Genomic DNA, 122919 nt, shown 5'->3' on the forward strand with positions numbered 1-122919 from the left:
CACTTTCCGAATGAAAGCATATATGAAATTATCTGTTGTGTCCATATATGAAAAACAACCATAGGAATGTGCTTGATGTTTAACAAATTATGTTCTGGTCACGTGCCCTCGTTGATCATGGAGGTCGGTTTGCTTGGCTAGTGGTTAAAGGGTTCGCTCGTGGATCCGGGTTCCATTCCATATTTGCATAATGTGTGAGGCCACCCCGAGATATTGCTGGAATATTACAAAAGCGGCGCAAACCACACTCGCTCACTCGTTGATTACAGAGTAACAGCATGCTACGAGATTCCTTCTTATCGTTTATTTGCATATCTCCTTAAAGACATTGTAACTCTTTAATCTTGCATGAAAACGCATTTACATGATATCAGCTTTTACTGACATTATTCTAACATGCAATTTGTATGTGTCTCTGCATGGTTCATACACGGACATGGTCGACGGCAAAATAGTCGGGGGCTGCATGAAATACATGGACAGTGTCGGTTATAATGAAGTGAGTGGGTGAGTTTAGTTTTACCCGCTTTTAGCAATATTCCGGCAATATCACGGCGGGGACACCTAAAATGGGCTTCACACATAGTAACCATTTGGGGAATCAGAACCTGGTCTTCGGCGTTACAGTGAACGCTTTAACCACTTGGCTACCCTACAGCCCCAAAAATGGCTGAACGTTTGTCAAGTTATATTTATCAATAATACCATTTGCAAGGCATTACATGTACCTGACTTCATACTCATAGGCATATATGGAGAGATTATTCATATTGGTCAACCAATTTCGATCGTTATTAAAAGTCATTACTACAAAATTTACACTAGTCTTTCATGTTAAATACCTGTCTTTGAAACACAGCTTCTATTCCGAGCTGATTTGCTTTTCAGTCACTTCACGTCCCACGCCCAGCGATGAGCATTGGCATTATGTGATTTACACCAGCCATTAATGTTAAATAGCTGTCTTTGAAACACAGAAAGTATTCCGAGCTGATTTGCTTTTCAGTCACTTACCGTCCTTCGCCCAGCGATGACATTGGCATTATGTGATTTACACCAGCCATTAATGTAAATAGCTGTCTTTGAAACACAGAAAATATTCCGAGCTGATTTGCTTTTCAGTCACTTCCCGTCCCACGCCCAGCGATGACATTGGCATTATGTGATCTGACAACGGAAAACAAATGGAAGTTCTTGTGCTTATTTACTCTTTGAAGTGTAGCGTTTCTACAACAACACATGTTAAATGATACATAATAGTGGATAAAAAGAAACCTTTGCTTTTTAATTTAGTTTGTAAACTACTGACTGTTTTTTATATTGAACACTCACTGAGTACATTTTGTGACAACAACCATCTGTCGTCGTATATCTCATAAAGCGAGGCGTGTAGTGAACGCCTGTGTTTTGTTCGTGCTGGTCTTTCCTTTGGGAACATGAATCTAATCAATGCCCTGTATGGTGTTTATGCATAACTCCATGTTGAGTCACTCACTCAACAACGCTGGGAGTTTTAAAAACTCTTGTTACCTTTGATCGCGCAGTGAATATCGAAGATATTCAGTCGCAGATGATATTGTGAAGCTAATTCATAACGCCATTCGTGTTGAACATGTAACGGATATTACTTCATACGTTTACACGCGCACCACCTCCTGTACAAACTTGACAGAGAACGGTTCTCTATGAACGGTTCTATGTTCATGATAACTGTCTTTACAGTAATATGTAGAGTTTCAAGTTAGGGTTTAGTACTACGGAAGCGTAGTAGGGCCACGGTGAAAAAAATGTTTGGTCTCACTATCTCCAACGTAGGACTTAATATCTCCTACGTAAGGCATATTTTCTCCAGCTGAAGTTTGGGGCACCAGTTATTGTAAACTCATAGAGTCTGTACAAATTAAATTTTGTAAGTATTTCTTAAAAGTTGGTAAATCAACTTGTAATAATGTGGTATTTGGAGAATGTGGTAGACTCCCTTTACAAATTGTATATATGACTAAGGTTATCAAATATTGGTGTCATTTATTGTACTTACCCCCAAACAGACTCCCAAAACACTGTTACAAAATGCTGAAATCATTAGATGATGTTGGACGTGTAACTTGGGTAACTAATGTTAAACATATTTTATTTACTTATGGTTTTGGCTATGCATGGGTCAGTCAGGATATTGGTAATGTCAAGTATTTTATGTTTCTTTTAAACAAAGACTGACGGATAATTTTAAGCAATCCTGGTATTCTTCCATTGAAAATTCACATAAAACTGTTTATTATTGTCAGTATAAGACTCTGTTAGATGTAGAAAAATACTTAAATTGTAATATTTATTTAAATTTGAGATCTGCCCTTTCAAAATTTAGATGCGGAAACTTTAATCTAGCAATAGAGACTGGGAGATATGAAAATATTGCTTCTAATGAAAGATTTTGTTTATTTTGTAAATCCAAAGGTATTAATGTTGTTGAAGATGAGTGGCATATTTTGTATATTTGTGAATGTTTCTCTGATATTCGAGGGAAATATATTGGGAAATATTTAAGTAAGCCGCCAACGATAAACAACTTTATCCATATCATGCAATCTGCAAATGTCGATATGATTAAGAATGTTTCTTTATTCTTATATAATGTACAAATTAGAAATGAAGAGCAGAACATTTTTATAAATCATTGTGTACCATTTATGAGATGTGTGATCACGCATTTGACTGTATTATGGGCCAGTGGCCTTTTACTGAATACAACTGTCTGTCTGTCTGTCTGCATATTTTCTCCTACGTAGGACAAATTATCCCCTACGTAGTACTTAATATCTCGTATATACGTAGGAGATGAGCGATATATTAATAGACATTAATCTGATATGGTCTACTCAGATCCGCAGAAATATATATATATATAGTTTTATATATATTTATAGATATAGATATAGATATAGATATATAGTTACATATATATATATATACTGAGTCAAAAAAAGAATCTTCACAAAATGTAATTTGAAAAATAATGAATAATTTTTCTCTGATGATACATCTATGTATCCGAAATGGGATCCCTATCTTTCGACTCTAGAAAACGTTAGCAAAACCCACTCAAACCCATCCATTCGTCGTGCAAATTACGTTAGTGCTAAATCAGGTTTTGCACGTGCAGTCGATCACGTGATCTTCGCATCGAAGTTTTCTTCATATGCACGTGTTTGCATTGGCCTCAAGAATTGAAAAACACTTTTAAACCACAGTTCTAACGGTACTTTGAAATGCCACGATTGTCAAATGTGCAACGTGAACGTGCCGTGCCGTTGGCATGTTGCAAGTGGGAAGATCGGTTATTGACGTCGCAAGAGCAATGGGATGCAGCCGTCGTACTGTGTATGACTTGCGAGGTCGTCTTCAACAAACTGGCACCACTTCTGATCGCCCAAGGTCGGGTCGTCCACGTGTGACGTCACGAGCAGAAGACCGTCAAATCGTCCTACGTCACCTACGTGACAGATTTCTGCCGGCTACACGAACCAGGGCTGAGATGTTTAGAGGTCGACTGTCCTCACAGACCATTCGAAATCGGTTGCGGGCTGCCAATCTCAATTCTCGACGTCCATATCGTGGGCCAATATTGACGCCGTTTCATCAACGTCAACGTCTGCTGTGGGCCCAACGTCACCTCCGATGGACCCAGAGACTGGAATCGAGTCGTCTTTAGCGATGAATCCAGGTTTACCCTCAGATTCGCGGACGACAGGCATAGAGTCAGGAGACGACGTCGTGAACGGTATGCCCAATGTTGTGTACAGGAAGTCGACAGATTCGGGGGCGGAAGTTGCATGGTGTGGGGTGCTTTCTGTGGGAACAACCGTTCCCGACTTCTGGTCATCCGTGGAAACCTCACAGCTGCTGCTTACCGCGACCAGGTGCTCACCCCTGAACTCGTTCCTTTCATGGCGGCTCATGGCCCAGGTCTACAGTTCCAGCATGATAATGCTCGGCCGCATACCGCGATGTTGACACGAAATTTCCTTCAAAACGCTAGAATCAACGTCATGGACTGGCCATCGAGGTCCCCTGACCTTAATCCAATAGAGCACGTTTGGGATGCACTTGGGAGAAGGCTTTGTGGTCTTAGGAACCAACCTCAGAATTTGCAGGAACTTGGCGCTGCCTTGCAAGAGCAATGGCGCAGAATCCCCAACCACGTGTTCACAAGCATCAGGCAGTCGATGAGGAGACGGTGTTTGGCAGTGGTGAATGCGCGGGGCGGCCATACACGATACTGAACTGAGAAATTTCGCATTTTTATTCTTGTGACTTGACATTCTGTATACCCAAGTTTTGGAACGGCGGTGTAGCTTAATGAAACTGATTATGGCACTGTCAGTGTATCGAGTACATCACACAGATCTCAGCAATGAAATAATAACAATTTAACCATCTTACCATCTCTTGTTCTTTTATAGTGCCCTGATGAAAGAATGTGAAGTTTCTTTTGACTCAGTATATATATAGTTATATAGTTATATGATTTTTCTACTACAGTATATCATCCGAGTATTCCATGTGCTGCACGTCCACGTGAACTCATTATTCTTATCACCAAAAGAGCCTGACAAAGAAAGCAGTATTACGCAAGCTAACACGCCTTATTAAGCTGCACTCGCTCTTGCTACCAGTATCAGTTACGTCTTGTCTGCGGTGTTGGCAGATCTTGTGAGGTGCTTGTTTCGAGGGATTAAAAGGTTCAGTGTTGAACAAAGGGCGACGAGGTGCCTCTTTGTCCTCTCAAGTGTCCCCTAACTGTCCCAATAGAATAGCACTTTATCTCTCTTACATCCTCGATAATCTCCAGGGTATACGTTACGATCACTCCTCCACTATACCCTGGATGCATCCACGGCTTAGGGCGATGATTTTATTACCTCAATTGGCTGGCGTTTTATCAATCAGGTGCCTACGCTGCGAAGTTGAGCGTACCAATCACAACTCACTTTCGCTTCTTAAATTATCTAACAGTTAAAACTTGGCAACACAATTGATGCAGAGGTACTCTGAAAGAAGTAGAAGGAGTTCTGTCATATATTTTTAAAGTTTCAGATCTGTCAATTTGTCTTTATTATTTCCCCAAAATCTGAGTGGCACTGCGAAAAAACCTTCGCGACTGCGACCGCTTTCCCTTGTTGACACTGGCAAGCTCAGGTTGTAACTGCGGCTTAGCTGATTAGCTACTGTGAGAATGCGGAGCCAGCCAAGGGAGGTAATAAAATCATCGCCCTAAGCCGTGTGTATGCACCCAGCGGGTATAGTGGAGAGTTATCGTAACGTATACCCTCGTAATTTTAAAGAGATTATCGATTTGTGGATATGCGGTTAAGTCTATTCAGCTCACTACGGTAAAATAGTTTTGGCAGTACATAATTGGAATATTATTGCGCTGCATGTGACCTTTCTTAATAATCTCACAGTGCCGAAATCATGTTATTTCTCCTTCCGCTCAGCCTTTGCTGTAATAACGCCTTACCTTACCAGCAAACAAATCTAGTGGACCTGATGGCATTAACATGAGAGGGGTAAAACGAATTTGTACATCTATAGCTGAACCTCTTTGTTTGTTGTATAATATATCACTGAGTGACTGTATTTCCTACATTGTGGAAAACGGGTAATGTTACTCCTATTTTGAAAGAAGGAAATGCATCCCTCCCAACTAATTACAGACCTATTAGTTTAATACCTATCCTTTGGAAAATCCTTGAAAGAATAATGGTAAAGCATGTGCACGACCATTTCCATGAATATAACATTTTAAGTAAATTCCAGTCAGGTTTTACTGCTGGTCATTCTACTACATCTCAACATAGACATTTATCATAATATATGCTCAGTCCTAGATAATCACCACCTTTACTGTATGCTGTTTTGTGATATTTCAAAAGCTTTTACAGGGCATGGCATAAAGGTTTATTGCACAAATTAGAAAATGATGGCGTTCGTGGAAACGTACTTAGTTGGTTAACTAACTAAACGACAGTGTGTCTCTGTTAATGGAACTTTATGAAAAACTAAATGTTACTGCAGGGTTCCTCAAGGATCTGCCCTTGGTTAATTTGTGTTTCTTGTATATATCAATGATTTACCTGGAAATTTACAAAATATCACAATAATGTTGGCCGATGACACATCAATCGGTGTTGCGGGAAAAATATGTAAAATCCAAAGAAGCAACTCTCAACTATGATTTAGCCCAATTGAATCAATGGGCAGAAAAGTGGTGTGGTGTGTTCTAACGGTTATATCTAGCATACTTTAAGACATAGAGGGGTGGTGGTGGTTCTAACGGTTATATCTCAACTACATGTAGAGGCGGGAGGCTTAACGGGTATGAACAACGATAAAACTTTCATGCATTTATGACCCACATTTTCGAACCTTTTATCAGTCTCTAAAGGGAGCTGGCAATAGATTTTAATGAGCTTCGTCCTTCAAGCCTGAACACCTTTTAATATGGTTGATTAATCCTTTGTCATTTATCAAAAAGTAGTGAGGTTGTGCTTTATTGTTATAGATTTCTAAAATATATGGACACTATTGGGACGTTGGTAACTGTCATCAGACATTATTTGACGACATTTCTCATGGTTTGAATATAGCCGACTTTATAGAAGATAAATATCAGTTTACAACACAACTGCCTAAATCTTGGTATTTTCGGAACCAGAGAAGGGATATGCCGATATTTAGATCGTTAACCTAGCATATTATGGTCACGAATATAATTTTCTATTTATTACCGAAGTCTTTAATTGCGGAAATTACGCGATAATCCAATTTCCAACAAAGGCAGGCTCCCCGTCATCGTTGTATTTAGAAGGCGGCTTCTTAGAAGCAACGTGACGTCATAACATTGTTCATGATGTCATGTCACCATGACAAAGTGATATTTCACCCGGTGCATATCGCATGAAAACAAATTATCCCCGATATGTTTGCCCTCGTATGTTATAAGCATTGTTATGATCATTCTTTGAGGTTAATGCCACCCGTTGAATTCTTTGTTGTATTTTGAGCGGTGAAACTAAATATATGATTTCTTTGGTCTACCCATAACAATTAAGGTGTCAACTTCCACTGTATACCTTACAGAAAGAAGTTTTGACTTTACTTTGATAACGAGCACATCTGATCGATTCCTTGAAGCAAATGATGCAATTCAATATCATTTCTACATTTTATTTTATATGCATCAATCAAATACAACAAATGAGTAGACAGATTGACTGCTATGTGACAAGGAATAACCAGGCGCCAGCGATTTATGATATCCTTAGCAAATGTAACTTAAAATTCCCTCTCATAAAAATACAATAATATGTAGTAATATGATGAAGAAAATAATACGAACCAGGTTAAACTATGACAACGCAATATATGAATGTATGATCGAAACATAAATCATAATAAATCACATATGATTAAAACATTAAATTAACTTCAAATATGTCATTGCGTCAACATTGAAAATAATTCGAAAATGAGGAAAAAAGAAACGTACATTTCAAAGCGTAAACAAACAATATCCTGTTATTTTGGGATAAGCTATGAAGAACTTCAAAATGTAATAGAAATAACATTAAATTATTGAAAGCTATTGCTCGTAAAATATGTCCTTGCGTCAACATCGAAAATAACTCCATAATGAAAAACAATTAACTTTAAACATACACAAATCATCTCTGGCTTTTTTAAGACGTGTCAGGAATAATTTCACAGCTGGTAGAATTAACATGAAATTAGAGAAACCATATGCTAACAAAAATTAGAAAACTAGTAATGAGAAAGCGTTTGTCACAAACATAGCTATTACCCCCGCCACATGTCGATATCTGAATGTCGCAATTATCCTCTGTCTGACCCTGAAAATTATGTAAACGTTACCGAAACTGTCATCTGATGCCTTGATACAAATTGCGAACAAATTCCACCCATTAGGTTTGGAGATATCGCAAGAATACTCGCTGTGACCTTGAAAATAATCCGAAGGTCACTGAATTGGACTGGCGTTAGACGATACTCCCAACGCATCTTGGTACTACCTTTAAGCAAAACATATTAATTCTGTCTTGTATTTTTCGCACTAAAAGTTAGACATATGCAAAACACTTTTCACTGTGAACTTAATGTCACAATGCGAGATAAAACAAAGGTGGTGTTGAAATAAATATAATTTATTTCAAAACAAAATGAAATGGAAAATCAAGAAAAGTTCAAATATTCAGCTTGCACAACCCTTCCTCACCTCAAATACATTCATCCAAACATCTCAGTCATATATCACTCAAATACACCTTCAGTACATCACTCAAATACACACTCAGTACTCCATTACACCAGCGGTACCCAATACACTCATACTCCTATACACAATACACAAATCAAATATAGGCATACAAATGAAACATTTACAAAAATGTAATATTCCAGTCCATATCTATTTGACGATCGGCTCCTATACAGGAGGTTGCACAGATTAATGGTATGTACAGTTCACGTCCTCACGAACACGGTCACACCCTGTCTGACGATACCCTGAGGCTACCCTGCCCTCCATACTTGTCACTGGACAACGTCCGGTCACAACACTGGTGAGAGGCATCGCTTAGCTGGTCAGCATACTTGGAGTTGACCCGCCACACTCAACCGGCAATACCTTGAGGCTACCCTGCCCTCCATACTTGGCACTGGACAACGTCCGGTCACAACACTGGTGAGAGGCATCACTTCGCTGGTCAGCATACTTGGTGTTGACCCGCCACACTCAACTAGCCAGCACACAGGCCGTCAAGCCAATACGGCCCCGACAGCCATGATAATTTTCCTGGCTCAGCTTTCACACCGTCGCTCCGCTCTATCATATCACGACTGCACCCGTCACATCAAACCGTCCACTTTTATGACTAAGTCGCAGAAACTGCCTGCTTTTCACGTGCAATATCACTTCGCACACAGCCCAACTGCACGTACACTCACTCAACCGACACATACAGTTCAACCACACTATAAGAAACATCCAACGTATATACAGCTCAACCACATGTGATCTTGACACACCTCCCATCCTTGATAATTATTTGGAAAATAATTATATACACTAGGACAGATCACATTGGAGTTTTGAATACAGGAAAATAAACTCACGGTGGACACCGGCTCATGAGATCGGCCCCGACATTCTCCACACCCTTCACCGCTCTGATACAGAATCTGTACGGCTGCAAAGCTAAGGCCCACCTCATAACTCGCCCGTTTGCCAACTTAGCCTTGGTCATCCACACTAGAGGCTGGTGATCTGTCTCTAACAGAAATTCCCTCCCATACAAAACCGGCTCAATTTCTGTACACCCCACACAATAGCCAAACACTCTTTCTCAATGGTAGAATATGCCTTCTCTCGGTCCAGCAACTTCCGACTGACATACATAATGGGAAACTTCTCACCCTCATGTTCTTGTAATAGCACTGCTCCAATGCCAACATCTGATGCATCTGTCCGCAACAGAAATGTCTTTTCCAAATCCGGCAACTTTAGAATTGGTGCACTTGCCATGAGCTTCTTCAACGTCTGGAATGCCTGTTCCTGACTATCAGTCCAAACAACAACATTAGGCTTACCCTTCTTTGTCAAATCTGTCAGTGGAACTGCAATGGCTGCAAAGTTTGGAATAAACCGCCTGTAGTAACCAGTTAAACCAATCAAAGATCTCACCTGTTTCTTTGTGGTTGGTCGTGACAATTCAAGATTGCTGCTAACTTCTTACTGTCAGGAGAAATATTACCTTGACCGACAATATGTCCCAGGAATGGTATAGTATGGTACCCAATCATCACTTTTAGGGTCTGGCAGTGATATTGTACTGACGTAAACGACTGAAAATAGCTCTCAGACTTACCATGTGATCTGCCCATCTATCAGTTCCTTCAATCACATCATCAATGTAACTGTCTACATGATCTACCCCTCTAAGGATTTTCCTCATTAACCTTGTGAAGACTGCTGAAGCATTAACCATACCAAACGGCATAACTGTCCACTGATATAGCCCATCTGGAGTGATAAACGCTGTATATGCCTTACTTTCCTCCTCCATCGGAATCTGCCAATAAGCTTTACTGATATCAAACTTAGACAGATACTGACACTTACTAAGCCTTGCAAAGAGACTTTCTGCCAAAGTGACTGGTTCTGAATCAAAAACCGTGATACGATTAATGGCTCTGTAATCTGAACAAAATCTGTAACTACCATCTGGTTTCTTCACTAGCACAATTGGAGAAGCATAAGGTGAATCTGAAGGTTCAATAACACCTAAGTCCAACATAGTCTGTATCTCTGCTGCAACGGTCTCTCTCATATGATGAGGTATTGGATAAGGACGTGACCTAACTGGATCTGAAGAAGTCAACCTGACCTTATATTCCATACAGTTGGTCCTCCCCGGCAAATCTGTCAAAACATCTGAAAATTCTGCCAACAACTCCCTAACGTCTGTCTTCTGCACATCCGACAAATCTTGAGAAATGTTCACATCAAGATAAGTTTCCTTAGCCGTCAAAGGTGGAGAAACAATCTCAGGCAAATCCCCTTCTACATCTGACTCCACATTGTCATCTCCCACATCAACAATGCCTGTACAAACATACTGTGGTAAACTCACACTCACATCACTGACCACTGTACTACAGCTACTGGATTCCCTGTCAATATACTTCTTGAGTAAGTTAGCATGATAAGTCTTCAACTTATCCCCAACTCTAACGCGATAATTGTCAGAACCAAAACTCTCCTCTATCACAAAAGGACCTTTCCATTGTAACAATAACTTGTTGTGATTGGTAGGTAACAGAATTAACACCTTATCACCCGCTTTCATCTGGCGTACCTTCACCTTGCGATTGAAATGCTTCCTGTACCTGCCTGATGCCTTAACCAAAGATTGATGAGCTACCTCAATTGTCTCCTCTAACCTATTCTGTAAGTCCAACACATACTCATAGGTTGTCCTAGTCTCTGGATCTGGAATATCTTTTGTCCACAATTCCCTCAACACCTGAACAGGCCCTCTCACTTTCCTGCCATACAACAACTCGAATGGAGAAAATCCTAGACTTTCCTGAGGTACTTCCCTGTAAGCAAAAAGCAAAGCTGATAAATAACGATCCCAATCAGTTGGTTTCTCAGCACTTAGCCGCTTTAACATCAACTTCAGAGTGCCATTAAACCTCTCAACTAACCCATTACACATAGGATGGTATGGAGTGGTGGTTAACTGCTTGAGGGACAACAATCTACTAACCTCCTTCATGACTGATGACGTAAATTGAGCACCCATATCAGACAACATCTCCTTGGGGACACCTACCCGACTAAATATCTCCAAAAGAGCCTCTGCAACATACTCAGTTTCTATCCTCGGAAGAGCTACAGCTTCAGGATACCTAGTCGCATAGTCAACAACTGTTAGGATGTACCGATTGCCTCTATCAGTTACTGGATATAAAGGACCAATCAAGTCTACGGCTATCCTTTCGAAAGGTGTAGAAATTAATGGCATCTGACCTAAAGGAACCTTGCCAACCTTCCCCTTTGGAATCGTACGCTGACAAACATCACAAGACAAACAGTGCCTCCTAACATCACCTTGCACACCTGGCCAATAAAATTGTGAAATAACCCTGTCCAGCGTTTTCTTCACACCCATGTGACCACCCATCAAAGATTCATGACACACTTTCATAACCTCTGACCTCAACTCTGTAGGAACAACAGCCTGAACAACAGCCAAACCATCATGACTCACATACTCACGATACAACATCTCATTCTCACTGAAATATCGTGACACACCCTTCTCCGTCATCTTCTGTCTACCATCTTGCACCAACTTCCGGACTTTGTCTAACCCAGAATCCTCCTTCTGTTTCTGAATAAACTCTAGCCTACTCAAGGAAATGCCAACAGACTGAAATGTTTTCATTGGTTTCATATCTTGCTCCCTAACCTTCCTCTGACGCCTAGTCTCTACAGCACCAACAGCTTCAACAACCTCTACTACTTCCTCTTCAGGTAATGGATCCTCAGGAGCCCTTGCACCTGGAATATTCCCTAACATAACATCAAACAAAGGAGTCTCCAAACATGCTGCCTTAACTGTGCCCTTGTAAAATGGTGAATCTATAGGAACCCATGCTACTGGTACAGTACAAACCCTACCATCACCCATGGTACAGTTATGAAGCTCACCTTCCACAAAGCAATCCTCATCCACAAGAGATCTCTTGACAACAACTCCATTACAGCCAGAATCACGCAAGACATTCACTGAATGGCCACACAATTTACCAACACGCACTGGCATAGTCCCACACATACCACACATCGTACCTGACGTTGTACCTGACGTCACTAGAGCGTCATCCTCACCTGAATGATCTGTAACACTAGTATCACTTCCTTCCACACCTTGAGAATCTATCTCACTCTTCTCTCCTACTTCTACAACTGGCTCACCGGACACATCACTGACACTCTCAATGACAACACTACCAGCACCTGTATTGCCCTTAAGTTTGGACTTCCACTTAGAACAAGAAGATGCCATATGTCCCAAATCACCACAGCCATAACATTTCCGCTCATGCATCGGCACAAACGTTCTGGAATCCCTCTTCTCACTCTGTACTGACTTCTTCACCTGACTATCTGAGCCCTTCTTGAACCTATCACCACCCTGACTAACTGGATGAACAGATCTACCCGTAACACCTTCCCTAGCCTCCACAAAATGTTCTGCTAACCTAGTCATTTCCCCAACAGACTCTGGCTTCCTCTCCTTCAAGAAAATACAAAGGCCTGTACTAACACCATGCAAGAGCTGCTCCCTCAACAACAAATCTCTAATTCCCTCCCAAGTCCTAGCACTGCCACTAAGATCTACCCACCTATCAAAATAATTCCCAACTCTAACTAAGAACTGAGTAAAGTCTCACCCATCTCTATCCGAGCTGTCCTGAACTTCTGTCGGAACCCTTCCTCAGTCATCTCATACCGCTTCAGCAATGCTTGCTTTACCTCCTTGTAGACCTCCACCTTGTCGGGGTCTAATCGAGAGTAAACGTCAAGTGCCTTACCCTTCAATAAGGTGCGAGAAAGGTTGCCCACCGAACCTCTGGCCATGCCTGTGACTTGGCTACACGCTCAAACCTTTGTAAATAAGCATCGATGTTATCTCTCTGGTCATCAAAGGTGGCATCTTAGGCACATAAGTAACAGATGGTGGCTTACCTTCCTGCTTTATACCTTCACCTACAGTACCCTTCTCCCCTCTAACTGCAGCTTCTTCTCCTCTAAGTCTAACTTCATGCTCTCTAACCTCATAACCCTTTCCTTTTCCTTGTCCTCATTCTCCAATCTAAGTTTCTCTATCTCTAGTTTCTTCATCTCCCGAACCCTTTCCCGGTCATCCCGTTCTAATCTATCCTTCTCCCTCTCCCTCTCTAAATCTGTCTGTTCCCTTACAAACTGCTGTAAATTCTCCCCTGTATAACCTAACTCCTTGCCCAATTTACATATGCCCACTAAATCCATAGTGAAACTAAGCAAAGTATCTACAGGTAAAATGTATACTATCTAATACAAGGTAAGGTTTGAACAAAGGGACCCGTTATACCTCAGCACCCTACAGCCACTAGTACCAAGCAATGAAAATGTGAAGGAAACCAGGCGCACGACACCCAATATACGAGCGTACCACACTCATACGAAAAGTAATTTGGAAATTACTAAATGGACCTACATATCTCACATGTGACAAAAAAAAACAAATCCCACCGCTGCCACCAAAATGTCACAATGCGAGATAAAACAAAGGTGGTGTTGAAATAAATATAATTTATTTCAAAACAAAATGAAATGGAAAATCAAGAAAAGTTCAAATATTCAACTTGCACAACCCTTCCTCACCTCAAATACATTCATCCAAACATCTCAGTCATATATCACTCAAATACACCTTCAGTACATCGCTCAAATACACACTCAGTACTCCATTACACCAGCGGTACCCAATACACTCATACTCCTATACACAATACACAAATCAAATATAGGCATACAAATGAAACATTTACAAAATGTAATATTCCAGTCCATATCTAATTGACGATCGGCTCCTATACAGGAGGTTGCACAGATTAATGGTATGTACAGTTCACGTCCTCACGAACACGGTCACACCCTGTCTGACGATACCCTGAGGCTACCCTGCCCTCCATACTTGTCACTGGACAACGTCCGGTCACAACACTGGTGAGAGGCACTGGTGAGAGGCATCGCTTAGCTGGTCAGCATACTTGGAGTTGACCCGCCACACTCAACCGGCAATACCTTGAGGCTACCCTGCCCTCCATACTTGGCACTGGACAACGTCCGGTCACAACACTGGTGAGAGGCATCACTTCGCTGGTCAGCATGCTTGGTGTTGACCCGCCACACTCAACTAGCCAGCACACAGGCCGTCAAGCCAATACGGCCCCGGCAGCCATGATAATTTTCCTGGCTCAGCTTTTACACCGTCGCTCCGCTCTATCATATCACGACTGCACCCGTCACATCAAACCGTCCACTTTTATGACTAAGTCGCAGAAACTGCCTGCTTTTCACGTGCAATATCACTTCGCACACAGCCCAACTGCACGTACACTCACTCAACCGACACATACAGTTCAACCACACTATAAGAAACATCCAACGTATATACAGCTCAACCACATGTGATCTTGACACTTAAAATGAGCACAAGTTCCCCAATGGTGTTCGGGGAATCCCGCCAATACACCTTGATATAAAACTGGATCAAAATCTATTAATACTTTCCTGAGTTCGCGGCTACCCAGCTTGGCATGTGCAAAAAATGTTACACCTTCGCTGTGACCTTTAAAATGACCTCAAGGTCACTAAATTCAAGTGGTGTCGGTAAATCTCAATCTCCAGTCAATAAACCTTGGTACCAAATGTGAACAAAATCAATCATTTCTTTCTCGAGTTCTTTCAGTAAACAGAATGGGGAGTCATTTGAACAAGCGATTGTAGTTTTGAAATTGCGTTTTTGTGAAGTTTAATATCTATGTTTGATTCTAGCCGACTTCTACCAATCTCAAACATAGCATATTTTGTTTCCTGAAGTTTGTGATGCATTTTATTGCAGATTTTACCTTTTTGGGGAGTACCAAGCCAAGATACAAAGTCTCACAAAATGGGGATCGTGAGGCTGCAACATAGCAAAACCAATTTGCTTGAGGCTGACAGATAATATGTAGAAAAATAAAACATAAAAACAGCTGCATTTGTATCATATTCTAGGTAAGGCTGACTACTATTTGAACGTCCCTCGTAGTTATACCCGAACACCCACCCACCTCTCCGACTCTACATGCATGCAAGTGTGTTAGATATACCCGTTAGAAACCAACCCCTACCCCACCCCACTTTATATGTATACATATCAAAACCTCAAAAGATATTTGCGAAAAGACATGATACAGAGGACAGTTTATATCGATTATATATCAGGACGAATATCATTTTCGTCATTTAGCTAAGATTTGTCAATTCATTCTTGGGTTATCGCGCTAACAATCTTTATATTGGCAAAACCCTCAGATTTACGCTGTGACCTTGAAAATTATCTCAAGGTCACTCCATTTCACTTGTGTCGGTGAATCTCGCCAATATACCTTGGTACTAAATTTGAACAAAATCCATCATTTCTTTCTTGAGTTATCGCCCTAACAAGCTTATTTGATGTATGACATACAACGAAAAACAAACACCTGCGTATTTACGAGTGATTAAAACTGTTATTACAATTTACGTAAATATTTATTACATTTCACCGCAACGAAAATTATTACAATTTACGTCAATTTTATTACAATTTGCGTATTACAATTTACGTCAATTTTATTACAATTTACGTTTTATTACAATTTACGTCAAGTTTATTACAATTTGATGCAAGTATTACAATTTACGTTTTTATTACAATTTACGTCGTAACAGTCGTAACAGGGTGTTAAAATATTTGAACACTCAACTCTGTATTTACATGGGTTTCACGGTTGTGCAAATCTGTCTATTGTTTTCACGTGTTTTCTAGCATGTGTAATAAACGTAAATGTTGTGAATGAAGGACATGGATTTCAGTACCCTTGAAATCTCGTATGACCAAGGTTAATTTTGTCGTATATTTAATACGCGCGTAAATAATGGGTAAATAGAATGTTATGAGATTGACACTACTTTAACATGTATTTCAATGGTTCTGTAATATAACTGTCACATCGGGTTCGTTAGCGATACTGACCACGCCATAATGTACTGAGATCATTAGAAACACATGGCGAAGTGATACCCATGACTGAGCACCACTGTTAACGTGCGTGCCTTTCTTGACATACACTTGCAGTCTGTTTAAGAGGTTCAAATATCGGGTCTATGGGTCAGAGTGATATGTATGTTAGGGAATGTATGTGTCTGTACGTGTGCGTGCATCTGAGAGAGAGGGAGAGGGTATGGGCCGGTGGTAGGGTACTAATAAGCCTACCTGATCAGTAGGTAATATTGTTTATACTTTTTGTTATGGAAATTACATTGCAGTTTAAATAACAGACCTTAGATACATTGCTTATATACTTCCCATCAAAAGTTTAGACTCACTAGTGTAAATATAGCCTCTTATTTCAGGCAACTGTTCTAAACTGAATTTTGCAAAAATATTCCATACAGTTTAAATGTACTATTTACACGTGAACTGATGTATTGAAAAACAAATTCGTAACATTTGAAAGATTATTGTCTTGAGTTCCAAGTGACAATTGGCGAATTCGTAACAATACCTTACACCAACACGCAGCTGTTCACATGCACGATATTTGCGCATGCTCTTCAACGATGTGATGCAGTTGGTTCCCCAAGTTAGTGGAGAAATCAATCTTCGATGTAACCACATACATGTATGTACACACACATAACATATAGTGAGTGTTTTGAGTAAATCTAAACTTTTGATGGGAAGTATATATGACACACAAAGGGACAGTGCTAATTACAATAAAACACCGACAGATGTGTTCACAAAACATGAACTGGTATGTCCTTAATCTTAGTGCACAATTGTATGAGTTATCTGACTGATCATAGCTGCACAAATGTCATTAATTGTACTTTGAAAAAGATGATTACAATTTATCATCCAAAACTGTGTTCCACAGGAGATATCGCTTGTGTAAGATCATATGATATCTCCTAGGAGATATCGTTTTGACAGTAGATTTTGTACAATGCCCTGACAATGCTATGACATCATCAACTTGATGACATCACAATGCTATGACATCGCTGCACTGCAAGTCTAATGGTAGTACAGTGTTGAGAGATGTACATTTTTCATTGAAAACTAATGAAGAATGATTTTTGATGATAAATAGAATTCACCCTCGTGTCTACTGATATCAATTATATCAACACTCGTTGATATAGGTAAAATATCCTCGGCAAGCCTCGGATATTTGTAACTCTATCAACTCATGTTGATATAATTGATATCAGTAGACACTTGGGTGAGATTCTCTATGTATTACTGATTTCCGATGTAAATCACTGTTGTAAATGTGTAAACATGCACATACTTGGTATAACCTCTTTTTATTCGGAATCCAGATATTATCCCATATGGTCTAGAAGCCAGACCCTAAAATGGTGAAAATGTGGTGCAGTTCTGGCGACCAAACGGTCATTCCTGATTGTGAAAAATCACATCCCGTTTGGTCGCCAGAACTGCACCACATTTTCACCATTTTAGGGTCTGGCTCTAGACCAATACGGACGTTTTCTCAAATGTCACAAACTAGTACATAACTGTACACCTATTTTGATTCCATTTCTAGGGTGGATTATAGAAAATTCTTGTGATTGCAATTAGTTCATAAGCTTAGGTAACTACGCAGTTTCGATAATTACTGGTAGTTTACCACCTGACAGCATATGTTGCTCATGCGTTTTCATTTTCGCTTTTGCTTTTTGCTGTCTGATTTGTTATACAATATATAATAATGTTAATCACTTTGGCATCCCGGTATCGTGGAATATAATGTGTACTTATTAATTTATCAAAGTACCGAAACGTATTATCTGTATGCTTACAACACCTCACAATTTAATTCTGGACTTACAAAAGTCCAGAAACTCTCCGCACTGTGGACACTTTCTGACAAGGGATTCTACAAAATTAAACATGCAGTTGTTATGAATATATGCTAAGGATGAAAAAATATAAAAACTTTTTTCCGAAAACTGTAAATTTAAACTCGCTTAAACACTGGCCCATGGGCGAGAATGTATACTTTCGCTCAGAATTCATGGTTTGGAGGTTGTAAATGAATGAGTGTATGTTTATAAGCATCATGACACAAATTTCAACTCATTTTGACTTAATTCAGCTAATTTAGAGTGATATTAAAAAATCTCGCCCATGGGCGAAAATATTTAATTTTAATCAAAATACATGTTTTTTCCATGTTTTAAAGGTTGTAAATGATTGAAAGTATCTTTATAAGCATCATGACACGAATCTCAACTCATTTTGACTTAATTCGGCTAATTTAGAGCGATATTAAGAAATCTCGCCCATGGGCGGAAAACATTTTGGCCAATGGGCGAGAATATCTAATTTTACTCAAAATACATGTTTTTCCATGTTTTTGAGGTTGTAAATGAATGAGTTATGTTTATAAGTGTCATGACACCAATTTCAACTTATTTAGACTTTATTCGACTAATGTAGTGCGATATTAAGAAATCTCGCCCAGGGGCGAAAAACATTTTGGCCCACGGGCGAGAATATTTATTTTACTTAAAATACATGTTTTTTCCATGTTTTAGAGGTTGTAAATGAATTAAAGTACGTTTATAAGTATCATGACACAGATCTCAACTTATTTTGACTTAATTCGGCTAATTTAGAGCGGTATTAAAAAGTCTCGCCCATGGGCGGAAAACATTTTGGCCCATGGGCGAGAATATTTAATTTTACTCAAAATACATGTTTTTCTATGTTTTTGGAGATTGTAAATGAATGAGTGTATGTTTATAAGTATCATGACAAAAAAATATTAAATTGTTTGGACTTATTTCGACTAATTTAGAGCGTAGAAAACATTTACAGAGAATATTTACATTTGCTCGATATCATATTTTTTTTTTCATGCTTTGAAGGTTGCAAATGAATGAAAGTACGATTGTTAGTATCATGATATAATTTTTGACTTAATTCGGCTAATTTAAAAGCTCTATAACAAATATATCGGCCATGGGCGAAAATACTTAAGTTTACTCAAAACTCAGAAATAAATGTCAGTCCACCATTGGCGAAACAGTTTGACCTACTGGCAAGCTAACTTAATTTCACAATTAATTTGTTTTGGTTTGCGAAAAGACACTTGACAAAAATTATCTTTTCTATTTTGAAAAAGAATGGTAATTGCTTTATTTTATCCTTTTGATCAAAGTTGGGTTAAAAAGAAAGAAATGAAAACAAATCACTGATGAAAACGATTTGAGTGTGAGTTAATATGTATCGTCACATCGCCACTATTTCAGCCATATTTTGACGTGAACCAACTAAATATTGATAAGGAATAAACGTATAGTATATAACCTGTCGTCAAGGGACATTAATATGTTAAGAATATCAATCAGATTTACACCTAGCATTTAATGTTGATATAATAGCACTATTTGGACAATTCACAAAATGAAAACAGGTTATAGACAGCCAGCAACTGAAGGTAGATCACCATGGGGACTTACGGTACTTTTGCGACCTGCGAGAACCCTAGAAGGACTTACATGGTCCCTTCATACGTTGGCGATTGTGCACAAATTTAGCCATCACTTAAAAACACAAGTATCCTACTATTGTAAAACTGGTGTATCTAAATTTACTTCAAATGTTTTGAGATTTACGTACCCTCTCAAGAAGACAATACTTTTACACAGTCTGTTCAGCCTCCAAACTGTGTAAAATGGAATAACTCCAGCTACCAACAATGTCAACAAGAACATAATGGTGTCCCTGCATCAATACATCTTCAAGACTAAACGAATTGATAAATTATTCTAGGCCAATATTTGTACACAATTAATGAAATGTAACTGCAAGTTCAAGGTTCCTAAGCACGTACAATGCACATTTATCCTACCTCATGCAAGAATGTCTATCTCTGATTGATTCACGTGACCCTGAATAAATCATTTATACCCCGCCCCGTGGAAAAAACATGCATCCACGGCAGGTAGTGAACCGTGAAGCAGTTGTTCAAATCGACTAGTTCTTACCATGTGAGTAAAATATATGATTGAATTTCAGTTTGTTTTGATGCTATATGTACATGAAGAGAGATTTAAACATTCGTTAAGATAAATTCTGTGTACTATTGTGATGAGGGTTATACGGGGTTTTATGCGTCCCGTTTTATCCACCTAGCCGAAGGCATCAGCGACAATTTGGCTCGGCGGATAAAACGGGACGCATAAAACTCCGTATACCTCTCATCACAATGCTACAACTTATGATTGGATTTAATTTGTCATTTTGCGTATCCAGTTCTTGTGTATTCTGCTTTATTATATATGTACTGGTGATGTATTAATAAAAGCAATGCTTTGCTTGTTTACTAAACTAGATTCTCTGAGAATAACAATATGTTTAAACCACATGTTCAAAATTGAAATACAATATAAACATGCACACAATAGCTAAATTGAAAAGCACATCGTGCCAAACAAGGGTTTTAAGAGCATATACACATAACTGTCAATGTCTTTTACAGACTAATATGTGCACGTCTTGAGAAAGATCAAAGTTCCTATTCGTATCTCAGTAAACAGGGTAGTTCAATCACACATACATTGTATATACACATCAATTTTGCGTGACAAATAAGTAAATTCACACAAGAGAATTTTACAAAAGGTTGAAATTCAAGATTATTCATGTGCATATCTTGGTATATAAGGTTTTGCAATGCATCACCAATGTAAACAACAATATATTTACACCCTGATTTCACATGACAAAGGAAGTTTATACACATAAGAAAAATCTTGGTCCTGATAAGGTGAGTAACCCAAACAGAATTCCAATTGGTCAGTTCGACACCTTATAAAACAATCAGTTCGAGATTTCCTTAGAATGTGCGATATTTGGCTGCGCGTTATGCGCAGTCAGTCTTTTCCATCAAAATACCCTCACGAGCACCTCTACACCTCACACCTAGTGTCACTTAAAGGTCACATGCAACCAAAAAATCAAACATAATTAAAACACAATTATCACTTATTCATGACATATAATATACATTGCTGGTTATGAAAAAACATATAAACAAAATTATAAGCGTACAATCGCAAATCAAAAGTGCAATATTGTGTACTTCGCTTTACTTCCCAAGAAACGAAGCAGCCGGGATACCGAACCCAGTCAGAGCGGGTGGGTGTGCACTCAAGTGTAACGGCTGGTTCATTTGCAGATGCCCTCACGGGTCATTGTGTGTGTATATATAGAGATGTTGGGTTTTGTAAATACATGCTCATTTTTTGTGTATAACATTTTGCAATCAACAGACATCATAACATGTCATGTGTTCAAGTATCACACCTGCCTGTCTGTGTAATTACATAATGTGACAGAGACCGAACTCGGGCCATAAATCAATGCATTTTGTTTATGGTGTACATTGCATGTGGTCAGTGATAGTAGCTGTGTATTGAATATTGTCATTAGCAGACAGGCAGGCAGACACACAGGTGTCAATAAAACAAGACATTGAGTTTTGTCTGTGACAACGACATATCTATATCACAGTTAGAAATTCTGTCAACGCTAAATAATGACATTGCTTTTAAGTATCGAACTGAGAAAGTGACTCGGTAAGAAGAACGTGTGGTGAAATAGACAAATGAAATTATATAAACAGTTAATTTACTGTCATAACATATAAAAAGCTCGCGCCTGTGAGATATTAACAAAACATTAGAAAAATAGCTCACACCAAAGCCTTCACCGAGTATTCACCGGACAACCGCTTCCAAGCTGCGCGAAACCTACTTCACTGCGCACGTGCTATGAGCGCAGCCCAGCTGTTGAAACCCGTTTTTCCTCCCGAAAAGTCGGGGAAAATTAGTGAAACGTTTGAACTCCGATTTCGCGCGTTTTTTCATCGCCTTATTTTTCAACTTTATAAGTTGAATTTGCATTTTGACGATTTGTTTCGGTAAGTCCATACCGAAAGGTATCAGAATCTGCAAAGTTGTGTTTTACGTTGCATGTGACCTTTAAGGACTCAGTGTGATCAATGAATTGTATATATGGAAAGCAAAATACACTTGAAAGCCGCGGCTGTTTCACTCCAATATACAAGACCAACGGATGGGACACAAAGGAATTTTCGGCGCAAATTGTCGCCGGCGCGTTGCGGAAATTACGTAACTGAACGCGGAGAAACACAAGACGTCATCGTTCCGCTCCGTGGCCTCGTCTTTGCGAGCTACACTGAAATACTCAACTGAGGTGAAACTCAGAATGATGAAATTGGAAATGAGGAAGAAACCAGCTAAATCAACATGTGGATGACAACACAATAACTTGAAAATCTCTCATGAATTCGTATGACATGTAATATCTGTTAAGACCATGATAATTTGAACAACGGAGAAAGATATATGGATATACAACTTCTTTATTATAATGTAAGCGGCGTTTCGGCGTATCTGCTAAAACCGTTATCAAGCAAATGATGTCTACGGATATCCTGTAACTTAGAACTTTGTGTCGAGGTAAAAATCCTGGATGTTTGATGTTGTGACAACGATGTTGTTTTCAGGGATTAAGACACTGGTTTTCTACAAAATGTAAAACTCAGCTCACTTAGGAAACGAAATAAGACACGTGTGCCTGAATGTGAGTGAATTTGCCAGCAATGGCAAATGCACAATTAGATTTCAATTTTTTCCTACTTTTCGTGGTGGAAGATACCTTTGTGTAAATGGTTATATGTTCATAGTGAAAAAGAGGAAAAGGGGAGAATGGATCTCGTGAAAATGCATACAGAAAGACTGCAGATCAACAGTCTCAACTGTCTTAACGACATATTTTCTAAAATACTTAGAGACCACAACCACGGACCTGTACACAACGAGGTCAAGGTACATCTTTTCGATTGTAGCAAAAATAATGAAATTTTTAAAAAAGATAAAGAAGTAAAAGCAAAATCAATTTTGAATATATTGTGTATTCCTCATAGCCTAATATAAAGATTACATATTAATACTATGGATATTTTAATGTATAGTTTAAACATATTTTCTTCAAGTAATCATGACGGATTGGAAAACAAGCATAAACATGCATATCAAAGCCACTCCATAACAATAACAAAATTACATAGACAGTGATGTACACTGTGTGCAAAACATAATGTGTGCAAATCATAATGGAAAACATACAAATACTTTCTGTTTGCATTTTACTCTCTGGTGTCCTCCCATCAGTTACACGTCCCATTTGTCAGACACGTTAAAACAACAAAAGATTTGGTTGGTTGCACTCAGGAACATTGCACTGTTACTATATTAAGTAATGGAGTGATCCAAAGTTATAGATAATGACTTATATACAGCACATATACAACATTAATTAAGATAATTTCACAAGGATGTTTAGCAGTAGAAACATGATCTTATCAATACATCAATAATCTGATTTCGCGCGTTTTTTTTCATCGCCTTATTTTTCAACTTTATAAGTTGAATTTGCATTTTGACGATTTGTTTCGGTAAGTCCATACCGAAAGGTATCAGAATCTGCAAAGTTGTGTTTTACGTTGCATGTGACCTTTAAGGACTCAGTGTGATCAATGAATTGTATATATGGAAAGCAAAATACACTTGAAAGCCGCGGCTGTTTCACTCCAATATACAAGACCAACGGATGGGACATTAAGGAATTTTCGGCGCAAATTGTCGCCGGCGCGTTGCGGAAATTACGTAACTGAACGCGGAGAAACACAAGACGTCATCGTTCCGCTCCGTGGCCTCGTCTTTGCGAGCTACACTGAAATACTCAACTGAGGTGAAACTCAGAATGATGAAATTGGAAATGAGAAAGAAACCAGCTAAATCAACATGTGGATGACAACACAATAACTTGAAAATCTCTCATGAATTCGTATGACATGTAATATCTGTTAAGACCATGATAATTTGAACAACGGAGAAAGATATATGGATATACAACTTCTTTATTATAATGTAAGCGGCGTTTCGGCGTATCTGCTAAAACCGTTATCAAGCAAATGATGTCTACGGATATCCTGTAACTTAGAACTTTGTGTCGAGGTAAAAATCCTGGATGTTTGATGTTGTGACAACGATGTTGTTTTCAGGGATTAAGACACTGGTTTTCTACAAAATGTAAAACTCAGCTCACTTAGGAAACGAAATAAGACACGTGTGCTCTGAATGTGGAGTGAATTTGCCAGCAATGGCAAATGCACAATTAGATTTCAATTTTTTCCTACTTTTCGTGGTGGAAGATACCTTTGTGTAAATGGTTATATGTTCATAGTGAAAAAGAGGAAAAGGGGAGAATGGATCTCGTGAAAATGCATACAGAAAGACTGCAGATCAACAGTCTCAACTGTCTTAACGACATATTTTCTAAAAATACTTAGAGACCACAACCACGGACCTGTACTAATAACGAGGTCAAGGTACATCTTTTCGATTGTAGCAAAAAATAATGAAATTTTTTAAAAAGATAAAGAAGTAAAAAGCAAAATCAATTTTGAATATATTGTGTATTCCCTCATAGCCTAATATAAAGATTACATATTAATACTATGGATATTTTAATGTATAGTTTAAACATATTTTCTTCAAGTAATCATGACGGGATTGGAAAACAAGCATAAACATGCATATCAAAGCCACTCCATAACAATAACAAAATTACATAGACAGTGATGTACACTGTGTGCAAAACATAATGTGCAAATCATAATGGAAAACATACAAATACTTTCTGTTTGCATTTTACTCTCTGGTGTCCTCCCATCAGTTACACGTCCCATTTGTCAGACACGTTAAAACAACAAAAGATTTGGTTGGTTGCACTCAGGAACATTGCACTGTTACTATATTAAGTAATGGAGTGATCCAAAGTTATAGATAATGACTTATATACAGCACATATACAACATTAATTAAGATAATTTCACAAGGATGTTTAGCAGTAGAAACATGATCTTATTAAGCACACTAAGCCATATCTGTATAAGAATATATTAAGCTATATAATTAATAGGCTGTAATGATGCATCAAACTATCGATGGATTGCAATTGTTGAGTCTGCGATAGCAATTAATCAATGGTAGAAACGAAAAACTATCGATGCATCGATAGTTTGTGTGACTATCTATAGTTTAGTGATAGTTATCTATTCTTATTAAATATTTGTGTTGTTTTGATTTTTTTAATTGTTTAGGTGCAGACTTGCAGCTTCATTGAGTTTATGTCTTAACTGTTTACTCCATCTTGGTTTCAAGTGTCTTGTCAGTTATTCCAGGGATAATCTATAACAGGGATAGGTCACTCGCTTGCTTTCTTTACCATTTGTACTAATTAACGTGTGCCTCGTCATGCTCCAACGCACACTGTGACTTGGTTCGTTCCCAGCGCAACTTTGGCTGCGTTTAACAGTACTTCAACCAGTTTATTGTATCAGTGGAAACTGACTTTCTGTTTATGTGACTATTCAGCTATTATGATATATGTTGAAATGATCTGTTAAGCCATTTCTGTTTATGTGACTATTTAGCTATTATGATATATGTTTGAAATGATCTGTTAAGCAATTAAAATGTCTCATAATGCTTCAATGTTTTCTGTTTGTGTTGAATGCTTATGAGTTCCCCTTGCCTTTTCTCTCAATTTCTAAACTATTTGCCTAATTTCACAATGAATGAATGAGTGCATTATAGGAAGAATTATATGTGAATGAATGAAAGAATAAATGATACACCACGGCCACCCCTCCCCAAACATTTTAAAGAACACAAAACTCTCGATAGAACATGTGTAAACATCAGCAGTCCATTTAAAAATCTTCTTTGAGACATTTTTACATTAGTAATAAATTCAGAAATCCAGATATCTTCCTGCATGTGTGGTATGGCATGGATACTGACAGAATGTTAAAGGTCACATGCAACGTAAAACACAACTTTGCAGATTCTGATACCTTTCGGTATGGACTTACCGAAACAAATCGTCAAAATGCAAATTCAACTTATAAAGTTGAAAAATAAGGCGATGAAAAAACCGCGCGAAATCGGAGTTCAAACGTTTCACTTATTTTCCCCGACTTTCGGGGAAAACGGGTTTCAACAGCTGGGTTGCGCTCATAGCACGTGCGCGCAGGTTCGCGCAGCTTGGAAGTGGGTTGTCCGGTGAATACTCGGTGAAGGCTTTGATGTGAGCTATTTTTCTAATGTTTTGTTAATATCTCACAGGCGCGAGCTTTTTATATGTTATGACAGTAAATTAAATGTTTATATAATTTCATTTGTCTATTTCACCACACGTTCTTCTTACCGAGTCACTTTTTCAGTACGATACTTAAAAGCAATGTCATTATATAGCGTTGACAGAATTTCTAACTGTGATATAGATATGTCGTTGTCACAGACAAAACTCAATGTCTTGTTTTATTGACACCTGTGTGTCTGCCTGCCTGTCTGCTAATGACAATATTCAATACACAGCTATTATCACTGACCGCATGCAATTTGAACTTAACACCAATCAGGCTATACACCATAAACAAAATGCATTGATTTATGGCCCGAGTTCGGTCTCCGGGCCGGCCCATGGGCGAGCGAGTTTAAATTTACAGTTTTCGAAAACATTTTTTTTATCCTTAGCATATATGCATAACAACTGCATGTTTAATTTTGTCGAATCCGTTGTCAGAAAGTGTCCACAGTGCGGAGAGTTTCTGGACTTTTTGTGAGAAACTGAAAATTCCTAAATAAATGGAAAACGAAATTGGGTCTGTCTGTGGCGTGCAAGGAAGATCCTGAATCTGAGATGATGGATGAGAAAAGGTTGCGGGTTGGCCTTGCTTCTTCCTAATGCTGTACAAGATACTTGGATAGACTGACTGACTGACTGCGTTTGGTTTTACGCCGCTTTTAGCAATATTCCAGCAACATCACGGCGGGGACACCAGAAATGGGCTTCACACATTGTACCCATACTTGGATAGAGATTATGGATGCTATCGCAGATGTTCCGCGAGCAGGAGAGTTTATTATTAAGTGATTGCTTGTATTCATTACTGATTAATGGATTAAACAATTACAGATTGGGGTAAACAGTATGCTAAAGTGTATGCAGTCAACCAGAAATAATGTTGTTATAAGCTGTGGCAGTATTGGGATGTGGAAGTTTGGGGAGGATACCACCGCAAGCATCTCATGAAGAAAACAGCTGCTATACCCGCTGCTTGCTACCAAATATTGTTCTTTACGTAAACACAGTAAACTTATCTTCGTATTTACTACTCGTCTTTAATATTGCAAAAGTACATATCATGTACGGTATGTTGTACAGTTTCTTTAGATTTATTTCATAGCGGACACACCCGTGAAGATCCCAGTTAGAATTGGTCTTCAGCAACCCCCTGCTTGTCGTAAGAGGCGACTAACGAGATCGGGTTGCCAAGCTCGCTGATCCAGGGTTGCGATGTTTTCCATGTGTATTTAATAAATTAAAAGGCGGCTAAACACATCAACGAGGATGTCGTTTAACAACAAACAAATGGTGTCAAATACAGCTCTGCTTACCCCAAGCGCTTACTGTCCCTCCGCGTTATCCGGGTATAGATTATCCTAAATGCAGATACACAGAAGCTGATATCGGTTGACTGCTCTGTATTGTTAACGGAGTGTGTGTATACTTCACGCAGGATGTAAGTGAGCTAACATCGTTGTAATCCAGCTATTATTAACAATATTGTGAGGTGATATTGAACAAAACCCCGGACCAGTTCATTCTACTACAGGGAATGTTAAACTGTGAATCATAAGGTAATAATGCGGCCCTAAGACATTAAGGAATTGCATCAGATTAGACTTACAGTTTACTCTTGAGTAATAACCGTTAGGCACGGGGACAGAAAGGCGTTTGACCGTAGGCTATGAAAAGTAAAGACAGAAGACAGTCATATGACAAACAGCAAATCAGTGAGAAGGGGCGAGTCACCGAAGGGTGCAGCCCAATACTCTTCCAATCACGACACACGGGAGTTTAAGGTAAGATACAGTTTAAACGAACCAAAGCGATATGTTGGAACATGTGACCAAGATCGGAATAGACTCGAACCACTTTTTAAAAAGACATGTTTAACACTGGGAGAGCTGAACGCAATTATGAAAGAAAGTGGTTTCAAATAAGCTCCTTCAAATTAATGTGGCATTGTGCATTACATATCGCCCATTGACATGTATCATGTTGGACTTATGTGACCACTCACCAAATTTGTTCTCGTTGGAAACCTAAACGAGGATTTGTTGAAAATCAATGTCCACAACCAGCACGATATATACGTGAGTGTAGATTGACGTAATGTTATTATGCAGGCATCACATATTGCTCCAATATCGGCTGACCGCGAAACCGTACAAAACTTTTAAGACTTTAGCGGCGATATCTGTGACCACGTGACTTTATTACTTTTATGTGTATTTATTCAACTTGCACTTGTTTTAGTATACAAGCAAAGTGATTGCGAACCAGTGATTCTTTCTAAACAATGGTGCAGAACTGCACGTCGGTCAGCAAAGCTGGTAACGCCCTAACATTAGCACTCGTACATTATATAAAAGAATGTGCGCCCTCCAAACGAGTTATACTAATGCTAAGAGACAAGCCCTGGTTGATCAGCGGAATCCGACGAGGATTCCATGTTAGAGAAAGACTAGAAAAAAAACAAAAATTGTACAAGAATCCAAATGACCTTATGAGGTACAAAAACAAAGAGTGGGTGAGTCGTGAGTATGGTTTTACAACGCCTTTGCAATATTCCAGCAATATCACGGCGGGGGGCACAAGAAATGGGCACACATTTTACCCACGTGTGTAATCGAACCGGCAGTCTAAGTAAAAGTAGGCTCAGTATTATTCGTTACACTGCTATACTGAGTCTAACAAAGCCTAGTAGAAGGTCGCGTCAGCAAACCTTTGAGCGACCTATGACCGTCCAATCAAACGCGAGACGGCCGAACGGATTTAACCAAACAGACAACGACTACTTGTTAGGGTTCGGCGGGACTTACAAAACGGTTTTTGAATTTTCTCTTCCCTGGTCGCTGACACTGATCTATCAACAAACAAACGAAAACACAGATATTTGACCTGCAGTATATACGCTTATGGGTTTCAAATGACATGGTTACGATTGGCTTATATTTTCGCAAGATGACATCCTTGAATATTGACAAAAATGCTATTTTCAGCGACTGTTTACTCATTGCGTGCATCACTCGGAAGCGATCGTGCGGAAAATAGCAATCGGAATCGTTCGAGTGTTTGAGGTAAATGTTCAAACGGTATGTGCGAATGTTAACCTTCGCGATTTGGTAAGCTGTGTTCTGATTGGTCAGTCCAAAAGGTTAGCTGACGCGACCTTCTACTAGGTTTTTAGACTCAGTATAGCAGTGTAACAAATAATACTGAGCCTAAGTTTACTTAGACTGTCGAACCAGAGTCTTCGGCGTGACGAGCCAAGCTTTAACCAGGCAACCTCAACCGTCCCCAACAAAACAAAGAAATAACGTTAACAATCTCCGAAAACAAGCAAACGAATTACATTGTAATCTTGATTGCTGTTTATTAACTGTTTCGAAAGAACATTATTTAAACTTGGAATTTGGTACAGTAACGACCACAATGTAACGGTCACTGGTGTTCCTGGGAGACTGTCCATTGAATACATATTTGTTGTTTGCCTGCCACAATCTCTTCTCTTAAACCCATGACCTGTGAAAAGATGCACATCGGTTTGCACACATTATTATATTATGTACATTTGTATATCATCGTCTGAGTACAGGTGAGAATTCCTGAGAGTGAGTGAGTGAGTTTGGTTTTACGCCGCTTTTAGCAATATTCCAGCAATATCACGGCGGGGAACACCAGAAATGGACTTCACACATTGTACCCATGTGGGAAATCGAACTCTGGTCTTCGACGTGACGAGCGATTATAAGTTGTTCACTGGTCATGGTTTGGGGGCCATGGGTTGATGTACCCTCGATGTTTGTTTATGTTCCCTGAGCCCGAAGGCTCAAACATCGAGGGTACATCAACCTATGGGCCCCTGAGGGACCAGTGAACAACGTATTTACCTTACCGAACACCTCAATGGTAATTTTGAACTGTTTGAAGCACGGGTATAGTATGGAGTACCAGACTACAAGACGACAAGAAAAACTATTTTGAGTTATCTCCCTTCCATCGACTTGCATTCGCAAAACATCGGTAATTTACGTGCATCATACGCGATTCAATGTTATTCGAGATAAAGAATTACTGCTACGAAGTACCAAATGAGTTCGGCATTCCCAGCGGGGTACATAGAAAATGTTACTGGCTTATAAGCTGGGTACATTGCAAATAATAGAAGAGCGCTCAGCCAATCAGAAAACGACATTTATGTTTGAGGCAAGATAATGCGAAATCACCCGTTTGATAAAGCTAGTTATCCAGATAACATTTATCATCGCCTTTTCATTGTTCGTTCATTAGCCCCCCATTGTGTTTATTGTTCATTTTGTCTTCTGTTAAGCACGAATTTCGACACCAGTGGAAATTGGCACATCATTCGTCATTTTAAAATGTGTCTTTTAAAATCTTAATAAAGTTTTCTAAGCAAGGAATTATTTTTTTCAGGGTGCAAATATAGATGTGTCTTTCAGCAGAAAGTATTGTATGACAAAATAGTGGGTTAGTACTTAGAGTACCAAATCAAACGTGCAATTTTGTCAATTGCAATTCCTGTATGTTTTGATTGATTCGAATTTGAAGTTCATCCCTTAAAATGTTTGTTTCCTGACATTCCCAATATATATGACATCTGTTTTCATCTGATTCATTACAGAAAGTACAAATTAAATTGTCAACCAATTTCATCTTTAAAAGTTCCTTTTTGGTATTGACAATTCCATGCAAACATTTATTTATTTTCCCATTGATGGCAGATATGTGGTAAAACATTATCAGATAGCAATTTATCATAAAATTTTCTTGAACCTTTAGCTGAAGTCTTGAAATCCTTTTGTAAAGAGTTTATATTAAGGTTATTTGTATACATATATCTGTAACCTTTTAAGGTCTTTTTCCATGATTCAGGTAAAATATGTAAAATATATTCAAGATCTAAATATGTACCCCTTATCCCATATGTATTTCGCAAATCTTCAAAAGATACCAAACCTTGTTCATCATACATGTCCTAAATAGTTAAATTTCCTTTGTTAGCCCAGTGTCTGATAAAGTGGTTTGGGTTTTTAAAGTTATGATTGAGCCATATGGGTTAGGATAAGATTTCATTTATGTTATCATCTTCAATAGTGTTTTTAGTATAGTATAATTTCCATGCCTTCAAGACATCCCTCCAAAAAGGGTTTTCAATTTCAACAATATTCTCAAAATTTGCGCTATACTTCTATTTCTTTTAATGGAAACTTGTATGGGTTACTTACATTTTCTTTTCAGACATATAGTCTGAGCATGGATAGTTTCATGGCATTAACAAAGGATTTGATATCGATCATGCGAAAAACCCCTTCCTTATAATCTCTTTTCAAAATGCTCCGTTTGATTTTGTCAATTCTATTATCCCAAATAAATCTGAAAAATATTCTCTCTAGAGAAGTAATAAATAATAATAACATAGAGAATTCATTTATCATTATCATTAATTCTGTACCCGTGATGGTCCGGGTTAGAATGAACCTTCAGTAACCCATGCTTATTGTAGAAGCCGACTAACGGGATCGGGTGGTCTGGGCCCCGTTTCACAAAGCTCTCGTAAGCCTAAAATCTCGTAACTTTTCTCGTCGCACAATCTTACGATTTTATGGGCGTTTCACGAAACTCTCGTAGGCTTACGATACCTTAAATTTACAATAAAGGTTACGGTAAATATTTGCTCCGTAAATGAGCTTTATTCTCGTAAGTCAAAAACAAAATGGCGTATTATATGTTGTGTTTTAGCATTGCGTTTAAATTTAATAAAGCTGAAATCAGAAAAAGCCTACGAACGAAAGATCGACTCGATCATCACTTACTTTTCAGCGATCTCATTCCAGAGACGCTTTTTGCCAGCAGCTGTGATGACTGCTGAAAATCTACCAAATAGATAGCTGCTGTTGTGGGCCACTTCGGATGTTAAAATGTCCAATTCAAAGGACGAGAAATTCGTTTTTCTAACCCTTCCCTTTGACTTCAAGTCCTCCATTGTACGTCGGGTTGTCGTCTGTTTTTACACAAAGGGACGTAACTCGTAATCCATGTTCTTTTCAAGTCTTCTCAGCAAAAGAGTTCGCAATACGATAACAAAAGTTACCGTAAGTTTTCTCGTAACAACGAGAGTACCAAGATACTTTCGTGAAACGCCCTTAGCGTGGTATCGTAAGATATATCGTAGGTGTTACGAGATCTTAGGCTTACGAGAGTTTTGTGAAACGGGGCCCAGGCTCGCTGGCTTGGTTGACACATGTCATCGGTTCTCCCTTGCGCAGATCGATGCTCATGCTGTTGATCACTGGATTGTCCGGTCCAGACTCGATTATTTACAGACCGCCGCCGTATATCTGGAATATTGCTTAGTGCGGCGTAAAACTCACTCACTCACTCACTCATTAATTCTGTATAGACACATACATTGTGTGCGACAAGCATATATGTGTCTGTGTGTGTCCAGACTCTTGTCACAATGTGGCTGAAATACTTCCGACGTGACTTTAAGTCTTCATTCACCCACTAACCCACTCACTCACCCTCTCGGAATATGGCTGCTTTTGGCGACAAATGCATTTGAGATTCAGATTCAAAGGTTTCACGCCCGGCGTGCTGAACGCCATTCGAAACGGTCATTCTGATTATCTGTTGTGGTCGTTTGAAGTTTTTCCTGGACGCTATTCCCGCTCCTCTCTCGCCCTTTCTCCTGATTTTATGCCCCTTGCAGCAATATTCCAGCAATATCCCGGCGGGGGAAAACCCAAAATGGGCCCTCACACATTGTACCCATGTTAGGAATCGAACCCGGGTCTTCGGCGTGACGAGCGACCGCTTAAACGCTCGGCTACTTCTCCGCCCAGTGAAGTCACAGAAGTATGTGCTGAAAGTCCATCACAATAATATTGTGATCATGGTTTCCCACCAATCGACTGATTACTCGTTAACAGTACATTCAAAACCCAATGACTTGTTAGCGACTATATCTTTTCACCTCCGATATCCTCCTCCGAGCCATGTTGAAAGGGCATGGTAGAAGTATTTCAGGAGAGCATGAAAATGCCCATATTTGATGCCAAAACACTCTGCATGTTGGAAACCGCACGCTAGAGAAACGTCAACGACAAAACAATGGACTATTATTCTTACAACACTCATTTGAGACTACAAGTTATAATTGATAGGGTGCTTACCTTAATTGCACGTGTACACAAGCAGGAGTATGAAGAACTTTTCAAATAAGCACCATATTGGCATCACATCATATTAGCTAATCGTGTTACCACCAGCATGACTGTGCTGTGGGATATTGTAAAAAGCTGGACCTGTTCTGTTGTTGTTGTTGCAAAATTGAATAATCAACTTGGAACAGTTTCGACCTATATGCTTCAGCAAAAACTTTGAACGTTAATATTTTGTAGGATTGTCTTTTTAATGAAAACGGGTAGCACATCCATTTATGGTAGACCGTAGAACAGCAGCAGCGGTAGTTGTAGTTGTATTGCTAGAGACATTAACAGTAACAATAGCCGTGGTAGTTGTGGATGTAGTTGCAGTGGTATAGTAGGAACAGCAGCAGCGGTAGTTGTAGTTGTATTGCTAGAGACATTAACAGTAACAATAGCCGTGGTAGTTGTGGATGTAGTTGCAGTGGTATAGTAGTAACAGCAGCAGCGGTAGTTGTAGTTGTATTGCTAGAGACATTAACAGTAACAATAGCCGTGGTAGTTGTGGATGTAGTTGCAGTGGTATAGTGGTAACAGCAGCAGCGGTAGTTGTAGTTGTATTGCTAGAGACATTAACAGTAACAATACAGCAGTGGTATAGTAGTAACAGCAGCAGCGGTAGTTGTAGTTGTATTGCTAGAGACATTAACAGTAACAACAGCCGTGGTAGTTGTGGATGTAGTTGCAGTGGTATAGTGGTAACAGCAGCAGCGGTAGTAGTAGTTGTATTGCTAGAGAGTAACAATAGCCATGGTAGGATTGGATGTAGTAGCAGTGGCATAATTAACAGTCAGCATACCACTGGTAATAGCCATAATTCCGTAACCACTCGACCATTTCTGTAACCAGCAAGAAAACACGCCCCCTGCCGAAGGATGATATGCGCGAAAATACGATAAACCATTCAGAATGCGCGGATGTATTATAGTACCTTTGTAAAAATATTCCCGGGTACTTACATTGGTTATGGTGTTTGGGATTGCTTGAGATCGCGAAATATATATATCGTCATTTTGATATTACAATGAACATAGCTAACAGACCCATTTTTATTTGAATTGAAAACAAATGTGTATAAAAATGAAATTAACTAAGTCTTGTAAAACCAAGTAGATCGTCAGACATTCGCATCATGGAGGAAAGCCCACGTAAAATCTACCAAACAAGCAAACAGGGTTGTCGGAGTGAGCGAGTTAATAATTAACGTCAAATCGGCAATATTTCAGCAATAATGACGTGAACAATTAATTATTATATTATTCAGGGTTGTCGGAACACTGGGAAGCATGGGAGCAGTTATGTGAGTGAGTTAGTTTCACGCCGCACTCAGCAATATTCAAGCTTTATGGTGGAGCAGTTATGTGAACAAACGAGCGTGTAAGCGTTTGAATCTCTCACATACCGATTTTTATTTGCATTGAGACCCGTGAAGATTCGTGTTAGAATTGATCTTCAGCAACCCATGCTTGTAAGACGGGACTAACGGGATCGGGTAGTCCGGTAGTCCGACACATATCATCCTATCCCAGTTATACGTAGATCGATGCTCATGCTGTTGATCACTGAATTATCTGGTCCAGAATATTTACAGAACGCCGCTATACAGCTGGGGTATTTCTGAGTGCGATGGGAGTCACTTTAACAAGCGAGTGTAGTTTCAATTTGCTTTTTTATGCACTATAGTATCTAAGTTGGATCCTAGCGGACTTACACCTATCTCAAACAAACAACTTACCAAGATAAAAAGTCAAACAAAAAAGGAATCGTGAGGCTGGAACATATACTCCCCATCAAAAGTTTAGACTCACTAGTGTAAATGTAGCCACTTACTTAAGTCAACTCTTCTAAAGTAGATTTTGCAAAATTGTCCATACTGTTTAAAGGTACTGTTTACACATGAACTGATGTATTGTAAAACAAATTCGTAACGTTGGAAAGATTATTGTCATGGGCTTAAAATGATGAAACTGAGTGAAAATTAGCTAATATTTAACCAAATTTTACACCACAACACAGCTGTTCACATACAAGATATTTGCACCCTCGTATATAGCTACGCTTAAAAACAATGTGTTCATATAAAACCAATCAACTTTAATAAATCTTTAACATTGGGCGTACATTTCACTTCACTGGGGATGTTTTAGTGTGACGTTCTTGCGTCATAAATGTTTCTTCTGCGTAGTCATTCAAATAATTTCGTCAGGTGTATGGCTACAGGGTCACATGACTGTACAAAGAACTGATAGACACCGTATACATTAACTCATAACAAACACACAGACTGTCTGACAGACATTTTATTCAGTATAAATCCAATAACCCATGATACAAATAAATTTCAAAGTTGAAACAAGCGCATATAAAAGGTTACAGGTTTATGCTTTGACAATTGTCGCTCAAGTGTTATGCATACATTTTTAAAAATTACAAACATTTATGATAATATTTCTATGTTTACTGTTAAGGATGTGTATTAAGTTTTGTCTGCTGACAGTATTATACAAAAATGGAGTAATAAATCTATTTCTAGCATCATTATGCAATCTACAACCAAAGAGGACATGTGTTTCACCTTCAATACAGTTAATATTACCTTGTTTACAGTAAAAGCAGACTGTCAGCCATTGGTATGTCCCACCTCTATGCCTAACCCAAAATTGTTGCACCTGGACTTTGCAAGAAGAGATTTTATATATGGAGAGATAGATAATGATAGGTATATTCTACACGTACAGTCCGTTTGACTTCATTTGAGACCGATGAATTGCTCACTAACACAAAATCTAATAAATGAAACAAAATCAAACTTTGCACAGTCACATGAAATCGACAGACCAACTCTGATGATTTGTCTCATAATTTTGGACACCCGAATAACAAAGTTGTTAAACAAACGATCATCATTTTGTTGTCACTTTTCGCTATTTTTTACGAGGGGTGACCACTTGCTGGTAGAACAGCCACTCAAAGAAATGCATTTAGCCTCTTCTGCAACTGAAGTGCAGTATCTGCAACTCCTGACACATCGTCAGTAAACATTAATGCATAAACACTACCAACATTTACATAGATATTAACACCTTTTCCAGCAAAACCTTTTAGAATGGAAAACAAAACAGTTGATAAAACTAATGAATAATTTGGAAATTTGAATAGGGCATTGAGGGGTACTTTGATTACACATGAAAGTATCAGTGAGGCCATTTGGAGTCCTAATACAAACTACCAACTTCGAATGCATGGACACTAACATATTATAAGATTTACCAGTTATTTAAACATCCTCTAGACAAACATATAAAACTGTATAATTGTATCAAATTCCTTTGCAAAATCTATAAAAACACAATGAAATCTTCCTCTCAAGATATGACTCTCCACGAAGTAGTCAGTTTGAGATATATTGCAAAGTCATTCTAGTTTATCTGTTTTAGGACTTCAAAAATTATAACTTGAAGTTTATACGCCATTCGAAATCCGTCTATACTAGTCGGACTGCCTCCGTGGTGTAGTGGTTAGAGCGTCCGTCCGGAGAGCGGAAGGTCGCGGGTTCGATCCCTGACCGCGTCATACCAAAGGACGTTAAAATATGGTACTTGTTGGTCCCTGCCTGGCGCTCGGCATTACTGGGTACAACAAGGACTGGTCGGCTCGGAGTCAGTATGATGTGTCTGAGTGGGGTATTCATGCTTCACTGCGGCATGGTATCTCAGTGGGCTAGGATTATAAAACCAGCTTCAGTCTGGGCTAGTACAAGCAGCCGCACGTACACATACACACGCATGCACGTCGTCATATGAGCGAAATATTCTTAAGCTCGACGTTAAACCCACTTTCACCTCACCTATACTAGTCGCCGTTCGGCTTGACCCGGAATAACGAAGATGGTCTGGAATTAACTATCTGTAGTGAGTGAGTGAGCATGGTTTTACGCTGTTTTGAGCAAAATTCCAGCAATATCACGACGGGGGACACCAGAAATGGGCATCGCACATTGTTGCCATGTGGGGAATCGAACCCAGGTCTCCGGCGTGACGAGCAAACTCTTTTAACCACAAACTACCCCTACCGCACCAGTAGCAGAAAACATAGGAGCGACATTGGTGTCCTTTTGGCCATATGTTGGTCCAAACAGTTTTATTGCTTGCCTAAAATATGGTCATGTTAAGACAAATACCTAGAGAAAGAGTGAGTGAGTTTTACGCCGCACTCAGCAATATTCTAGCTATATGGCGGCGGTCTGTAAATAATCGAGTGTGGACCAGACAATCCAGTGATCAACAGCATGAGCATAGTTCTGCGCAATTGGGAACCGATGACATGTGTCAAGCAAGTCAGCGAGCCTGACCACCCGATCCCGTTAGTCGCCTCTCACAAGCATGGGTTACTGAACATCAATATTCTAACCCGGACCTTCACGGGTCACCTCAAGACAGAATATGACGTACTTTACGAGGACCCCGTTATAATGATGGGTTCAGCGATTCCCAATAATAATTCTTGTCTTTCATATAAGGCTTGCTCCATGTTAAGCTTTTCTTCTCCTTACTGCTCATACACCAAGTATGTATGATAAAGTGAAAGACACCGCATTAACTTGTTCAGCTAATTACAGTGTCGCGATTACACCACATAATTATCGGAACTCTTCCACCAGGGTGACTGAGTGAGTGACTGAGTGAGTGAGTGAGTGAGTGAAAATTCAGTGTTACATAATTTCAGCCATATAGCGACGAGACCAAGTTAACATATATACACAAATCTCTTCTTCAAAATACTGATGCCTTTTATTGTAGAAATCCGGTTTGTTTTAAGACACGCGTGATAGTTGCCTTTTTTGGCTTTCGAGATGTGCATATTTACTAAATTTGTTAAAATCTTCAATAATCGTTATCCAAGAGATCAAATGAATAACCACGAACAAATTTCAAACATGGAGACAACACCGAATGCATAGATAAGGTTGGATGTGCTATAAAGGGTATTTCACCAAAGAAAATTGTTATTTAATATTTGAGCACGAGCAAATCTGTAATATTTCTCTCTTAGACATTCCCATACTTACCAGTTTTAGCGTTGGAAAGAAACAAGCACCATTATTCCCATAATGACGAAATGTTTACGAAAGGATTATCTTATCAAATGTGAGAATTCTAGGGGATTCCTTCATTGTCAACGTGGACCTATAACTTGTCCGAAGCCCAGTTTGTTGGGCTACTGATGATAATTGGTACATGTATCTGGTGACTACAGGATAAAGTGATAGTTTTGTTTGCCAGTAAAAACTGATATTTCTCTGGCTCTAAGGAACGTTTCTCATACCTCGTCCATTGTACGTGACTCCATCAGTCTACTTTTGTTTAATAAAAGATTGTATGTTGCGTGTAGGAATAGATTGTATGTTGTCTGTAGGAAGAGAATGTTGCCTGCAATAAAAGATTGTATGTTGCGTGTAGGAAGAGGTTGTATGTTGCCTGCAGGAAAAGACTATGCCTGCAGGAAAAGACTATTGTGCTTGCAGGAGGAGATTGTATGTTGCCTGCAGAAAAAGATCGTATATTGTACTCTCCGTCTTAATGGAGGAAATTAAGCACATTGATTGATTCATTCATTCATTCATTGTTGCCTGTAGGCTAAGACTGTACGATGCTTGCAGGAATCGAAAGAGATTGTATGTTATTGGATATTATTCTATGGTTGGTTGGTTTGTTGCATAACGCCGCACTCACATTAGGCGGCGGTCTGTAAATAATCGAGTCTGGACAACACAATCCAGTTATCAGCAGCATGAACATCGATCTACGAAATTGGGATACGATGATATGTGTCAACCAAGTCAGCGAGCCTGACCACCCGATTCCGTTAGTCGCCTCTTACGACAAGCATGGGTTGCTGAAGACGAATTCTTACCTGGATCTTCACGGTTTCATGAAAAGAAAATGTGTAGAACAGCGGGTATGTAAATTGTTTTCTTTATAAAAGATAGGTAGAGTATGGTAAAGGAGAACGGGTCGTCTTTATGATAAGGGAAGTACAACGTGAATGTTGCATTATGACTAGTTGCTCACTAGTGGGACATAGGTTGATATATCCTCTGTTTATGTTTGATGAGCCCCAAGGAACATTAACATACACAACCCATGGGCACCGAGGGACCAGTGAACACATTTATCTTACCGAACACTTCAGTGTTATCGGACGATACTAAAAAGTACCGGAATGCAGCAATTAGCCAATACAGACCGAGTACTATAGATCATGTGCAGCATTGCATTATGACAATGGTGCTTGCAGCGGCTACCACAGCCTAGCTGGCGTCAGACAAGACCCGAACATGTAAGTAGTTCAGTTTATTGATCTTACATTCCTCGAAACAAAATATAGCACACTTTGTACACGTTACCCATTTTACCACTGTTGTTCCGGAATTCGAAAACATCAAGCATTTATGTATCTATTGGATCGGCCACACTGTTAAACCTCCTCCTGTAGACATAAACATTTTTCTTCAGCCATGGAAAGGTTGCCTTTTCTTGAAGTTGCTTGCTCGCCACAATATCAGTATCAAATCCTTTGCTCGATAAAAGATTCTGTACATACGCCAAGGGTCTGTTGTTTATGTGTTGAAGACCTCCTTGACCAGGCACTGCCCAGCTCAGTACTATGCCTTTCTTTGCGTGACGCACGATGTTGTCAATGTAGACGTCTTCAGACTTACTTGGAATATGTTCTGCCACCTCCAGACTTATGATCCAGTCGTACAGCGGAAGTCCGTACAGGGGAACCGTTAGATCAGCAAACTGAACTACTCCACCGCTTGTTTCCCGCCCATAGGGGGCGCCATCAAAAGCATCGTATGCACGAAGTCGATTGGTCGAGTCCAGAAACTTCTTGTAGTCGCCCGGACCATCCCCGAAACTCGCAACTGTTTGGTTTTGAAAGAAAAGTGCAAGGTAGCCTGCCAGAGGTTTGTCAAACAGATGCTGCCCACCTGTGGATGAACTTGAGTGTTTGCACCACCCGCCAGTAACAGCAACAGAAGACTGTTGGAGAGGAATAAACAAAGCTTAAGTTATTGGTACACAAAATATTCATTGACTATCACTTACATTTTCTGACACATTGACGTCTTTGGAAATACGGACCATAATCCATTATGTGAATGAGCGAGTTGGGTGTTTAAACGAGGAATTTCAGTGTTATCATTTTGTCTCTGCTTGATGTGGGCTGCAACCCACGGACTGGGGAATGATGCTGATCAACCTGGAAACATTCAGTACGAACTGGTGTAGAAGGTCAACTCAGTCACCAGTTCAAATCACCCTAAATTGTCAAGGGATTGATTTGAGCCTGCTACACCGGTGTTTACCAAAAGTCGCAACAGGTTGTCGTAATATATCGTGATATACTCGCGAGATTTTGTTTGTCAACAAAAGTCTGCTTGATGATTTCAAGCAGGTGAAACACGCCTGTTGTGAGAGGAGTCTAACGGGATCGTCTGACATTGTTTTCCAATTCGCGTAGATCGATGCTCCTGATGTCAATCACTGGATTATCTGGTCCCGACCGGAATATTTACAGACAGGTGTCATATAGCTCAAATATGGCCGTATGTTGCATTAAACATTTAACAAAAGTAGGTAAAGGTCTCTGAGACCTGTTCTCCCAAGGGCATGTGCTTCTGATGGGAGAAACCGATGGGGCACAACAGGCTCACCTTTTGGCGAACCTCGGGTATCATCAATAGGCTGTAGCGATTCAAAACCACATACCCATGATGCAGTATGAATTGTACAATCGGCTTTGATTTTAGGAACGATTTCTTATTGCAATTCACAGTGTTTAGCCGCTTTCATTCATTGCAGACATGAATAGCCTTCGTAGATAAACGTTACCGAAACATTTGCAAGAAAGCATATCCTTACCGTATTGGATTTTGTAGTCATTTCGATCATTTTACAACTCATAATCGCCAGTTCTCTCCTCGCAGTGTTCAGTATCTCCGACAGCTTATTCCTCTGTTTTCTTAACCGGTCGGCTGCCATGAAACCACCTTGGTCGGCTGCCATGAATCCACCTTGGAATACTGACCGTTCATATGCAGCTGACCTGGAATTGGTTAGGTTAGCCATGGGAATCCTAGTGGTGAAGAAACCGATGATGGCCAGTACTGAAAGTGCCATCGCTAGTTTGACGAAAGTCCTTTGTTGCAACATGGCGGACGTGTAGCTGGAATGAAACAGATATCGTTAAAGGTCTTTTCCCTCTGGATAATGTAATTATACATGCTTTTTGTGTCAAGTGTAGCACTAAAGACAGCAATGTCACAAATATTTGTCGTTGGTTTGTTGTTTACGCCTCACTCAACAACATTCCAGCTATATGGCGGCGGTCTGTAAATCCAGGACAAGACAATGCAGTGGTCAACAGCATGAGCATCATTCTACGCAACTGGGATACGTTGACATGTGTCAACCAAGTCAGCGAGCCTTACCACCCGATGCCTTATCATGGCTCTAACCACTACACCACGGAGGCGGTCTCATAAGTAAGGACGTAACGAAGACATCTCCACGGACTCGTGAGTAAGCAACTTGAATCCAAGAAGTTAAACATGATTATTCCAGACTCCAGATGGTAGGGTGTTTGTTACAAAAGTGAACAAAAAGTGAACAAAAAGTGAAAATGCAAACGAACACTGAAAACATACAAGTATATAAAAACATCAAACTTGCACAGACAGTGTCTTAGACTTACAGTGAGTTAGGCACAGCAAAAATAACTTAGTTTCTGTTCTTGCGGAAACCTAATGGATACTGGGTAATGTAGGTTTCCGCTAGATTTCTGTATCCAGAAACAGACAATGCGAGTTTCCGCATAGTTTACAAAACTGAAACTAACAAATCTAGGTTTCCGTCAAGTTTCTACAACTGAAACTATCATTATGCGTTTCCATTTAGTTTCAGTTCGCTGAAACATTCATAGCAAAATGACTTAGTTTCCGCTATTGCGGAAACCTATGGGATACTGGGTAATGTAGGTTTCCGCTAGGTTTCTCTTGATTTCAGCTTAGATGAAATGGCAAACTTAGCTTTGTGCTGTTCCATTGGGTGACTATATTTCCTTACTGTTACATTTGCAAGATAATTTCTATATACAGAATCCAGCTAGGGTCCATGCACGAAGCAAAAGTACTGTATGTGCCGTAGTCCCTAGTATGTTGATCAACCTTCAGGTGTTGGCAATTCATAGCCCATTTTTATACTGTACCGTTAAAGTGTTTATGGTTACATGCCAGTTTTTAGTGTACATTTGTGATAGACTAGTTATTTTACTGTCCTTTGAAGACAGGTAAGTATATAAGTTTGTTTTTATTTCATGTACACATTTACAAATTTACGACTTTCATAGTCACGATATGGCTGCCGATGTGACTTTGTGACTCACTCACTCACATTCTGCATACTTGTGAATGTACCATTTAATATATTTTACACGAAAAACAACAAACACAGTAACACAGTCACTGTTATGATTCATCTCTTTCATTATTTTGAATAGCTCACATTTCAACAGAACTCAACAATGTATGTATGTGTGCGTGCGTGCGTGCGTATGTTTGTATGGCCACATCAAGAGGGAATCAGCATTCGAGAACAACTTCTGTATGAATATGCAAATACAAATATGTCAAAACCCTACAACATTTTATGCATATGATGAAATGAGGTCTACTAGTGCAGGCATAACATATTTGCTGTGGTATTTATTAAACAGATTTCAAATTCAAATTCAAATGTTTATTGTATGAAAGGTCATGGGCCCATATACATATACATGAAGTGTACATTTGAAGCTGCCTCAATGTATCTTAGCATATACACACTGACAATCTCACATAATAAAGACTTGGCAACTTGCTGACAATCATGAAGCATACTGAGCAGACAGCAATCCTCTGATCTGGTACATATGAAGCAGAGCCTGAGTTGAGACATTTGTTTTGCCACACAGAGAAAGGGGAAATATATCCAAGTTGATTACAACAAGGCTTGAACCAGTCCACAACCGCAAACAGATGATGTATGCTCTACTTAAGATCTGTGGGTGAATATGAAGAGTCCTGGTTGATGTCTGGCACAACATCGTTGCCATCCTCATCATCCCACACAGACTCTGCATCATCCTGCAAATACAATACATAAAATGCTTAGTAAAACTACAAATACAGCCAAAGTAACACATGTATACATATTCAAAAACATCTGATCACAATGAAATTATAAAATTTAAACGACTAATTTGTAGATGTAACCAAAAGATTTTTTTCACAATCACAAAGGAAAGATCTGTAGTATACATGTATATTGTATATCTTCCATTGGACTGACTGACTGAGTTTGGTTTTACGCCGCTTTTAGCAATATTCCAGCAACATCACGGCGGGGGACACCAGAAATGGGCTTCACACATTGTACCCATGTGGGGATTCGAACCCGGGTCTTCGGCGTGACGAGCCAACGCTTTAACCACTAGGCTACCCCACCGCCCCTCTTCCATTGGACATGTCACTTATTTGATTGATTGGTACCAGAAAATAGTAGCCAACCCAGTATTCTGAAGCAAATTGTGGTAATATTTATTACTGTTACTGTACTCATATTCAAGGTAACATCTACTACCAAATCGCCAATTGAAATCTAAGCATAGGTAAAACGGTGCATACATATTTTAAATAGATACGAATCATGTTTAAACACTGAATGTAACACCTGATTATATATATGTGTGATCTTATTCAAATTGAAATGACCAACTCAGCTGAGAAAAGTATACAAAACCTAACATTTCCCATGAATGAAAAATCGTGGGTATTTCTTAGTTTTATCAACCCTCTAAGGAAACATTCACAGCAATATAATAACATAAAATATTATTTTTTAAAGTGACCTTTACTTTAATTTAAAAAACGGTAAAATGTGTAACAACTTATTCACTTTCAGTTACAGTTACATATCTGATATACAATAATTAAATATATTCATTATTGATATATGATTGATAGCAAAGGGACAGATCAAACTGAAATCCTTAAGTGAAACCTGTGAAGTGAAGTATCTTTGACGACTAACCTGATGAGAAACTGCCGTCCATTCCAGACGGATTCCTTGTTTCCTTGAAACAAACGACTGGCAGTGCGGACAGAAAACTGGGTCTTTTTCTTTGAACTGAAAAACATATCAACTTATGATTATACACTGGAATCCACGCACTGTTACATTTTGAGTGATTATATTTTTCACAAAGATAAAGAAATTTATTACGTGTATATGTATCTATTTAGTGTTGTTTTTGACTAAATGCTGATGAATAAAAAATATTGTTTTAAGATTTCCTTTAATGAAATTAGGAGCATGGTATGGTGTAACTATAAATGATTGCCAAGCCTCTTGTCAATCTCGAACAAGTCAGTGGATCCACAATACGTATCTGTAAATCAAATAATTGAAACAATGATTCTTTTAGAAATGTTATACGTGACTTGTGTCAATGCATTGTAAGGCTAAGAGGTTTAATAATTGATTACACAAAATATTACACAAAGCTATGAGTGTAAAGTATATGTAATAATTGTTTTAATGGTTATAAAATGATAAAAAAGATGAACTGGTATAATTGGATAAATACCGCCATATAGCTGGAATATTGCTGAGTGCGGCGTAATACTAAACTCACTCACTTAGATATATCGAGCTGACATTACATATAAACTAGTAATATATACTGCAAAATTAGATAAGTAAACTTATAATACATGGGAATAGTATACGTAGACCTAGGTTTAGAACTGAAAAGAATGATCATGATATAAGCATGTCTAATACACTTGCATGTTTTGAGCTCAATTGGTAAGTTACTTACATGATGAAGTTTTACGTCCAGCAGAAATATTTTCGTATATTGCCTACTCCTGACAGGGTTTTGAAAAATCACCTATTTGCCACTAACACAAGTTCTCATGAGTAGGCCTCATGAAGCTCGATCAGGACTTTTAAAGTAACGTGAATATGTATTCAGATTTATTCACTGCTAATTATCTCTAGGCCTATATCTTGATGCTTGACACTGAGGAGGAGCAATTAGTGCCCATAATGCGATGAAAAGACCCTTAAGCCCATAACAGCCCACTGTTGTCACTTTGGGTACTCACATTCAATCTGCTCATTTCCACCTTTCACGGTCCCCTTTGATGTCGGCAATGTAAACAAATAAAACAATGGCGACCGGATGACGTCCACGCGAGACTACCTAAATCATTATAAAAACACAAAGCTGACATTTTATGTGTATAGTGTATGTTTATTTTGTTGTATAACGCGGAAAGATATTGTCAAACTGTAATGTTAGATTTAGATTAAAAAACAACAACAAAGTGTTTTTCCCGTGAGTCTTTGCGAGACGCCATTTTCACAGCCGCCTCAGTTTCCCTCAAAGCACTGGAAGTGAGAATTCGCTACCTGGAAAAGAAAGATGGAAATGGCTGCGAAAAACTCGCAGTATCACGACCCTGCCAGGTAAGACCAAGTTATTTTGTTGTCAAATAACGTTTAATGAATTATTATTTACTTTACGTACAGAAATCCGGATTGGTAAACAAGCTAATCTGTCGAATTACAGCCACTGGCCATAGGTATTCGTCAAATGGTTAATGACCGCAAGTTTGAATCTTCCTGGGTCACAGGAGGGGTCATCTTGATAAAGCTCAAAGATGGCAGGGTGAGAAAGGTCGCAAACCCCACTCAGTACAAGGAAGCCTGCGATTCCACGAAACTTCTGACAACTATTAGTCTTAGCCAAGAGAAGGTCGTGAAATCATAAAATAAACGCTCATTGGCACAAGAGATTCCGTGCTACTTTGTATAGTTAACATATATGTGGTGCTTTGCCTCAGCATGCATCTAGTTTGTTAGTGCATGCAACGTTGACATGATCTATGATCAGCATGTATCATGATCATTTCAAAATGGGTAACAATTTGTCATGTTTTATTTTAACGCAACAAGCCCAACGTCTTCGCCTACACGCAGTCAAGATGCTTTGCATTATTCCCACGTGCAGTTAGCAATGTTTTCACTCGCTGATGAAGCGTTTCTATACAGTATATGAGTGTCTTCAGCTTATTCTGTGCTGAAAATGTGTTTACGTACAATGTTTGTCTCCCGACCGGTGTCATGATATCATCTGGTTGTCATGTGTTACGTCAGTACAACCGTTCACGTCCTCGCCGAGTTACAGACAAGATGCTTCTCATGTTTTCCACGTGCAGCGTTTGATATCAAAACTGGGTCATGAGATATCAGCGTTTACGCCCTCTGACAAAGTGTTACCATACCTCAGTGTCCTGTGCGTCTGCGACATGTGTTTTATGTGTTTTGAATTGCAGGTTCTGAAGACCTCAATAAAGTGATATGAATTTACGAACATATCATGTCTTACCACACGTGTATTGATCTATAACGTCACCAAAGCGTGTGACATTATTGCAGTACTGTGTATTGTGCGAGGTTGTCCATGGAACCATGAGTTTGTTTAATGTATGCTGAGTGTCTTATATTGTTGGTTATCTGTTGTTTACACATGGAGGTACAAAAGGGTAACGGTCTGGTAACTATGTGCATAGGATGAGCTGCTTGATATGACAGATATGTATATGTGTGTGTATGCATGTATATATTCGCAGGTGTGTGTGCGTGCGCGCGCGTGTATGTATGTATGCGCGTATGTATGTATAGATGTGGGTATCTATGTGCATGTGTGCATATGTGTGTGTGCATGTATGAGTAAATGTTATGAATCTTTCCAAGGATTAATTTGTCATTCTGTATTCAATCCAGTTATACTACTTCTATGCATAGCTGTCAATTTTCATAAAGAGTAACTTACTTCAACAGTTGTTTGATATCCCTTGCATACTTATCTCATTCCGCTATCTCTCTCTCTAAACATATTTTGTCAGGTATTATCCGTCCTCCACATTTGTCTTACGTAACAGACGCTCGTGCATCCTGAGCTGCATGCAAAGCCGAGATTAAGACGGGTCACCATACAGGTTCAGTAAACAGATGTTTTTTGTTCCATTTTCCACTGTTCCTTTTTCTGTTACAGATGAAAGATTCTACCTGTAACCTGATTTTATTTTTCGTTTATTTAGATTTTCTTACCTTAGTCGGATTATCTACTCGGATTTCTGTCAGAGAGATACATTGTTCAAGTTATCTACTCATTAGCAAACAGATATGTTTGCCTTTTTCTCTTAACAAATCAATAGCTTTAAATACACAATTAAACTGCTTTTCAGTTGTATGTCGGAAATTAGATCAGTTCTATTTTCTCACAAGAGAACCCACCCAAGCTATTATGATTAACTTATTCGACAATGATTGATATTGTACAGTACAGACAAGTGGTGGGTTCTTTTGTTTGTCATATTCAAAACAAATCTGCCAATAAGCTTAAAAATGTTTCCTATTCTTTACTACTTCTTTGCCTATACAATGCCAAAGTCACCTTGGTAGCGTCTCTTATTCTCTGATTTGCGGTGATATTCATCCTCACCCAGGTCCAACTAAAAATAATGAACTAAACATAATACACTTAAATGTGCGTAGCCTTAAAGATGAAATTGACATACTTGAGGCAGAGTTCGGATCCTACGACGTCATATGTCTTACTGAGACAGGGTTACATGATGGTATTAGTAGTAATGATATTTTAATTCCGGGTTTCCATTCACCTCTCAGAAATGATAGACAGAGCAGGGGCGGGGGTGTCGCAGGTACACTGTAAAATGAGTTTTGAATATATGGAGAATTTAACTTTAGCCGGGCTTTAGGCGATGTGGATAAAAGTAAGATGTAAAAAAACGGAATTAATTAATAGGAACGTTCTATCGGGCAGACAAAACAGAAGCTTACTGGGATTTAATCGAAGATTCTATCAATAACGCTGTTGTTCTTAATATGGACACAATAGTAGTTGGTGACTTTAATATTAATTTACTTGCAGACACAAGTTATAAAATTAATCAATTACAACTGCTATTTGGACTAACACAACTTATAACTGAACCTACAAGGATTACACCCAGTTCTAGTACATTAATTGATCTTATTTTTGTTTCAAGTGTTAGCACTGTACTAAAATCGGGTGTTTTAGATCCTGTATGTAGCGATCATTGCCCTGTATATGTCACCATAATGAGTCGATTGCAAAATCGATTAATTACAAGAGAAAAATATATAATTATACTCTAGCTGATTTTGACGGTATTAAAAAATGCCTTATATACTCTTGATTGGCATGCTATCTTTGCCTCTGAAAATATTAACCGAATCGCAAGCGATTTGACTGGTGCAATTCTTAAATTATGCGATAGTTATATTCCAAATAAGGTCGTTACGATAAGGCCCCGGGACGCCCCCTGGATGAATAGTGAGGTACGTAAATTGATTCGTAAACGCAATCGCCATCATAAAATCGCAAAAAGGCGTAACTCATCATCTGACTGGGCACTTTTTTAGATTGAGTAGAAATAAAGTTATATCCGCGGTAAGAAATGCAAAGAAGATGTACATGAATAAAATTGATGAACAAATAAATAATGAACATGGTACAAAAACATGGTGGCGTTTAGTTAAGAATTATATAAAAAGTAAACACACCACTAATATTAATACTTTTCCTTCGATAATCCAAAACGATAAACCAAAACGATAAACTATACGATGATAGTGCTGATATAGCAAACATTATGAATGATTTCTTTGCAGACCAGGCAAGAGTAGCTGCTCCTAATAGGGATATTCCTGAAATTTGTTTAGAGGTAGATAACCCATTATGTGACTTAACACTCAGTCCGCAAGAAATCCATGATATTCTCTCCTCTGATGATATCATTAAAGCAATAGGCCCAGATGGTATAGGCAATAAATTTCTGAAAATGAATGCTAGACAATTAGCAGTTCCCTTATCTGAAGTTTTTAATCTATCATTAAAGAATACAGTGTTTCCTGATATCTGGAAGGAGGCATCAGTTGTTCCTATACACAAAAAAGGCAGTACAAATGAATGCTCTAACTATCGACCTGTCGCACTAACAAGTTGTGTAGCAAAGATTTTCGAAAAATGCATTTTTAAACATGTATTTAATTATTTTAGGGATAATGAAATGCTTACAAACTTACAATCCGGTTTCATGCCAGGCGATTCAACGGTTAATCAACTAACGTACCTGTATGACTTTATAGCGGGTGCATTAGATAGCGGTAAGGAAATTAGGGATGTATTTTGTGACGTAAGTAAGGCTTTTGACAAGGTCTGGCATAAAGGTATTATACATAAGCTAAGACGTTATGGTATCGGGGGTAACTTGTTGAAATGGTTTGAGAGTTATCTAGACAATAGAGTTCAGCGAGTTGTTATTAATGATTACGCGTCTGATCAAAGATCAATCCTAGCCGGGGTTCCCCAAGGCTCTGTCTTAGGACCATTATTGTTTATAGTTTATATCAACGACATCGTTGAAGGAATAAACAGCAATATCCGTCTCTTCGCAGATGACACATCACTTTATGCCATAATGAATGATCCTTATGAAACTGCTCTGTCTCTTAATAATGATCTACAAATGGCAAGTTACATTTAATCCTAATAAAACAGATTCTATACAATTCTCTCGTAAAGTTCAGCCCAGCCCAAAACGAAACTTAACAATGAAGGATGGTATTATTAATGACGTTAATAGCCATAAACATTTGGGACTTACTTTACAGCACGATTGTTCCTGGACTGATCATGTTAACTGTATCGCTAAAAAGGTTGCACCCATGGTAAACTGTCTTAGAGGTTTTAAATATCGTCTCTCACGTAGAACCTTACAAACAATGTACAAACAATATATCTTACCTATTTTCGACTATTGTTGTCACATCTGGGACAATTGTACCAAACAGCAAGCACTAACACTGGAAAAACTTAATCTTGATGCACTTAGAACTATTTGCGGTGCTGTTCGCGGCACGAGTCACAACAAAATTTATGATGAGACAAACTTCCAACCACTATGTACTCGAAGATACATCCAAAAACTAACTTTTTTCTATAAGATGGTTAATAATTTTACTCCAAAATATCTGAGCGATCTCGTCCCTCCTAAGGTATCTGACACAACAAGCTACATTTTCCGAGACCGCTTGAAGCTCCAAACTATCGATAGTAAAAGTGCAAGTTATGCTAAGTCATTTCTCCCAGATACAGTAAGATTGTGGAATTGTTTGTCTACCGATTATAGAGAAACGGCTACTTTGGGTAGATTAATGGGTCAAATAATAATAATAGTCAAAATTACTTCAATTTAAGCTTTGGAACAAGATTCTGTCAGATTATCCATTCACACCTCAGGCTCGGTTGCAGCGATTTGAAAGCACATAAATATCAACGATTTATATCTTCAAATCCCTCTTGTTCTTGTGGCTACTGTTATGAAGATCCAATTCACTATTTCTTTTCTTGCGTTAATTACACTGACATAAGACATAAAATGCACTTCTATACTAAAGGATATGACATCAAATCAATACTATACGGCCACTCTCATGGATCTACTAAAGGTAATCTTGAATTATTAGAATCTATCCATTCTTTCATTGTACTGTCAGGCAGATTTGAGTTGTAATATATAAACGAAATTGCACTTACTATTAAGCATTTTCCGACACTAATGGTTCTAACGTTAAAAGTGGCATGTTACAGTTTATGATTGTTACATTTCCAGAAAGCTATTGTTTATCGTTTGTTAATATCATGTTTTTCTCCGTACGATTATTATATCTATAATATATCTGTATTCCGGAGCGGTATTCATATAAGCACCATACTGCTTGTTTACCAATCCGGTTCCTCTTTTGGAAATAAATATGTTTAAACCAGGTATTCGTCACTATGCATTATTCGACTTACATGTTAATTTGGTGCAGCTAGACATATTCTTGAATTTATTCAATATCCGTCTGATATTGTTCATATTTTGCACATGGGTCATGAATCATCTCAGCTACAAAGACATAATTTCCGTTTTATTTTCAATTCAGTGCGTGTCATGGTTATGGCAATTTTTAACATGGCGGTCTATGGGGAAAGAATACACAATGTTATATATATGTTTCTCATGTAACTACAATGCGGAAAATTATGTATCTGTGACCAAGATGATTTCCTAACAACCTGCAAAATTTGATAGCCAAATATGAAAAACTGAATTAATGAAAATTACACAGCTACACTAAAATAGCATGCAAGTCTATGAGATTTTTGCCGACTGACGTATATTTAAGTGGCATGACTGTATAAGCAGTTTTGCTCGAACTATTTTCAAACGATGGTGAAGTAAAATAAGTCTATCTAAAAATATACTACAATTTTGAAAAATATAGCAAATAGATTATATATTAATGGATTTGTTTTATTCATTTAGGCTGTTGTGAGGAAACATGTGTCACGACTACTCCTGGAGGAAAAGATCACCCTCTCTTACTGAAGGTATGTGTTTATGGTACTACGAAATATAGACATAATTTCACTTTGAATATTTTATTATAATGCTTACCTATATACATTTTCACAAAATGAACCATACTAAAGTTACATTTGCAAATGGATTTGAATAACCGGTAACTTAATCATGATTTCAAATTGGACCAAATAAATCTTAACTTCACACCTGTGTGAAATTGCAGTCAAACTGACCCCTTGATTTTACAATACCGTAATTACTCCAAGGTTATGTCACATGAGATAACTAAACTCCATTCATCAGGATGTTTATGTCAGGCTGTTCACTTTCAGCAAAGCTGATGATGAGTCTGGAGACTGTATAATGAATGACCAAGGATGGTCAGCAGGAACATGTGAAGGTAATTTTGACCTATCTGTAGTGACTTTCATTATAAATAGTAAATAATTTCCAATTAATAGTGTAGAGACAAGGTTTATGGATGTCAACTCCTTTATTATGTGAAAACATGTTTCAGAGTGAATGCTTACCCCTTCGTCAGGTGTAAGCATTCACTCCGAAACATTGTGTTTTCACATAATAAAGACGTTGACATCCGTAAACATTCATGTCTTGTATTATTAACTTCTAAATACACCTCAGAGACTAAATGGTGTAAACATACAGTCACTACTGGGTGAATATACTTGTGCCTTCAACAATACGACTGACTGACTGACTGAGTTTGGTTTTACGCCGCTTTTAGCAATATTCCAGCAACATCACGGCGGGGGACACCAGAAATGGGCTCAATACGAACTGTAAGAGATTGAATATAGCAATTTGATGAAAATCTATTACTAGTACCATTATTACTATGTAGAAAATGCAATAAATGTTCAGATATATATATATAACCTATTACTACCTCTGTTCTGGGAAGCATGTAACTTCAGAGCATAGATTGTGTGTCCTCTTTAGAAAATAAGATATTTCATTCGGTCAATGAAGTGTGATGAATTGCATAATTTAAGTTTTGAGAAAACTAGTGCAAAGTGTGATTGTTCAATTCTCTTTTATTCAAACTTCCTTTTGGATTACTCATTTTAAATCATCCCTGGCATTTTCAGTTTCTTGTTGATTGATGTTTGTGTAATTTATCAAAATAACCTAGTAATTCGTTATTATCTGCCATTTTCAGAAACTTGCACAACGCCTAAACAGACTTGCATCTATCGATTGGCCAGATAGACGAAAGAAAAGGTAGCGACAACACTCACCATAGACATGACATCACCAGTCGTGAGTGACGAAGATGACGTCAATTAGTAGCATTCCGTCTCCTTTGTCTGGGAGTCCAGCAAGCTATGGCATACACGACGACACTGAACTTGGAAAGGATCTACACCTCCACTGCTCTCGTCATGGCCAACGTGAGGACGAGGATGAGGCATCCAACCAACCGGAGGGATCTCCGCCCAGGGATGCCCCTTACTGGGCTAACTGACCAACTCTTGCAATATAATTGAATTTATTTTCAATTTCATAATGTAATTTTTATTTTATTTTATTTTTGTATTGTAAGCTGTATGTTGTGTTATTATATGATGTATATCATAGTGGATGTTTGGCGATAGTTGTGACAGAGTGTGTGGCTGAATGCCAAGGCGTGCAAATAAATGTCCTATGCAGGTATGTTTTATTACTGTGTTAAGTTGTATGTTATTGTTATTTTTCACCATTAGCATGATTTTTGAAATAAATCTCATATCTAACATGCTATTTCAAGATAATAAGTGAATGAAAGTTTAACTGATGAAAAATTACTACTTTGTTATAAATGATACATGATTTCTTAAACTGGATTGAGTTATGCCAAAATGTTTTTTAGTGCTTTTTTATATTACTAGTTATATGTATGATCTTTATTTGCCTGAAATGCTAATTCATATTCATGTTGAGAAAATAAAACCATGAATCTTATTATTTATTCTGTTTTTCTTTAAAGTTTTTCTTTAACAAATTGCTTACATTGTTTCAACAAGAGTTTATGATATGAATAAAGAAGAATGGTTAAATTTGGCTCTTTGAAGCGCTAATGAAAACCTGTGAACCTGAAATTGAAACCGGTAACTGAAACTATGCGGAAACTATGTCGGATTGTTGGTAACTGAATCTACGCGGAAACTATGTCGGATTGTTGGTAACTGAAACTATGCGGAAACTATGTCGGATTGTTGGTAACTGAAACTATGCGGAAACTATGTCGGATTGTTGGTAACTGAAACTCTGCGGAAACCTGTTGGAGTCTTATTAATAACTGAAACCTTGCGGAAACCTGATGGATTCAAAGTTAACTGAAACTCAACGGAAACTTGTTGGAGTGTGGGTAACGGATACCTTGCGGAAACCTGTTGGAGTGTGGGTAACGGAAACCGTGCAGAAACCCTTAGAAAGTGGGTAATTGTAAGTTTCCGTTATTGCGGAAACTCAATGTAAAAGAACGGAAACTCACTGGATTCTAGGTGGAAACTTAAGTTTCAGTCCGCTTTCCACCAGGTTATTTTTGCTATGAGGGAGTTCAGTTTTGCGTCGCCTTTATCAATATTCCAGCAATATTCCAGCAATATCATGGCGGGGGACACCAGAAATGGGCTTCACACATTGTACACATGTGGGGAATCGAACCCGGGTTTCTTCGGCATGACGAGCGAACGCTGTAACCACTACCCTTACCTCTCATACCCTTACCCGTGAAGATCCCAGTTAGAATTGGTCTTCAGCAACCCCTGCTTGTCGTAAGAGGCGACTAACGAGATCGGGTGGCCAAGCTCGCTGATCCAGGGGTTGCGATGTTTTCCATGTGTATTTAATAAATTAAAAGGCGGCTAAACACACATCAACGAGTATGTCGTTTAACAACAAACAAATGGTATCAAATACGTATACAGCCCTGCTTACCGCAATCGCATACTGTCCCCTCCGCGTTATCCGGGTATAGTTTATCCTAAATGCAGATACACAGAAGCTGATATCGGTTGACTGCTCTGTATTGTTAACGGAGTGTGTGTATACTTCACGCAGGATGTAAGTGAGCTAACATCGTTGAAATCCAACTATTATTAACAATGTTGTGAGGTGATATTGAACAAAACCCCGGACCAGTTCATTCTACTACAGGGAATGGACCAGTTCATTCTACTACAGGGAATGTTAAACTGTGAATCATAAGATAATAATGCACCCCTAAGACATTAAGGAATTGCATCAGATTAGATTTGCAGTTTACTCTAGAGTAATAACCGTTAGGCATGGGACAGAAAGGCGTTTGACCGTAGGCTATGAAAAGTAAAGACCGAAGACAGTTATATGACAAACAGCAAATCAGTGGGAAGGGGCGAGTCACCGAAGGGTGCAGCCCAATACTCTTCCAATCACGACACACGGGAGTTTAAGGTCAGATACAGTTTAAACGAAACCAAAACGATATGTTGGAACATGTGACCAAGATCGGACTAGCCTCGAACCACTTTTTAAAAAGACATGTTTAACACTGGGAGAGCTGAACACAATTATGAAAGAAAGTGGTTTCAAATAAGCTCCTTCAAATTAATGTGGCTTCGTGCATTACATATCGCCCGTTGACGTGTATCATGTTGGACTTATGTGACCACTCACCAATGAATGTGGTTCTCGTTGGAAACCTAAACGAGGATTTGTTGAAAATCAATGTCCACAACCAGCACGATATACACGCGAGTGTAGATTGAGGTAATGTTATTATACAGGCATCACATATTGCTCCAATATCGGCTGACTGCGAAACCGTAGAAAACGTTTAAGACTTTAGCGGCGATATCTGTGACCACGTGAGTTTGTTACTTTTCAGATGTATTTATTTAACTTGCACTTGTTTTAGTATACAAGCAGAACTGCACGTCGGTCAGCAAAGCTGGTAACGCCCTAACATTAGCACTCGTACATTATATTAAATATTGTGTGCCCTCCAAACGAGTTATACTAATGCTAAGAGACAAGGCCTGCATGGTTGATCAGCGAAATCCGACGAGGATTCCATATTTACGGAAGCGTAGTAGGGCCACGCTGAAATTTTTTTTTGGTCTTACTATCTCCTACGTAGGACTTACTATCTCCTACGTAGGACTTAGTATCTCCTACGTAGGACTTAGTATCTCCTACGTAGGACTTACTATCTCCTACGTAGGACTTAGTATCTCCTACGTAGGGTATCTCCTACGTAGGACTTAGTATCTCCTACGTAGGACTTAGTATCTCCTACGTAGGACTTAGTATCTCCTACGTAGGACTTAGTATCTCCTACGTAGGACTTAGTATCTCCTACGTAGGACTTAGTATCTCCTACGTAGGACTTAGTATCTCCTACGTAGGACTTAGTATCTCCTACGTAGGACTTAGTATCTCCTACGTAGGACTTAGTATCTCCTACGTGGGACTTAGTATCTCCTACGTAGGACTTAGTATCTCCTACGTAGGACTTAGTATCTCCTACGTAGGACTTAGTATCTCCTACGTAGGACTTAGTATCTCCTACGTAGGACTTAGTATCTCCTACGTAGGACTTAGTATCTCCTACGTAGGACTTAGTATCTCCTACGTAGGACTTAGTATCTCCTACGTAGGACTTAGTATCTCCCGTAGGGACTTAGTATCTCCTACGTAGGACTTAGTATCTCCTACGTAGGACTTAGTATCTCCTACGTAGGGACTTAGTATCTCCTACGTAGGACTTAGTATCTCCTACGTAGGACTTAGTATCTCCTACGTAGGACTTAGTATCTCCTACGTAGGACTTAGTATCTCCTACGTAGGGACTTAGTATCTCCTACGTAGGACTTAGTATCTCCTACGTAGGACTTAGTATCTCCTACGTAGGACTTAGTATCTCCCACGTAGGACTTAGTATCTCCTACGTAGGACTTAGTATCTCCTACGTAGGACTTAGTATCTCCTACGTAGGACTTAGTATCTCCCTACGTAGGACTTATATCTCCTACGTAGGACTTAGTATCTCCTACGTAGGACTTAGTATCTCCTACGTAGGGACTTAGTATCTCCTACGTAGGACTTAGTATCTCCTACGTAGGGACTTAGTATCTCCTACGTAGGACTTAGTATCTCCTACGTAGGACTTAGTATCTCCTACGTAGGACTTAGTATCTCCTACGTAGGACTTAGTATCTCCTACGTAGGACTTAGTATCTCCTACGTAGGACTTAGTATCTCCTACGTAGGACTTAGTATCTCCTACGTAGGACTTAGTATCTCCTACGTAGGACTTAGTATCTCCTACGTAGGACTTTAGTATCTCCTACGTAGGACTTAGTATCTCCTACGTAGGACTTAGTATCTCCTACGTAGGACTTAGTATCTCCTACGTAGGACTTAGTATCTCCTACGTAGGACTTAGTATCTCCTACGTAGGACTTAGTATCTCCTACGTAGGACTTAGTATCTCCTACGTAGGACTTAGCATCTCCTACGTAGTACTTAATATTTCCTGTAGGAGATGATCGATATACGTTTATATGGATTAATCTGAAACGGTCGACTCAAAGCCCCAGACACGCGCACAATCTCCTGTTTCACTGTTTCAGTCACTGTAAGAGTCTACAGTCATTCGTTTCGGTCACTATTAGAGTCTACAGTTATGTGTTTCATTTACTGTTAGAGTCTACTATCACGTGTTTCAATTTACTATTAGAGTCTACTGTTTCCTTCACTATTAGAGTCATGTGTTCAACTAATTGTTGCACATTAGTACTGTGTTGGACCGACTGTTATACTTTACTGCCTTGCGTTCAGTTTGCTCTACTATTACGCGTTGCAGTTAGTTCACTGTTACATGTTGCACTTTGTTACACTTTACTATTATGCATTGGATGTTTCAGAGGTCGTTGCACATGAATCATAATCTGCGTGTACAGACGTGTCTTAGACTATAGGTGGCAATCTATGTGTACGTATCCCCTTATATTTATACCAATAACTAATATGACAATTCTTTGCCTTTTTGAATTTCGTATTGTTTTACGCCGCACTCAACACTTGTCCACCCCAGTCAAGTCAACCTGTAAACAATTACGAATAAAACCGCAAACGAGCGTTGCATCCGATCCAACCTAGCCCGGCAAGACAAGCAACAACTTGCGGAGGTCGTGTTATAACCCGAGTTTCATATCACAACCTCACCCCAACCATCCCACCCACCTCTGTGTGTGTGTGTGTGTGTGTGTGTGTGTGTGTGTGTGTGTGAATAGATGTATGTATGATAGATTAAACATAACCATACCCAAACCTCCATAACTGCAATTAGAACAGGGTCCACGTCACCCTAACGTAATACACACACAATAACACTGTACAGTAACACTGCGTTAGTGTCATGAATATTCACTGACTCACATTTCGACTAACGTCCTGCATAGCCAAACATTTCTCAACTTAATAACCATCCTTAAAAAGGATATATTAAGTCCTACGTAGGAGATACTAAGTCCTACGTAGGAGATACTAAGTCCTACGTAGGAAATACTAAGTCCTACGTAGGAGATATTAAGTCCTACGTAGGAGATACTAAGTCCTACGTAGGAGATACTAAGTCCTACGTAGGAGATACTAAGTCCTACGTAGGAGATAGTGACCCCCAAATTTTTTTTCACCGTGGCCCTACTACACCTCCGTACATATTAGAGAAAGACTAGAAAAAAAACAAAAATTTTACAAGAATCCAAATGACCTTATGAGGTACAAAAACAAAGAGTGAGTGAGTCGTGAGTATGGTTTTACAACGCCTTTGCAATATTCCAGCAATATCACGGCGGGGGGCACAAGTAATGGGAACACATTTTACCCATGTGTGTAATCGAACCGGCAGTCTAAGTAAACGTTGGCTCAGTATTACTCGTTACACTGCTATATACTGAGTCTAAAAAAGCCTAATCAGACAACGACTACTTGTTAGGGTTCGGATGGACTTACAAAACGGTTTTTGAATTTTCTCTTCCCTGGTCGCTGACACTGATCTATCAACAAACGAAAATCCGCATAAAACACAGATATTTGACCTGCAGTATATACGCTTATGGGTTTCTAATGACATGGTTACGATTGGCTTATATTTTCGCAAGATGACATCCTTAAATATTGACAAAAACGCTATTTCCAGCGACTGTTTACTCATTGAGTGCATCACTCGGAAGCGATCGTGCGGAAAATGGCATTCGGAATCGTTCGAGTGTTTGAGGTAACGGTTCAAACGGTATGTATGAATGTTAACCTTCGCGATTTGGTAAGCTGTGTTTTGGTCAGTCCAAAAGGTTAGCTGACGCAACCTTCTACTAGGTTTTGTTAGACTCAGTATAGCAGTGTAACGAATAATACTGAGCCTAAGTTTACTTAGACTGTCGAACCGGAGTTTTCGGCGTGACAAGCCAACGCCTTAACCAGGCTACCTCAACCGTACCCAACAAAAACAAAGAAATAACGTTAACAATCTCCGAAAACAAGCAAAAGAATTCCATTGTAATCTTGATGGCTGTTTATTAACTGTTTCGAAAGAACATTATTTAAACTTTGGAATTTGGTGCAGTAACGACCACAATGTGTCACTGGTGTTCCCCGGAGACTGTCCATCGAATAAATATTTGTTGTTTGCCTGCCACAATCTCTTCTCTTAAACCCATGACCTGTTAAAAGATGCACATCGGATTGCACACATTATTTATTACATGTATATCATCGTCTGAGTACAAGTGAGAACTCCCTGAGAGTGAGTGAGTGAGTTTGGTTTTACGCCGCTTTTAGCAATATTCCAGCAATATCACGGCGGGGAACACCAGAAATGGACTTCATACATCGCACCCATGTGGGGAATCGAACTCGGGTCTTCGGCGTGACGAGCGACATTATAAGTTGTTCACTGGTCACGAGGGGAGGCATGGGTTGATGTACCCTCAATGTTTGTTTATGTTAAATTGTTGAACTTTTTTTCTTAATTAAATCTTAATTAATCTAATGAAGTTATTGAGAGTGTTCCCAATTCCGTTTTTCTATAGCGTAACCATCTGCATGCAAAATTTCACGAAAATCGGTCAAATAGTTTAGGAAATAATCAATTTTTAGTGAGCATGGGGTCGGTCTGCCGAAAGGCTGACAATCCAACGTATTGTCGTACTTGTTATATATTATCGAGGCGAGAGGTGTTTTTAGCCGAATGAAACGCAGGTCTCGGCAGGTCTCGAAGTCATCACCTCGCTACCGTCTCAGGGGTTGCTTTGAGCGAGCGCCGTGGACGAGTGTAAGTGTGTGCGACTCTCGGCTCCAGTTTCCAGTGTTTTTGCTACTTCATCTACGACCGGTTACAGTCCCACTCTGTATATATACTCTATTTATAAAATAAAATTTAATTGGTCCTCAGTCAATGTTTGATGCAGATATTTTTAAGCTGATGAGGTTCAAGTTTTCGTATATACTGAGTCAAAAAAGAAACTTCACAAAATGTAATTTGAACAATAATTAATAATTTTTCTCTGATGATACATCTATGTATCCGAAATGGGATCCCTATCTTTCGACTCTAGAAAAACGTTAGCAAAGCCCACTCAAACCCATCCATTCGTCGTGCAAATGACGTTAGTGCTAAATCAGGTTTTGCAAGTGCAGTTGATCACCTGATCTTCGCATCGAAGTTTTCTTCATATGCACGTGTTTGCATTGGCCTCAAGAATTGAAAAAACACTTTTAAACCACAGTTCTAACGGTACTTGAAATGCCGAGTTTGTCAAATGTGCAAAGTGAACGTGCCGTTGGCATGTTGCAAGTGGGAAGATCAGTTACTGACGTCGCAAGAGCAATGGGATGCAGCCGTCGTACTGTGTATGACTTGCGAGGTCGTCTACAACAAACTGGCACCACTTCAGATCGCCCAAGGTCGGGTCGTCCACGTGTGACGTCACGAGCAGAAGACCGTCAAATCGTCCTACGTCACCTACGTGACAGATTTCTGCCGGCTACACGAACCAGGGCTGAGATGTTTAGAGGTCGACTGTCCTCACAGACCATTCGAAATCGGTTGCGGGCTGCCAATCTTCATTCTCGACGTCCATATCGTGGGCCAATATTGACGCCGTTTCATCAACGTCAACGTCTGCTGTGGGCCCACGTCACCTCCGATGGACCCAGAGAGACTGGAATCGAGTCGTCTTTAGCGATGAATCCAGGTTTACCCTCAGATTCGCGGACGGCAGGCATAGAGTCTGGAGACGACGTCGTGAACCCAATGTTGTGTACAGGAAATCGACAGATTCGGGGGCGGAAGTTGCATGGTGTGGGGTGCTTTCTGTGGGAACAACCGTTCCCGACTTCTGGTCATCCGTGGAAACCTCACAGCTGCTGCTTACCGCGACCAGGTGCATACACCTGAACTCGTTCCTTTCATGGCGGCTCATGGCCCAGGTCTACAGTTCCAGCATGATAATGCTCGGCCGCATACCGCCATGTTGACACGAAATTTCCTTCAAAACGCTGGAATCAACGTCATGGACCGGCCATCGAGGTCCCCTGACCTTAATCCAATAGAGCACGTTTGGGATGCACTTGGAAGAAGGCTTCTCGGTTTTAGGAACCAACCTCAGAATTTGCAGGAACTTGGCGCTGCCTTGCAACAACTTGCTAAAGTTAAATGATGACAAAACTGAGGTGATGGTTATTGGATCCAGGCAAATGCAAAAACAAATTACCACCAAAACTGTTCTGGTAGCAGATGCAGAGGTACAAGCAGTGGACTCTGTTAAAGACCTTGGAGTTACACTTGACTCACACCTGGCGATGGACACTCATGTAAATCAACTCTGCAGAATATGCTTCTTTCATCTACGAGCCATTGGCAGAATACGCCATCTCATCAGTCGTGATGCAGCACACGGTCTGGTCCAGGGACTTGTTATATCAAGAACTGATTACTGCAATAGCCTCCTTTTTGGTATTTCTCAGCAGCTGCTATCAAAATTGCAAAATGTCCAAAATACAGCCTCCCGAATCATAAGCAGAACTTCAAAGCGCTCACACATAACACCTGTCATGAAAAACCTCCACTGGCTGCCTGTTAAATCAAGAATTGACTTTAAAATATTGTGTTTTGTCTACAAATGCCTCAATGGCATAGGCCCAGAATACTTGAAAGAACTTCTTACCCCGTACACTCCAGAAAGACAGCTCCGTTCTCAGAATCTGAACCTACTCTCTGTGCCTCGGTTCAAACTGCAAACTTTTGGAAGGAAATCCTTTGTCTGCTCTGCCCCTCTACTCTGGAACTCTCTCCCTATCACCATTAAATCAGCAGTTGACTTTTATTCCTTCAAACGACTTCTCAAGACTCATCTGTTTTCACTGCATTATGACTAGCAACTAGTCCCTTATTGTATATATGTATATTATCCACTCACTTTGTTAGCGCTTTGAGCATGGGCCTTGTGCATGGAAAAGGCGCATTATAAGTTCACATTTATTATTATTATATAAGGGCAATGGCGCAGAATCCCCAACCACGTGTTCACAAGCATCAGGCAGTCGCTGAGGACACGGTGTTTGGCAGTGGTGAATGCGCGGGGCGGCCATACACGATATTGAACTGAGAACTTTCGCATTTTTATTCTTGTGACTTGACATTCTGTATACCCATGTTTTGAAACGGCGGTGTAGCCTAATGGAACTGATTATGGCACTGTCAGTGTATCGAGTACATCACACAGATCTCAGCAATGAAATATTAACAATTTAACCATCTTACCATCTCTTGTTCTTTTATAGTGCCCTGAAGAAAGAATGACGTTTCTTTTTTGACTCAGTATATCTAAATGGTCCAGGAGTTCAATAGAATCCTTTTGAAATATCATAATATCAAGGTTTGCGGGTGGGGTTCTTCCTGGTTGTATACAAATACGACAACGTTTCTGTTGATGGTGATCATGCCAGCGTATTTTTAACCCATATTATTTTATTGAAAATAAGGCTGCTTTTTTCTCATTGGGGACTAACATGTTAGCCGTTTGATCTGGTAATGGCGCTACGTTCATCCACGTTCTTCTTCCAAGATCAAACCTCACAAGCAGTATCACGTTTTTTTTAGCGACACACTAACATTATGATCTATGAGAAGATAGGGGGTGGGTCAGGATCACGTTAATAATGCAGTTTAACTGAGATTCGATGATGACTTCTCGTCGTTTCGTTGTTTTAAGCGCATGGCTTACAGTTTGCCGTGGACTCCGGGTTCTTCGAATCCCAGCGTGTCTCCGAGATTGGCTAGTGTTACTTTGGGATGATGATGGTTCATCTCGTTTATATATAATGTATTACGAAATGGTTTTCAATTGGTTATCGGATAATTCCTTGGACGTGCACTTCAAACCCATGAGATGTTTGTTGTTGAGTAGGAAAATTTCGGTGAGCGATATCGTGTCTTCCACGGCCATGGTGACTCCCTGCAGACTGTTGAAGGCGTTAACGTTCACCCGCACGTAAACGGAGCAAACTTGGTATTGTTGTTTGGCACAGCGGAGTTTGATCCCCTTCATGATTTCGGCGATGTTAGACGGCGGTTCACCGAGGTAGACTTGGATGTACAGCGTGGATTTCGCTGACAAATTTTCCAGGACGTTTACCACGCTGTCGAATTCCGACACCATCTGCAATCCAACGTTTTGCATCCCGGGTTTCCTCGACAGCATGTGGGCTACTCTTTGCCTCAATGTGCTGACGATCACGCTGCGTCTTCGTGTAGGGATATAAGCCACACGCAGCGTTCCATTGTTCACGTCTTTCGTCAGGTAGTGATCTTTGTTGTCCGTGAAAACGTGGGGAGAGTCGAGCGTGATGTTCAGATTCCAGTCGATTTGGGATGGCCATGGTCTCGACTTCATCCAGATGGAACAGCCTGCTGTGGAAGGCTGGGGTTATCGTCCATTCGTCCTTGTCGTTGCCTATCAGGTCGTATCGCATGTTGTTGACCGCTCTTTCAATATCAACGAAATCGCCTAGGTTGTTGCCACCACCACCACCAGTAGAGGGCGTCAGTTTGACGCGTTTGTAAATGCTGTTTTTCAGTTGCAAGGCATACAGTTTGCCGTCGACTCCAGGTTCGTCATATCCGCACGTGTCCCCGGAGACTGCTATGTTGGCGCATTTTCTAACGCGTGTTCCTGGACCATGAGACTCCGTCATTGCCGTAAGTGCAGCGTCGTACTGAGATATCCTATCCTTACGGGATCATGTTTAATGTCTAAAACAGATATTTTCAAATCCGTGATGTTGCCTCGGATTAATTTCTTGTAACGCTGCAACGAAAACGATTCGGTTCTGCTGTCGTTGTACTTTTCCATTTTCACCGGCATGGCTCTCAGCAGTGTGGAAGGTCGTTTGCCTTGAACGTTGTCGGTTGTGCTTAGCTGATAGAGATAAAACCTGCACAGTTCGCGATAAGGAAGGAGATCGGGTAATTTCGTGCCGGTCACGTTGGCTTCCGGTGGTATGTCGTTCAACGTAAACCAGAGCATTTTAGCCAACGTCTGAGTCTCAAGTCGTTTTTTCCATTGTTGGCTAACATGACCGTGCCGTTCGAGTCGTTCATTTTGAGTTCGGCTCCTACGCTGTAGTAGCCGTCAGTTATTTGGTTGCGGACGTTATTGACGAACAGCCTGTTGTTTTTGTCGTTGATGTTTTTGTCGAGCTAACCAGACATGTTATAGATCGAGTGTAGCAGTTGAACCGGAAGGGTCAAGTACATATTAAAAAAGTAGATATGTATACTAAAATATAACAATTCAAATGTGTACAAACCGGGAGTGGTTTATTCTAAAAGTGATAATATAAGTGCTACCTTTCTCACGCAACCGAGTATTGAGGTCAATGCAAAGGATGGTTTACATTTCATGGTACGGTTCATCGACGTGTTTAAAAATTACGGGTTTTCAGTCAAGAATGTGAAAACGGTACACGCTTGGTTCCACAATGCAGTTCTGGCAGAATCAATTCAATTTCGCCGTGGGGTGCGCGACCACCGGGTGCGGCGTGACGTTGAACGGCACTCGTCGTGATGCCATGAGTCGGCCTGTATTCTCGTTTCACGTGTACTACCAGATCAGACGTATCCTGAAACAAATCAGCTCGCCGATTCCACAGGACAAGGCACGGAATGTCGTAAACAATCCATACGATCGACGTGCATACGAACGCGTTTGCAGTGAATTCGAACAAGTTCCGAAGACGGTCGATTGGCGTTTGCCGGGTCCGAACCCCGGTTTGGGCATTCCCAATGTCGATCTACTGAGTGCCATCAAACGCTATGAAAACACACTGGAATACGCCCGGTCGAAAGTCGACTACGTGTTGTGCATGGGACTGTACTTGGCTTCGAGCAACATGCGACTGAGGGTGAAAAGAGTGGTGGGCTACAACAATGAAATCATCATCGTGACCGCTGATCAAAAGTTGGGCTTGAACCAGGATGTCAATAACGCAAGTCGAGTCGATGCCAAGCTGCGCTTCTGCAGCTTTGCCAGCCAGTTTAGCCAGGGCTTCTCCGAGAGATTTCAAATGTTTTTTATCCAGTCTCTGATGTCGTCGCCTGATGATGGGATTGGTGGTGTTGGGCTTGGTGTACCACCACTGTCCATCAGCGATACGACCAGGGTCGATATGATGAAGCCCAAAGCCGTGAGAACGCTGGCAATGGTTATTTGTTGTTCCCGGAACAGAATTCGGATCCTGTCGGCCAACGTGGTGTCCTCGATCAAGACTCGGTTGATGGTTTCACGCACGCGGCTGATTTGTGATTGGAGGGCTTCCTGGTTGGAGGAAGTGGCTTCCGATCTGGTCTGTCTCTCGTCTTTCAGGTCGCGCAATCTTTTCTGGATGATGTTTTTCATGGCTTCGTCATCCACGATCCTAAGTTTTCTTTTCTCGCGAGCGATGTGCTCGTCGATTTTGTTTAGTTTACCCATGTTGTTCACAAGTTCTCCGCACACGTTTTTCAAGGCTTTGTCTAGACCCCGAAGTTTCCTAAGAGGAAATTCGAAACCGGTCAAGGGTTCGTTCGAGTACGTGACCAATATTTTTTCGATTTCGTCCGACACTTCTTTGGCGCTCTTGGGCATTTCTCTCGGATCGGCAGCGCTAGCATCACCGAGTTTGGTCCTTACGTTTTGCATATCTCGGACGACCTTCAGTGCTGTCCTAAAGTCGCAGGTTTAAACTTATAACATACATTGTTTCAATCTAAACAATGTTGCAATTTGGACGAAAGCTAGATCCTTTCTGAAGGTCGAGAGATCCGCTAGGTGTCAAAGCCGTGCATCAGCCAGTGACTATCACCAACAATCAGAGCACGATCCATCAAAACCAAATGCTACTGGTTCAATTCCCCAACCTGGGCACGAACAACATCATCATCCGGCACGGCTCGACTGGCTTTTCACATCACGTTAGTCCGCGAATGACAAACGCACGATAGTGAACAGCCTGGGTCGAGCCATCGTCAAGAAAACTATCATCAAACTAAGTGGGAACAAGGTGCTGAGCATCGACGACAGCGACGTGTGTTACTGTTACACGGACCTCTAGAGGAACGCGATGACATGGCGTATCAAGGAATTAGTCGGAATAACGACGTATCAAACAAAATCCGTGTAGGGTACAGTTTCACGCAAGACCATCTCGGCAATATAACAGCAGGAGAAAAAGCTGTCGTTTCGTGTCGGTGTTGCATATGGCTCGACTTCGAGCTGCTCGAGGAGCACATGCCGTTTTACCAGGCCGCGCTGGGCGACGAGCTGGAATAAGAACTCACGTTCAATGACTATGGCAAAGTTATCTTCACAGATACAGCATGTTTTTAGCTCCTATAACGATAATAATATACAACATGGATGCGCACCCAGAGGAGAAAACGTCAACACCAACGGAGGAGGAAGCAACGACGACACCCATACGCCAAGTCACCACCACCAAGAATCCTAAAAAAGTCGCCGCCCGTAGAAAAGGTGGTTTAGCCATGCACCACAAAAATAATAATACTCTGTGGATTGTTGCCGCCATGGCAGCAACAGGATAAAGCTTGGTGGTCATTATACTGCTATATAATAATAACAAGCAACCACCACCAACACAACAGTAGCAGACGACGCAATCACAATTAGAAATAAATCCGCATGTTATTCTAAAAAACAATAATATATAGATGGGAAGATAGGAAGACGCGCACCATATAACTGCAAGTACATGCTGCTCGGAAAAACCGAAACCTGTGGCAAGAGTTGCACCACTGAATATTGCGGCATACACATGTCCATACGAAATGGTTCCATGAATTACACGTGCGAAATGTGCGGCATCAGCGTGAAATGCCATTATTGTCGTGGCAAAGCCCATGGAGGAGACGTGGTACGAGGCCATCTCATCTACTTCACGAAAAGAGACTATCTCAACAAACGCAACCGACTGCTCAGAATAAAAATCTAACATGCATTACGAAAATCGCTTTTTTTTAAAAGTCAGTTGAAAGTTTAACTATCCAACATATTGACGGGTTGCTAACATTTAACAGCGAGACATACTTCACATACCAACGAACTTCCAGAGACTTCACAGCCGAACATAGCGATTACAATCCTATTAGAGATTTGTTTTTACACCTGACTATAGCGATTAGAGATTTGATTTCGCATTTGAATATAACTATTTTTTCATATAGAAAAAGGTTTTCACACATTGATGATTACAACGGTAATTACCGTTCGAGAACTGAAAAGGATTGCCAAAAAACGCAGAGTGATTGGTTACTCCCGTTTGAGGAAACCTCTGCTGCTGTGATTGCTCGGCATCGTCGATGAATCTCCTCAAATCAAGGTGAAACAGCTAAAACTCAGAGCGAAGGCTCAGAGGTTATTCGCGCATGAGGAAAGCCAAGCTCCTCAAACTGCTGGAGGAACACAAACCCGTCGAACTACGACGAAGCATGCCATTGGTAAGTATATGAGAGGCTGTAGGCTTGACGTCGACAAAAACATGGACGTGAACGACATCAAACCGCTGGTCGACAAGGAACTGAACGATGTGTGAAGCCTCAAATTTCAATTCACAGTGAAAATATTGCTGGACAAACAGCAGACGGAACGCTACACACACATGGGCTCAGGCTGGGTCATGGACAGGATCGACATGGTCTATCTGGACATAGCGAACTATGTACCGTTCAAAGGAGGGTCGTACCTAGACTTGCCACCATACTACAAGAAAAAGCAAGCCATGGTCAACGTCAAAAACAAAGGTGATGATTGCATGAGGGTTGTGATCAGATCCGCGAAGTTTCCGGTCAAGGCACATTCAAACAGACTTTCGAGCTATCCAGAAAATGATGGGATCAACTGAAACGGCATAAACGAACCCGTCCCCATCTCCCAGGTCACCAAAATCCCCTGAACGGGGATGTCATGAGATATCACTGCCACATCACCGGCAAGTACAGAGGTGCCGCTCACAACGCGTGCAACTTGAAGCTCAAAATCAATCACAAGACCATCAAAATCCCCGTCGTGTTTCACAATCTTTGCGGTTACGATTCTCACCAAGGTCGACGGCAACATAATGTGCATCACCAACAACATGGAAAAATACTTCTCATTCTCGTCAGACGTTTTGAGATTTATCAATAGCGTTCAGTTCCTGCTGTTGTCTCTAGACAATCACGTAAACACCAATGACAAGGACGACTTCGACATCACCAATCGATACAACGAAGCCTAGACTCGACCCCTGCTGCTGAGGAAGGGCGTCTACCCCTACGAGTACATGGACGATTGGTCTAAGTTCAACGAGACGAGATTACCTCCCATCGACTAATTTTACAGCAACTTAGCCGCTTCCAATATCTCTCAAGATGATTACGCGCACCAGATTAACGTGTGGGACAAACTGGGGTGCAAGAATTTGGGTGATTACCACGACCTGTACTTAAAAACGGACATGCTGCTGCTGGCCGACGTGTTTGAGATATTCAGAAAAACGTGCTCGAAACAGTACGGCCTGGACCCCACGTGGTATTTCTCATCCCCCGGTCTCTTTTGGGACACCTTGCTGAAAAAGACTGATGTGGAGCTGAAACTACTGACGGATTACGACATGCACCTGTTCGTGGAAAAAGTCTTGCGGGGTGGGATTTCCATGACCTCCAAACGATATGCTGAAGACAACAACAAGTACGTTCCCGGTCACAACCCCGGCAAATCGACCAAGCATATACTCTATCTCGACGCCAAAAACCTGTACGGCTGGGTCATGAGTCAGTATGTCCCAACCAAGGGATTCGAATTGGTCTCCTCGCCCGAGATGATTGACGTGAATAGCATCGTGACGAATTCGAACAAAGGCTACGTGCTCGAAGTGGACTTGGACTACCCTGCAGAACTACGCAAATCGCACAGCAGCTATCCGCTAGCTCCCGAACGATTGACGGTGAACCCGGACTGAATGTCCGAATATCAACAAAACTTGCTGGGAGACAAGCTGGCTAACGTCAAAAAACTCGTGCGAACTTGATGAACAAGTCAAAATACCTCGTTCATTATCGCAATCTGCAGCTGTTCTTGGATGGAACCTAACATTCGGTTGAACACGAATCTGAAAAAAGAAGCCACGAGTCACTTCGAAAAAAAACTTGTACAAGCTCATGAACAACTCAGTGTTCGACAAGATGATGGAGAATTTGAGAAAACGTGTTAATGTGAAATTAGTTAGAAATACTCATAGCAAGCCTGGCGTTCAACCGAAGCAAGATATTCGATGACGACTTGGCAGCGCTGCACATGAACAAAAGCCACATCAAATTCAACCGGCCCGTTTACGTGGGGATGAGCATCCTCGACCTATCCAAACATTTAATGTACAATTTCTATTACAACGAGCTGAAAAAAGCAGTACGGCGACAGGTGCGAAGTGTTGTGCACGGACACAGATTCCCTGCTGATGGAAATTCACACTGAGGATGTGTACGAGGACATGAAGAAACACATGCACCTGTACGACACCAGCGACTACCCTAAAGATCACCCTATGCACAGACAAGTGAAGGACGAATGCGCGGGCACACCGATCGCCGAGTACATCGGCTTGAGACCAAAGATGTATTCCATCAAGAAAGAGCAACCGGTGAAATCCGAAAGGCAAAGGCGTGAAAAAACATGGTGAAAAAAACACACCACGCACGCCAGATTCAAGGAAGCCCTGTTCAAGAATAAAACGTTCAAACACCAAATGAACAGGCTGAGAAGCGACAAGACCTCGCTGTCTCCCATGGACTCGAAACGATGGATCACCATCGACGGAGTCACCACTTACACATACGGACACAAACGCGCATCGAATAATTGAAATGCTTACGCACACATGCGTACATACATCATGGAAAAATTTATTACAGTCCGCGAGGGTACTGGAAAGGCGCAGACGCCATCCCGAAACTCACCAAAGCCGCTCGAGTCTCGGAAGAGAAAGCCAAAGCCTGGCTTAAGAAACAAGCCATCTGGCAAGTCAACCTGCCGGCGCTTCGATACATCCCCAGAAGAAAATTCGATATTCCAATGCTGAATCACGTCCACCAAGCCAGTTGTTTGACATGGCCTACCGTATTGCAAGTCGATCCCGGACGCGAGTTCATGGGAGCCGTGTCGCAGCTGCTGGCCAAGCACACAGTCCAAGTTAGACGAGGTTTAGTGGGATCTCACCGTACCCAAGCCATGGTTGAGAGATTCAATCGCACCCTACATGAATGTGCAAAGTTTTATGCTTTTATGCAGACTTTATCTGCTTAGCCGTTCCTAGGGATAACGGATTCCAGAACTAGGATTGTTTTTGGCGATGGAAACGTAATTATATGAATCATTTCTTTAAAACAGTGATATGTGCTCATAATGCAACTGTAAGTATAGTATGACCAGAATTTGAGAATTTTAGGAATAGGTTTAATTGGATTTCTAGTATAAACAACCTTCACCAGCTATCAAGTGCTTGGTTTCATTCAAGAGAGAAAACTCCGTTAATCCTTTTTCATTAGTTTGTGAAAAGTTATCCCCCTTTGTTTACTTGCTAGCAGACGACATTTTCAGTGATCCTCAGTATGGATGATTTAGAGAAGAGGAAGTTGATTTTAGAGTATTATAAGAAGGACATCAGATCAGCTAAAGTGATTTCAAGTAGAACAGGCATCCCTTTGTCCAATGTCTGTCGTGTTTTGAAAAATATTGCAAATGGATATGGCATTGAGCACCAGGGAGGCGCAGGTAGGCCCAGAAAATTGGCTGTCGGTGACAGGAGGCGGCTTGGTATTCTTGTTCATAAAAACAAACAAAAGAGTTTAGAAACCTTAAGGCTGGCTGGCTGTCTGTCTTTAAGGAGACAATTAGAACTGAGCTGCATGCAGTGGGTTGGTAGAAAAGTCGAGGAATTCAATCACCGATCATGAAACCTGAACAAATGGAACGAAGGTTGAACTGGTGCTTATAGCATAGAAATTTTAACTGGGACAATGTGATTTTCACTGAAATTCTGGACCAAACAAACTGAAAAACCTTGTATCAGCGCCCAAAGTACAGTCCGAAATTTAACGTGTGGGATGGCATATCTGTGTTAGGGGCAACGCCCTTCTGTATTTGAAGGGAATATGAACAGTGAGCGGTACACAGATATTCTCGAGGGACATTTACTTCCATCTGCTCACGTGTTCTATGGAAATGTTTGGATTTTCCAGCCGGACAATGACCAAAAACATTGTTCAAAGCATTCACAGGCCTGGTTTCGGACCCAAAATATGACATTATTAGATTGGCCAAGCTATAACCATGACCTACATCCATTAGAAAATGTTTGGGGACTTACGAAGGAAAGTGTCAATAAGAAAAATCTGACAAATATTGATGAAATGAAAGAAAAGGTGGTCCGATATTGGGACAGCATGGACCACGACTTTCTAACTTCTTTGATCAGTAGTATGCCCCGCCGCATTGAAGCCTGCATTGCTGCCCATGGTGACTTGACAAAAACACTAACTGTTCACCTGTCTTTCAATCTGGAGTTATGTTCTGCTAATATTCACATTTAATACGTGAGTAATGAGTGTAAAAAAATTTTTTTTACAATCTTTAAATTCTCAATAATTCCTGGTTGTACTGTTTGTAGATTACACAAGGGTTCACGCTATTATCACCTTGTACATATATATACACGTGTGAAGTGGAATCACACTAATACCAGTGCATTTAGCTTTACGTCATATCAAAACCCTTCACATATACTGGTCGCATGTTCACGTGCTACGACGGCTACAAGCACAATGGGCTATACATTTTACAACTGCAGTATGTGCACTACAGTTCTCTGGACTGAATGAAAAAACGGCAGTGCTATAAATTCACTGTTAATGACATTTCAAGACTTTCAGAAAATCCCTGTTGGCATACATGACGCAGGGATATCCTGTTGCAACAGCGGTGCTAATTTGAACATTAACCACACGGTTATAGGTTGCAAACGGCCACCGAGAACGGTGCAATAAAGGACAGTCCCACTGGAAAAAAAATTCAACTTTACAAGCTTGGAAATGTCTTGGAAAGATGATGTTTCCAAGACATTTCCAATTTTGGAAAGATGATGTTTCCAAGACATTTCCAATTTTGGAAAGATGATGTTTCCAATTTTGGAAATATCCGCAAGGGGAGATAACTGGTGGGGTGATGGTAAATGATTGTTCTGCATGGGCTAATTGCTATAGTGGCATGGGGGCGGCATGAGTGTTTCATGGGGGCGACTGGCGGTAGTCTTTGATATTTGGTGTTGTTTTAGTAATGATTGTTTAAGGGATTAACGAAAGGATTATCGACTTGACTGGTCAAAATTGCAGTGGTGAACACATTTTAAATGTTCAATGTTTTGGGTGAAAAGTGAATTTTGTCACGTTTAGTTTAAGTGTGTGTCATCGTAAGCTTATATCTAGTGAGTGAGAGTTAATTTCGTACAAGGGCCACCGACCCGTTATATAATTATATAGATGACAATACAATCCAGCGCCATATATAATATTAAGCTGTATGCTAACATGTACAATGTGTCATTTAATCTTATACTCCATATTCAAAAACTTCGCTCTTTTTGTCAATGCAAGAAATTGTTAACAGTTGTAGAATTGCAAGACAATAATAAGTTGATAAATTTAGTTTCACATGAATTATTTATGTAGTATTGTGGGAGCAGGCTGTTTCTCAGATCACAGTAAAATGAACATTCATAAAAGAATTGGTACTCTGATTCAATGGTAAGTACAATACACAGAGGGCAGAATCGCTCATGTTGTTTTATATTTACTTTTCGCCCATATTCCAACATTAAAGGATGGTCTGAACAACGAAACCTACTCAAAGCAAAACGAATCGTTGCGTTGCCGTCAATCGTTGCGTTGCCCTCCTAGGGGGTCGAGTGATGGTGTCACCATGAACTAATTTCCACCGGACCCCGCAGTTCGTGCTGGATGGGTTAAGTTTGTGAGTGCGAAGCGAGCGTTGTGGAAGCTTGGAACGATATCTTAAATGTGTTCAGATCGCTTCGCGGAAGTTAAAGAATAAAAACTACTTACTAGTTGTAGTACAATATATATATGATTGATGACCAAAAAAGATTTTCCATGACACAACTTGAAGCATAACGACTTCTTTCTCGGAAGCGAGGTTGTGGTGGAAGTGACAATAATATTGTAAGTAGTGTTATATTGACACCCACCTCGCTTCCACGAGAGAAATTGTTATGTTATAAGATATGTCATGCAAAATCCTATTGGGCATCAATCAAATACATATTTTACTACCAGTAGAAAGTAGTTTTGATTTTGTAACTCGGTGAAAACAAACCTAAATAGCATTTATTCTCAGACTGGCGGATGTTCGCGACAGGGCGCTGCCATTTTTAATAATCGTAACGGGCTAAAGTCTGTTAAAGAATTAATGAGATTATGGTTTGTTTTCATTAAGTTAGAAAATCAAAACTACTTTCCACTCGTAGTTAAATATGTATTTGAATCATGGCCAACAGGATTTGGCATGACACAACTTGTAACATAACGATTTCTTCCTCGGAAGCGAGGTAGGGGTCGAAGTGACAATACTGCGCAATAAATTTCTTGCTACATTCACGTGGTTAACGTCCACTCACCAGTATGTAGATACTAGTCAACGTGCGTCTTTATATTTGGTCTTATAATCCTAATTAGTTTATTATCATACTTGTATGCATTTTGAAACTAAATAAAAATCAGGCGATCTGCCTTTTCTTATAACTTGAATATCTAGACATTTTATAGTTTGCCAATGTAAATCATAATTCGCACACACGCCCTAGTGTATGTTGTCTGTCTCTTTACTTCACGACGAAAACAATGATTCTGTGGAATGCTACGACAAATGAATAAAAACAAAATGCAATTATTAAAATTAAAACAGATTAGAGTTATAAGAACAATGTCAGGCTATTACTTTGTTTGAGGAATGTATCCATCAATATCCACAAAAACGAGTGATATGCGATTCACCTGCAGCTGTTCCAAATGATGTGTCTTTTAACAGTCTCATACATGTTTATGAAAAGTGATATATCGTTTCAGGTATTTCACATTGGTATATAGTCTCATTGGTCACCCCAGATAGCATACCTGGGAACTAATGGCATAATGTCCGCCATTTGTTACAAAAAAAAGTAACTTAGTTGGCCAATAATGAGCAATCAATCAATGTCTTGGCGGTTAATCCTTTGAAAGAAGGAAGTTGTTTTACGCAGACACAGACACGACAGAGTGTATTCATTATAGATTAGTAAATCTACATACATAAACACTACCTTTTGACAAATCCGCTGTATAAGATAAAAGTAATTAATCAATCAGAGTGTTATCGGTTAATCCTTTGATAGATGTTTATAATGTTGAGTATTTACTCCAGACACAAGAAATGCCAAATGGAACCCTTTGTCGGGTTATCTAAGTGGTGTTACCACTAATTATACCTGTTTTAAATTCATTAACTGACCAAGTGAATGATGACAAATAACATATGTAGGTTTATACCACCTAACACGGGTTACAAGAAGGGAGTATTAATTGCTTCATTGCATGCAATTTTAATTGCATGAAATTCTATGGGCCAACACTATTTTGAGAATACGGACAGAACTTCATTGTTGCATAAGAAATACATATAAGCATTTGCTGTGTGCTAAAACTGTATGTACTTATTTACCTAAGTAAATTTTCAGAGTCTTCTAGCAATGGCAAAGTGGGGTTGTTTAGTTTACGGATTCAAATACACAATGTAGATCAAATGTCATTTTTTAATATTATACGTCATATTTTTACACGACGTGAATAAATATCGAGGTAAAAAAGCCCCACAGAAATGGGATCAATTATGATCAGTCATTATACCATCCAGGCATTAGAAAACCTGCAAAAGCCCACACTGCTTTGATACTTTAATACAATCAGACAAGAACTACCGGGGAAATTTTCAAATAACGTCGCACTGTTTAGGTTGAAGAAATTAACCGTAACCGAGATAAGCGAGACTGATCATAGTTTTCACTATCACTAGCGGCTGGCTCGAACAAATAAGGCCCAGCGACACCAGGCAATTACGACAGAATCGTCTATGAAAACAAGATGTAACTCGGAAGGGGAGCAGGACAAAAACCACCCGGAAAAATGCCGCCCAGTTATTTTACCATTACAGAGAGGACAATTACCACCCATATTGATTTTAATGTTGATTTTGTTGTAAAATTATGTAGACTTTGATGAATAATTTGGTTTCTTAAAAAATATGTATTCACTTTGATAAAAAAGTTGATTTTCATGTAAAATTTTGATTTCATAGTAATGTTGACTTTTTAAAAATGTTATTGTGTTGGTGGTTTTTATTTTTATTTAGGTGGCATTTGTCCGGGTGGCTTTTGTCCGGGTGGCTTTTGTCCGGGTCCGGGTGGCTTTTGTCCGGGTGGCTTTTGTCCGGCTGGCTTTTGTCCTAGGCCCACTCGGAGGCTAGGCAAAGCAGGAGACAAGATTAAATGACAGCAGATTGTGAGAACATATAGCTTTCATTTTTCACAACAATTGTCACGATTTCTGTTCCTGCTGAGCTGTAGGCTCGTTCAGACTCAGACTAGTTTATTCAATACTACGGGCCTTATGACCTAAGGTACAATTACAGCAGAATATTATCTTTTGTCACGTGGATGTGATATAATAAACAAAACTTATAATTAAGAACGGCGTGGATTAAATACATGCTTCAAATATAATGATAGTAATTTGATTGTTTGTGGATTTTGTGAAGAAATAAGTTTGATGAAGTTACATTTGTTTCGCACAACAGAAGTTAACCAAGGTAAATATTTCATTCGAAGTGCAGAATAGTTTGGACAGGAAAATCGTATGTGAACTTCATCTTCGATGTTGAGATCCATGCAATGTTCACAGCAGATGGTATAGTCGTACTGTTGTTTCTCCTTCCTGTATGCATTTACTTTCAGATTGTTCAATGCTATTCTGAATTTATAGAATGCACGTACCAAAGACTTGTCTTGATGACAAGTAATATATGTTTCTGTGTTAAAATCAGTTTTATATCCAGAGTATAATGACAGATAACTTGAGGTAGAAATAGACAATTGCCAATCCTGGATAAAGATATCCTGTAACCTTTGTCTGGAAGTGCTGATAAATAACTTCTCGTCACCAACTTGTTGTGATAACCAAGTCCATGCGAAACCTGTTGAAAAGAGCAGAGATCTAACCTCTGACACCCAGTTATGTCTTCCATTATCGTCTAAAGATTTGAGAAGAAGATAGCTCTGCCTTGGATATCTAGAGGAGTTCATTCGTAGTAGTTTCAACCAGTATTTGATTACTCTCATTCTGGTATACACAAACACACTGCAGCGACCTGTTTCACCCAATATTGCTTTGTTTGATGCAAATTTCCCAACAGATATAAATCGTTTAAGGAAAGAGGTATGGACCTTTTCAATTGTTTCATTGTATAATGTTCCCCATATCTCGGAGCCATAAAGAAGGATTGGTAAAATCTTGCAGTCGAAGATAGTCATTGCTGTAGAGAACGTCACTGCTTGGTTACGTTTAAATAGCTGGTATACTGGCCTTAATGCTTTCGATGCCTGTGATGCGAGATTGCTACATGCAGCTGACCATTTTAGCCTAGATGAGAATAGTAGACCAAGATACTTGTAGTATGTTGTACACTTCAATTGTTCACCCGCATAGAACCACTCCTCCTTCTTGCGTTCGATATCTCGCGATGTCATTATCGCGATAATGCACCGAGGAGATCATCAAAGGAGTGGATTGCAACCATGCAACATGCAACCAAAAAATCAAACATAATTAAAACACAGTTATCACTTATTTATGACATATAATATACAATGCTGATTATGAAAAAACATATAAACAAAATTAAAAGCGTACAATCGCAAATCAAAAGTGCAATATTTTGTACTTGGGTTTACTTCCCTAGAAACGAAGCAGCCGGGATACCGAACCCAGTCAGAGCGGGTGGATGTGCACTCAAGTGTAACGGCTGGTTCATTGTGTGTGTATATATAGAGATGTTAGGTTTTGTAAATACGGTGTCGTACCGGGAAGGCTAAAATTTATTTTTCAGATGTCCAGGGAAGGCTAAAATGTATATTTCGGATTTCCCGGGAGAGCTAATTAGGGGAGTACCGCCAAAGCTAAAGACACGGTGCCGGGAAGCATAATCCACGCCGGGAGTAGATACAATAGTAGGTTATATCACATAGTGCTATTTCGAGTTGACCAGACGTGTTATCAATAGCGTGCATAAGTTGAACGGCCTCACCACTCGTTACACCCGGAAGCGTAATGTACATATTTATATATATTTATATATTATATAATAATATGTATAAACCCGAAGTACGTTACCCCAAAAACGACAACATAAAGGCTTATGACTTCACACACATGAAAATAGTGGTTGACACGGCTGGTTAGTACTTCAAAACCCAGTTTATAGACGTGTTTAAAAATTATAGGTTTTCGGTCACTAATGTTAAAACGGTTCACGATTGGTTTCACAACCCTATGCAGTTCTGGCAGAATCAATTCAATTTTGCCGTGTGGTGTGTGACAACTGGATGTGGTTTGACATTAACCGACACTAGGCGTAATGAGCTAAGTAAATCTGTTTTCACTTTCCACGTGTATTACCAGGTAAGGCGTATCCTCAAAGAATTCAGCGGCTCAGTCCCACAGGACAAGGCATGGGATGCAGTAAACAATCCGTACGATCGACGTGCGTATGAACGGATTTGTAATGAATTCGAACTAAACCCAAAGACGGATTGGCGTTTGACGGGCCCAAACCATGGGTTGGGTATCCCTATCGTTCACAATATGCCCCTCGTGGAAACCAGCAAAATGCTAAAAGAATCGGGTGGTAAAACATATGTGAATGCTTACGTCACGAGTAACGAGTGGAGAGATGATCTCATGTCTTTCGACGGCAGCAAGGATTACCGAGTATGGAGGTTCGAGCAGGGTCCGGATGACTGGAAAATATTTATGCTGGACACGTCGAAGGGTTTTACTCGTGCTGGTGTTATCAGATTGAACGATTCGATTCGAACGTACGTGTGGGCTGGTCTAGGGTCTCAATCACAGACTCATTCTAATATTATAGGTAAGGGAACGGCTTATGATTCTCAAAAACAGTTCGTGGCTAATATTGAGGACGCTATCGCATCACCAGTAGATTTACCTAGTGCTATAAAACGATATCAGGATACGTTGCAATACGCCAGGTCAAAAGTCGACTACGTGTTCGGTGTTGGATTGTACATGGCTCCGAGTGATATGCGTCTGAGAATCAATAAAATAACAGGCTACAACAATGAAATAATCATCGCCACAGCCGACCAAAAATTGGGTGTTAACGCCGACGTCAACGTCTCCCATGTACCACCACGCACGCATACTGGTGAAACGGGTATAGTGGCATCACCACCAGAGTCTAGGGTTAAGTCCACACCACCACAACCCAAACCACCACACGTGCAGGTGTCTAATCAGCAGCACATCGACCGTAAAACAGTGCTGGTGGTTGTTGGGATCGCGGTTGGCTTGGGTTTCATCTGGTTAAAAATTCCTTAGCGACCACGTACACCAACCCGGCAACAGCGACGATGAACGCCCACAGGTTTTGACCTAGCCACTGACTGTTTTAGAAGCAACCACGAGATGCTACCCAGGATACCTGGCAGGGCTTTGGCGGCTTTACCGGCGAGTTTAGCCAGAGCTTCACCTAGTGATTTCAGATGTTTTTTTATCCAGTCTCTGACGTCACCACCACTCGGTGGTTTTGGTGGTGTTGGTGTTCCTCCACCACCCGTCAGCGATACGACTAGGGTCGATATGATGAAGCCAAATGCTGTTATAACGCTTGCAATGGTGATGCCTTGCTCTCGGAACAGTGATCCTTAGTACTCGTTCAGTACTCGATCGATGGTTTCCCGCACGCGGCTGATCTGAGATCGAAGCTGTTCTCGATTAGAGGAAGCGGATTCCAATCTGGTCTGTCTCTCATCTTGTAAATTACGTAGTCGATGATACAACGCTTAATATCATCGTCTTCAGTTTCGGTGAGTTTGGTTTTTTCACGAGTTCGTTCAGTTTACCCATGTTGTTCACGAGTTCTCCACGTACATGTTTCAAGGCTTCATCTAAGCCGTACAGTTCCCTCATTGGAAATTTAAAACCAGGCAAAGGTTTGTCCCAGTACGCTCCCAACAGTTTTTCGATGCTGTCCGACGCTTCTGTAGCACGCTGTGTCATGTCACCACCACTACTGAGTTCGGACCTGGTAGCTTGCAGATCTTGAACTACCTTCGGAGGAATCTTAGGCTTTGCACCACCATAATCCTGCATGTTTAGTTTATTACGGATAAATTCGGTACCATGGCGACTGGTTAGCGTTGACAAGGCAAGTGGTTTTCTAGTGCGCGTGTTCATGATATCAACCTCCGGGTTATCCTTAAGGCGTAGAATACCCTTATCATCTATATAAAACTTCGAATAGTCTTTGTACTGAGGCTCGACGTAGTTTCTATCGTTTTTTAATCCATCGTAATAATCGTCTACTGTTGTTTTAAGTAGTTGGCTGCTCAATGATGAGTTAGTAAACGAAATGTCTTTACCGTAATCAACATCATCAGAGGCCAAAGCTCCAAAATCATCCATCGGAATATCATCCATATTTTTGAAATTATATTATATAACAATGTCATATGGTAGAAAACTAAATCCTTTTCGAAGATTAAGAGAACCACTAGGCGTCAAAGCCGTGCGTCAGTCGGTGACTATTACAAACAACCCCAGCAAGATAGACCAGAACCAAGTACTGTTGGTTAGATTCCCCAACTTGGGGGAGAACGACGTAATAGTACCAGGTACGGTACGATTGGCATTTAACATCACGTTGAAATCAGACAACGACAAACGTGAGCTAGTGAATAATGTGGGTCGTGCTATAGTCAAGAGGACCTCCATAAAAATTAGTGGTAACGAGGTGCTTAGCATAGATGACAGCGATGTATATTACTGTTACACAGACCTATGGAAAAGTGAGGGAGAACGCGCCAACGACGTGTACCAGGGAATCAGTAAATCGACTAGGTTACGTATAGGGTATGCCTTCACACAAGAAGAGACAGCCAAACTATCGAAAAGTGAAAAAGCCATCGCCGAAGCGTATGGAAACAGGTTCTGTATCCCGCTAGACTTTGAGTTGCTAACGGGCACGCACCATTTTACCAAGCCGCATTAGGTGACAGGTTGGAATATGAACTCAAGGTTCAATGATTACAGCAAAGTCGTGTATACACCGAACGGTGAAGAGGGTAGTTATGAGATCGATAACATCTCGTTGGAGTTCGACATGGTGACTAATCCTGATCTCGCCCGGCAGATTCGAAATCAGTACTCTGGGAAAATGACCATCCTGTACGATAGGATACTGCGACATAGAATGATATTACGTGATAAGAGCGACACGGTATGGAATATCAACATGAACGTGCCGGCGCGATCGATGAAAGGTATATTAATCATACCTGTGGAGGAATACGATCCATTCGAAAGAGACAGCGAGAAATTTTTCAACCCAGGGATCACCAAAGTGGAAGTGACCATAGAGGGAGTACCTAATCAGCTATTTAGCCATGGAATGAAGGCATATCAGCAGTGGGATGAAATAATGAAGCTACCGGCTATCAAACGAAACTCAATAGTCAACAACGTAGTCAATGACCTGGATCTATCCTCCGTGCATATCGGGGATTACTTAACCACAAAGTACGCATTGTGGTTGGATATGAGATCTACAGATGACGACACTCTACACGGTAGTGGTCGTCGAATCGACAACGGAAGCGAGGGTATAACCATTCAAATAATGAAGAAGGCTCAACCAACTGGTAAATTGAAATTATATTTATATGTAATTATGGACGCGCAACTTAATATAGAGAATGGGAGATTTGTGCAAGCCATCTATTAATTTACCACGAGATCCGCACTGCGCCATAATATGTGGGCAGACGGGTTGTGGTAAGACAGTTTTCGTACTGGATTTGTTGGAGGGGTACTATAAAGACGTATTTGACAATATCATTATCTTATGTCCTACTATAAATATGAACAAGACTTACACGGACAGATCTTGGGTGATGAAGGATCCCGATGTATATAAAATCGATCCGGAAACACACCTGCAGGACTATTTGAAAGTTTATCACAACAAATTTAAAGGGAAGCCGACGCTGTTCATCCTGGATGACTGCACCGCTAATAGAGAGATAACGAAAAAGAGAGATATGCTGTCCTACCTAGCGTTTTCAGGTCGGCACGCAGAACATAGCGTCTGGGTGTCGACACAAAAATTCAACTCTGTGTTAAAGGATTTACGTGAATAGACGCTATGGGTAGCTCAATTTCACTGCAAGGACAGGGATTCGTTCGAGGAATGCTTGAGAGAGAACGATGTGATGAGTAAACTAGACCGGGAACAGGTTAAGAAACAGCTCGCCCAAACTAAACATGTTAAGCTCGTGTTGAAAACCGACCAACCAGTGGATTACCAAGTAATAGTTTAGTAATTTTTAGTAAATTTTAGTAATGTTTTAGTAATGTTTAGTAAATTTTAGTAATGTTTTAGTAATTTTTAGTAAATTTTAGGAATGTTTTAGTAATTTTAGTAAGTTTTAGTATAAATGTCGGTTTTTGAAGTTATAGTCGTGTGTAACCTAATCTTTATCTCTCTGTATTTAGTGTGGGTTGGTTATTATTTAAAAAAAATTAAAACTAGATTACTATATTATAAAATGGATTGTGATGAATTACTAGAACAGATATTAGTTTCAGATGAACAAAAGGACGACAAGCAGCGAGACAGACTGGTAACACTAGTTGTGGGTGGTAAGGCAAAACAATATTTAGGAGATAATATAACTACTGATAAAATTCAGAAAATGTCAGATGAGGAAATAAATAAATTATACGCCAGGTATGAGTCAAAACTCGGGGCTGAGATGACAAAAGTTATAGGTTCTACTATTACCCAGATTTACACATGTATAGCGTCGTTATTTTTACCCATACCACCGGAACGTAGACTATTTGTGGGAGGACCTAGAGAAAGACCCGTTTATTGAACACGCCTTGAGCTCTATCAGCTGCGTGTTGTACCACAAATACGGGATGTTTTTTAGCCCCGGTGACGGCGGCGATTATCACAGCAAAGCATTGTCAATTTAAAGAGGAAAAAAAAAAATAATAATAATATACAAGATGGCTACTACCCAGGAAGAAATAACCAAGATTCCAGAGGAGGAAACACCGAAGACGGAGCCAGTGACGCATGCCACAAAGAAGAAGAACAAAAAAAGAGTTGAAGCTGGTAGAAAAAAACGCCTTAGCCAGGCACCATAAAAATAATTACACATTGTGGTTTACCGTAGGTGGTGTAGTAGTCACTGCTGTTGTTTCATTATTTATGTTATTTAAACCAAAACAAACAACCACAGCCATCACCAACACCTCCAGAGGAGATCAACCCTCATATTATGTTATAATTAAAATTATATTTCTATTAATATATATTATGTCTGAGGGAAAAACATTCGTTAATGATGCATACCACGCCTTAGTGGTTTCCGGATTAGCAGTAGGATACGCTCGGTTGACTAAAATGATTATAAAACAACCGACTATAAAACTCGACTTCGACGTGCAGGATATTGCTATGCTTACTATGAATATTGGTATGGCGATGGCCACCAAGGACGTTCTGATAAAACAAGGTATTATACCGGAAAATATTTTAAAGTAATATATATAATATGGCCACGATAGCAATGATGGTTGGTGGAGCTCTTGTGAATGCCCTAGCATTTTCCGGGATTAAATTACATTTGTGACGTCATTCCATTGTCTGTTCGCTCCATTACTTTTCAGGAATGGAGCGATGTGTACCAGTTTCAAAATAAAACCTTCATTTTGTCATTTTGACATTTAATTTTGATAACAGCAATATTCGCAATACTTCGAATGTAATTTAAGTAGGGTAATATCCTCGTAACTCTCCATTCCTTAAAAAATAATGTGCCTTGTCCCCTCCGGGGCCTCGGCTCCATTATTTTTAAGGAATGGAGAGTTACCTCGGACATTACCCTCTACGTAATTATCTATTTTCTAAATTACGAGAGTCAAACGCGGCTGAGGTAGAAGCGGAGAGAAAACGACACGATATAGCTGTGGATATCAATTTCCTGAGTTTGTTTTCCGCACTCGACCGGACTAGCTTCACGTTAACGCGTTTTCGTAAATTCTCCATCGTTTTACCAAATACAGAGTTGTTCATGAGTTTGTACAGGTTTTTCTCGAAGTCGCTTGTGGCTATCTTACGTAAATCCGTGTTCATTCTGATGTACATGATACAGAGGACAGTTTATATCGATTATATATCAGGACGAATATCATTTTCGTCATTTGGCTAAGATTTGTCAATTCTTTCTTGGGTTATCGCGTTAACAATCTTTATATTGGGAAAACCCCCAAATTTTTGCTGTGACCTTGAAAATTATCTCAGGGTCACTCCATTTCACTTGTGTCGGTGAATCTCGCCAATATACCTTGGTACCAAATTTGAACAAAATCCATCATTTCTTTCTTGAGTTATCGCCCTAACAAGCTTATTTGATGTATGAAATGCAACGAAAAACAAACACACGCGTATTTACGAGTGATTAAAACTGTTATTACAATTTACGTAAATATTTATTACATTTTACCGCAACGAAAACTATTACAATTTACGTCAATTTTTATTACAATTTGCGTATTACAATTTACGTTAATTTGTATTACAATTTACGTCAAGTTTATTACAATTTGCTGCAAGTATTACAATTTGCGTTTTTATTACAATTTACGTCGTTACAAAGCCTAACATATTCGGTGAAAATATAAACGTTTGATAGCGTGCAGATAATTATTCTTACCGGGAGCTAGTACAAGCAGCTCGCTCAGCGGGCGACTCAGCTTCACTGAACCTAAAGTCTCGTGGGCATAACCCACGTGCGAACACGGACTGCACGCGCAATTTACGGGCCTCAAAGCATCGCTATTATGTAGAGGGTAATGTCCGACCTACTTAAATTACATTCGAAGTATTGGGAATATTTCTGTTATCAAAATTAAATGTCAAAATGACAAAATGAAGGTGTTATTTTGAAACTGGTACACATCGCTCCATTCCTGAAAAGTAACGGAGCGAACAGACAATGGAATGACGTCACAAATGTAATTTAATGATTTGTATTACAATGGGGTATGCACATTAAATGAAATACCGATCGAGAACAAGTTGGGTTGGTCTAAGTTAACGCTCATCATGTTCCGTACATGTGTTTGTTTCACTGTTCCAACTACTGCACTTACCCCCTTGATAATGATGAGTTTTATGGAGAAGCATGTACGATGTGAATGACCTCCCCCCCCCACACACACACACACCCCACACCCCTAAAATCAAGAGTTTCTTGAAAATGCTAGTAACTATAAAGAATAATGTTTGATAAGTCTTTGTTTTTGCAGATACGCGAGGAGCCATGTCATTATTGATTGTGTGTTTAGTCGCCTGTTAATTCATTATATACACATGGAAAACAAGTATCGCCACATCCCATATTCCAGCTATAAGGCGGCGGTCTGTAGATAATCGAGTCTGGATCGTGGCTTACGACTGGCATGGGTTGCTGAACACCAACTCTAATCCGTGTCTTCACGGTGCCTTAAATACCCACCTGGATGTATTCCCTATCTGGCAGGGTTATATATTGAAGAGATATAATATATTGCAGCACTGGCCAAATGGCCGTCTATAACCACCTCTGAAGCCAGGTTACATTGACCTGAATATATGCATATTTGACGGCAGAATTTAAAAAGTAATTTCAGCACCCTTTCTCTATTTACCCTACCCAGCCATAACATCGACCTCGCTATAGTACTAGTGTAATAGGCCCATGCAGGAGGCAAATGTACTGTAAGTCCCCATGGTCCCTAGTATGGTGATCTACCTTCAGTTGTTAGCGATCTATAGCCCATTTTTATATTGTGTTGTCCCCTATAGTTAAAATGTTTTAGATTCAATTACTAGTTTTACATATAAATCTGTGATAATCTAGTTATTTTACTGTCTCTCGTTGGCAGAATTTTATAATTTCACTTAAATTGTTGATATATTTATAACTTGCTTTAGTCACGATATGGCTGAAATATTGCCGATGTGACTTAAAATCTTAACTCACTCACTCACTCACTACTAGTGTAATAGCTTCCATTGATACAAATAGCGTGTCCTGAAATGGCATTGTGTATTTGTGTGATTGTGCATTCACTGAACAGACCAGTTTGTTGCATTCATACCTTAACCACCCCTAGTTTGCTTTCATGACCAGGAGAATTTATACGGGCGGATTATTCTATGGTCTTGACGTCTGTTTTCATATTTGCTGTTCCTGAAATCCCTATACACGATATTGTCAGACGTTTCGCTTTTCGTGGTAAAGTGACAGAAGCCCTTTCCCACTTGATAGCTATTCGACAGCACGGTCGATTCGGCCCAGCGACTTCTGTCTTTTGAAGTCCATGAATCGCATAGTCTAATCTCACATGATTTTGATATATGGTCTCTCGTATCTGTAGGCAAGTTTACTTATGTACGTTTTTCACTGAGCAGGGGCTTTGTCTCGATCAATGTAGATACCTCTTCTGTACTTATGGTCATTGTTTTCCCTTATGGTGTACCGTCTTCCTTCAGGTGCTATTGGTCTAATTTTTTTTGTTAGAGTTATATGTATAGTCCGCGGCCCTTATTTCTAGTGATCCACGAGTAGAGGTCATATAATTTCCGAGTCTCGTGATTGTATTCGAACCAGGGACCTTCTGTGAACCTAGTCAGCAACCTAGGACTGGGTAATGATATCGTCCATGGGATGTCTCCGCGCCCTTCTACACAGGAACAACTAGATAGCCTAGTAGAAGTCAAGTATCCATAACTGTCGGGCGTCACGTTACTCTTCAGGTCAGGCACCTGTATGTTTTAGAAGTCTGAAAACTCCATTTCAACCCTAATGGCATCATTCTGTTACACGATGCTTTGATTTAATGATTGTTCGACTCATGTTAATTGTTCAATAGACATATTTTAAGGACAGGTTCAGTGTTCAGATCATTTCTCATGATCAAATTAGTACCCATGCAGAGGTTTCTCGCTGTACAGATTTGAAGAAGTTATTTTGCGACGATGTCGTATTGATCATATACTAGATATACTCCATCCTCGATCATCTCCAGGGTATACGTTACGATCACTCTCCACTATACATTGGATGCATCCACGGCTTGGCCCGATAATTATATTACCTCCCTTTGCTGGTTCCGCATTCTCACAGTAGCCAATCAGCTAAGCCGCCGTTACATCCGAGCTTGCCAGTGTCAACAAAGATAGCCGTCGCAGGCGCGAAGGTTTGTTCGCAGTGCCACTCATATTTTGGGGAAATCATACAGAAAAAATGACAGATCTTAAACTTTTAAAAAATATATGAAAGAACTCCTTCTACCTCTTTCAGAGTACCCAGGGGCGGATCCAGCTTTCTTTGAAAGGGGGAGTGCATACTATTGAGAAAAGGGAGGGTGCACATTTCATTTTCATCCGAGTTTCAATGGTCATTTAATAAACTTTCAGGACAAAAGGGGGTTGCGCACCCATGCACCCCTCTCTGAATCCGCCTATACGTACCTCTGCATCAATTGTGTAGCCAAGTTTTAAACAGTTAGATAATTTGATAAGCGATAGTGTGATTGGTTCGCTCAACTTCCCAGCGTAGACACCTGATTGGATAAAAAGCCAGCAAAGGGACGTAATAAAATCATCGGGCCAAACCGTGGATGCATCCAGGGTATAGTGGAAGTGATCGTAACGCATACCCTGGAGATTATCGAGGATGGATATACTCATGAGTACCTGTTGTTGAAAGCTGAGCATCCTCCATTCTGTATCCCTTGTGATGAGGCGATCACGGTCAAGCATGGTCTGCTTGACAGTATTGATTTTTCTGTCACAAGGGAGGATCAATAAAGGATCTTTTTAATCAGGTCAATTATTATTTAATAATTGTTTTTTAAAGGAAATTGAATCGTTTGAAAAGTTTGGATAAATATCTTTTGTAAATATACTCATGCCAATAATGGTTGTCAGTTTGACTGTCACATGGAGACGTGTGGTGGCGCTGAAGTCGATACCTCGTGTGACCACCGTGGGCATCCAGAACTGCAAGGCATCGCCTCGGCCTCGAACGAATAAGTCTCAGAATCTCGTGTTGCCCAATCTGCCTGTAGTGCCTGTGCGAGTTGATGAAGTGTCTGGGGCTGAGGGTTACGGCGTCGCACCCGTATGTCCAGGGCATCCAACAGATGTTCGATCGGGTCCGGTGAGGGCCAGAGGGTGCACATTCATGTTGTGGTTCTGGGGGAAGTCTCTAGTGTGACGTGCTGTGTGGAGCCTGGCATTGTCCTGTTGAAACAACTCTCTCTGGCGATCAATGATTGGAAGGAGGTGTGGGCGTAGGATTTCGTCACAGTACCGTTGAGCTGTCAGGTTGCCCTGGATCATCACCAGATCACTTCTCCTACGGCGGGTGATCGTCCCCCACATCATCACACTTTCCCGGTCGAATCTGTCCACCTGGGGAACGCAAGCATCGGCGAAACGTTCACGTCGACGTCTATACACCCGCATTCTTCCATCGCGTCGTTCCAATAGAAATCGTGATTCATCAGTGAACCAGATTCTACGCCAATTCGGTAGGTTCCAGGCCTGAACGTTGGTGCACCATTGAACGCGATGTCGACGATGTTGTTGTCGAACGGGGATTTGTCGAGCGGTACTGGTCGCCGTAGCTTCCCGATGACGCAGGTGATGTACCCGGATGTAGCGATCCTGCGCCGCAGTGGTCGCTCGAGGTCGCCCACTACGAGGGGCATCTGCTACCGCATTCTGCCGGCGATATCTCCCCCAGAGCCGTGAAATGGTGCTTTGGTGAACATTCATGCGTCGGGCAACTGAACGTTGAGACTGGCCAGCTTCAAGCAAACCAATGGCGATATGACGGTTGGCTTCACTTAGACGTGGCATTTTGCGTTCGTCAACAATATTCCAAATACAGTGAATAATCGACAGACAGCGATCAACCTTTTATACCCATCATTGAGACTATCTGATCCCCAACTTTCACGTGCATTGCATGTGAATTGTGTATCCTGTGACACTTCACGCCGAAATTGAAAATCTTGCTGTTAAATACGGGTATTGTACGGATGGTGCGTTTTCTTGTGCTGTTTTACAAGATAAACACCATAGGACTCATAAACAGAGCAAAACCTTTTGTAAAATGAATCACGTTTTAATTCATTGCTACATGAAATTGCTATTTTCATGATGCGTTTCTTTTTTGGGAGAGTATATATTATCTTTCACTGTGCCACAAAGTTCTAGTTAGACAATGATTGTGAATTATAAGTCACAAACAAAACACTTTTTAAAATAGTAATGATGCTTTTTTTTTGCATAGCTGAGCAAATAGAATAACTTTAGTACTAATATGTTTAGGAACGACCGTACCAAGTGTATACAATTTCGATCCTAAAAGGAATGTAACTTCCACAACCATCTCACTGCAGATTTTTTATTTGTGCACTAAAGTCATAAGCTGAGTTATCATAAACTGTACATGATATACCAAACTATATTTCTTACAGCTAGTTACAAACATATTGAGATCGGGGTACTTGTATTGTAATGTAATATGGTTGTTAGATAAAACGACTTGATAAAGTGTTATGCAATCTTGCAAACGATGAATTTAACTGTGCTCCAAATGGAAATCAATATTGATTTTATGACTGGGTATGGGGACGTGGGATAGATGTTTATGAGAAGTGGAGTTGTTTCGGGGTGTTTTCTTCATTTTGAGATAATATGTGAAGTCATGAAGGTCGCACAACACTTTCCCAAAAGTAAAAAATGAAGTGAGTGAGTGGTCTTACCCAACCTACAACCAAAAGATCACGGGGTAACTCCCAGATAATAACGTCCCAGACGTCCTAACTTGCTCAGTAACTACTCATTGAGCTTCAGTAACCCATGCTTGTCGTGAGAGGCGATGAACGGGATCGGGTGGTCATGGTCGCTGACATGGGTTGACACATGTCATCGTATCCCAACTGCGTAGATCAATGCCCATGCAGTTGATCACTGGATTGTCAGGTCCTGACTCGAATATCTACACACCGCCGCCATATAGCTGGAATATTGCTGAGTGAGGCGTTAAACAACAAACAAACAGACAAATAACTTGCTTATTATTGACCATCTATTTAAAGTAAGGTGTTATCTGTCTTTAGTGAACAGCTCATGGTTTATTGATAAGTGTTCCCTTCCGTTGCTTGCGTTAGACACTATTAACTGCTAATAATAAAAATTACCGTTTGCCACCTTTTCTAGCATTACTTCTTTATGTTAAACCACTAGGGTAAGTTATGTCCATTGTTCTTGGAGGTGTTTTATTAGCTGAACTCAATAACTGCCGCCCTATTTAAAAACAATAAAATTGTATTTATTTTGATAATCTTCATCATGCCTAATACATTACACGCGTATGAAATAAGTTTATTTAAAAGTCTATCTTGTGTAGGTGATTAACCTATACATACCGTGAACTCAGGAACACAGCTCCCTGACAGTCCACCAATACATGTACATCATGCTAGTCGTGAGAATATGTCCATATACCTCACCTTGATGTTGTCATATTGAAATGTTCACACAACTAAACACAGTGTAGGCCAATGTATGACTTCCACATAGTTATTAACAGACCACCATGATTAACCCAGACTAGTGCTGATTACTGAAAGAAATGTATATAAGTTGACACAAGCACAGATACAAGAGGGAACATTATTACCCTTTTCTTTTTCCAAGGCAATGAAAATATGAACTTACTGTCAAAAGAAAATAGCGATCCTGATCTGCACGCAACAACAGCTCCTCATTTTCTAGAACGTTGTATCATTTATACTGTGATAACACGTTTCAACGACTACCTGGGGTCCTGGCGACAGTGAAAAGAACGCATAGTCTCTATTGATAGTCGCCCCTTTGTCAGCATTCTGCCTGCTCTATACAACCCAATCCTACGGCTGCCTTTGTTTGTACGTTACAAGCAAAGTGTTTTTGTAAGCATTGCTAGGTGATCACCTAAATCTCAGCAAAGTCGTGGAATGGGTATGTCTATAGTTATTTGATATATTATCATATATAGTATACCAATGAAAGGTAATGGACCAGACAATCCAGGAATCAACAGCATGAACATCGATCTACACAACTGGCATACGATGACATGTGTCAACCCTACCCGCGAAGGTCCGGGTGGTCAGACTCGTTGACTTGGTTGACACATGTCATCGGTTCCCAATTGTGCACAGCGATGCTCATGCTGTTGATCACTGGATTGTCTGGTCCAGACTCGATTATTTACAGACAGCCGCCATATAGTTGGAATATTGCTGAGTGTGGCGTAAAACTAAACTCACTCACTCACTCACTCACTCACTCACTCACTCACTCACTCACTCACTCACTCACTCACTCACTCACTCACTCACTCACTCACTCACTCACTCACTCACTCACTCACTCACTCACTCACTCACTCACTCACTCACTCACTCACTCTCATGTGCCAACCCAGTCAGTGAGCCTGACCATCCGATCCCGTTTGTCGCCTCTTACGAGAAGCATGGGTTACTGAAGATCAATTCTAACCAGGACCTTCACGGGGCGTTATATATTTTATTATTATTCCTTTAGCTTGATCGTACGATAGCCTCATGCTGCCACTTTTGTAACATAATTCTTTGCAACGTGTTGCTTCGATTCTTTTCTTGTTATTTCAATTATTTCTCCAATTTCCGAGTATTTCGAGTTTTTGAAAGAAATTTGAAATAACGAGCAAAAAGATGAAGCAACTAGAACGTATTCGAAATTTCTAGTTGCAATAAAAATCTCGCTGAAAGAATGCAACAAAATTATGTCCAATTCATTTTAAAGGCAAGTGAAAGAATATCAAACGTGACTAGTTATCGAAACCAGTGTAATAGAATATTATATTTTTCATAATATCACAACAAATAATCTTTAGACCAAACAAACAATGAACTTCTATGAAATAAGGTTTGAACTCAGTTGTGGTCCAAAAGTCGAACAGAAATAACATGTATGCCGGCAGAGCTCCAAACGGGGTTCTCTTTGGATTTTCTAGTGCCTAATAGTGTGTGTGTAGTTGAGCGTCCATGCACACCAATACACGCCGTTGTACTGATGTCATCAGTCTCATGACTGCATAAGGGATTCTGCTCAATTCAGTGGCATAGCTAAAGTAAGGCAAGCATGGCACGTGCCCTGGGCGCCAAAAGGGGGACGCCACTGAACAGAAAAGCTTACCCCGAATCGTGAAAAACGAATTTTCTTCATATGTAATGTAACAGTATCATCTGCCTTTAACTATTATGGGCGAGAATGATTCTGATGGCTGGATTGGTACACCATAATAATACTAAATAAAATACAATGCTTGACATTGTCATGTTCCGTAGATATGCCCCTGGCGCCATTTCCCGAAAGAACTTTCTAGGACATCAGTCCTGCCCCACAACGAAGCACATGTTATACATCATACATGTGGTCTCACCTTAGGCAAGTGAGTTTGTTCAAAATTGTCTCTGTTCACCCAGCAGAAAATGGGCACCGAGTAAGATAAGTCATGTGACTATTAACCTTCTAGCGCTTGGTTTATCCGGGGTAATAATAATCAGTTTGTGATTACAGCGTTCAGTAAGCAACTAGTCAGGTGGATACTACGTGCTATATGAATTAATTAATAATGTTTAACAGATTAGAATTAGTATGCAGCAGAGAGGGTTCGGGTTATCCTGGCACAGTCAGGCTGGTAAGGTTCATCATCAGTTCAGTCCCCCCCCCTACACTCAGCCCAGACAGCGAATGGGGGGAACGTCTCCCACTGCCTAGTCGAACCCACCAAGAATTTTCCGGAGAATATGTAGACTCTCAAACACTACAGCCTTCTGTGATACCTTCTGTACGCAATAATTGTACATCCTCCTTTATTAATACATTGTCAAACCTGTACCGATAATGTTGTTTGATGTACCAATTGTCTGTACGGATAAAGGTAATAAACGAATCGAATGGTACTCTGTCCAGTTAATTTGATGATAGGGGTTCGTCTGAATATGTTCACGCCTGGTGTTCTTTAACTCAGTAGAATATACCACATGACGCTTTTCTCTGGCGTTCTCTTCCACACATTGTGTCGACTTTATTATTCAAGAATATATATAATCGTTTAATACATGGCTAATCTGCACAAAAGTCACCAACCCACGTAGTCCCTAGTATGGTGATCTATTTTCAGTTGCTAGTGATCTACAGTCCGGTTTATATTGTATTCTTCTCTATAGTCTTATATATCTTTTCGTTATAACATGTCATATTCTAAGTTTATCCACTTTCAATGTATAATTTGTTCCTGTCATGATATGACAGAAATATTGCCGATGTGAAGTTAATAATCAACTCACTCACCTTTGACCTCCTTTTAAAGTTTACGTTCCAATGTTAAGTGATGGAAGTGTTATCACGAAAAGCCGGAGCTTTCTTTATACTATTGTGATTCTGAAGTTCATATGATTTATGACGTCTTGAGACAGCTGCTTGGAAAAGACCAATGTCCATTTGGATGACCTCACTGACGCAACCACTGGCTTTGGTAACAGGAAACGCTGACCAACTGAATGTCAACTGTCGATACCTAACATTAAAGGGGCAACCATTTGAAAGACTCACTGGTGGTACACTGGCTTGTTTCGTTTGAGTGTCATTTACCAAGGCGAGGGTTTATACCTATAACTCGTTTTCACGCGTGTTGTGTAGTTAGAAACCAAGAAACAACTGCAGCAGTCTTTCATTTTCACAAACCGTCTGTAGGTAACGTTGTTTTACTTCATGCTCTCGTCTTCGTATAAGCACATGTTTCGACACATACATGTTTAAAAAAGGAACAAGAATCGATCTTTAGATTAGTGTCTCGAAATAGTAGCCACAGCAACTGCCAAACATGTTAGCTGTTCCCTGTCAGTGTATTATTTCCGAAATAGTAGCCACAGCAACTGCCAAACATGTTAGCTGTTCCCCGTCAGTGTATTATTTCCGAAATAGTTGCCACAGCAACTGCCAAACATGTTAGCTGTTCCCTGTCAGTGGATTCTTTCCGAAAGAAATATTATTGGGTCCGGAAACACTCAATATTATTTTACCAAACGTATGGCATTTACAGTTAGCGTTGTACTGTGATATACATGTATATAATGAGAAGAAGCATGAAAGTGTACATTCGACTTCGAAATGGCTAATGCTCAACTTGAACAGAAGTTCATTCCTACACCTCGTTGGTGCAATATGCCGGAGGCCAAAGACAACCCACGAAGAAGAAATACCGATACCTGGAACGTCGTCTTCAAGAACTGAGACACCAGTTTCAAAATGGAATTTTAACTGTTAGACAGTTTGCTGATTCGGCGTCTCTTCTTTCTCATCTTTAATATATTTATAATGTACTTATAAATGTGTATGTATATTTAAAATTTTGTAATATTTTGAAACATTTCATAATATGATGTAATATAACTATTTATAATTCCTGTAAAATGTAGCATGTTGTAACATGATTAAATAAAATCTGTCCATATAGTCTCCCGTTACCACTCGTGGCTTACGCCTTCTATGTTTTTTATGTGTTATAAATTTCAATGTATATATGCTAAGGGAAATGAGACTGAAATAAAACACTATCTTTATACATATATTTGGCTCGTTTTTCTCATTAGGTGTGCTCTCATTCGCATAATCCGGAATATCCTCTTCTATCAACACGTAGGCCTTTCATTGTCTCTATAATCCAATGTTAATTTGCTAACAGACGGGCATCAACATTTCTCTTAATTCAACCGTTTGGACCAAAGGTCGATAGAGTGGAGTTTCCATGTATATTCTCACGCCGTTATCAAGATAAAAGTTACTACAACCAGGTGAATAGAAGTATATATGCATAGTGACAAGCAGCAAATTAACAACAGGTAATTCAGCAAGTAGCACGTCGTTGGGGCCAACAGGAGAGTAAGATCAACAAGTCGAAATCCACTCCATTGTCCAAGTGATGGAATCAATCAACATTCAATCAGCTTGTTTATCCTGAACGTTGTACATCGAAATGCCGCTCTATGCAATAAACAGGGAGTTGTTATCACGTAAGTGGTATGTTTCGTTGTGTATCCCCATACTGTTTACTGCAGTATAAGTGAGATCTGCTTCACTTTGCGAATGATCAATCTTTTGAAGTTGATTTAAGTTCTACTTTAGTAAACTGCTACCTAACAGATTGATCTCAGATTAAAACATCTCATCCCAAATTCGTGTTTTATATTTCAGGTACTAAGAAATACTGAATTTTTACGTATTAGATATACATCTATCGGTACCAGTATGACGTGTCTGGTCATGAGTTAACTAACATAGTGATTATATATTTTTGACCATTACATGTGTCATTCACACGTCATTTATGCCATGATAATGTTCTCTGATCCATTTCATCATACAGCATTAATTCATTCAATGTTTGGAAGCTCATATGAAAACATGAGAAATGTTACTGTTCCAGTTCCTTTTGAAGAGTGAAATTATTTTTGTTCCTCAAGTGTTCCAACTAATATAGTCATTATGGTTACAAACGACCTGGGTCCCGTTCCACTAGCCGATCTTAGCCCTATGCCAATCGTAAACCCCTAAAATCTCAATCTTAGCGTGACGTTACGATCGGCATACCGTTCCACTAACCAGTCTTACCTACGTCAATCGTAAAGTTAAGATTCAAAGTCTAAGTTGCTCATGACCAACTTAGAATAGCTAAAATCAATCGTAAATGGTGGTTTTCCTATTCTATGTGAAAAATAAGAGCGAGCATTTCACCGTGAGCGTCCCCTAAAGTTCCCCATGAAATGAATTTGTATATTTCTGTGATGTAAACAAACACTGCACTGAAGCTTTACAAATGTCAGGCCAGTCTGACCACTGTCGTCATGGGAACACAACCGAGCGAGTCGGTGAAACACATTTGTACAACAATATTGCAACGTCATTGTTAAGAATAGGGACAGCCTTGAAGTGAACAATGTTCTGGCGTAGCTTGCTAAGATTGAACTTAGATAAGATCGGTTAGCGGAACGGCACCCTGATTTTAATACCTATCAAGTTAGATGTTATACACGCGTGCATGCACACCCACCCACACAAAACATCCGTAATTTGTGAATTCTGTTCGGACGATAAAGAAATATTTAATTTGGTCAGAATCAGTATATAAATTATCTTCCCTTACTATGAGAGAAGCAATGGCATTATTCGTTCATTTTTTTAATAATTTAATCTGCATAAAAGAAGGTATTATCAAAAATGTCAAACAAACTTTCGTATACTACCATATCACTAACATTGCGATATTGACCATGGAATAATGTTAAGCTTAGTCTGTTTTCAGTGTCATAATATGTGAGGTTCCTCATTCACACATGCATACAAACTGACAGCATAACACAAAACAATATGCAACCAACCCAATGTAATACAATACAAGTTTCACCGCCTGTGCATACCACACTGTTAGAGCGATAATCACATCGCGACATGATTAACAAGCCTACAGCTCAGCAGATTTTAATAACTTACATTTTTAATAAGAAAAGCAAGATTTATGGATGTCAACTTCTTTATTGTGAATAACACGAAGTTTCGGAGCATATGCTTGCTCCTTCACCAGGTGAAAATCAGGTCACAGTAATGCATTCCACTTCTTAATGCCCATCAAAGATTTAACTCACTTCCAGGGGCTTCTTTAAGAGGCATAAAAACTTGTTAATTAACAAGGCAGTAGGCCTTGTTAATTGGTGACTATTAACTGCCTTGATTCACTCATCAATCAACAAGGGATTAGGTCCCGGGGCGTGCAAATAACAATAATTTACCATCACCCACCAGTTATCTCCCCTTCAGGACATTTCCAAAATTGTAAATTTTTGGAAACATCATCTTTCCAAAATTGGAAATGTCTTGGAAACATCATCTTTCCAAGACATTTCCAAGCTTGTAAACGTGGACTTTTTTTCCAGTGTTAGTCCTGATTTAAACCAAGTTGGAAATCTCTGGGATGAAATTCAGAGGAGACTGAAAAATGTCATACGAAGGCCGAACACAGCCGATTTATTGCGCCAGGTCTTTCTCAAAGTGTGGTTCAAGGTGCCAATGGCCTTCATCAATCGATTGGTGCACTCCATGCATAGACGCTGAGCTGCAGTTATTGCCGCTCGTGGTGGTCACACTAGATACTGAAGTCAAAACTGCTAACGTTCACGTAATGTCCTGGATTTGTGCTGAGTTATTCATTGATGTGTCAAGATATTGTACGAAAAAACTGTTTTTGACCCGCTTATTATGTCCATTTCTGTAATGATTTGATTACAGTGTCTATCTAATTTTGAAATCGTACTGACGTGTTTTTTTATGCTGAGTATAGTTTGATTGAGGTGTCCATTTCTTCCTCCACGTTTATTGTGATTCCATCGCAGGACCTACTAGAGAGATATACTTCGACGTCATTAACACCCGTGAAGGTCCGGGTTAGAATGAGCCTTCAGTAGCCCATGCTTGTCGTAAGACCGCCGCCATATAGCTGGAATATTGCATAGTGCGGCGTTAAACTAAACTCACTCACTCACTCGACGTCATTAAGGTATAGTGCAAATAACATAGGGGAAACGTGTTCACCTTGCCTCACGCCTTTACTCCATGAAAAGTACTCCGTTCTTATGTTATTGCTAGAACACATGATCGTATTGATTTGTACATGTTTTGGATTATTCTATGACCTTCATGACCCAATTGGAATGTGGAACTAATTTTGTCATTCATAACTTTTTACTACAAATTTACTACGAATGTTCAGTCTCGCTACTACGAGAACGAACCAATTAAATGCTTTAAACTGCAAAACGTTAAAAAAGAAGAAATTTTCACACAAGTTTATTAATATGTGATTTCAAGAAAAATACAAACTTCATGAGTAAACAATTTAGATTTTGATAAGATAACACAATCGCAGACGACAACAAGATGGCTTCTCCCATCCCAGTCAACAGTCTCGTTCAGATAGATAGGCAGCTAAAGGGTCGTGTTATCAGTGTTACACTACCTCTAAATGTGGAAACCGCCAATGGCGTTACAGAAGGTCCAAGATACAGAATTAGGAAGTTACCTGAGACTGTAACATCAGCGCATTGTGAAACAAACAGTGACATGCATCTACCCACGCAAATACTGAATGATCTCCGTAATGACAATTAGTTGATCAGGCTCAAGTCGAAAGATTTCGGCATGTTTCTGACATTGAAATACAGGATTATCTTAAGGAAAACGAAAACACTGCCCAAAAAGACGAAATATGACATTACTATCTTGAATTCTTACATGTCTTACAATGAACACAGACATTCATGACATTCTTCCCAATAAGCTCAACGAAATTTTAACAAAGTTTTTCATGAGTACTAGTGCCAGAAAGGTTAACGGTGAGGGATATCAACCAGTTACATTACGTGGCATGCTGCCAGTTTTGATAGACATTTGAAGCAAGCCAATTAAGACAATTAAAGAGAGATGGAAAGGGTAATTTGAGTCCCTGACAGATGATGAAGAGGTAAACAAATTGTGGAATTCTGGGCAGTTGGGTGGAGACAATCCCGAATCATAATAAACACGTTGTGGTGGCAAAACACAATCTACTCCAGGATGCGGTCTTGTACACCCCACCGCAATTTATGCTGGGGTGACATTTCACTTAAGACCGACACTGATGGAAGGGAATATCTTGAGATGTACGAGAGGCAAACGAAGACACGCACTGGGTCCGATCCAAGAAATGAGCGAGTCCTTCCTCCTCGGGTGTGGGCCAATGACGTAAATCCAGGCAGATGTCCAGTTGCCATGTACAAACTGTACAAATCTCAGACGGTCAGATCACTGCAATTCCGACACACCTTATTATCTTGCCACAGCTTGTAAGTGTTGACTGCTCCCTGGTCAACTGTGGTTTAAACGACAGCCCCGAGGTAAAAATAAACTCGGATCCATAAGGAAAAAGATGACAAGTGGAGCACACCACTGGCGACAAACGGCTTACCACTCACAGTGGTACATAAAATGTACAGAGTGTGAACAATAATCCACCCCTTTCTGATGCACAAGACAGGGAAGTGGGCAATCTGTTGTCTTCGACCAGAAACAGGGGCGAAGGAACGGGGGGGGGGGCGCCTAGCCCTCCCAACTTTTTTCAAGACGAGACCGTATCTACCTTACCATAACTACAATTTCATTTTGAATTTCAATAGTTTTCATAAATTGGGATAGCTAAAAACATTAAATATTCGGTACGTTCACAAATGCTTGGACACCATAGTTCATATAACCAAATTAATCTTCTACCGATGTGGGCCTGGCTGAGGAAAATTGTTATGCAAGCGGACACGTTTCCTTTACAAGTTTAACCACTTGGCTTGTCAGTTATTTCGACAGATATGAGGAGGAGAAAAGGTCTCCAGAATTTGAGCCGTTAAGAGTTTGCCATTCATTTGAACATAATGTTGTTGCATTTGTCGTTGTTGTTTTTAAATTCTTCAAGCGTATCTCTGCGCAAGTAACTAATATGATTGATGCTTGTTTTCCAATACAGTTTACGTATTTCAAACAAATACGCTGCTTAACAGGCGGTCCGGATAGGCATTGATGCACAGTGTAATTTATACGCGTTAAAGTAAAGCAGTATTGTAGCCTTTCCACATTCCATTAAATCAAGCAGTTGTTTAATATCGTTAATACACGTTGATCAGCTTACATTATAACATTATAAGATTTATCAGATTTAATATACGCCCCTAGTAGAAAATACACCTATCTTAACATTTCATGATATTTCTGCATAAGTCTGTTTTTCAACATAGCGAAACGTACACAACTTGCTTCAATGGTGTTGATTCCTGAGTGCTCAGTACCATTAATACCAGTAATATTCCCAATATTGTTAATGTATATGGTCTGAGTGTGTATGGCATGGATACACTTACAAATAAAACAAACACATTACGACTAGGATTCAAGTGAATTCCATGAACAAGCGTGAATTTGGTATTTAAAACTCGCAATACATCTGTTTTGTCGTGTATAACGCGTTAATACTTTGTTAAGGTGCATTATTCAAGATATTAAATTACGATGAGTATTTTGTAAGCATAAAAAACAAAGGACCGTAAAACGAACATACCCACGTAGTATCTTAATTAGTCAAAGCACAGACCATTGGTCACAGTGGGCGAAATAGCCACTGGCCCGCTAGCCCCTGGCTAGTAAATGTCCAGTCGGGCCAGTAAATCTCCACAGTCAATGGTCCGACTGTCTAGTGAATTTTCATTTTTTAAATATATCACTCTCTCCGATTTGTTAAGGTTTCATACACTTTTATTGTATGCAAGATTATGGCCGAATAAATGATAATACTTTACCTTTTTGTAATATTTTGCTTAGTTTCTACATTCAAATTTCGGGCTAGTGAATTATTTTGTGGGCAAGTAGCTTTCAGGCATAGCTTGCCCGACTGACTAGCAAAATTTGGAAACTATTTCGCACACTGATTGGCCATAATGAAAACGGTTAACCAAAGTTCAGTCAAGGGTCGGCAAAGTATTATAATAAAAAAACCACGGAGATTGAAGAGTGAAAAGTATAACTAAGAATACGTTATGAATGTTGTTCCATGTAAGACACGTGGCGTTTCCGGTACATTTTCTTCAAAACGTATAAGATCTATCGATCTCACCAATGTAGTCATGTTGATTACGGATAAAATAACGAGTTTCACAAAAGACAAAAGACAAAAGAGGAAAATGAAAAGTGAAACGTATATCGAGAAATATATTTTCCTGTGGCAAGAAAGAATGGTGTGCCTATGAAACCCCAGTTCTTTCCAGACACAATACTTCTGTTATTATTAAAAGACTTCCTAAAGTCTCAGCATGTTTTAAACATTAACATTTATGAACACTGTGGAACATAGTTAATAGCGACATTTCTTAGTTATCACGTACCATCGAGCGTCAATAAAGAGGCACGTATATTTCAGGAATATCTACTATTGTATTACTGGTCCATAATCGTTATATCAAATTTTTAACTTAGGGGAGTTAATGACAGTGCAGTGAAATCAAGCATAAGTCAGATAAGTTATATCAAATGTTTAACTTAGGGGAGTTAATGACAGTGCAGTGAAATCAAGCATAAGTCAGATAAGTTACTTTAAAAACTGAATCCCTTGAGAGCCCGCAGGCCATGTATGTATTTATGACACAAATCATTAAAGGTCACATAAACCCTAGGGGGTACAAATACATAAATCACTAACTGGCATCGTTATAAATGAAACCCCGTCATTAAAACTACTCATTTCGACCTTTAATTGACTTAAATCGACCTTTTTGACAACAGTGCACAATTCTCACCCGCGAACGAAATTTCAACCAATCAGAGCGGCGCGCCTCTGTGACGTCATATGAGGAATAGCCGATGCAGAATTCATCTACATTTTAGGGGGTAAATTATCGTGTTTACAGGCTTGTATAAACCTGAAATCGTGACAATTGTTGTGGAAAATGAAAGCTATATGTTCTCACAATCTACTGTCATTTAATTTTGTCTCCTGCTTTGCCTAGTTTCCGAGTCACAACTTGTTTTCATAGACGATTCTGTCAAAATCGATTGGTGTCGTTAGGCCCTATTTGTATAATGACTGATCCAAATTGATCCCATTTCTGTGTTGTTTTACCTCGATATTTAATCATGTCATGTAAAAATCTGTTTGTATTCTCAAAACAGTGTCGGCCCATAAGTTTTCACATGCAATACAGCAATTAATACTCCCTCGTTGTAACCCGTGTTAGGTGGTATAAACCTACACATGTTATTTGTCATCATTCACTTGATGGTCAGTTAATGAATTTAAAACAGGTATAATTAGTGGTAACACACTTAGATTACCCGACAAAGGTTCCCATTTCGCATTTCTTGTGTCTGGAGTAAATATTCAACATTATAAACATCGATCAAAGGATTAACCGATAACACGCTGATTGATTAATTACTTTTATCTTACACAGCGGAATTGTCAAAAGGTAGTGTTTATGTATGTAGATTTACTAATCTATAATGAATACACTCTGTCGTGTCGGTGTCTGCGTAAAAACAACGTCCTTCTTTCAAAGGATTAACCGGCAATACATTGATTGATTGCCCATTATTGGCTAACTAAATTACTGTTTTTAAAGAAAGGCGGACATGATGCAATTAGTTGCCAGGTGTGCTATCTTGGGTGACCAATGAGACTATACACCAATACCTGAAAAGATTTATCACTTTTTCGTATATTAAACTGTTAAAAGACACATCATTTGGAACAGTTTTGTGGATATTGATGGATACATTCCTCGAACAAGGTAATGGCCTGATATTGTTCCTATAACTTTAATCTGTTTTAATTTTAATATTTGCATTTTGTTTTTATTCATTTGTCGTAGCATTCAACAGAATCATTGTTTTCGCCGTGAAGTGTAATGAGACAGACAACATGCACTAGGGTGTGTGTGCGAATTATGATTCACATTGGCAACTATAAAATGTCTAGATATTACAGTTCTGTTATAAATTCACTATAAGTATCAGCAGATCGTCTGCTTTTTATTTAGTTTCAAAATGCATACAAGTGAGATAATAAACTAATTAGGCTTATAAGACCAAATATAAAGACGCACATTGACTAGTATCTACATACTGGCGAGTGGACATTAACCATGGGAATGTAGCAAGAAATTTATCGCGCAGTATTGTGACTTCGACCCCCACCTCGCTTCCGTGGAAGAAAACGTTATGTTATAAGTTGTGTCATGCAAAATCCGTTTGGTTATGATTCCAATACATATTTAACAACGAGTAGAAAGTAGTCTTGATTTTTTAACTTGATGAAAACAAACTATAATCTCATTAATTCTAACAGATTTTTTTATTTCTAAAAAATGGCGGCGCCCTGTCGGGAACATCCGCCAGTCTGAGGATAAATGGTATTTAGGTTTGTTTTCACCGAGTTACAAAATCAAAACTACTTTCTACTGGTAGTAAAATATGTATTTTATTGATGGCCAATAGGATTTTGCATGACATAGCGTATATCATAACAATTTCTCTCGTGGCAGCGAGGTGGGTGTCAATATAATACTACTTACAATATTATTGTTACTTCGACCACAACCTCACTTCCGAGGAAGAAATCGTTATGTTACAAGTTGTGTCATAGAAAATCTTTATGGTCATCAATCATATGCATATTTTACTACAACTAGTAAGTAGTTTTGATTCTTTAACTTCCGTGAAGCGATCTGAACACAAGTAAGATATCGTTTCAGGCTTCCACAACGCTCGCTTCGCACTCACAAACATAACCCATTTAGCACGAACTGCGGGGTCCTGTGGAAATCTGTGCATGGGGACACCATCGCCCGACCCCTAGGAGCAATTGACGACAAAGCAACGATTCGGCATGTCGTCGTTGATGTCGAGAAATCATCAAAATGATGAGCGTGCTACACATTTTCTATACAACTAACTGAAAATCGTTCCTCATATGACGTCACTGCAGTGCTCTGGCGACAGAGTTACGTAACCTGTCTGTGGTTTCGTTGGCGGGCGAGAGGGAAGCAGGCGACTTTTTTGGCCACTTTTAATCGCTCGGTATTAATTAACCACAAGTTTTTAAAGAATAAATTTGGTGTTCCGCATAAGACTAACCACAAATCTGTCATATGTAATGGTTAAAAGAGTAACAAAAAACAAAGTTTAGTGGTTCTTTAAGACAACTTGCAGGCTATACTTGATATGTCAACGAGAATGAAATTCTGATTGTCAAAGAGATGCGATGTGAAAGCATTCCATCAATATATTGATTTCATATCGAGAGTGTGTGTGTGGATAAAAGAACAAAATCTAGATTCCGACGCAAACAAAAAACATATGTACGGCAACATATGGCACTGTCACTGTAACGAAATTGCGTTTTATAAAGGTTTATTGATAACAACTTCTTTATAATTTGTTTCAAACTGTAATAACCAATTCATCCTTACCGATTAAAATATATTGTATTATATGAAATTAACGGTATGACGAAAAACGCTCACTTCACTTTTCACAGTGATGAGACATACTTCGACAATAAATCTCCGGAGAGACAAACACAAGTATTTTGTGATAGGACACAGCTCTTCTGGGCCATTCAATACCCTGCCCTGATACTCTACACAAAGAAAACTGTTACTCTGTATAAGACATCCGTATACCCACGTCAATGTATATCGATCCCCGACCGCGTCATACCATACCAAATATGGTACTTGTTGGTCTGGCGCTCGGCATTAATGGGTACAAGAAGGACTTGTCGGCTCGGAGTCAGTATGATGTGTCTGAGTGGGATATTCATGCTTCACTGACACTAAATATGGGCTAGTACAAGCAGCCGCACATACACATACACCTGAGAAATATTCTCAAGCACGACGTTAAAGGTCACATGCAACCAAAAAATCAAACATAATTAAAACACAATTATCACTTATTCATGACATATAATATACATTGCTGGTAATGAAAAAACATACGAACAAAATTATAAGCGTACAATCGCAAATCAAAAGTGCAAAATTGTGCACTTCGGTTTACTTCCCAAGAAACGAAGCAGCCGGGATACCGAACCCAGTCAAAGCGGGTGGGTGTGCACTCAAGTGTAACGGCTGGTTCATTTGCAGATGCCTTCACGGCTCATTGTGTGTGTATATATAGAGATGTTGGGTTTTGTAAATACATGCTCATTTTTTGTGTATAACATTTTGCAATCAACAGACATAATAACATGTCATGTGTTCAAGTATCACACCTGCCTGTCTGTGTAATTACATAATGTGACAGAGACCGAACTCGGGCCATAAATCAATGCATTTTGTTTATGGTGTATAGCCTGATTGGTGTTAAGTTCAAATTGCATGTGGTCATTGATAGCAGCTGTGTATTGAATATTGTCAGACAGGCAGGCAGACACACAGGTGTCAATAAAACAAGACATTGAGTTTTGTCTGTGACAACGACATATCTATATCACAGTTAGAAATTCTGTACAACGCTAAATAAAGATATTGCTTTTAAGTATCGAACTGAGAAAGTGACTTGGTAAGAAGAACGTGTGGTGAAATAGACAAATGAAATTATATAAACACTTAATTTACTGTCATAACATATAAAAAGCTCGCGCCTGTGAGATATCAACAAAACATTAGAAAAATAGCTCACACCAAAGCCTTCACCGAGTATTCACCCGACAACCCGCTTCCAAGCTGCGCGAACCTATTTCACTGCGCACGTGCTATGAGCGCAGCCCAGCTGTTGAAACCCGTTTTCCCCAGAAAAGTCGGGGGAAAATTAGTGAAACGTTTGAACTCCGATTTCGCGCGTTTTTTTTCATCGCGTTATTTTTTAACTTTATAAGTTGAATTTGCATTTTTGACGATTTGTTTCGGTAAGTCCATACCGAAAGGTATCAGAATCTGCAAAGTTGTGTTTTACGTTGCATGTGACCTTTAAACCATGTCACCTCACCTCACCACCAGACTCACGCAAGCCTGACAGCTGCTGTGAAAGGCATGGTGACCTGCCTTTCGAATATTGTCAGGTGATATGAACCTGCCTGGTACACTTACATATCTGACAGTATCCGAACGCAAGCCAGACAGCTGCTGTGAAAGCCATGGTGACCTGCTTTTCGAATATTGTCAGGTGATATGAACCTGCCTGGTACACTTACATATCTGAGAGTATCCGACTGCCTCTCTGAATACACGTTTACACAAATATAGCGTGTTACAGACACTCTTTGTACTTACAGATTAACAGCAATCAGAATGATGAAGCCCAATATTGGAAGAACTTTTATAAATCTATGAAAACATTACACGAAACAAAATAAACAGACACACCAAAACTTACCATGCATTGGGTTTTGATTCAGTTGTTGGTAGTGTCATTCAGTACAATTACGAAAGTTAATGGTCTGAACCAGGCATATGCTCATTTTGTCAGCCTAACAACAAACAAAAGTGTCGTAGATGCACTGACGTTATCAACTGGGTAATATATTAATAGGTCTTAAACGTGTTTTGAGTTCACTTTTATATGTTTTCTGTCCAGCTTACTTGCCGAAAGTGATCATGCTAAAATCATATCATCTGTATATATCAATATAATCCTTTCACAAATAGTTTGAATAATACTGAAACCTGACTTTATCAACAGGGTAATAATATTAATAGGTCATAAACATGTTTTCTAATCAGCTGTATAATATCAATATACCATTTCACAAATAGTTGAAACCTTTTGAACACACTTCGCCAAATCATTACATATGATATCATGCGATCTTTTATGCAATGCTCAGTGTCATTAATGTCACCTCCAGCTTGGTCAAGGACGCATCAGAGAACCAGTTTTACCAGTGTGTGAAAACGCTTTTGTCTTAAACATACCCGCGTCGTCAACCATGCATGATTTATTATGTAACTAAAATGTAATAGGGACCGCCACAACCGGGTTTACATATAGACGTAATTGGGGCAATGCGTCAGGTCAGTCCGCAGGGCCCTGGAACGAGAGAGAATGGGATTTACAGATTCCATTATTTAGCCCGAAAGTACTGTCCCCAGTGAACATTATTCTGCATATAACAATATCTACGTCCTTTATGCGATGGTTACAATTAAAAGTTTCTATAACATATGTTTATTAGATAATTTCACTACTGACTGAATTGCTGTTTATATATACTCCAAAAAAAAAGAAACGCATATAGGAATTTCAACTGTATTTTTATGTTTATTTTGAAACATCTTGTAGGCTTTATGAGTCAATGAAATAAAGCGAAATTGCACACTGAGAATGCAGACTTATCCGTCTTTGGCACCAACTCGAGGAAAGTCAGTTTGAGTGTCACATGGAGACGTGTGGTGGCGCTGAAGTCAATACCTCGTGTGACCACCGTGGGCATCCACAACTGCACGGCATCGCCTCGGCATCAAACGAATAAGTCTCAGAATCTCGTGTTGCCCAATCGCAACCCACTCTGCCTGTAGTGCCTGTGCGAATTGCTGAAGTGTCTGGGGCTGAGGGTTACGGCGTCGCACCCGTATGTCCAAGGCATCCCACAGATGTTCGATCGGGTTTAAGTCCGGTGATCTTGAGGGCCAGGGGAGCACATTGATGTTGTGGTTCTGGAGGAAGTCTCTAGTGTGACGTGCTGTGTGGAGCCTGGCATTGTCCTGTTGAAACAACTCCCTCTGGCGATCAATGATTGGAAGGAGGTGTGGGCGTAGGATTTCGTCACAGTACCATTGAGCTGTCAGGTTGCCCTGGATCATCACCAAATCACTTCTCCTACGGCAGGTGATCTCTCCCCATATCATAACACTGCCCCGACCGAATCTGTCCACCTGGGGAACGCAAACGTCGGCGAAACGTTCACGTCGACGTCTGTACGCCCGCATTCTTCCATCGCGTCGTTCCAATAGAAATCGTGATTCATCAGTGAACCAGATTCTACGCCAATTCGGTAGGTTCCAGGCCTGAACGTTGGTGCACCATTGAACTCGATGTCGACGATGTTGTTTTCGAAGCACAGGGCCAAAATACGGTCTTCTGGCACGTAAGCCAGCCTTTCTCTACCTGATCCTGGCGGTCTGTGCAGAAAGCCTCATCAATCCGGGTATTTGTCGAGCGGTACTGGTCGCCGTAGCTGTTCGATGACGCAGGTGATGTACCCGGATGTAGCGATCCTGCGCCGCAGTGGTCGCTCCAGGTCGCTCACTACGAGGGGCATCTGCTACCGCATTCTGCCGGCGATATCTCCCCCAGAGCCGTGAAATGGTGCTTTGGTGAACATTCATGCGTCGGGCAACTGCACGTTGAGACTGGCCAGCTTCAAGCAAACCAATGGCGATATGACGTTTGGCTTCACTTAGACGTAGCATTTTGCGTTCGTCAACAATATTCCAAAAACAGTGAATAATCGACAGACAGCGATCAACCTTTTATACCCATCATTGAGACTATCTGATCCCCAACTTTCACGTGCATTGCATGTGAATTGTGTATTCTGTGACACTACACGCCGAAATTGAAAATCATGCTGTTAAATACGGTTTTTTTACGGATGGTGCGTTTTCTTGTGATGTTTTATAAGATAAACACCATAGGACTCATAAACAGAGCAAAACCTTTTGTAAAATGAATCACGTTTTAATTCATTGCTATATGAAATTGCTATTTTCATGATGTGTTTCTTTTTTTGGAGAGTATATTTTATGCATTTCATGTATGTTGCAAATGATTTTGTACCGAAACCTGAGGCAAAAGGACCTAAGTCAGACCCGTTCAGAGGCAGAATAACTAAGTCTGAGCTATGACTTTTTGCATAAATCATGCATATTCAGCACGCTGTAATATTAATGTATCTATTACCATGTAGTTCTATCAGCTAATCTACCCGATGGCGGGTTTACATGAGACTGCAACCCTTCAAGTTAAAGTTAAAGGAGAATACTAGACAATTGCAATAATTTGCTGGGTGAAAGATAATGCCATCAGAAACATGTACCCCAAGTGTTATTTCAAAAATATGCTTTATTATGTTTTAATCATGAAAGCAGTTTCTGTTTTCTGAGCTTCAGCCATTATGCATATTCCGCTGGAACTCACGTGACCTTTTCGCTCGTGACGTCATATGTGACTAGAGTCCGACATATTGCCAAAGAACAAGCGCTACAGTAATTCAAATCGTGCTGTATGTTTCGTGTTTGTAAATGGTACGATGGTGTATTCCGTTGCCTGGGGATGCACGGAATCATCGAACAATGGAAAGAGGCACAATTTCTTCCTTTTTCTAAGTATAGAGACAGATTTAGGCAGGAGAAATGTTCCGATCATTCGGAGTCGGGCGCATATGAAAGAGACATGCACACATGGGGTATGAAAATTGAAATGCTAGGCTGAAGAAAGAAGATGTACCTACGAGATTCATTTAAACTCCATCATTCCCTGTTACAACTTACTCTCTCTCTCTCATCTCTCTCTCTCTCTCTCTCTCTCTCTCTCTCTCTCTCTCTCTCTCTCTCTCTCTCTCTCTCTCTCTCTCTCTCTCTCTCTCTCTCTCTCTCTCTCTCTCTCTCTCTCTCTCTGTGTGTGTGTGTGTGTGTGTGGTCAAAATGCCCCAATTTATTCAGATAATGACGATATTGCACAGTATTATTCATGAGAATCCTGTCAACAGTAAGGTCGGATAATAAATCGATTTTATTCGGCAGTGTTGGCCCTGGGGCCTATAGTATTTTATTCGGCAGTGTTGGCCCTGGGGCCTATAGTACAATTACAGTTTGATCTGCTTGCACGTGGTGCTAAAGTACTGTCGGAAATGCTAGAAAAATGCTTTTTGACTTTTATGTAAAACTCAGAGATCGTACAGTTACTTAAATAACAAATATCAATTTAAGAAACATCTACCTAATGTAGACTGAGGGAATAAATTTTGAGAAAATGTGTTTTTACATATGAAAATATAAAAAACTTAGAAAAATAAGAGGTAGTGGAACGTCATTTGATACAAACATTAACCGCCTGTGTTATGTCATCAGCATGCACGGTATCGACAGGTGAATTGACACCTGAGCACAAGCTAGGGTGAGGGGTCATCTCAATACATTTTTTTCTTCATAATGTTGAATATGTGTACGTATAGTATACGTATTGGTTATGTAAGGGGTCATGTGATATCCACATTTCGCACACCAACAACACCTATGTGGTGCGTGTTTGTTTTGAAATAAACATATGAATTATTGATTGTAGAAATGTGCAACGTTTTAATGAACGTTTTGCATGTCAACAATATATTTCTTCGCAAAAATATGGATGTAATTCGGTCAATTTAATCCAGTTGTGAACATTGGCCAAAGATTTAACAAAGTCACTGGTATAGCTTCTTTAGAACAGATATTGTCAGCGATGAGATCTGCCTTTGTCGAAGTAGAAACGGATGAGCAATGATAACTTTTTATCTTGTTGTTTGTTTGCTGGAGAGTCAGTGTATGAAAATATTCAATTAATCAACGTAAATTTATGATGGCTGTGTGAACGAGACTTAAACTCGATGCAAGTACAAATTAAATCAACTATAACAAACATTGGAATGAAGACCAGTAGAACACTTAATCCGAATGTGACGAGTCTGAATCCGTGTCCTCATGCACTGGGATCACAACAGGTTTCACAACATTGATGTCCACTCCGTCACGTTGACGGTATTGGCGTTCAATGTCAAGGACGTGGTCCTCTGGCTTCTGCCACACTTCAGGGGTTATCCTGCTAACCGATGCATGGATCAACTCCTTCACTTGCGAGAGCTTGAAGGTAGTGTTGTTCCTCGCAACGAACCCTTTACAGTTTGCCAAGATAAGTTCGATTGGGTTCAGTTCACAATGTCTCGCATCCATTTCAGAAATGACATCAGGAACATCTTTTACTGCTTCAGAATCCATGGACACCGTTAAGTTGTGAAGTAAAATCAAAGAGGAAGCAATCAGCAGCAGGCACATATGACGTCATGTCACGTGATACCCCCTCTGCTCATTAACTGTCGGGTGTTTCCGTAATGGGCGGAAATACGAGTACGTTTTTAATGTTTTTATTGCTATTTTACAAACTTTTTGTTCAATTTTAATCCTTTACAATATATCAAAAGTTTTGTTTTCGTTCGTATTGTTCTTTTAAGGTCTACAACACAATAATTGTAACAAATGAGCTAACCAAGCTTGTGTAGACCACCACGGGACAACGATCATCACCTTAGCTCTATCAGTTTCAATCTTCCGAAAAGATTTTGACAATAAACAAAATGGGGGTAACATATAACAATATTCCTCTGTCCATCACACATGAAACGCATCAACTACAACTGCTTCTGGTTCAGGTTTCCAACTTACAAATCTTGACATTTTTCTATTTAGTCGTGATGCAAACATATCTATTGTTGGGTTTACATTCAAATAGTGAATGATTTTCTTGAATATTTATGCATTCACAGACCATTCTGTTCTATCATTAAATTTTCTGGACCGGCGCAGAGAACGCGTTTACGAGAAGTAGGCGGTGCACGGCAATGAGCAAACCCATTTGGTTTGTGAAAGGTAGAGCAGATGTAGGCTCGTGGACGCGCAGTACATGACGAGGAAATTGATTCCGCGCGTAGCTGCACACGCCTTGCTAATAAGACTCTCACGTGGTCGGTGTAGCAAGTCGCACTACACATGATCGTGGACAACCTGGGGCCCTTTTTCTAACAATGGCGAGCGCCATTGGGCGGCACTTATACATGCTAATACGGATCAATTGTCAGGTTGGTGCGCAACTCATCCTTGTTTGCCAGTAGCAATATCATCACCAAACAGATCAAACAAACCAAACAGTCACATGAGTGAGTGAGTGAGTATGGTTTAATGCCGCTTTTAGCAATATTCTAGAAATATCACGGCGGGGGACACCAGAAATGGGGATAGTCACATGAAGTGGATGCACTTGGGGCGCATAAAGGTCGATACTGGAAATTCAGATGTGGTCTTATGAGTTCTTTTCGTATCTGGACGATTTCACTGTTGGAATATGAGATCATAGTAAAGGTATCTGATAACTTGTTAACCATTTTCTGAAAAGACGGGAGAATGGATATCCTTCTTGTTCTTCGTCAGTACTTCTAATGTAGCTACAACACATGTGGCAGCTATAATCATCATTTTGTACCTTTCGCATTCTACATTCGATAGAACTAGCTCCGGGATTGATAGAATCCCACAAAAGTTTGTTTACCTCGAGAGTTTTCAACTCTTGGCAATTTCCAGGCCTTTTGGTTGATTCGTCCGGTCTGGTCTCAAAGAGTTAGTTCGGTTACTAGTTCAGCTAATGTTGTGTCGATAGGTTCACCGGCCGACTGCTCAAGCAGCAAGTTAGAAGGGACAGCACTCAAAAATCCTATCTCGTCAACATTCACCTCTCCGGAAGGCATAAACACTTCCTGCTCATGCGCAGGGTGTGTTAAGCAACTGGTGTGCAGTGCCGACAGAACCGGTTTCGGTTACTACATTCAGTGAACTCTCATGGAGTTTGTTCTGGTCCGATTCAATGTAATCAATTTCGTTGTTATCATCAAATTGACCACATGTATTGTCTTCTCCACCTTCATAATAAAACGAGTCTATTTGTTCCTGGAAGCCACCTAGTTTTGTGTCCATAGTTTGCCGCATGCTTTGTACTTTCGACCTCAGATTGCGAGATGATTCACTGTCGACTGCTTGGCCAGTCGGGCCTGGAATAGCAATATTGCTAACTGACGATATCTTTCCTCGACTGGATTTTTTACCATTATAGTCAGTTTAGATTTACTATGTTATTAAACAAGTCTTTCTCTCTGTCTCTCTCTCTTTCTCTCTCTATGTGTCTCTCTCTCTCTCTCTCTCTCTCTCTCTCTCTCTCTCTCTCTCTCTCTCTCTCTCTCTCTCTCTCTCTGTCTCTCTCTCTCTCATCCCCTCACATCGGTAGTAGTAAAAACTCGACTTGGACACCACGAATAGGAGCAAGCTCAAAGTCTGTCTGGACACATGATGGAGAAAGTTGTCGGTTCAGTCTCTGTTGAACTTCATCCTTGAGTAGGTGTTCGTCTGACGGTCGGGGAGGAAGGTTCCGCGTCTTGCATGGGTACACTTGATTCCACAATCCAGGGCAGGCAGTGAATGTTCCATTCATGTATAGAATCTCGGACGACTGCAAGGCCTGAAGACTGTCTAGATTGCCAAATGCCAGAATCTTGTCATCTTCACCATCAGCAAAGAGAAGGAAGGATCGTCCATCTGTTTGTCTGCTTCCAGGTCCGATCTCGACTGAGGTAAAACAGGAATCGTCTTCTGTCTGTGTCGATACAAAGCTCTGCTTATGGTATAGTAGGGAGGGATGGCATCGTGCCTGTCGGCTGATGTCAAAGTTGGAGAATTCATCATTGTAGAGGGTGCTCATCTGTGTTCACTCTTCCCTCGCTTTCTTCTTAGGTTGCTAGGGGCAGTTTAACCTTGTGGTTAAAGCGTTGGCTCGGCACGTCGAAGACCCGAGTTAGATCACCCACATGGGCACAATGTGTGAAGCCCATTTATAGTTTCCCTCGCCGTGATGTTGCTGGAATATTGCTAAAAGCGGCGTAAAACAATACTCACTCACTCACTCGAAGTTGGTAGCATGTATTAGGACTCCAATGATACTTTCAGGTGTAATGAAGGAACCCCTTAATGCTGTAATCTGAGTCCCCAATTATTCATTAGTTCTATTTCTGGCTATCCTCCGGGCCATGGTTATGCTCTGTAGCATTCCTCAGAACGGTTCCTACTGTTGTGAGTCTCCCTCTACATGTCGACTTAACACACCTCCAGTGTATGCAAGTCTGTCTCTGGACATTCTTGATGTGAGCATACCCATCAAATAGGACTTGGGTGTTACCTCTCTGCGACATAACAAACTCAACATTGCAAAGACCAGCCATGTTGATGACATGGCAGTCTGTTTCAAGTATCTATATACTAAACCAAACCATCTCAACTGTAAATCTCAGTTTCTCATTGTACTAATTGTTTCTTCCTATATTGACAACAGCGAATTCAAACACAGGAGCATACATAGACCAGTTTTCACATAGCTGCTTATTTTTAACAGTAGTGCTTTATGCATACACGACATTAGAGATATAAATGTATGTAATGATGGGTAATTACAATAATACTTTGGTAGGAGTGAATTTCTTACATATCTTAAATATGGACACTATAACATAAAGTGAAGTTCATCACCTATTGTATTTTTACACAATGTACATAATCTTTCTTCTTTAATAGCATAATACCATCTACCTGATTCTTTTGGGAGTTCATGGTTACAAGTTCTAATGTAGGTATGCCAAATGCGTACATTTAATGGAAGGTGTAACTTTCAAGGTATGGAGATAACTTAAACATATTTTAATAGCGGCCTTCAGAAGATTTTGATTTACATTCATTCCAGTGTTTAAGCCAAATCTTACTTGTACAAGTTTGAGATATCCATACACATAGTTTAAGCCAGAACATTCCAAAAGTGTTTAACTACATTAATAAGAGGTAAATATATATTTGGGTCATTCGTTTTCATTGTAAAAATGATCCTATTTAAAATACTAGACAATGTGCCAGTTGATGAAATCAGTTTGCACCGATTCGAAATGATTCTAAGCTTTATTAGTATATTTATAAGAATCTTCCCAATTCACCACATATCATATAATCTGGGGTTGATTGCTTAACTTTTAATACATATTTACAACATTTTAAATGAACCCTTTCTGAGATAATACTCTTCTTCAAAACTTGTCTTCTCACCATTCATGTTTCATTCATCAACTAGAACAACTAAGCAGCTTCCTTTAATTCATCAACAAATTCTTAAACTCCGCTTATCCCCTAAAGCTCTATCACTTTCATTCCTACTCTACACATTAATCACTCGTTCGAATGAGTTCATTATGCCGTGTGTTGTTTAAACTGATTGTAGGCAGATATCTATTACGATTATGGAAACGGTTTTGTTACCCGCTGAACAATAGGGCTGCACTTCCAACTGGGATGTTATTCATTACGGTTCAGCATCATTCATGAGCAACAAGCGACACACACACATATAGCTGGATGTCTGAAAGGTCTGATGTTACATAACACCGCTTGCGTGTACACGATGCATAACAAAATGTTGAGCAAGTGAGCGAGTTTAATTTTACGCCGCACTCAGCAATATCCAGCTATATGGCGGCGGTCTGTAAATAATCGAGTCTGGACCAGACACTCCAGTGATTATCAGCATGAGCATCGATCTGCACAGTTGGGAACCGATGACATGTGTAACAAATTGTTGAGAAGTAGGTCAAAGCTGCTATAAAGGGTTTGAAAAAAGAAGGTCGTTCACATCTTCAGCACAGAGGTATCAGAGGGGAGGCTAAAAACATCTGAATGTTTATCACGGATAGATAGATTGCCCTTTCAAAATTGTGATTGCATATATAACAAAATTAGACTTATAAATTGTGATTGAAAAAATAAGGAGAATGACACTTATATTACATGATTTGCAAGCGCTTGTTTAACATTGGTAATTTAATTGTGATTGCTGAAAAAGTAAGCGGAATAGAGACGCATAGAAAATATAACATAATGTGTTCATGTACATGTCTCCCCATGTAATTAGTGGGGAACTGATCAAGAGCGATTAATGTTTCTCGCCAACAGTCTAATTTCCAAACCAAACTGCAAGCTTGTCGGTATCTGCTCCCTCGACCGTGACGGACACAGGGACTGGACTTCTGGCCACCTTGACAACATTTCTTCAACCCAAACAGCGGGACATTAGGAAGGGTGGATGCTCATCAGATGCTGTTATTTGAGAATACCCCCGGCAGTTCCTGTCTGATTGCAATAAAGTATACCAGCAGTGTATGCTTTTCGGATTTTCTAATGCATAGATGGCATAGTGACTGATCCAATTTGATCTTATTTCTGTGTTTGTTTACCTCGATATTTAATCATGCCACATAAACATATGATGTCTATTACATATTATATTTATGACAAATGAAAATTTACTTAGGCATATGCAATTTTAACTTCAGTACACATCAAATGCTTATATGTATTTCTTATGCAACAATGAAGTTCCGTTCGTATCCTCCAAACAGTGTCGGCCCATAAGTTTTTTCAGGGGTCAATTAACATTGCATGCAATTCAGCGATTACTACCCCCTTTGCTGTAACCAGTATTTGGTGGTATAAACCTACACATGTTATATGTCATAATTGACTTGATGGTCAGTTAAACATTGAACATTTAAAATGTGTTCACCGCTGCAATTTCGACTAGTCAAGTCGATAATGCTTTCGTTAATCCCTTAAACAATCATTACTAAAACAACACCAAACATCAAAGACTACCGCCAGTCGCCTTAACGCCCCCATGAAACACTCATGCCGCCCCCATGCCGCTATTAGCCCATGCAGAACAATCATTTACCATCACCAACCAGTTATCTCCCCTTGCGGATATTTCCAAAATTGGAAATCTCATCTTTCCAAAATTGGAAATGTCTTGGAAACATCATCTTTCCAAAATTGGACAAGTCTTGGCAACATCATCTTTCCAAGACATTTCCAAGCTTGTAACTGTGGATTTTTTTTCCAGTTTGAATTTATAACTGGTATGATGGTAAAACCACTCAGATTACCCGACAGAGGTTCCCATTTCGCATTTCTTGTGTAAATACTCAGCATTATGAATTAAGGTCTGATGTGCCAAATGTATTACATTTTATGTAATATGCTCATGGAAGTGCAGCAAGACGAATTATCAGCTGAGATACAAAACAAACATTGATCAAAGGATTAACCGATAACACGCTGGTTGATTAATTACTTTTATCTTGCACAGCGGATTTGTCAAAAGGTAGTGTTTATGTATGTAGATTTACTAATCTATACTGATTACACCCTGTCGTAAAGTACCTGTGTAAAGACAACATCTTTCCTTTAATGTATTAACCGCCAGTAAGTTGAAGGGGGAGTTCCTCTTTTGTTAGTCGGGCAAGTTGTTTATTTAAAGGTCACATGCAACGTAAAACACAACTTAGCAGATTCTGATACCTTTCGGTATGGACTTACCGAAACAAATCATCAAAAATGCAAATTCAACTTATAAAAAATAACGCGATGAAAAAACCCGCGCGAAATCGAGTTCAAACGATTCCATAATTTTCCCCCAGCGCTTTTGGGAAAAGTGGTTTCAACAGTTGGGCTGTGAAATAGGTTAGCGCAGCTTGGAAGCGGGTTGTCCGGTGAATACTCGGTGAAGGCTTTTGTGTGAGCTATATTTCTAATGTGTTGTTGATATTTCACAGGTGCGATCATTTTATATGTTATGACAGTAGATTACCGATATAACTGTTTATATAATTTCATTTGTCTATTTCACCACACGTTCTTCTTACCGAGTCAATTTGTCAAAAAGTCTGAAACAAATCCCTTGGTGTTCCAACAGGAATACAACCAGTTACGTTCGAAGTATAACACTCACAGATCCATTTTCACAGACGGATCCAAGGACGATGGCCAAGTTGCCAGCGCTACAGTCATTGGAGCCAAGACTGTCTCCTCTAGGATCCCCGACAACAGTTCCATTTTCACCGCTGAAGCCAAAGCTATCTTCTCAGCTTTGACCTACATTCAACAGCAAAATCAGTCCAAAAACTTCATCGTATTTACAGATTCATTATCCTGCCTTCAAGCACTTCTAAACGTGACTTCAAGTCACCCAATCATCCTGGACATATTAGAACTGTACAACGACCGTTCTACTGGCCAATATGACATCATCCTCTGCTGGTTGCCGGGTCACGTCGGCATAGCACCGTCAAGCGTATTCTGCTTGACTGTGTGGATTTTACATCTGCAAGGGACTCGCATTATCACGCAACCAATCTGAAAGATCTGTTCTCCAGCGTGAGCGCTCATCTGATACTGAACTACCTGAGGGAAGTTGATCTATATCATAAAATGTAACTGTGTAACGTCACTAACGAATTTACCTGCTTTTCAATTTAGTGCTATGACATTCTCTGTCTCTAAAATGACAATGTAATGAATGTATGTCTTTGAAACGAAACCACTTTGTAACTTACAATGTATATTAATGCAGACTTGTTCTCGTCACTATATGGCTGGAATAATGCCGATGTGACGTAAAGCGCAACTCAACTCAACTAAACTCAACACTTTCTCAGTTTGATACTTAAAAGCCATGTGATTATTTAGCAACAATGTCTTACTGTGATATAGATATGTCGTTGTCACAGACAAAACTCAATGTCTGTTTTATTGACACCTATGTGTCTGCCTGCCTGTCTGCTAATGACGATGTTCAATACACAACTTCGATCACTGACCACATGCAAATTGAACTTAACACCAATCAGGCTACACACCATAAGCAAAAAGCATCGATTTATAGCCCGCGCCCCGTCTCTGTCACATTATGTAATTACACAGACAGGCAGGTGATACTTGTACACATGACATGTTATGATGTCTGTTGATTGCAAAATGTTATACACAAGAAAGGAGCATGTTTTACAAAACCTAACATCTATATATATACACACACAATGAGACGTGAGGCATCTGCAAATGAACCAGCCGTTACACTTGAGTGCACACCCACCCGCTCTGACTTGGTCCGGTATCCCGGCTGCTTCGTACAAAATATTGCACTTTTGATTTGCGATTGTACGCTTATAATTTTGTTTATATCTTTTTTCATAATCAGCAATGTATATTATATGTCATGAATAAGTGATAATTGTGTTTTAATTATGTTTGATTTTTGGTTGCATGTGACCTTTAAGGCGTAAGAAGATCACCCAGACCATGTTAATTAGCAAGACAATGGTACGGGTGGGTGGGGATTGTGGAGGAGGAGATGACCAAGAAAAACACAAGTGGATTGATTGCTCATTATTATATTACCTTTTTAAAGAATGGCAGACATCATGCAATTAGTTGTCATGTGTGCGATCTTGGATGATCAATGAGATTATACACCAATGTGAAGAAAACAGAATCGATGTAGCCATTTCTCGCATATTAGACTGTTAAAAGACACTTGACATGGAACAGGATTCTTTGTCAGATGCAGATCAATGGCATATTGTTCCTTTATGTGGAGGTAGTGTCCCATTATTGACAGCGTCTTGGTCACTGATTCGCGAAGTTTCGCTCTCAAACCTGGGATAACTAAGCTGCACCAATTAAGGGTAGTTATGTACAAGTAAATGCAATCACCCGAGAGAAGTACAGAACAAGTAACATTCTTGAACACTAATATCACAATCAACTGAGGGAAAAGGATGCGAGAAGCAGCATTATCCGTTGAGATGTATGAATGCAATATTTAAAAAAGGTTACGTCATGAGCAGGATGGGAGAAGTAGCTTTACCAATTACTTGCAAAGTATATATGCCCACATATACATCGGATTTCCTTATCATATTTCATCATGGCTGAGAAAGGTACAAAGTTAGATGGTAGGAGACCAGGTGGAGAATTGTTGCTGGATGGATATAGGTATCTGAGACGAACTGCCAACAGGAATGGTACCATTATATGGAGATGTCAGTGCCTGAAAACAGCCCTCAGTCACTACACAACAGCAGATGGGACTGTTGTCAGAAGAGGGGACAAACAGCATACACATCCAGACCAAAGCTCTATTGGTTCCTATATCCTTACCAGTACTGTAAAAAACGGGCACGAGAAGAGCTGACAAGGGTACCAAAGTTCATTGTCAAAATTGGGATAACTGGCTAGATAAATTACAGAAGTGAGAAATTTCACTGTCAAATTTGAGGCTGTCAAAATCGGGACTAAACCTATGTGGATATTGATGGATACATTACTCGAACAAGGTAATAACCTGACATTGTTGCAGACTTTAGTCTTTTTTTCTAATATTTGCATTTTGTTTTTATTCATTTGTGGTAGCATTCAACAGAATAATTTGTTTTCGCCGTGTAGCGTAATGGGACAGACAACATACACTAGGTCATACCTAGGGCGTGTGGGAAATATGATTCATGTTGGCATTCTATAATATGTCTAGATATTACAGTCATGTTATAAATACGCTATAAGTATAAAGTAGATCGTATGCTTTTATTAAGTTTCAAAATGCATACAAATATGGCAATAAAATAATTAGGATTATAAGACAAAATATAAAGACATACATTGACTTCCTTATTTTTCAGTCATGATGTTTTACCACTGGCAGATGATTAAACTTCAAACTGTTTTCATTTGTTATAATAAAATGAAGATGGAAATATTATCGAGTAAAAAAGATTTCATTTTGTTGATTAATCTATACCTATACGATCAATTGCGCATGCGGGTGGCGCAGCAAAGGTCACGAACCCATTGAAAATACTGGGATATCATCCGGGTGCTCAGGGGAGAAAAACAATAACAAAAGCAACAACCAGTGCGCGGAAATTGCTCTGGATCAGTGTCCTGTTAAATGTGTTCATCATATGATTGTTTTAATCATGTTTTTACACCGTCGACTTCCGTGTGCGATGTGTTCACTTCCATCAACCACCAGCTTATAATAACACGTCACATGAGATTAGCCAAGTGCTAAAATAACACACAAACTTCAAAGCCTACCCTTAGCCTTATAAAAATTGAAAGGTCGGCTTCCTGAGTCGACATCTCAAACTATTTTCGTGTAAGTGGTAATAATTCCTGAGTATTAGAGAACAGATTGGCTTGTTTGGAATTTAATGCTTTTCATAAACTAGAATCTCATAAACTATTTGTCTCTGGAATCATCTGTGATATGAACTTATGTAGTGATTTCTCTAGAAATTATTTAACGTTATCTAAAATTAAACATTTAGTCACCCTTTATTGTATATGACCAAATTAATAGTTACACTATGAAGATTTTAAGAAGGAATTCATTTGGGTTCTTTTTGCCTCAGTCCGCCCGTGTGTGGACAATATAACCAATTATCTATTATCAAGTTCATGATATTTCGTGAATACACCAACTGCATAACACCGTCTCTGACAACAAACCCAAATGGGTTGTTCTCTATTCGCCTACAGTCTTAAAACAACAGTCTTGACTGTTGATTTCTGCAATGATAAACTACCCAAACGGTCCATCCCTTGTGACAGGTGTTAATTAGAGGGTACCATTAAAGAATGTAATCTACTACAATAAACCTATTATTCCCTGGCAAGGGTTCAGTTTTATGACATGTAATAAACCCTGTCCAGTTAGTCAGTGGGTCCGGTAAACTTTTTATTTAATCAATGATGTAACGTAGGTCTATGTAATTTATGTTTATGCAAACCGTGACAGGTCAAAACTATTTGCCCTTCTGTGGATATCAAATGTAAAACATACACTTAAAACAGTATTTTGGAAAATGCTAGCCATATCAGGGCAAATATGACAGTCAATATCAAATTTTAATACCTAGAACAACAAGGATGCAGACGAGTGAAGTTATACCAGGGATAATCTACAACGTCTTATAGTCTCCCTGGTTATACTAAATATAGAACTGGTTACTAGTTGATCACATAGGAGGACGAATACACTCCTAGGAGGACGAATACACAGTCTATACACTCACGGGGATCCTTGGGAAAAGGAGAAACTGAAAGAAGTAGTGGTAAAATCCTTCCTAAATTTCCAAAAATTTCCAAGCCTTGGAAACATCATGTTTCCAATTTTGGAAATTTTGGAAATATGATATTTCCAAATTGGAAATTTTGAAATCATCATTTTTTTTCTTGTGTAAGGGCTGGCCACTGCATAATGTTGACACCGTTCTACTGTAAGAAGTCCCGTGTAGCTCTGGGTATGGGCCCGGGCGTTATCATGCTGGAAAATGTTGTTCCGGTTACGTGCAAAATGTGGTATGACGTGGGGTCTGAGAGCTTAGTCGATGTAGCGCATGGCCGTGATGCCGCCTCCTCTCCCTGGACCAAGGTTCTGGAACACCGCTGGACCCACCCTGTGGTTCAGGCCTATTCCACTCCATACCATGATGCTTTGCACCTCCATGAGTCTCTTTCCATAACACATTGGTCTGAAGTAACTCTGGCCACGTCGTCGTCATATTCTTGTTCTGCCATCTGCAGTTGATACGCAGTATAGAATCTCATCAGTGAACACAACAGTTTTCCATTGCCTGTATCGCCAGTTTTGGTGTTTTAAGGGCAAACTGTAGACGTTCACGCCGATGACGAGGGGTGAGGATAGGTCAACGGTAATGTCTACGGCAATGGAGGTTCCCGCTGTTAAGACGTCGGCGTACTGTATCAGTAATTGATTGGTCTTCCGTGTGTTCCCACTGACTGGCATGCTGTTTCGGATGCCTGCATGAAGGATTCTGTACATGCTGTCGCACAACATGGCGGTCTTATTGTCTTGTATCACCCTTGGTCTGCCAGTACGGGGGCGACCATGTGTGTGGTTGGTGGCCCGGAAACGTTGCTGCAGCCTGTAGATGATCTGAACGTTGACCTGGAAGCGATTGGCAACGGCTTGTGCAGTGTAGCCAGCTTCAAGTCTTAGCGCCTGGTTCCTCTGGAGCTGCCGTGAGTCGC

The 122919-nt window shown here is 39.8% G+C and overlaps 1 protein-coding gene across 1 annotated transcript; it reads right to left on the reverse strand.

The window, feature by feature from the left end:
* Positions 1-40254: 40254 nt before the first annotated feature.
* LOC124283989 lies at positions 40255-85307 on the reverse strand. The gene is made up of 3 exons (XM_046720036.1): positions 85191-85307; positions 41845-42148; positions 40255-40962 (listed from the first exon to the last, which is right to left on the reverse strand). Exons 2-3 carry the CDS (start codon positions 42133-42135, stop codon positions 40366-40368), a joined length of 888 nt encoding a protein of 295 aa, XP_046575992.1. The 5' UTR covers positions 42136-42148; positions 85191-85307; the 3' UTR covers positions 40255-40365.
* Between the last annotated feature and the right edge of the window lie 37612 nt (positions 85308-122919).

This window comes from Haliotis rubra, unplaced genomic scaffold (assembly GCF_003918875.1).
Source record: "Haliotis rubra isolate DU_JTF1 unplaced genomic scaffold, ASM391887v1 Scf1099, whole genome shotgun sequence".
Classification (NCBI taxonomy): Eukaryota; Metazoa; Mollusca; class Gastropoda; order Lepetellida; family Haliotidae; genus Haliotis; species Haliotis rubra.

Bases quoted from the DNA above. Each gene is read 5' to 3' on its own strand.
- LOC124283989 (XM_046720036.1), bottom strand. From the start codon at position 42,135: ATGTTGCAACAAAGGACTTTCGTCAAACTAGCGATGGCACTTTCAGTA. The intron at 40,963-41,844 runs GTAAGGATATGC...CCTCTCCAACAG, and splicing joins TGACTACAAAATCCAATACG to TCTTCTGTTGCTGTTACTGG.